General features: G+C 32.6%; 9 protein-coding genes, 1 long non-coding RNA gene and 1 pseudogene across 16 annotated transcripts in view; 3 read left to right on the top strand and 8 right to left on the bottom strand.

Annotated features, from left to right (window-relative positions):
* LOC11416513 (GBF-interacting protein 1-like) overlaps positions 1-8,364 on the bottom strand; it is an 11,017-nt gene extending 2,653 nt beyond the window's left edge. For all 3 annotated transcript variants that reach the window (XR_003012102.2, XR_003012103.2, XM_003615489.4), the window contains exons 1-9: positions 7,905-8,364; positions 5,034-5,077; positions 4,645-4,738; positions 4,328-4,454; positions 3,562-3,926; positions 3,279-3,461; positions 2,188-2,578; positions 1,391-1,688; positions 1,147-1,305 (exon numbers count right to left, since the gene is read on the bottom strand). Coding sequence is in view for 1 of the 3 variants with exons in the window: in XM_003615489.4 (XP_003615537.2) it covers positions 1,147-1,305; positions 1,391-1,688; positions 2,188-2,578; positions 3,279-3,461; positions 3,562-3,926; positions 4,328-4,454; positions 4,645-4,738; positions 5,034-5,077; positions 7,905-8,067 (1,824 nt within the window). In the remaining 2 variants the exon portion in view is untranslated. The remainder of the gene's footprint in view (positions 1-1,146; positions 1,306-1,390; positions 1,689-2,187; positions 2,579-3,278; positions 3,462-3,561; positions 3,927-4,327; positions 4,455-4,644; positions 4,739-5,033; positions 5,078-7,904) is intronic.
* Positions 8,365-39,463: 31,099 nt separating this feature from the next.
* Positions 39,464-40,797, bottom strand: LOC112422141 (uncharacterized). Its single transcript, XM_024784923.1, has 3 exons — positions 40,435-40,797; positions 39,998-40,150; positions 39,464-39,838 (listed from the first exon to the last, which is right to left on the bottom strand). The coding sequence occupies exons 1-3, from the start codon at positions 40,795-40,797 to the stop codon at positions 39,464-39,466; spliced, it is 891 nt and encodes a 296-aa protein (XP_024640691.1).
* A 4,988-nt stretch (positions 40,798-45,785) lies between these two features.
* On the bottom strand, positions 45,786-52,235 carry LOC25494829 (heavy metal-associated isoprenylated plant protein 28). Its single transcript, XM_024783837.2, has 2 exons — positions 52,035-52,235; positions 45,786-46,166 (listed from the first exon to the last, which is right to left on the bottom strand). Exons 1-2 carry the CDS (start codon positions 52,159-52,161, stop codon positions 45,877-45,879), a joined length of 417 nt encoding a protein of 138 aa, XP_024639605.1. The 5' UTR covers positions 52,162-52,235; the 3' UTR covers positions 45,786-45,876.
* A 5,216-nt stretch (positions 52,236-57,451) lies between these two features.
* On the bottom strand, positions 57,452-61,186 carry LOC11407332 (heavy metal-associated isoprenylated plant protein 9). The gene is made up of 5 exons (XM_003615483.4): positions 60,823-61,186; positions 60,211-60,424; positions 59,941-60,113; positions 59,381-59,471; positions 57,452-58,210 (listed from the first exon to the last, which is right to left on the bottom strand). Exons 1-5 carry the CDS (start codon positions 60,841-60,843, stop codon positions 57,741-57,743), a joined length of 969 nt encoding a protein of 322 aa, XP_003615531.1. The 5' UTR covers positions 60,844-61,186; the 3' UTR covers positions 57,452-57,740.
* A 24,390-nt stretch (positions 61,187-85,576) lies between these two features.
* On the bottom strand, positions 85,577-86,150 carry LOC11409375 (uncharacterized). Its single transcript, XR_003012199.2, has 2 exons — positions 86,015-86,150; positions 85,577-85,850 (listed from the first exon to the last, which is right to left on the bottom strand). It is a non-coding gene; the product is annotated as an uncharacterized lncRNA (long non-coding RNA).
* Positions 86,151-89,877: 3,727 nt separating this feature from the next.
* LOC11415513 (uncharacterized) lies at positions 89,878-94,281 on the bottom strand. The gene is made up of 7 exons (XM_024783567.2): positions 93,937-94,281; positions 93,689-93,840; positions 93,314-93,576; positions 93,062-93,217; positions 92,345-92,960; positions 91,834-92,269; positions 89,878-90,318 (listed from the first exon to the last, which is right to left on the bottom strand). The coding sequence occupies exons 3-6, from the start codon at positions 93,358-93,360 to the stop codon at positions 91,847-91,849; spliced, it is 1,242 nt and encodes a 413-aa protein (XP_024639335.1). The 5' UTR covers positions 93,361-93,576; positions 93,689-93,840; positions 93,937-94,281; the 3' UTR covers positions 89,878-90,318; positions 91,834-91,846.
* Positions 94,282-101,482: 7,201 nt separating this feature from the next.
* LOC25494828 (fructose-bisphosphate aldolase, cytoplasmic isozyme) lies at positions 101,483-104,120 on the top strand. Its single transcript, XM_013598664.2, has 3 exons — positions 101,483-101,644; positions 102,170-102,397; positions 103,049-104,120. The coding sequence occupies exons 1-3, from the start codon at positions 101,617-101,619 to the stop codon at positions 103,867-103,869; spliced, it is 1,077 nt and encodes a 358-aa protein (XP_013454118.1). The 5' UTR covers positions 101,483-101,616; the 3' UTR covers positions 103,870-104,120.
* A 1,588-nt stretch (positions 104,121-105,708) lies between these two features.
* Positions 105,709-107,677, top strand: LOC11416512 (fructose-bisphosphate aldolase, cytoplasmic isozyme 2-like; annotated as a pseudogene).
* A 3,439-nt stretch (positions 107,678-111,116) lies between these two features.
* On the top strand, positions 111,117-118,466 carry LOC11407849 (WAT1-related protein At1g09380). Its single transcript, XM_039834532.1, has 8 exons — positions 111,117-111,227; positions 113,615-113,843; positions 115,249-115,311; positions 116,169-116,285; positions 116,366-116,621; positions 116,796-116,954; positions 117,934-118,085; positions 118,182-118,466. The coding sequence occupies exons 2-8, from the start codon at positions 113,632-113,634 to the stop codon at positions 118,399-118,401; spliced, it is 1,179 nt and encodes a 392-aa protein (XP_039690466.1). The 5' UTR covers positions 111,117-111,227; positions 113,615-113,631; the 3' UTR covers positions 118,402-118,466.
* A 1,426-nt stretch (positions 118,467-119,892) lies between these two features.
* On the bottom strand, positions 119,893-124,557 carry LOC11411939 (NAC domain-containing protein 62). 2 transcript variants are annotated; one of them, XM_003615469.4, is made up of 6 exons: positions 124,138-124,557; positions 123,214-123,491; positions 122,583-122,891; positions 122,141-122,443; positions 121,139-121,897; positions 119,893-120,564 (listed from the first exon to the last, which is right to left on the bottom strand). In XM_003615469.4, the coding sequence occupies exons 1-6, from the start codon at positions 124,349-124,351 to the stop codon at positions 120,535-120,537; spliced, it is 1,893 nt and encodes a 630-aa protein (XP_003615517.1). In that variant the 5' UTR covers positions 124,352-124,557; the 3' UTR covers positions 119,893-120,534. The 2 variants fall into 2 exon arrangements, with proteins under 2 accessions (XP_003615517.1, XP_024640024.1); XM_024784256.2 differs by lacking the exon at positions 119,893-120,564 and having other exon boundaries at positions 120,912-121,897.
* Positions 124,558-132,244: 7,687 nt separating this feature from the next.
* Positions 132,245-141,459, bottom strand: LOC11408568 (probable serine/threonine protein kinase IRE). 4 transcript variants are annotated; one of them, XM_003615467.4, is made up of 17 exons: positions 140,771-141,458; positions 140,245-140,309; positions 139,425-139,598; positions 137,787-139,049; positions 137,241-137,413; positions 136,494-136,743; positions 136,143-136,235; positions 135,909-136,049; positions 135,730-135,822; positions 135,447-135,648; positions 135,258-135,343; positions 134,104-134,192; positions 133,443-133,494; positions 133,299-133,355; positions 133,050-133,211; positions 132,822-132,902; positions 132,245-132,666 (listed from the first exon to the last, which is right to left on the bottom strand). In XM_003615467.4, the coding sequence occupies exons 1-17, from the start codon at positions 141,219-141,221 to the stop codon at positions 132,592-132,594; spliced, it is 3,507 nt and encodes a 1,168-aa protein (XP_003615515.1). In that variant the 5' UTR covers positions 141,222-141,458; the 3' UTR covers positions 132,245-132,591. The 4 variants fall into 4 exon arrangements, with proteins under 4 accessions (XP_003615515.1, XP_024639317.1, XP_024639318.1 ...); XM_024783549.2 differs by having other exon boundaries at positions 140,852-141,458; XM_024783550.2 differs by lacking the exon at positions 139,425-139,598 and having other exon boundaries at positions 140,771-141,459.
* Between the last annotated feature and the right edge of the window lie 2,720 nt (positions 141,460-144,179).

The raw sequence follows: 144,179 nt of genomic DNA, 5'->3' as shown, positions 1-144,179 counted from the left end.
TTACTAGCCGTTGTTATTTATATTATGAAGATATGTAAAACTTCATTGAGACATTTGAGTTTTAAAATTAATATTGAAGTTTCTTTTTGTAGTAGTCAAGATTTTATGAATTTTTTGTTTGCTGGACTATAAAAAAAGTAATAATCTAGAATAACTAAAGCAAATTTTTAGTTAGGTTCATTTATATAAATGAGCCAAGCTCAACTCAGCTTTTTTTCACAAGTAAAACTCAAACTAGTATGTGCTTCAACTCAGCTTGTTTACACCCCTAAATGGAAGCACCATTTTGTGTGTACCATAGCTTCCCATGATAAGTGATTTCATTCATCAACTGTCTATCTCTAATCTATAGTGCATTTTGTTGCGGAAATAACTCCCCCAAAGGGCAAAGCTCAAGTTGTCAGGTCAAGTGGGGGTTGATCAATGGCATTATATAATTATAAGAGCCCTTTGGGCTGCAAAACATAATGCTTAGATTGACTCTATCTAGACTACTTTACAGTCTACGATAATACACGAGAGGAGTTCAAGATTTTAGGGGTCTTGGTAGTTAATGGGGTGAGGTCACACCTAATGGCATTGCTCAAATACAGTGTCAACTGTCAAGCACCAAAGCTCCAAAAAGCTCAAGCTTAGTGGAGATTCATGAAAGACTCTTCCTCACTTCCAATTTCACTCCTAAGTCTATGATCAATTCCACCTAACACGGAATTTTAAAGTGACAGTTTGCAAGAATTTCCATGTCACTCTTGCATTTTGCTATAGTCCAGGGCCTACATCACATTATCAATTTTTTCCACTATTAAAAATATTCCCAACTTCATCCCTTTGCCTACGACAAATTTAACACATGCAAAAATGAATTTAAATTACGGAAAGAAACAAGTAAATGTGTGGCTTAGTATAAGAACATCCTAGAAAACCCAAATGAGTCAAATAGAGGTGCACACTAATTTCAACCATTGCTAAACCTACACAAGATATCCTTTCAGAAATAACATTCTTTGTAATTTGTATCAAATTCAAAGAAATCAAACTATGCTGCCAATATTCACAATAAAAATCCATGATTAGAAATCAAAAAGTAAATGCACCTGATAGATTTTTCAACTTTGAAACGAAACATTATATAGTATAGATGCAAACCTCTTGAGGAGTTTGAGAATTTGGTGTAGGCAGCACCGCAACATTGCTGTTGTACTTGGTGGTAGCCCCAGCAGAAGCAAAAGGAGAAACACGACCATCACTATCAGCACCTGGCCGGTAAAATTGGGCATAATAACTAGGATCCACTTGTGGTTGGACCTATAGTAAGATAACAAACATACTTAAGCAACAAAAATGCATAATAAACTAAACAAACAAAAACGATACAAGTGGCAGGGCTCACAATAAAGCTTGGAAGCCGAGAAACATCACGTGTCTGAGACTCAGAATTGTCAAATGATGTGAGCTGAGTACCCGACATTGGGGGCACAAAACCAAAACCGTAGTTTGGAGAAACATGCATGCCCGGGTATTGATGACCTTCGGGCGGCAAAGCAGTGTCTTGCTTAGACTCATTAAACTCCTGAATAGCACTGGATGACCCATCAACCTCACTCGATTCTAAATTCACAGGTACGTTGCTGGGTGATTGTGGGTGGTCAGGATAGTCTCCCACCTCAGACGTAACCACACCATTTTGACTGTTGAGTTAAGAGACGTGATTTATCAGGACAAAATGAAAAACACAAGGAATTAAGTAAAATGTATTTCACAAAACAATGGTATAGAACACAAGATATATGCTGTATGAAATGGGAATCGAAAATATAAGTTAAAGATTATAAAACAAAGTGATTTTGGCATTAAATAATTTAGTCATGATATTTTAGAGATTTTCACGAAAAGCATAAGCTATTTTTTGTTTGTTTACCATGATGAAAATCACTTTTTTTCATAAAAAATACAAATAAATATATCATCATCTATCAAATTTAATTTTCAAGAGGACCTAATCAATGCTTTCCATTTTAACCAGTTTCGATAAAAAAAATCAGATTCCCAATTCTTTTAGAAGTTGCAACAAATGGATTGAAACTCTTAAAAGTTATTGTTTTTCAAAAGAAGTGTTTTTTCTAAAGAAACTGTAAAAGGCATTTACACAAACTAGATTCTCAAAGCATGTAGTTGAACATTACAAACCTCGAGTGCTGCTCCTCCACAGTTTCTTCAATATCCTGAGATGTTTCAGAAAGTGGTGTGGAGCTCTTTTCACTATCTGGGCCACTAACATCGATTGTTGTATTAACTCCAAAATTGACTCCCAAACTTCCAAAGCAAAACTTGTTCTTCTCAGAATCAGGTACTATGATATGATTTGGAAGTATAACATGTTGACGCTGTGGAATATGAAAATCCTCCAGCTTCTTCTGCAGTTTTGAAGCTGCTTCTTCAGTGTCAAGGGCACTTGACACGGACTGTAACTGCCTAGTCACTTCAGCTGAAACAGGAGGAGCTTCTGATACAATAACAGGTCCAGAATTCTGATTAGATGTATTGGTTGGCTTCGGTTTCCATTCCTTATTAGAACCAACTGTTGAAAACAGAAACTAATTATAAATCTTGTGCAAGTTATGGGAAATCTTTATATATATATATGCAACTAAGCCATTATAATATCATGATGAAACTTATATAACAGCAAAGCAACAACCAAGCGGTGTGGTGCAATATCAAAAACCAAAAAAAAAATAAAAAATTAAATCAATGTCTTTTAAAAGATAATGAAACTGAAATAAAAATCAACAGAGATGATCAACATGCTATAAACATTCAATCCAGTGACGGATTTTATAAAATATGTATCCAATAAAAAGTTATTAAGCGATGAAACATTACCCAAGTGTTACACTGGTATAATTTGATCACTCCTCAAGTGTGTGTGTGTGTGTAATTAATCTTCTATAATGAAAACGAAAAATAAAAACATATATGTTAAGAGGAAATATTGATGGAGAAAAGCTGTTCAACAATTAATCCTTCTGTATGAAAGTTTATCTCTTCATTATTCACAAAATACTTATTACTGAAAAAGAACCTGCTCATGTACACAAAAGTTTGACAAAAAGAGGAGGGGAGGGACACAAACAGCGGCAAAAGAATGAAAATAAGACACAACATATTCATGCCCGACACATCTGTATCAGTGTCATGAAAAGGTAGTATGTGCGAGGAAATAAGTAACACCAGGTGATAGAGGACACAATTGTCCTTGTCGAGTTGCAGAAAATTACCTTTCTGAGAGCCAACTTGTTGTTGCGACCGGTTATTATAATTAGAAGAAGGGCGACTAACTGAAGGGCTTCCATGAGTTACTGGTGTTGATGGAGAGGGTATCTCGTTGCCATGATTCTTTGCCACTCCCTGGGATTTATCTTGAATCTTTCCTTGCACAGCAGAGCTGCCGGTCTCAGAAGCTGCCATATAGTGTTTGTGGAGAAATACATTTGTTAATTACATTGTAAAACTTCAAAACAAAATAAATTATAAATGTAAGATAATGTCAAACATTCTAACCCGCAGTTAATTTGTTCTTGGCTGAAGTAACAGCATTTGATTCCCCAAGAGAGTGCTGACTTCCCACTTCGCGCCTAATTGCACCAGCAGCACCAGGAAACCATGAATTATCAGATGGAACCAATACTGGATCAGAAGAAGAGAAGTGAACAGCCGATGACGATGCCGGCCCAGTTCCAGAAGCATCTGTTGCAACTTGATTTGATTTATCGGAAGGTGAAGCACTATGCACATCATTGTTATTATTATTGCCAGAAGATTGAACCATTATGTCTCCGTTTCCAGCAGATGAAGGGGAAGGACCCACACCACTAATAGTTCCAGAAGCCATGTTTGTGGGACCATTAGCAATAATGGGTGCAGAGCTGAAAAAGATAGAGAACGTTAAACAACATGCAGAAGGACTTAAATTCATATTACAGGTAACATAAAAGATAGAAGAGAACAATGGTACTTAGAGCCTGTTTGGATTGAATCATTTGAGTTTATCTATTGGCAAAAGCACTTGTGAGACTGATTGAGAGAGCTTATGGAAACAACTTATGGCATACCCATAAAATGTTTTCAGCTTATATACAAAAGCTATCCATGATAGCTTATGAAAACAGTGTGTAGCTTATTGAAAATAGTTGACTTTATTTTAATCTTGTCAGAAAAAGAACTTATACATAAGCACTTACATGGTAAGCTCTTATGCTATAAGCACTTAACTGATTTTTTCATATCCAAACAGAGACTAACACAAATTACATAATATAGCATTCACCTTGTTCCAGAACTTTTCCCTTTATATACTATCTCTTGAGAAGCTGATAAATGCGGCGCAACTTTCTCAGAGGGTAGAAGAGCTCCACTATCTTTCCCTGTCACAGAAGCTTTTCTTCCAGTAGTATCTGAGAGAAGGTCCATAAATAAATTAGGCACTTCGACTAGGCAACATAATATCTTAGTTAAAGTAATAAGAGGGGAAAAGACAAGTTTAACCAACAAAAGAGGGGACTTATTAAACAGGGGGAAAATGAATGAATAAACAGATAAACAATCAAACAGTCAAATATGTTGTATTTCAGAACAGTTCGTTACCGTGAGGTGAAAAATTTCCCCGACCACCCCTAGGCCCCCGTCCGTGAGTGCCAGGTCTCCCACGTGGTTCCACATGTTCTCTGTTGTTGAGAATCTGCAAAATCATTAACAAATGAAAAGAGAAACAAGAACCCAATTAGGAAACTATGTTGAGAGATTAGCACAAATTTTGAAAATAAGTTGATGCTAAAAGCCATGTCATATAACCAAGCAAATGGGACGACTTCTTAGAACTCGTAGACACAAAATTCCAGCATAATCTCTATAGTTAAGTATAAAAATTTAGCCAACAAAAAGAACAATAGAAAAAAATGGGTAATCAACTGAGAGAGCCAATTTATTTTACACTATTGAAGTTCATCACTTGCAAATTACAGAAAATATTTTACCTCCTTTTTTCTGTCTTTCTTTCTTTTGACCTCATGGAATGTGTCTGTAAAACAAGTAAATTATGTTTAGAAATCAATGCTGTAAGGAGAATAAAATAGAGAATAAGGCATAAATTCATTTAGAGTTTAAATTAAAAGTTCAGAACCAATGAGCCCATAGAAATCATTCATGAATCATGGGCTTCAAAAAGAGAAGAATGAAATATTAAACCAACGACCCAGAAACTGATAATACAATGCTCAAGCTGCTCAAAATGTCAGTATAATGGATCCTTATGCGCAAATATGATGACAACTTAAAAGATAATGAAAAAGGAGAGCGATTAAAGATAATGAAAATGATTACCATAGAGCATCTGAACACACATCTAAGGCCACTCAAATAATGTAAAATTAACAATGCATAAGAGTTAAAACTGACAAATAATAGTTTGGAACAAAAACCCGTTGATTTAAATTCACCCAATTAGAAAAAAGAACAAAACTAGCATGATTCGGAGAAAACTGTGACAAAACATTTGGTGCACAATAGAACTTCAAACTTCATCCACCAATAGATTATTCCATCGGAATCAAATGCTTTTTACAATATCAGAAAATCTCAAGGATACTACTACAGGTAACAGCATAGTAGCATTGCCATTGGCCACTTCTAAATGCCTGTTGCAGAGCACTTCACTGTTGTGGCGTGTAGACTGCAATTATCGTCCATCAACACACAAAATATTTAAAGATCAAAAACTACTTCTCCAAGCAACAAACATAGCATCTTACTTCGTTGATCCAAATTAAGGTTTCTCAATAAATTTGCTCTAGCCTCCGACTCTTCATTCACTACAGCATCTAACTAGGAAAATTTGTTATTCATGCAATTCTATTTCCTTCAACCTATAAGATAAGGTAAGATGCAGCTTTGTAAAGCAGTTGTCTTGGCACTTGTTCTTCTTTTTCAAAAGATCTGTCTCTCTTCCTATTCATGCCTCATTATTATCAGTCATCTGTATCTGTAATTACTATGTTAAATATGATTTTAGTTTCAACTGCTATTATTAAGATAAATTAGTTAACCTTGATCACTTTTTTCAAGTAACTACTTATCAACTACGCGTCCTGTTAAATTTTTAAATCCTTTCATTCCACTCTTTTTTTTTTGTTACTGTAGCTTTCCTCTGTTATATTATATTCAGGGTTTAAGTTGGTTTGGTTCAACCAGAAAATCAGTTTCGAACCAATTAAGTTAAAAGGGCAGCCCGGTGCATTAAAGATCCCACATACGCAGGGTCCGGGAATGGGTCCCACCATTCTGGTGTATTGTACGCAGCCTTACCTTGTTTTTTACACAAGAGGCTGTTTCCAGCATGTGACAACAACTTTACCCTTAAAAAGAAAAAGAAAGTTAGTTCCTAACCAATCAAGTTAGTTCAAATTTTATTCATGTTGGGGTCAAACTTGAGCCATCGCAACCTCTATTGGTTAGGATATAGGTTCATGACATTCAAAACTGATCACCCGATACTCGAATGAAATAAAAATAAAAATAAAATCCCATTTTTTATTCTACTTACAATGATCTGTTATCACTTGGTTACTATTTTGAAAATCTGCAGAACATATATATTCTTGAATATCAAATCTAGGGTTTCACTTGCAGTCCAGACAATGTGCATGTACTATCAGATGGCACCACCGTTACCTACAAACGGCGTTGCGTACACCACAGGGTGTGTCCTTGGTTGCAACGCTATATCTGTTTGCATTGTGCAAACTGCAAACCCTCTGGTTCAGCGGCCACCTCAGTCCCCTGTTGTGCTCCCCACCGCCACTCTTAGTTGTGTTGTGTTCATAGTTGCCAACATTACATTTTTTAAAACAGGTTTGTTAACTTTGGAAAACAACTGACCCAATTGAACCGAACTGCCATTTTTTACCGGTTTGAGTTTTTTCTCCCTAAAATCAAACCAAACTGATCGATTATACTCTATGTGCTATGCCACTATTAACTTTGAATTTTTCCTCATTATTTAATAAATTTCAGACATGCATGCAGAAAAGGAAAAACTTGACCTAGTTTAATAAATGAACCAACAAACTAAACTCCATGCAATCATAAGAGCATCAAGCAAAACCATATATCAAATGAACACGGAGATTCAGTGACAGAGAAGGCTTAAAAACAAAAGCAGCTCGGGTATTTTTTACTAATTAAAGTGACACTAATCACCATTTTACAACCATCCCTGAGGGAATTCGAACTCAGTACCTTGAGGTTAAAAGGCTAAGCTCTAACCGCTGAGTAAGCACCTCAAGTGTAAAGCAGCTCAAGTTATGTATACAAATAAATAAACAATCAAAATATGGAAGCTAAACATGAATGAAACAATGAACCATTCTGAGACAATGAGCCAAGTCCATAACCTAAATTAATCCAACTCTCATACACTCATAATTTCATCCAAAAAACTAAACTTTAATTGAACCAAACTACAGAAAGGCTCTCTGAAACCAAAAGGGGTACTAAAAACAATTTCCATCAAACCCTAACAAAACTGTTTCAACCAGTGTATGAAAGTAGACACTCTCATAAATTCATAATTTCATCTAAAAAACTAAACTTTAATTAAACCAAGCCACAAAAAGTCTAAAAAACCAAAATGGGTATTAAAAACATTCCATCTAAGCCTAACCAAAAGGAGTCATTATAGCAAACATAATCATTCAAAGGCCCTACTAAGAAAAAAGGGTAACAAAATCAAATTCAAACCAAACCAAAAGAAACCCTTTTGAGAAAACACATGGATCACAAAGAAACAAGCATTAAGATCAAGATCAAACAAAAGGGTAAACTAAATTAGCAGAGAAAAGTGATTATACCCTGAAGGAGAAGCTTCTGAGTGGTTTCATTGGGATCCATAGAACATTCTTTAAGCATTGCATAGATATCTTCATCACTATGATTCCCTGTGATCTCTTTGATATTCTGGATCGTTTTCTTCACACTGTTTGGAATTGAAGCCTTAAACCCACTACCACTCATCTTCAAAAACAATAAAGTCGAAAACTTTCACAGAAAAAAAATTGTGGGCTATGAAGGAAAAGGAGGATTTGTGAAGAAGGAGTAGAGGGGTTAGAGATTGATCGGTGAAAATGGAAAAATAGGGTTAGGGAAACATGAAAGAAAAAAAAAATTGTGGATTTTGAATTGATCTATTCTTCTTCTATCTCAATCTCAATTCTTAGGTATATATATAATGGGGAAAAGAGAGAGAAGAAAGAAAGAGCAAAACCAAAAACCAAACCAAAGTGTGTGAGTGTGTTTGTTTGTTTGTTTGTTGTGTTTTTCGTGTGTATTTGCTCTCTCTTTTCCTCGTGCTTGTCTTTTCATTTACTTTCTTTTAACTTTTTTTATTTTATTTTAATAAAAAAACACTTTTAGATGAATTGGACTCGAGAAGCAGACTTTGTGGTTTAAAGAACGTTAGCAAATGTATTTTGTAGATCACTCATAAAAAAAGATAGATGAAGTGACAATAATCATTGAAAATTTACATCACATATAAGTCGGGGAGTTAGAGTTTGAACCGCGGTCGATATTTTTATCGATTAAATTGAGACTTCTGGACACCAACAATGCCCATTTATTATTAGGGAAATGCTAAGTTGATAAGTCAAATGTAGGATTTTTTTTGTTAGAATTCGTGCATTAAATTTAAAGGAGGAATATGTGACAACAAAAACGATGAGGTGGCAGAAAGATTAAATCGAAAACGTTTACAAATTTAAAGGATTTATGACAAAAATAACTTAAAGGATCAATCTATTCAGTGCCGGAGCCAGGAAATAAATTTAGGGTGGGCCATAAATAATGATGGAGCTTAATTTTCTTATAAGTACATTTTATCATTGGTTAGTTTGAATGACTATGAACTTGTTATTTGTTGAATATAGTTCCAACTAGTATTTTAAAATCTGAAACGATTATCAACTCAAACAAAGTACAAGATAATTGATCGAACAACTAGGTCATTGATTGAACTCCACAACTAAATTGAATGACTCGACTTCTATAAACAGATGTATAAGTATTAAATCGAATTGAATCAAACGACTGAGTCAAAAAAAAAAAAGTTAAAATAAAACTCATGATACATAGTAATGTAAAAAAGATCATTACATAAGAAAATATACTTATAATCAAGAAGAGTGATGAAATATATTTTAATTTAATTAAGAATATAGTTTTTTTTTTACCTAAAAAATAGCGTTTATACAATTAAATATTTTTATGATATCATGTTTTTTAAGCATATTTTATCGTTTATATTATATGTTATATGTTTTAAAAGATTGTTGAGGTCCTCTTTTGTATATAAAAAATATGTTACATGTTTTAAAATAGATTTTTTTTTTTTTTGTCAGGTAGCCTAGTGGCTAGAATTCACCTTATAAGATGAATAAGTGGAGTGTTCGGGGTTCGAACCCCGACCCTTGTGTAACGCCCTCTTTGAATTATTTGATTTATTTGATTGTTTTAATAAGTTTAGGATATATTTATATGATTATGTGATTTATTAAGTGGATTATTTTATTATTTAATGGAATAGGATTTGAAAATAAAATAAGATTAAGTTGTGGGGGTTGTTTTGGAAATTAGATGAGTGATATTTTGTTAAGTTATATGTTGATATTTATTAGTGAAATATATATATTTAGTGTAGAAATATATATATATATATATATATATATATATTAGAATAGAATATTGAGTTTAGGGGTTGTTGTGAGATTTTAGAGAGTTTGGGGGGAGATAGAGAAATAAGATAAGATAAATGGAGATATATAAATAGGAGAGACCTAGGTTTAGAAAACATTACGCACGTACAACCAGCTTTTGGAGAAAAAGGGAGAAAACCTAGAGAAGAGGAGGAACGAAAAGAGAACCTTGCAATCGATTTCTTAAGGTAAGGGTGGGACTAACATTCAATAATCTTGAGTCTATGATTCTGAAAATTGTATTTAACATGTTGTAGGTTTAGTTTTTGAGAATTTGAGAATTAGGGTTCAGAGTGATGATTTTGAATGAAAGTAAAGTTGAATAATATAGGTTACTTTTTCTGATTTTTCTTTTCATCTCTGCCCCGAATTTGAAATGAAATCTGGTATTGATAGGTCAAGAATTGGTCTTAGGTGTAAACACAAAAGTTGTAGGTATGGATGTTAGCTTTCTAAGGCCGTTGGTCTGACGTCAAAACGATTTATAGAACTTGAGTTATGGTCAAATTAATGCACGTATGTCACAGTGAATTTTTATGAATTTCAGCACAACTTTGTCCGAATTTGAAATAAAAACTGGTATTGATTGGTACAGAATTGGTCTTAGGTGTAAACACGAAAGTTGTAGGTATGAATGTTAGCTTTCTAATGCTGTTGGTTTGATTTCAAAAGGATTTATAGAACTTGAGTTATAGTCAAATTACTGCACGTAGGTAACAGTGAAAATTGAATATGATTGATGAATTAGTATATGAATGTATATGTTTACGAGTATGATGTTGTTTATGATTGATGAATTAGTATATGTATGTATATGTTGTGAATACGATATTGTCCATGATTGATGAAGTGTTATATGTATATATGATGTTTTAAGATGATTATTATTTGATGTTGTTATATTGTGATATAATTGTATATGCATTACTTGAATTATATGTGAATAATTGAGACGTTGTTGACTTGCATTTGATATTATTATGTCATGTTGTTTTTGTATACTGTTGTGTTGCTGTTGTTATTTAACTAAGCTGCATGAGTCGGTCTAAGTTGATTAAGATGATGAAGTTCGAAATTATTGGATTATATAAGAGGTTGTCGATTTAAGATGTTAAGAGGTCGAGTCCATGCATTAGCATTTCATTGTTGGGGGCTTGATGCCCTGGAGCCTTTGCTCAATTAAGTTGAGAGCTTGATGCCCTGGGAGCCTTTTTACGCTCAAATAAGTTGAGGGTTTGATGCCCTGGGAGCCTATTTACGCTCAAATACGTTGGGGGCTTGATGCCCTGGATTGGTATCACATGCATATAAGAGGTCTAAGTTGCATAGTCAAGTTGGAGTCGCATTTGTCGAGTCAAAGATGTTTAAGTTGCCAAGTTGTTGAAGCTGTGATTCTTTATATGAACTATTAAAGATGTGATATATGATATATTATTGTCTATGATGAATATTATGATGATTTTAGGTTGTTAAATATAATTATTGAATTATATGCTTAATATTATTGTTTTGTGAAATCTCACCCCTTCTGCTTGAAAATGTTGCTCTTCGTATGAGTAACTTGCAGGTAACCAAGAATAGTTGATGTCGTGTGAGCTTTCTCTCTCGTGTGTCTTAGGTGCTCTGATACGTAACAGGATGAGAACTTTATTATTGTTTTTCTATTCTTTAAGTATTGTTTTTGAAGATTTATGACTATGTTTTTAGATTGGATTTTTATGAGACATTTATGAAGAGGCCTTCGTGACAAAGACTGTTTAGTTATTGAATAAATTCCGCTGCGAAGTATTAAAGATTTTGTTATTGAATTTTAAAGGATAAATAGTTATTTATTCAGTTTATGATTTTAAGAAAAGAATGTGACATTCCGTTTATGTGAATACTCTGATTATTTTTATGAAATTTTTATGTTGGGAAAACGGGGTGTTACACCTTGCATATGATAATGCATTATCTTACCAACTGAGCTATGCTCACGGGACTAAAAGGGATTTTTTATTTGACAAAAAAAAGAGAGTTGAATCCCCCTTTACAAAAAAAAATAAAATAAAAAGTAAATAGACAATTGTACCAAAAAATAAGAGTAAAGAATGAAAGATTGTTTTAAATTGAATAAATGAGTTATGTTTTATTAAATAAAGATGGATTATTTTAACAATTATGAATTTTAAAGTTTAAACTTTCCAACTTGCAGGGGGTGCTCAAACCTTTTTTTTTTGTGGTGGCTGGGGGTTCATACCCCGAACCTTACATATTTTATGCATTGTCCGTATCAACTGAGCTTTTGTGAAAATATTTAAGTTATTAAAGTTATATTTAATGTAGTAATATATATTATATGATTTTCGTGTAGTATTCTTTCTTTCAATTACGTCTTTCAATTAAATAATTGTATTTACAATATTATACTCCTTGGTTCTTCAAATAATCATTTGAAGAACCCTTGATTAAACAACAACTCGTCGAGATCTAAGAAAATAACAACATTATTAAAAAAGATCCTCTAAAAAAATCACTAAGAATGGTCATGCAATAAATGAATTCGAGTTCTTCTAAATAATTTAATTGAGTTCACTAGCTATTAAGTTCAATGACCTATTAAAAAGTTCATCATCTAATCTAACAACTTCAACATATTCAAATCACGTATATTTCAAACTAATCTTTCATATAAAAATTTACACGACTTCGTCTTCCGCAACCATGGGAAAGGATCTACCTCTTTATGTCTATATTTGAATTATATATATATATATATATATATATATATATATATATATATATATATATATATATATTGATATTGATGATATTTAGGGCTGACAATGAACCGAACAAACTCGATTATAGTTCGACATTCGACTCGATATTTAATCCGTTGAACTTGATTCATGAACCTAACAGCTGGACTTGAGCTGAAAATTAAGTTCGTTAATTAAATGAGCTTAACTTGAGCTACGTACATATAGTTCGACTCGTTAGGTTCATGAGATGACTCGATTATCGAATATATATATATATATAAATCAATTTGAGTTAGTTTTTAAAAAAAATTTAATTCAAATGTGGCAAATGTGATTGAATACAATTTTGTCTTGAAGGGAAGAGCAATTGGAGTTTAAAAGTAAAAGAATATTATGAATTTTGTTCACAGCTAATTGAATTTTGTTGGATTTTTTTGTCTCTGTTACTTGTATCAGATATTTTTCTTCGTATTTATGTAACCTTTAACTTTATATAATTTATGTCTATTATATGCATGCTTGTGGGAACTTTATATAATTTATGTCTATTATTGGCATCTGAATCATACTTGTAACATTGATAGTAAGATTAAGGGTGCTAAGGATCGGTTGGAGGTTTTGGATGCTAAGGGGGAAACTAGCACGTTGGGTGCTCAAGAGGTGGAAGAGCTTCACTTGTTAGCGGTTGACATTATGGCTCTTTCAAAACTTCAGGCTAGTATGCATTGGAAAAAATCAAGAGTTAATTGGTAGAAGGAAGGTGATGCTAATTCCAAGTTTTTCCATGGCATTATGTCCTCATGGAAGAGATCTAATTCTTTAATTTCTTTGTCTGCTGATGGTGTCACTATTGAAGGCGTGGAACCTGTGCGCCAAACAATTTTTCAACACTTTCAAAATCATTTTAAGAGGTCTCAACATGAACGACCGAACATAGGAGGTTTGTTGTTCAAGTCTTTATCACCAGTGGAGGGGGCTGATCTTATTAAGCCCTTTTTGTTAGAAGAAATTAAAGCAGCCGTGTGGGATTGCGATAGCTTTAAATGCCCCGGACCAGATGGTGTTAATTTGGGTTTCTTCAAAGACTTTTGGGAGGTTTTGAAGATTGATGTGCTGAATTTTTTTGCGGAGTTTCATCGCAATGGTAAGTTAACTAAAGGTCTTAATTCCACTTTTATTGCTTTAATTCCTAAGGTGGAATCTCCTCAGCGTGTGGCTGATTTTAGGCCAATATCTTTGGTGAGTAGTGTGTACAAAATTTTATCAAAGGTATTGGCTAATCGTTTGAGAAGGGTGATAGGTAATGTGGTGTCTGATTCTCAGTCTGCGTTTATTAAGGGTAGACAAATTCTTGATGGTATTTTGATTGCAAATGAATTAGTCGATGATGCAAAGGTAAAAAAGAAAGAGTTACTCATGTTTAAAGTGGATTTTGAAAAAGCTTATGATTCTGTTGATTGGGGCTACATTGATGAGGTTATGATTAAGATGAATTTTCCGTGTGTTTGGCGGTCTTGGATTATGGAATGTATTACTACGGCGACGGCATTTGTGTTAGTTAATGGGTGTCCGACTGATGAGTTTAATCTCGAAAGGGGTCTCCGTCAAGGGGATCCGCTTTCTCCGTTTTTGTTCCTTTTAGCAGCTGAAGGTTCAAATGTGATGATGTCTGCGTTGGTAACGACTTGGTTGTTCACTCCATATGCTATTGGGGCACAAGCTAATGTGCTGGTTTCTCACTTGCAGTTTGTAGATGATACTTGTAACACCCCGTTTCCCAAAAGTCAATTAATTAATAAAACATGCATCAGAGTAATTCCCAAACGGGTATGTCACACTTCATTTTCAAAATTTCTTAAATAGAATATAAAATCAATTTAATAAACGTCCTTCAAAGTCATCATTAAATTTGCAGCGGAAAATTTGCATCAAAACAACAACAGCAACAGTTTAAATCTCCATAATTAAATCTTTGGCATAAAAGCCTTATCAACATAAATTCAACAACCATAGGGCTACGTCAGCAATATTCAAAATTGATACATAGGAATGAAAAACAATAAGAAAATCCCATCCCATACGTATCAGAGCCCTAGACACTTTGAGCCACCACTTCTAATAAGCTTCAATACCTGCAAGTTACCCATACGAAGGGCAACAATTCCAAGCAGAAGGGGTGAGATTCACAAACAATAATAATAGATATATAAATCATCAACTTAATTAAATAACGTAATAAGCAACATATATTCCCACAATAATATTCATACTTCTTCAACTTTAATAACTCTTACTAAATCAACCAACAACGACAACAACAACTCGACCACAACAACAATATCTCCATCAACAACAACGACCACAACACAACCTACAACAACGACAATATCACCATCAACGACAACGACAACATCATCCACTACATCAACGACAACGACGGCGTGGTACTATTTTCAACACATTGAATGACTAAGCATTCCGGGGCATAAGCCCCCAACAATTTGAATGATGAACATTCCAGGGCATGAGCCCTCAACAGATTGAATGACAAGGCAATTCCAAGGCATAAGCCCTCAACGGTTGAATGATTAACATTCCAGGGCATGAGCCCTCAACAATTTGAATGACAAGGCATTCCAGGGCATAAGCCCTCAACAGTTGAATGACGAGCATTCCAGGGCATGAGCCCTCAGCGGTTTCCTAATCATGAAAGGACTCGACTTGTGTATATCAACATACAACTCAACTACGACAACGACAACATAGGCAACAACAACGACAACGACTGTGCATAATAACTTATGACTTACTCCCCAACTTGGTCAACATCAACAACCTATGACTCCGTTACTTAGAACGACAACTTGCAACCTTACAACCTGAACCAACATCTTGTATAATCCAATTGAATGCATTTATGCATAAACCAACAATCAGCAGCAAATCATATTCAATTCAACAACAACATATAATAATAAGCAGCGAGACAACAACAATAATAACCATCATATACAACGAGTAGGACTCATATCAACATCTTTCATAATATATAACTATCTCCTCATTTGTTCATCAACCTAAGTCGACGTCATTAAACATTACAGACATCCTCTCTGAATCTCCGTATAATCAAGAATAACTTCTCTCCTACCTCAAGGGTCTACCCATATCATCACGTGCGACAAAAGATCGCAAAATCCTAAACAAGGCTTCTGAAATAGGACAACTCGCGAGGCGAGAGGCTCTACTCGCCATGGCGAGTTAGGGTAAAATACTCACCATTCCATTCTGGCACCATTCCAAGTTCAATCTCATTCTAAAACTTTGCCTAATCATTAAGGTACATGTTCAGGCCCTCATAAACACCCAAGGTTAAACTCACAGCTCAAAAACACAGAATCTTGCAAGCCCTCTGCCCACACTCGCTACGGCGAGTAAACTTGTTCGCCATGGCGAGCTGCGAGGTGCAACTCGCGAGGCGAGTAACTCCTGCTCGCGAGGCGAGCGATGGTCTTCATCACTCGCTATGGCGAGGTTCATCACTCGGGAGGCGAGCGATGAATAACAGTACGGCCAGGTTACAGTTTTTCTCAAAAATTCACCCAAACCCATTGTTCTAACCTTAAAACTAATTCTAAACATCAATATATGAAACATTTAAGGTCTGTTCATCATTTCTACATCAATTCACCCTAATTCCATCATTTAATCATCAATTTTCATCATAACCCTAATTCCCAATTCTCCAAATTTATTCATAACTTTTGTTAAAACATAATCAGAATCATATACACTAAAATTAATGTAAGTTAGCCTCACCCTTACCTTAGATAATCGAAATCGCAGCCCTTCTTGGTTCTCTTCCCTTTTCTTGACTTTTCTCCCTTTTCTCTGTTGTACGTAAAAACTGCTTCCCCCACTTCTATTTTCTAATTCTTTAATAAATATAATCTCCCAATATTCACTTTACTCCCCCTAAGTTTACTTAATTCTCGTATAACCCCCAAACTCCAATTAAATCCTATTTCTCACTTATTCTATTAAATAATAAAATAGTCATTTTAATAAAATACACCACACCACAAATCAACATAAATGATTTAAAAATCATATAAAGGACTTTAAATAACTAAAAATAATTAAATAAAATTGGGGCGTTACAATACTTTACTAGTAGGAGTTAAGTCTTGGGCAAATGTCCGGGCTTTGAAGGCTGTTCTGTTTTTATTTGAATCTATCTCCGGGTTGAAGGTTAACTTCCATAAGAGTATGCTTTTTGGTGTGAATGTAAATGATTATTGGCTTCATGAGGCAGCCGTGGTTATGCAATGTAAACACGGACGAATTCCGTTTCTTTATTTAGGCTTGCCTATTGGTGGTGATCCACGGAAACTTCAATTTTGGCAGCCCCTTGTTGAGAGGATTCGTAATTGTTTATCTGGGTGGAAATGTAAGAATTTATCTATGGGTGGTCGGTTGATTTTTCTTAAGTCTGTTCTGTCGTCCATTCCGGTTTATTTTCTTTCCTTTTTCAAAGCTCCCTCAGGTATCATTTCTACTCTTGACTCTTTATTTATTAATTTCTTTTGGGGTGGTAGTGAGGATGTGAGGAAATTGTCTTGGATCAAATGGGATACTGTTTGTTTGAAAAGGGAGAATGGAGGTTTGGGGGTGAAACGGTTGAAGGAATTTAATATTTCTTTATTGGGAAAATGGGTGTGGAGAGTGTTGGAGGATGGGGAGAGTCTGTGGAAGGCGGTGTTAAGTGCGAAGTATGGAGAGGTTGGAGGGAGGGTGCGGTTTTGTGAGGGGGTGGGATCGATTTGGTGGCGTCATATAAACCAAATTCGATCAGGTGTGGGGTTGATGGATTCTAGGTGGTTGGTGGACAATATTGTGCGGAAGGTGGGAGATGGGTGTCACACTCTTTTTTGGGAGGATACGTGGTTGGATGATGTTCCGTTAGCTGTGTCTTTTCCTAGGCTTTTTGAGTTGTCTAATTTTAAACTATCTACGGTGAGGGAGATGTTTGTGTTAGGTTGGGGGGCTGAAGGGGGTGCGTGGCGGTGGAGGCGTAGATTATTTGCGTGGGAGGAAGGTTTGGTGGGGGAGTGTGTGGGGCGGTTGGCTAACTTTGCTTTGCAGGTTGATGTTTCTGATAGATGGGTGTGGAAACTTCACTCGACAAATTGCTATTCGGTGCAATCGGCTTATTCGTATTTGACGGAGGTGGACTCTAACATTGCTGAAGATTCAATCAATTTTTATGGTTGAAAGCAGTTCCGTTGAAGGTTAACATTTTTGTTTGGCGTCTCTTTCTGAATAGACTTGCTACAAAAGATAATTTGCGTAAAAGAAATGTAATTGATCCCACTCTTACTGCTTGCGCGACTTTGTGTGGTAAGGAAGAGGAAAGGGATCATCTGTTTTTTACTTGTGATCATTATGAGCGACTTTGGCTTTTAATTTCTCAGTGGCTTGGTATTGCTACAACTCTGAATGGTAATTTATACTCTCATTCTACTCAATTTTGTGCTCTTGGAGGTTTCTCTAAAAAGTCTAGGACAGGTTTTACAATTATCTGGATTTTAGTTTTATGCGTCATTTGGAAAGATAGAAACAAGAGAATTTTTCAGAATCATTCTGATCATCTTGAAGCTCTTCTTGAAAGGATTAAACTTCAAACGTTTTGGTGGCTGAAAGCGAATTATATTATGTTCGATTTTGACTACCCATTTTGGAGGAACAATCCTTTACTTTGTATTCAGGCTATGCTGTAATGTCTGTTTCTGTTTCTGTTTATGTTTATTTGGTTGTCTATCGCCAGTCTCTTTTGTAATTAACATTTCTCATCTTTCTTAGGCATACCTTGTGCTTGAGGGGCTGGTTGTTTCTTTAATATATTTTGCTTAGTTTCTTAAAAAAAAAAAAATTTAATTTTAAAATATATATATATATATATATATATAATATCAAAGATCTATAATTTAACTTTTTTTTTTATAATTTTTTTTGGACGAGTTGAGCAACCGAACTGAACCTAACGAGCCGAACCGAACAGTTCGTGAACTTTAAACGAGCCGAACTCGAGCTGAAAAAATAGTTCGTGTCGAACTCGAGCCGAACCAATTCTTATCGAGTCGAGCCGAGCTCAGGCAGGTTCGGTTCGACTCGACTCATTTCCAGCCCTAATGATATTGATGATGCCTGATTTCTAAACTATTATAGTGGAGACATGTTTACTCTTTTAAGGTGGCATGTAGGGTGAGGGTTAAATTACATCCTTCATCAATGGAATGCATAAATCATACATGTAGAATTAGTCAATAGCCTAGATTTGTTAGAAATAAATTGTACCATCTACAACATGCTGAGCAACATCCGTTAGAGACTTATGAAGAATTGATAGTGGTATGACAGGAGGAATCAAAATTCAAAATAGATTATGGTAAGGAAATCCACAACTTATAGAAGGAAAGCACAACATAGAGGTTATGCCCCTACATTCAAGTTGTTGATCATAAGTTGTTTAACAATAACATTATTGTTTATTGTTATATGCTTCTTGCTATTTTTTTAATTGATAAACATGTGATATTACCTTTGCCTTTCTCAGCTTAATAGGTCTGATAGATGGTGATGACGAGTCTGATCTGTTGCTTCGAACTAACATTTTGAAACTACGCACTTTACCTCATGGAATTCGATACAACCAATGTAAGTCATATTGCCTTATTGTGAAACATCGAAACTTTATTTTTGATTGGTTATTGATCTCCGTTTTTCTGATGAAAATTATACGTATAAAATAAATTGCAGCTAACAAATTAGCAATGTACTTGGTAAAAATTCATAATCTATAAGAAACATTTTAGCTGAAAAAAACTAGGGTTAATAGGTCTTTATCCTCATGTAATATAGGTCATTTTTGGTTTTGTCCCCTGTAAATTTTTTTTTTTTTGATTCGGTCTTGTAATTTTTTTTTTTTGTTTTGGAAAACTCCCCTAGACCAGCTGAATGTGCATTTATGCTGATGTGGCATGCTGCGTCACACATTTTAAATGACGTGGCGCGCTGACTGTATAATTATTTTTATGGGGTACACGTGGCATTAATGATTATTTTTTAAAAAAAATTCTTAAAAAACGAAAAAATATGAAATAAATTCTAGAAAAATAAAAATATTAATAAAAATGATTAAAAAAACGAAAATAATTATGTAAAAATTAATAAAAATCTGATAAATGAAAAAATCTAGAAAATTTAGTAAAAATAATTTAAAAAATCTGGTAAAATGAAAATAATATAGAAAATTTAATAAAATAAAATCTGTAAAAATTCACATTTCCATATTATTTTCAATAGAGGAAAAATTTAAAAATTCTGGAAAAATAAAAGAAATTCATATTTTTTTTTCCGAAATTAAGAAGTTTTATTTTATAAAAAAATAAAAAATTCAGCAACTTAAAATATTTCAAAATTTATGAATCTAATAAGAATAGAATTAAAAATGAAAGTTCAGATTTTTCTTTCGAAATTAAAAAGTTTGTTTTTTTATTTTTTATACAGAAAATCAAAATATTGGAAAGTATATTCATAATTAAAAAAAACATAACATTAAATCATGAAGAATAGAATTTCCATATATATTAATTTTTTTTTATAGAATTTCGATTTTTTTTATAATTTTAATTTAATTCAGATTTTTTTAATAATTTTATTGAAAATTTCGATATACATTAATTTTTTTATTAAATTTTCTAGATTTTACTAGAATTTTTAAATTTTTCCATAATTATTTTTTCGTTTTTTTAATCATTTTTATTAATATTTTTATTTTTCCAGAATTTATTTTATTTTTTATAATATTTTTTCGTTTTTTTAAGTATTTTTTATTTTTAAAAAAATCATAAATGCCACGTGTACCCCATTAAAAAATAAAAAAATTATACAGTCAGCGCGCCACGTCATCCAAAAAGGGCGACGCAGCATGCCACATCAGCAAAAATGCAGAGTTGGTCTAGGGGGTTTTCGAAAACAAAAAATTTTTACAAGGTCCGAATCCAAATTTTTTTTTTTGCAGGGCGCAAAACCAAAAGTGACCTATATTACATGGGTAAAGGCTTATATATTAACCCAAAAAACTAAATATGCAATCAGGCCTAAAGGTGATATTTTTATTTTGCGAGTTTTGTTTCTGTTGCTACTTGTGATCAGTAGTTTCTTCACCTTTTTATTTATTTTTTTTGGTGAATGATGCTCTTCTTTTTTCTGTTAAAAAAAATTGGTGTTGTATAGTTACGAAAAATTCATAATGCAACAAATACATTTAAATGGTACAAAAAAAATAAATATGAATGGAAACTCACATAGCCATTGCAACTCAGGCTAACACTGATAGTGCTATTTTTTGAGTTTTGTTTCTGCTGCTACCTATCATCAATAATTTATTTTTTTCATTTTTGGTGAATGATGCTCTTCCTTTTCATAATGCCACAAATCACAAATACATTTAGATGAAAATTGCAAAGTTAGAAATGCAATAGTGATTTTCTTCGGAGTGGATGACACAATCACGTATGTAATGGTGATTTTCTATCACAATAGGTCCTTACTATCACAAGAGATTATTCCACAAAACATAGTGCAGCAAAACCTGCAAGATTATTGTCACAAGAGATTTTCTGGCACTATGATACTTGATTAGTAGCAAGATATAAACAACTATAAAAGTACTTATGTAGGATGAGTATGAATCCTTTTTCAGTAATTTTTTGTTGCTTCATTTATATAGTTTGAAGATGCTGAAGTTTTCATTTTCTATTACCAAGCCTTTCCAGTCTTGAGATCTTGGCTTAAGAAGAATTGTCTACCTGGTAATGAAGTCTCCCTCATCAGATGAGCTTACAAATTCTCATGCAGCTTATTTTGTAATAAAGGAATGCATCTTTTTCTATGTAAGTGCTTTCTCCACTTGCTATTCAATAATGATATATAATCTGGATTTTAATTATGGAGTCCATGCAGCAGAATTTCGTCTTGGCAGAAGAACTCATATATATTTTTTTTCTTGCATGTAATTGTGCCATTCCTTTAATTGTCTATTTTTACACTACTTAAGGGCATGATATCAATGCTTACTAATGCAAGAATGTCCGTTGTGTTGATTTATCCAAGATCATTGTTTGAATGAATGTGTTGACGAGAATATAGTGCACACAGGTCTTGGTTGATGGCGCCAATGATAAGGTACTTATGTCAATTATGTAGACAGATGCAAGTGGTAAAATAACATAGGGTCTGAATGGAGTGACTGCACTTGCATGTGTATACTTCATTTGAGAGTCATGATCACAATCTTTACTCAGCTCAATTGTTGTTGTTTTTTTCTTTGGTTGTAATTCTTTGTGCAACATGATTCATTGAAATGTACAGCCATTTAAAATTCAGTTTATCTTTCATTGTATGAAGTGGATTCAAGCAATATTGTCGGTATAAATAGCCTGAATTAATATCAGAAACATAACGTGAATTCCACCTGTGTTTGGGATGCAAACAAAAGCATACTATTATGATACAAATACATGTTTGTTGTTAGTGTTTTATTTATTGTTATAACTTAGTCTGTGAACAGTTGTAGAGCATACGTTTAGCAAGGGTTTCTCTAAATTGTGATTAGAGGTTTATTATAGATGATATACATAATTATATGCATCAAAGATGGCAATATCAGAACAAAATCATTTTAATTGGCTATCCACTATGCATTTGCAATACTGGCCCTCTCTTATTAACTTCTTCTAAAACTATTCATGGAGTAATTTTTTTTTTTAAACTAGAAGAGAAGCATGTAGCTCACTCTCCTAAAATATATTAGCCGAAAAAAGATTGTTACAAAAGGAAAGGGGGGACTATACCAAAAACCCTTTCAAGAGTGATTAAACCTAAAACTAGGCCACCCAAGCCTATTTTTAACATAATCACTCCTTACTTGCAAAGGTAAAGAGTAATAATATACATATATATCCAATGTTAAACCTATATTGGCTAAAACATTAGCACATGAGTTCCCTTCTCTGTATATATGTGAAGCAAGGAAATTCATGTTGGAAATAATAATTTGACAGTTGTTCCACCTGTTTCGAAGCTGCCAAGGCACAATTGCAGAATTCTTGAAAGCTTGCACCACTAGCATAGAATCTGTTTCCAGCCAGAAATTGTTCCAACTCTTAGACTGAGCAAACTCTATAGATCTCATGGTTTAGAGAAATTATGGAGGTTTGAATGATGGGTTGTTTCTACTTGGTTTGTGTTTATATTGATATGTACGGTGGAGATCTATGGTAGAAAGCTATGGCATGTTAATTGGCAATTAATATGGTAGTTGCAATTTACGTCAGATTTATGGTCTTCCATATTTAGATGAAAGATTTTGATGTCACATGTGCATCATTGTTTTGTGATAACTTTCAAGAGTTCCTAAAGAAATCCATGGTTAGAGTGTGTAGAGGGAGAAAGCTTATGCAAACTGCAACGCCCACTTTCGTTTAATCGTTATTTAATCGAGTTTAGGCCATTATATTATAATTATATAGTATATGCATGATTTTGATATGTTTTGATGATTTGTGGTGAATTTAGTGATTTGATTGATGACGTGATAAGTTATGAGTTTTGGAGGATTTGATTATGTTATGAGAATTATTTTATTGATAAATAGAATAAAGATTTGAAAATAATATAAAATATTTAGTTGAGGACTGTTTTGATATTTTAGATAGTTTTGGGGGAGAAAGTGAGATAAGATAAGTATTTTAAGAGGAGATATAAAAGAATAGACCTAGGTTTAGAAAAAACACTTTGTACGTGAAAACTTTTGAAAAAGGGAGAAAAAGCTTAGAGAGGAGCAAGAGACCAAAGAGGGCTGCGATTTCTTCATAACCAGGTAAGGGTGGGACTAATAACTCAGTAACATTAATCTCTGTAATTCTGATGATTAGTTGACAAAGTTAGGATTGATTTAGAGAAGTTTTGGAATTAGGTCAAAACCCTAAAATTTGAGAATAAATGGTAAAACTTGTTTAGATTGTTGAAAGAACCGTCCTTTAACCTTAGAATATGTTTAGGATGAATTCTGGAATCAAAACCAAGCTTAGAACCATGTGAATCGACGAATTTTTGTGTTTTTAGGAAGCCTGGCCGTAGCAACGTTCATCGCTCGCCACGGCGAGCTATGATCCTCGCCTCGCGAGTGATGAAGTTCATCGCTCGCCACGCGAGCCTTTTCCCTTCGCCTCGCGAGTTGTTTGGTGCAACTCGCCATGGCGAGCAACCTTTCCTCGCCTCGCGAGCTTAGGCAGAGTGCATGTCATATTTTGTAGTTTCAACTTTTTAGTTGGACCTTGAGTGCCTTTAAGTGCCTAAACATACCTAGAGATGATTAGGAATGATTTTAGGACAGGATTGAACCCAAAACAACATTAGTTGGGAATTTGAGTGGTACTCGCCATGGCGAGTGAGAACTCTCGCCTCGCGAGCAAGTCCAGAATGTAGCTGTTTGAGTGGTTGTGCGATCTGTGTCGCACCTTTTGATCAGGAGTGAACCCCTAATTGGTAATGAAACCTTATGATAACGTTTAATGCAGTCTGTAAAGCTATTAAGATATGTTGATATTAATTGAGCATGATTAATGTATTATGCAATATGTGAGATATAATGAAACGATTATGATTCTATTGAATTGCTGTTGATATATTGATATATCCCTGCTGATATGTGACTTGACTATGCTGCTGCTGTTATTTAACTGAGTATGCAATGTTTACTTATGAATATAATGAAAATGATGACGTTTCGCTTCAAGTTATTGAATGCACATGATTACGATGTTTTGTTGTTAAGAGTCCATGCATAGCATATCATTGAGCTTAGTCCTCACCACGTTTTATTAGGAGCTTTGTCCTCCGCACAATTATTAGGAGCTTTGTCCTCCGCACGATTAAAGTATATTTATACTTATGATGACGATTGGTACCACATGCATATACGGAGTCTAGGAGCATTGTCACATTGTCATGTCTATTATGCTTTGTTGATGATGATTGATTATGTGATTACGTGATAAATGCTTATTAAGGATACAATGACGATTATGTTTAAAATGATTATGATCAAGATTGATTAGGATGTTAATTTATGATTCTTAATTGCATTGATTAACGCTATTCTGTTATGAAATCTCACCCCTTCTGTTTGAATGTTACCTCGACCGTGGGTAACGTGCAGGTGATCGAGCTTAGTGTGTTGTTTCCGTCGTGAGTGGCCTTGCCTTCACCGTGTCGTCTAGGTCGCTCTGATACGTAACGGGATGGGGCTTTATGATTATGCATGCTTCATTCTATTACGTGACTTTTATGCTGTTTATGATTATGAACTAATTTCTTTTAAGATTTAAGATGAGGCCTGCGTGCCAAAACGTTTTATGACTATGACATAATTTCCGCTGCGATGTTTAAGATATTTGGTTAAATCATTATTTAACTGTTTTTGGATTACGTTTATGTGATATCCCGTTGTTTACGATGCTTACTCTGATAAATGTCTTAAGAAAATTTCATATTGGGAAAACGGGGTGTTACACAAACCGTCCAAAAAGTAACATTTTGGTCATATTACCCCAATTTCAAAAGACATCTCTCGTGATTGGACCTTTTCTTCTGCACACATGATATATTTTTCAAATTGATTGAGTTGATTGTAATCAAAACATATTGATCAATAGTCAAGCGTCTAATTACTTATTCTAAGATGATAAAAATTGGGGTGGTCTTGACCAATAAAATAAAAAAACTGGGTGGTAAAATTTTAGGTTGACTTATTTAACTCGCTATTTTAGGCGAATTGTGTAGAGATTTTGAACTCGAGCTTTTAAATTGGTCAACTTTATTTAACTTGTTGAAAAAGCAGGTGGGGTGGCTACTAGCTTGTTGAATAGGAATACAAATACCTCCACTTGAGAGAATATATAAAAAAATAAAAATAAAATAAAAAACTTGCTGAGATGTGCTCTTAAAAAATTGAACATACCTTTTCACAAAAACAAAAATGAAAATGCATAGGAAATTTTTAAAATAATATTTCTTTTTTGTTATCCATAAAATCTTTCCACTTGAGCTGATTATATTTGAGGCGAGTCAAGACATTAAATATGAGTATTTTTATCAGACAAAGATTAAATCTTAATCCTTATAGTCAAGATCTTCTCCATCTATTCAAATCCCTCTCATTGATTTTTACGCGTGCATGACGGTTAAAGTTTTTAGCTACACAAATTGAAAGGTTTAAAATCAATATTTGTCAAATGGGTAAATAAAACGAATTGAAAAGAGAAACAACCTCCTCAACAACTCAAATCTCCTTCTTATGAATTGAAAAATCACTTCTGAACCTATATCGTTCCGCTCTCTTACTGCGTTGTCCCGCGTCGTAGTCTAGTCGTATCGTTGAAGTGAATAACGATAATAAAAAGTAAACTCAAGAACATTTTCTTATAAATCTATCATACACCAACAACATACCAACTTCTACCACATGATATGTGGAATATGTTCCTTTTTTCTTCTTCTTTGTTTTCTTAATTTATCTCATGAAAAATGGATTGTCATCAAAATTAGCCTTAACAAGAGCTTGTAATTACAAAACAATGGTGAAGTTCAGTATGGGAAAGGAAAATTCTTTCCCTTCATGGAAAAGTATAAGGACAACCATAGATTTATTACTTCTTTATTTGGATGGCCTAGATTTATGACCCGGTAAGGGGAGAAACTTTTTGATGGTCACATGGTGGACCATGAAAACCGACCCCACCAATCATTAAATAACATTTTATCATTTGTTTGATTTATATATATTTTTTGTAGCAAACGTTGGGCCTGATAACTTTTCTTGTGCTTGTTGTTTGTAAGCCCTAACTTTCTGGCAGTAGACATTGTTCTTCTTTAATTTTTGATGTCTGCACCTTATAATACTGCAGCATTAAATTAAATTAGTGAGGGAATTAAGTTTTTAAAATTCTATTAAAAAGATAAATAATACGTCACATAAAATTAAATTATGTGGACTATTTACTATGACATAAAAATAATTTTGTTAACATTTATTAAGTGTGACTTTAATTAATTAATTTATTAAAATGACTTACTAAAATGACTATCACATTTGAAATAACATGAAGATCAATTATGTCCTTAAAAAAATTACTTACTAATAGACTTGTAATTAAACTAGGTATAAGATTCTTTCATCCGGAGAGTTTGAACAGTTGCTGAACAATTATATAATTGGTTTAGGTCTAAAAATCTTTCCTTTTCGGCGAGACCTTGGATTTTGAACAATCACTAAACAGTCTTAGAAGTGGTTTAGGTCTAAGAATCTTTCATTTCTGGAGAGACCTTGGAGTTTGAACATTCAATGAACAATATTACAAGTGGTTTATGTCTAAGAATATTTCATTTCCGGCGAGACCTTGGAGTTTGGGCATTCAACGAACAATCTTACAAGTGGTTTAGGTCAAAAAATATTTTATTTCCGGCGAGACCTTGGAGTTTGAACAATCAATGAACAATCTTGTAAGTGGTTTATGTCTAAGAATATTTCATTTTCGGCGAGACCAACGAGTTTGAACAGTCTTACAAGTGATTTATGTCTAAGAATCTTTCCTTTCCGGTAAGACCTTGGAGTTTGAACAATCACTGAATAGTCTCAGTAGTGGTTTAAGTCTAAGAATATTTCCTTTCGGGTGAGACCTTAGAACAATCAATGAACAATCTTATAAGTGGTATTTAAAAAAATAAGAATTTAAATCTTTTTTTTTTCTCTTCATATTGTTGGTGTCATTAAAATTGATAATCATGTTAATTACCTATTATTAATGTTAGCATATTTTAAAAATAATAAAGGTGGTCTACTTAATTAACTTTGAACCGGGGATATATATTTTTAAGGGGAACTGGGTATTTTTTTTGTTAAATAAATATTTGCTATTAGAATTATTTTCATGTAAAGAATAATAACGGGAGTACTTGATCTTGAAATTTTGTTGATTATATTTGATTAACTGATTATCATTAAAATTATTGAACTATTTCGATTTTATTTTATGCTATTGCATTATTTCGAATTAATTAAAAATACTCAATCCTATAGTTTGTATAATACACAAAAGCATTTTCATCGATGGATTCTTTTGTCATGTGGTTCTGGGTACATCTTTGTCTGTGCATAAATCACCTCCAACGAAATCAATCTCTGGTGGCTCAGTTTGAAAATTTTCCATAATCTCTTCTATATCCATTCTGCAAATTGTAATACAGATGCACATGTAACAAGAAAATTACAATTTCGTAATCTTCATTCATTGCAACATTTTGATAATAAAAAAACCAAAACTTCAATTTTCATAAAATTTATAATTTCAATTTTAGGTTAAAAAATTAGAACGATAAAATTCGCATCCCAATCATCATCATTTATGTTTGAGATGCAACTTTATAACTACTTGATTCCAGATAAATGTAAAAGCTTTACTTTTCTTTGACTTAGAATGATAGCCGCCCGAGATCTGATTTGTTTTGTGTGTTAGAACACCAAACTTTAAAGTGATAATTATATTGCCATTGCCGAAAATATCAAGTGAATATTCTATTTTTTTGTCTTTTGCTGGGTTTTTACCATGAACAACTTGAACTGAGATATAACATACTGAATGTGAAATGTTATTCAAATGTTGGTGTATCAGATTGTTATTGAAAAGTAATTTCTAACAAAAGGGAGTTCAGTTAGTAAAGTGACAGAAAATATTAAAATATAAAGACCGATTATTTTTTTGTTTGGACTGAACCGGTGGCAACCACCACCTGTCCTGGGAATTGAAACTTTCAGATGGTGAAAACCAAATTTCCATTCCCAGGTTAAACTTCACCCAAAACAATAACTTGGAACGAGAACCTCAAAAGTGCAACGACGTTGTGTCAGAGCCGTCAAGGTTGGTGGAATCGTGGAACAATATGTGTTGTTCAAAACCGGATAGAAACATGTTTTCTTGTTTTTTTATTTTTATTTTTTATCTACATCTATAAACTACATTCTATGTCTACACAATATAAACAAATCAAGCCCCTTTCATTCTATAGTACATGTGACATATTATTGACCTAATTCGCATTTAATAATTTTCTAATTCAATGAATAAGTACGATCCAAAAGCCTAGTGAAATGAAATTGTTAAAGGAACATTCAATCTTCTTCAATGAAAATTAATATGCAAATCAAATCATATAAAAGTCAAAGTAACAAATTTCAAATTTGGTTAAAACAATGGTAAATTGTTTTAACTAGACGACAACCTTCTCCCTCCTTAATTTTAATTAACCAGACACTAACTCCCCTACTTAAATATCAATACGATAAACCAGTTTATAATCGTTTGTTTTCGTTAAACATCATTAAAGACCCTAATTGTCTCTTCAACTGGAGCACTTCCTCCATCAACCATAAAGTTGCTAGCACCGTTCCTCTGCCAACTATGTTCTTCCTTTCCACAAATATGTTTGATATACCATGACATGCAGAACATGTTTTAAGTTCCATCACACAGATTACAACCGCAAAAATAGAAGAAAGTGTTACCCAAAAAAATATATAGAAGAAAGAATTGGAAAATAACAAAAATCAATGAAGTTAAATAGCACGACTAAAAAAATTGTCTGATCCATGATGACAAAATAGCAAAGTGAAAAATTTAAATTTGGCACTCTTATAGGTTGAATTTTATCTTCTCGAATACATTTCTCCCTTCTCTAGTAATCGTTTACTGTTTCCTCTTTCTCATTCTCAACTTTATTGTGTTGGTGGTTTTGCTATTTTGTAGAAGATGAATAAAAATTGAATTATAGATATTTGGGACGGTCCACCGGAACAAAAAGGTTGGGATCAGAGAGGGTAATGTGAAGTTTTGAAGTGACGGTACTAACAATGTTAAACTAGAGGGGAGGAGAGTGATCTTTTCAAACTAAAGGGGGTGTTTGTGTTGTTAAGTGAAACCTTAAGGGAGGTTGGTGTAATTTCCTCTTAAAACAAAAACTAGCATTAATGCATGGTACAAAAATTTGTTCTATTAAGAGAGTAATTCAAATTTGGCGTAAATTTTGCATATTACAATAAACTACAATAATTATAATTAAAGGGAATGTATTTAAATTACAATAATTTGGTCGCAAATGTACATTTGCGACGGTTCCCTAACAACCATTAATGTTGGGGTCGCAACAGCCATTTGTGACAGTTCAAGGAACGGTCGTAACAACCGTCGCAACCATATCTGCTACCCTTACCACTGTTGCAAAGCAGGCGTTTTAATATTATTTAGATGGGCTTGCGACCCTTCACAACAGTCGCAAATGCTTAATTTTTTTTTTAAAAAAAAAAAACGTTAAAAAATCAATGGGGCAATTTTTGTTGACAATTTAAATAAATATATTAATAATAACTTAAAATACATAACTATATAATTAAAAATATCTAAATCTCATTCATACAATTCTTCCCGAAGTAACAATCAAGACAATAGATAAATTACATAGTTTAAACTACAAAATCAAATCCAAGATATATAATTTTACTCCAAAAACAAAAACATGTTGTCAGCTAAGACACCAATGCCAAACGAAACTGCAAGACATACCAAATATATGAGGAATTCAATATTTTGAAATAACAAGAGGGGTGATTTAGGGTCAATTTTTGATCCAAAATCACCCCTCTAACTTGTTTTTTCTTTTCCCTTTTATTGAAATAAGTGATTTTCACATCTGTTTTTTATTTTGTGATTTCGTCGTCTTCGTGCGACGTTGGTTTGTTCGTCGTCTTTGTGCGACGTTGTTTGTTTTTCTTGTTTCTCTCAGGTATTTGATCAGTTCAAATTATCAGATCAGCTTCGATCCAGTGCAGATCCAATCAATGACTTTGGCGTCATCCACGTTGCAGATCCGGATACATGGTTATTCCGGAGATTTAAATATAGTCATATGTGTAGGCAATTCTACTTTGCCGTTTTATGCTATTAACATGGATGATGTGAGCCTGTTCACATATTCATCCTTTTTGTTTTTAGCGAATTTGCATTATATCGATGTACTCTATCAATTTGAATGAATGAATGAATATCTTTTATTTTGTCAAAAAAAAGACATAACAAATATATTAAAACACACAAACACACACTTCATGGTCTTGTCCAAGTCTCCAACTTAGTACACAACATGAAGAAATCGTCCATTATCATTTTGGACAAGTTATGGTTTTGGTCTGGTTGGGCTAGATTTACTACACCATTAGCCTCTACTACCTTAAACAAATCCGATCCTTTTAGTCCAGGAATCAAACATGATTAAAAAATCAAGAAATTAACACAAAAAAATAAAAAAACACTCAGATCACCAGAAAAGCTGAAAATTAAAAAAAATAAATTTTTAAATAAACAAAAAAAGAAGAAGAAATTATAAACCTGGAAAATGAACCAAACTAACCTGGAAAACGGGTCGAGAAAGAGAACGGCGGAAAAAGGAACGTTTCACATTGAGTGAAGGGTCGGTGATGGTGAGATTGAGTGAGGCGGAGAACAGTGAGCTTCGATTGAGCGCGATAGAGATTTAGCTTCAATTAGGGAAAGTGAGCTTAAAATTGAAACAGTGAGATTGGGGGAGGAGGATAAAATTGGGTTTAGGGTTTTGGAATCGTGGGAGGGAGAATGAAACTAAGAAAGAGGGAATGACAAAATATTTCGGGCAAAAGCTTTAGATATGAACTCCCTTGAAAAAAAAGTAACAAAACTTGCGACTGTTGACTCTATCAGTCGCAAAGGTGTACTCTGCGACGGTAAGGCAAGGGTCGCAGAGGAGGTGTCGTAAAATGACTATTTTCTTGTAGTGTAGTGTAATATGATATTTACCTTACTTTATTTTTAAGATAGGTCATGCACAAGACTTTGTAAGTGAAGTCCTTAAATTTCTATAAAGAATGCTGATGTTGATGGATACATGGAAGCAAGAAAGTCTACCAAAAAAAGGAATTCAAATGGGTTATTAATTCAAATGGTTTTCTTCTCCAAACTCCAAAAATAGCAATAACTATTGATGATCATGGTCTCAGGAGCAATTTTCCTATACTCTAGCTTTTACTTAAAGACTTCCAAAACCAAAGACTTCATTATGCTTCTTGCAGGTAGTTCATCAACTTCTTTCTGGGCATGTACCTTCACAATACTATCTACTGACCACAACGTACAAATTTCATTTACTTTCAAATTCAAAATATAAAACAATTTGTTCAATAGATGGAGGAGCTTTCTTTGCCCATCCAAACAATCATATAATTTTAGCATCATAACTTGTCACTGTCGATACTTGACATGTCTCGTGTCCAAACAATGGTTATTACTAGTGGTTTTCAATACTTTTAATATTTATATTTGTGTAATGTGTATATCTACAAGTCCACAAAATAATTATAATGTGGGTCATGAGTATGAAATAGAATATATAATGTTTAGGATTCAAATGATTTGGTCATAGAATTTTGTTCGGGACCAAAACATGTGATTGTTTTTTTTCTAAGGAACTTTGGTATTTTAAGTCAACCTCTCATTCTCAATCTATGCAACTGGGAAACAATTGGATTAAGTAAACTAATGAACAAAATAAAAAATAGCTAGGTTTGTCAATTTTGGATATGGGTGGACTGTATGTGGACAAAATATCCTAAATTGTAATTAGAAATATCAGTCATTGTTTTATGATTGATTGACTTATATTCTAACTTTATCAAATAAAATTTGAAAAATGATTCATATGATTCTAACTCAACGTTTGAGATGTGCCGCCTACATTGACGATAGAAAACTTTGATCCCATCTAATCTTAATCTAAAAATCGAGATATGCCAACAATAGTGTCGGCAAAATATTTTGACTGCATCCAATTCAAATTTGTCAATGGTCCTGTGGCGGTGTTAGTGTATAAAGTGTCAATAAGAAAGTCTCATATTGGATGAAAATGTGAATGTGAGACAACATATAAGTGAAGCGACCCGCCTACTTTTTATTTTTTTATTTTTTTTTTATAAATCTTGAGTAAAAATATGATGGCTTAGTCACTTACAAAATTGCTCTTAACCTAATATAGATGTTTTGCAAGTATTTTATGCTATCCTCAAGACTCCAAAAATAGTATGATGTTCGAGTAAAAATGACCAACTCCTTACATTAAAAATCTGGTCAAACTTCGTCGATTCAATAAAATCACCCTATAATTCTTGAAGTTGATTTTTCAAATAGTTATAGATGATGATCGAATGGTTAATATTAATCTTATATTTTTTTTTTAAAACAAAGATACTTCATCAAATGAAAGGAAACAGTTTTAGATGATGATTGGATGGCTAATGCATGTTTATCATATCCTTTGGTTAAGAGAAAGAAGGGGAAAGTTTCAAATGTAGGGCCTTTTTTTTTTTGTCTATATTATTACATGATATGACAATAAATGGGGGAAAATCCTAGATTAGTACATCATCATATGTAAAAGGAGCTTTAAATAATGTCTTAATGGAATTAGTTGACCTTCACTTTTTTGAAGGAAGTTGACCTTCACTTGAAATAATAACATGGTAGCTACTTTTGTGCTACCAAATTAACATGATGAGTTTTTGATTTTCTCAAGGACAATAATATGCTTCCTTTGTCCCAACTTATAAGCAAAAAAATTATTTTCTTTGTTTCAAATTATAAGCAAAAAAGACTAACTTTTATCATATTTAATTATGTTTTTCTAAAAAATTATTTTTCCAAAGGAAAATTAAATGCAAAGTGCATTCAATTTGCTTTTTTTTTTTTTATTTTCTCTACAATCAACTACCAATGAAAATTATTTTTACATCTTCCTATAAAACTTATTTTAAAGATTACACAAAAAACTACGTTACAAACTACTATATTTTAGTTTTCTTAATAAGCATAAATTTTTTTTTTTTGCTTATAATATGGAACGGAGAGACTATATACCGATGAATTTTTAGTTTTCACATGCTTGATAAACATTAAAGTCATGGATTGGGACATAAGTTAATAATTGAATCTTCAATACTTCACTTCTCTGCAATAGTACATGAATTGTAATTAGGGAATGTCCTTTCCAATAGTATAATTCTTATAGAGGTAATACAATCAAGTATTATCCCACTAAGTTAGATCGACCTTGTAGAGAGGTAATGCCAAGGAAATAAAGATAAGGCTAGAGAAATTGACATGTTGATAAATAATACAATTAGTGGATGAGATCATGATAATGTCCAATTTTCAATACCATACAATAGAATTTTCAATATTATTATTTTTATTGTATACATTCTTATCTAATTGAATTCATATATTATTTTTCATAGCACATTATCCATACACCAAGAACTTTATGGTTTTCTCCGAAACAACGAAGAATACTTTGTGAAAAGTGTGCAATTAACGGTGATATAGGTACTGAGATGGGACACATTAGTTTGAGAGATGCAGAGATTCTGAGATCAAAACAGCAACTGTGATCGCAGTTGCGTTGTAAGCCTTTATATTGCGGCAAAATGCAGACAAATATGGCCGATGAGCCACATTTACGGCTGCAATACTAATGTGAAGAACTCTAAATTTTTTAAAAATAAACTAATGATCATAACACAAACCTCAACTGAAGAATAATTCATGGTATAAGGGAAAAATTTACTATATAATAAAATATGTGTCATAATTACACATCAAATGCAAGAATCTAACAAAGGCCTAATCCTCCAAAGAAATATACTCTCTCTGCTATATATTCAACATTCATCACTTCTCTTCACATGACAAATTTATTATGCAATAAATAAGTAATCCTAAAACATGAAGGAAAAGAAAGAAAAGAAATTCAGTTTCTTTTTCTTACAAAATTGATTAAAAGTATACAAGAAAAGAAGATGAATCAGATGAAGAGATTGAGGACCCAAAGCGAAGATTCCCACTTCTAAAACCATCCAAACTCATACCACTTCGTGAAAGGAAGCGCTCTGTCGCCCTCGTCAGCACGGCCGTGTACTCTCCGAATATCTCCATCATAATCGCCACCATTATCATGATTCTAGCTTAGAGGTTCTTCTTTCTATTTTTTAGTTTTGATTTGAAGGTTTAGAACTTCTGAAGGGAATAAGATAAGAGTCCTATAAATAATAAATAATAAGACTCTTTTTGTATTTGATCACTTTGGTGGTAGTTACAAGTTCTTGACAATGTTTGGCTTCTTTTATTGAATTGTCTGGTCCAACAAAGCATAATAACATAAGAGGTTGGCACAAAGGAATAGAACTGTAGCACTTTCTGGTGTCTAAAGTGAAATTTTTAGTCACATAATAATTGCATGATTTTTACTTGGTAATTACCATAATCATTATATGATATAGGATTCAAATAACAAGGTTATTTGACTATATTGAAGCTTCAAAAGGCATGTATTGACATCCACACACGGTATATTAGATTATGATTCACTATTGTCTCGGCAAGTTTTTACGCAGTCAACACAATGGTGGTTTTTGGATGATAGTCTAAATTTTAACGTAAATTATGATGTTTTAAATATAAAAAAAAAATTAAATTTGAAATCTAGATTGTTCAATTTTAGTCAACGGTTATTGTCGATATACTGATTGCATTTCAATTGATGACTAAAAAAAAATCCAAATTTGATCATCATAAAAATTTAGAATTTTATTGAAATTAATCACGTTTTTGTATGACATTAATTGCGTAGTCTAATCATATAGCTTTTGAGGAGTTGAGCTGGCTTGATTTAATTAGGGAAAAAATATATTGGAGCAGTAGTTTGTAAGTTTTGAACATGAGGTTTGGAGAAGCATGTTTTGGACTGTCAGGTGGGTTTGGAGGATTTGGCTAATTTGAGTAAATTCTTTTTGAAATATGATTCTGTCCACACATGGGTTTGGCAGAAGTGAAATGACGAGAGAACCAATTCAGGATAATTGACTTGTTTTTGGTGGTAGAAATTCTTTGATCTAAAAGATGGCTTCTGCATGAATGAATCCAGATTTCCTAATGTACACTAGAATCACACGGTTAAAAAAGACTCGTTGTTTGATGAAGATCGGATGATTTGTATTTTTTTTTATGAGAGGAAGATTTGTATTCTAATGTTTATCAAATTAATTCTAAAAGAAAATTTGGAAATGAGTCGTTTATTTGAATTTGGATTAAATGTTAATTGAATTATGTTGTAGTTACTGCAATAAACGCGTTTTAGCCATTGGATCAAGATTAGACAGTATATTTTAAGTCTTTTTTTTTACCAAATAGTATATTTTAAGTCTTATTTATAAGGAAAATGATAAAAGGCACGACAAAATTTTCGTGCCTAATTGTACAAACTATTCCTCTCAGTAGTTAATCTTGACAGACAGTAATGCTTTGGCATTTGGCACTTGATCTCATGATAATTTATGTTTAACTAAGCTGATTCACCAAATAAAACATGAATTTGGAGCATCTTAAGGGTTGTGACGCTTTTATCGGTGCAACATTGACTGGGAAGATGATGGTGCTACTACCAACAACAATTTTATATTATCTTAGTTTATTACATTATATTTTATATATCTTAGTTCATCTTTATCTTATAAATCCATAAACCAACTAGAAGAAGGTCATTCACCAAACAAAGTGTGTGTTTTGAGCATGTCGTGCATGAGTCGTGCATTAAATCTCTCGTACCATATAGCAACGTTCTATTTATAAATTGTCTAATCATGATTCAACAACCCAAATATCTGGTTGTAGGGGTTGTACGGTATTTTGAGTATAGACAACCTATATGTGTAAGATATTCATTCAATGTATGAGATTCAAAATTGCATAGATAGGTGACAACATAAAAACCAAATTCGAATGTAACGTGGCTATGATATTATCAAGAGTCTCATCACATTCGATGAAGAATGGTTTGAAAACGTGTATACAAGTGGAAGAAATCTCTCACCATGCAATGCGACTTTAAAGAGTGAGGCACCACCAAAATACGACGATCATATCAAAGATCGTGAAAGATTTATTGAGTCACCCTTTATTGGACCACACTCTACATGTACATGCACTTATGAGCGTGATGAGAGTGTTGAGTTCCAAATTAACTAAGATATAAAATGAAAATATATTTGTAGGAATTTTTCACCTTACAAGTTTATTTTTTTATGATTAAATTAGATTCGACACAAATTCTAATGGGTATTATAGATGAAATGCCAAAAATAAAATATTTACCACAGTTTGTCCAGCACATTTTCGTATCCGTAACAAAAATAATGAAAAGTGTAGGAGATATATAGATCTTCAGATAGGTCCACTATAACATAGGACAATGGTATTGGTAAAAGAAGTAGAACAAATAGGATTTTTGCTCTACGTCCTGCACTTTTCGCTCGCACCCTGCAACCTTATTGAAAATGCTCCTGCGCTAGTTAACTAACGCATGTGTAAATCAAACATTACTTAATTTTACACATACGCGACTTAAGTCACGTTGCATCACACTACATAAGTTAACTCAAACAGGTTATAAACCAGTATGTTTACTCGAACTCCATGAATAAGATATATGTATGAACTAGGTTGGTTTATTAGTATTATTATTATAAATGATGTGGTATTCTTACGATAACATGTTTATATAATTGTTGGTTTACTTTCAATGTACGAGTTTCATCTACTTTCAATTTTAAAATGGGTCCAATTGAACCCTAGATTTATATTTTTTCAGAATTTCATTTTAATCTAGCTCAAACCTAAAGCATTACTGTGACGAGAACTTTGGCAAGTTAGAGAACAAGGTTACAAAATATCAATAAACCTCCACAATGTTCTTGGAAAATCGAAAACACGATACCTTTTGAACCGATGTGGGTGCACTTACACCTTTAGGTTTGATGTACTTTTCGATGGATTTTGTAGTGAGTTGAATTAACTACATTTATGAACGTGAATAAACCATATAGATATCGTGGAGGTATACAAAAAAAACGAGCCTGTACATGTATCATTAGTGATTTTTCTTAAGCCATGTATGATTAGTGATAGTAGAAATACTTTTAGCAAATTTTTTCCAGAGAATATCACTTGCATCTTTTGTTCCCTAAATTATCATGATTTTCTTAGAAGACAGATTCTGTAAATACAGCTATCTAGGAATTGCATTTGAAGTTTGTGTCATTGACAAAGAATTTTAATACAATATAGTTTACACCACGGCACAAAATACACTGATCAATAATCATAGTTTAACACTTAATTAATCACATCATAATGTGTCTATGAGATTCTCATTGCTTAATGCCTATTCAAAATATAAAACAAATTGTTCAATACATAGAGGAGCATGCTTTGCCCGTCCAAGCAATCATATAACTTCAGCACCATAACATGTCATTGTCGATACTTTGACATGTCTCGTGTCTAAAAATGGTGTTACTAGTGGTGGTGAAAGTTTAATATGGCCTCAACCCCACTCAAAAAGATTTAGGCATACTCACATAAAATTAAAAAAATTAAAACAAAAATAAATCAGTGACATCAATTTTTTTCTTTTTAAGAGGAATCAGTGACATCAATTAATATCATTTAATTTTATTCCTATTTTTTTTTTTGTTAATGTGCCCAAATCATTTTGATTTGAGATTGTGTCTATCTAAGACTTTATCTACTTTTAATATTTATATATGTGCATATATATATATATATATATATATATATATATATATATATATGGGTTTGCTAGAACACACCCACTAGTTTTTATGTGGGAGTGTTTTAGCAAAGCTACACCTTAAGGTGTATTTAACCACCTTTTAGTTATTCACTTGTTAAAATACTCCTTCTAAAAAATAAGCGGGTGTATTCTAGCAAATGCCTATAGGATTTGCTAGAACACACTCACTTGCTTTTTTTAGAAGGTGTGTTATAGCAACATACACCTTAAGGTGTATTTATTAACTTTTTAGTTATAACTTGCTAAAACACTCCCACATAAAAATTAGTGGGTGTGTTCTAGCAAACCCATATATATATATATATATATATATATATATATATATATATATATATAAGTCCACAAAATAATTATAATTAATGTGGGTCATGAGTGTGAAATATAATATATAGTGTTTTGGATTCAAATGCTTTGGTCATAGAATTTTGTTCGGGCCAAAACATGTGATTTTTTCTTTCTTTCTAAGGAACTTTGGTATTTTAAGTCAACCTCTCATTGTCAATCTATGCAAGTGGGAAAGAATTGGATTATGTAAACTAATAAATAAAATTCAAAAATAGGAAGTAGAAATATCAATCATTGTTTTGAGATTGATTGACCTTCATTCTAACTTCATCAAATAAAATTTGAAAAGCGAAAAATCTAATTTTAACTCAACGTTTGAGATGTGCCGACTACATTGACGATAGAGAATTTTGATCCCATCTAATCTCAATCTAACAATCGAGATATGCCAACAATGACTGCATCCGATTCAAATTTGTCAAGGGTCTGGTGGCGGTGTTAGTGTATAAAGTGTGAATATGGTATCTTAGTCACTTATGTTGTTGTTCTTAACCTAATACATATGTCTCACAAGTATTTTATGCTTTCCTCAAGACCTCAAAAATATTATGAGAGTCGATGATTAACTAAAAGAGACTAACTCCTTACATTAAAAATCCGACCAAACCTCGTCAATTCAATAAACACTCCATATAATTTTTTTTTCTTTTTTTCGAGGAAACTTCATATAGTTATAGATTTAACCGAAAACCTCCCATCCTCTTCTAACTTCCAAATCCACATATCCTCCTCATGGGACCAAACATGGCCCTCCAAATCCTCCACTAAACTATTCAATAAATCATCTTCCCAAACAAAAAAATTCCTCCGCCACATAAACCTCCACTCCCTTCCCATCTCACCATTCACCCAAACATCCGCCACCGTACCTTCCTTTTGATTAGACAAGGCAAAAAGCCAAGGGTATTTATCCCGGAAACACACCCCACCCCTCAAAACATCTTTCGAAAACTTGGTTTTGCCTCCATTACCCACCTTTCTAACCACCTCGTCGTTAAACCAATTCATCCCACTTCTCCATTCAATACTAGTAATATCCTTCCACCAAGAAGAAGAAATCCTAGGCCAAGATACAATACCTCCTCCCACCAAATTACTCACATTAGTGCCATATTTTTCCTCTATCACCTCCTTTCATAAGACATTCTCCTCATTTAACAACCGCCGCCTCCACTTAGCCAACAAACTTAAATTCACCACTCTAATATCCCTCACTCCAAGACCGCCCATCCCTTTCAGTTGACACACCGTCCTCCACTTCACCCAGTTAATTTTACGACCCACTTCAACACCTCTCCAAAGAATTTCTCTTTGGATTCTCACCAATTTCTTCCACACAATTCCTGGCATCTTCAAAAAAGAGAGGTAGAAAATAGGAATCTCATTAATGACCGCATTCAAGAGAACTATTCTACCTCCAACGCTAATAAATTTATTCCCCCAAGCATTCAACCTTGACAAGACATGATCCAACAAAGGTTCCCACGTGGCAAGACAACTAGACTTAGCACCCACCGGAAGCCCCAAGTATTTAAAGGGAAGATTACCTTCGTTACAATTCAAAAAATTGCACGCCATGTCCATAAATCTCTCTCTACATTAATACCAATCAAGCAACTTTTGGAAAAATTCACCTTAAGCCCGGAAGCCATCTCAAACCCCCTCAAGAGCGCCTTTAATACCCACAAATTTTCCACCGTAGCCTTTCCCATACAAATAGTATCATCCGCATATTGAAGGTGCGATAAAACCAATCCCTCCTCATGAAATCGAAGACCTTCGAACATATTATTTCTAACCACATTCCTCATAAGCCCACTAAAACCTTCGGCCACCAACAAAAAAAGGAAAGGAGCAAGCAGATCCCCTTGTTTTAAACCTCTTTCAATATTGATTTCCTCTGTTGGGCTCCCATTAACAAGCATTGATATACTTCCTCCAAAAACACACTGTTTCATCCACCCAATCCACTTCCGATCCAAACCCACTCTTGCCATCATATATTCAAAAAAATCTCAATCAACCGAATCATATGCTTTTTCGAAATCAACCTTCAAAATCAACGCCTCTTGATTAGATTTTTTAGCCTAATCCACCACCTCATTAATAACCAACACACCATCCACCAATTGTCTACCTTTAATGAATGTCGATTGGGAAGAAGAGATAATTGAATTCATTACACCGGCTAATCTTTTTGCCAACACCTTAGAGAGTAACTTGTAAATACTACCAAGTAGAGAAATTGGACGAAAGTCCTTCAACATCATCGGTGAGGACACCTTTGGGATCAAAGCGACAAAATAAGCTAATAAACTTCTTGGCACCACCTCATTAGCATGTAATTGATCAAACATAATCCTCACCTCATCCTTCATTAAGTACCAAAACCTTTTAAAAAAGGCAAAATTAAAACCATCCGGTTCCGAACTTTTATTACCATCGCTCTTTCACAACAACTTCAATCTCCTCTCCTGTAAATGGTAATACTCCCTCCGGTCCTAGTTATAAGAAACATTTGACTTTTTTGAATTCATTGTATAAATGATGTATTCGGTCTATATTTTAGACAAAATACATCAATCACTCAATGAATCTAAAAAATCAAATTTTTCTTATAAATAGGACCGGAGGGAGTATAAGTTTAGCATTCTCATCCATAGATACTTGAGCAAACAGGACCCCATCCAACTTCGGCCTCTCCCACCTCTCCATCTTCACATGATTTTTAAAATAGTCCACCACTACCCTTCTAATGTCACTAGGTGATTGAACCCACCCACCATCCACCTTTAACACCGTGACATGATTCCGAGTCAGCCCCTTAACACAATTAAGAAAATACTTGGTTTTTGCATCACCTTCCTTTAATCACTTAGGGTGTGTTTGTTATATGGATGAAAAAATAAAGCCTTGGAATGAACTTTCCCAGCAATACAATAATGAAAATTATATTCCTAGGAATTTTTTAAATAGTGTTTGTTTACCATTTTAAACCCTTGGGATTTTTGTCAAAATATAAAATGTTTTTTAATTAAAAAAAAGAAAAGAAAAATCATTAGCTACATTTTTTAGTCATCGTGGGAAGATTAAATGGTAAAATAGGGGTATTAGTTGGTTATATAGTAGAACGTGGGTTTTTGCTCAAAAAAAGAGTAGAACGTGGGTTATCATTTATGGGAATTCAATTTTCCCAACCTTTTTCATGGGAATAAAAATAGCTAAACTTTGGGTAGAATAAATTCTCGGGTATTATTCATTCATGAATATATCATTTATGTTCCTTTTTACCAAACACAGTAATGTTTTTTTCCCATTCTCTATTCTCAGGAATGTACTTTTTATCTCCCAAACAAACGCCTCCTTAGATCTCGACCGTTGCACCAATAGCCCTTGGTCAAGGGAAAGAAGGGGAAAGTTTCAAAAGTAAGGTCTTTTTTTGTCTAGATTATTACATGATATGACAATAAATGGGGAGAAATCCTAGATTAGTACATGATATATAAAAGGAGCTTTAAATATGTCTTAATCGAATTAGTGGACCTTCACTTGAAATAAAACGGTAGCTACTTTTGTGGTACCAAATTAACATGATGAGTTTTTGATTTTCTCAAGGACAATATATACTGTTATTGAAAATAACTTGAATTAATGGATTTTCGGTTTTCACATGCTTGATAAACATTAAAGTCATGGCTTAGGACATAAGTTAATAATTGAATCTTCAATACTTCACTTTTCTGCAAAGGTACATGAACTGTAACAAAGAAATGTCCTTTCCAATAGTATATTTCTTATAAAGAGATAATACAACAACAATTAAGTCTTATCCCACTAACTTGGGTTGATTTTATAGAGAGGTATTGCCAAGATAATAAAGATAAGGTCAAAGAAATTGACATGTTGATAAATTATACAATTAGTGAAGAAGTTTAATTTATGAAGACTTACACTTCAAATTCAACCCTTTGTATTGGTCTATAAACTTTGAAAGTCCATTATGATTATTTGTTTTTTTTTGGATAAGTTGAAAACTCTGCATGAAGCATGCTTTGTTTTCCAATAATAAAAGGGTAATTAGGTGCACTAAAGCACCCGTATTTGCGGGGTCCGGGAAGGGATCCCACCATTATCAATCTTACCCTGTTTTTTTACACAAGAGGCTATTTTTTAAGACTTGAATAAGTGAATAAGTGACATTCCAGTCACATGACAACAACACATAAGATAGTATTTTATACAATATCACATTTAAACAAAAATTAAACTAATGAGCATAACACAAACCTTAACTGAAGAATAATTCATGGCAAGGGAAAAATTGACTATATAATAAAATATGTGTCACAATTACACATCAAATGCAAGCCTAATCCTCCAAAGAAATACTCTCTCTGCTATATATTAATTCAACATTCATCACTTCTCTTCACATGACAAATTTATTATGCAATAAATAAGTAATCCTAAAACATGAAGGAAAAGAGAGAAGAAATTCAGTTTGTTTTTCTTACAAAATTGATTAAAAGTATACAAGAAAAGAAGTTGAATCAGATGAAGAGGATGATGAACCAAAGCGAAGATTCCTATTTCTTAAACCATCCAAACTCATACCCCTTCGTGAAAGGAAGCGCTCAGTCGCCCTTGTCAGCACAGCCGTGTACTCTATGAATATCTCCGTCATAAACGCCACCATTATCATGATTCAAGCTTAGAGGTCTGTTTAGTTTTCAGTGTTGAAAGCTTAGAGTCTAAAGGGTATAAGAAGCGGGCCCTATAAATAAGAAGATTCTTTTTGTATTTGATCACTTTGGTAGTTACAAGTTATTGACTATGTTGGCTTTGTGGCATCTTTTATTCAATTGTATGGTCCCATAAAGCATATAGTATAAGAGGTTGGCAAAAAGGAATAGAACTGTGGCACTTTCTGGTGTGTACAGTGAATTATTTTAGGCACATAATAATTGCATTATATTTACTTGGTAATTACCATAAGACTGGTGCTAGTCAAAAAAAAAAAAATTACACCCCAGAATGATTAATATACCCTTTAACTAAAATAAAAATTTCAAATTAACTAAATTTACATTAACGTAAATTGAACATAAGTAAACTTAATTTACATTAACCTAAATTGAACATAAGTAAACTTAATTTACATTAACCTAGATTGAACGTAAGTAAACTGAATTTACATTAACCTGGATTGAACATAAGTAAACTTAATTTACATTAATCTAGATTGAACGTAAGTAAATTTAATTTACATTAACCTAGATTGAACGTAAGTAAACTGAATTTACACTAACCTCTTATATACATACGTAAACTAAATTTACATTAACCTAAATTGAACATAAGTAAACTTAATTTACATTAACCTAGATTGAATGTAAGTAAACTGAATTTACATTAACCTAGATTGAATATACGTAAACTTGAATTTACATTAACCTACATACGTAAACTACACTAACCCTTTTTATATACATACACGTAAACTTAATTTACACTAACCTCTCACTTAAAATCAAATTGACTGATAGACATATCTCATACCAAAACAAACAATAAACAAATAGAAACTCATCGAAAATGAAATTCATGAAATTCACTAACCTTTATGAATATAGTACAAATCAATAACAAAGATGTTGATTCAGATAATTGGTTGCACATCTATGGTGATTTGTGGATGAAAGAGGGTAAGAGTTCAGAATGATCATAAAAGATGAGTTTTTAAAAATTTACATGAAGAGGACAATTTTGATATTATTGTAAAATTTTAAATAAATTTAGATGTAACTAGCACCAGTCTTACCATAATCATTATATAATATGAGATGCAAATAGTAATTTGTAATTTGATCATATTGAAGCTTGAAAAGACAGATTCATATTCACACACTGTATTAAATTTTGATTCTCTAATATCACTAAATTTCATGTATTCACGCAGTTCAAACATTGGTGGTTGTTATGATCCAAATTTTAATATTTTAAATATTTAAAATACTTAATTCAAAATTTTGACCGTTTATTGACTTCTCTTTTTTAGTGGCATAAATGATAAATCAATTAATTGACTTCATGATTGTGACTATATATTTTGGGTGCAAAATACACTTATCATCATGGAAATGTAGAATTTTTTTTTAGCCTAATCGCGTTTTGTATGACATTAATTGTGTGGTCTAATCATATAGCTTTTGAGGAGATGAGCTGGCTTGATTTAATTGGGAAAAAAAATACTGGAGTGGTTTGTAAGTTTTGAAAATGAGGTTTGGTAGATGCATGTTTTGGATTTGGCTAATTTGAGAAATTTCTTTTTGAAATATGATTTTGTCCTACACATGGGTTTGGCAGAAGTGAAAAATGGTGAGAGATCCCATCCAAGATTATTGACTTGTTTGTGCTGGTAGATATTCATGGATCTAAAAGATTGATTCTGCATAAAAGGAATGTAATGAGTCCATATTTCCCTGTTGCCACTAGAAGCATACAAATATAAAGATAATTCACGTTAGTGTCTTCTAAAAAAGGTTGATTAATATATAGCATATATTATATATTCCCTCTCGGATGAAATGATAGGTGAAAAGTTGATGTATGCGAACTAAATTTTTAATCATATACATTGACTTTTGAACCATCACTTTTGATTATATTTCATTTCTAAAAAAGTCGTTGAATATTTTCAGTTTTGCGGATATACACACTAGCTATAGATGAAAAGCTAAAAATAAAATATCTACCACAGGTGTCTAGCAAATTATCCTATCCGAAACAAAAATATTGAAAAGTGTAGGAGATAATATAGATCTCCATATAAGTCCACTACAACATAGGACAATGGTATTGATAAAAGAAGTAGAACAAAATGTACCTTCAAGAGAACACTACTTGGCTCAAACAAGTATAACCCAAATGTAGCATAATGAATTAATAATGATTGATTTTTATAGCATAGACTAACTCATATTTCTTTTAGAAACCAACATAAAATAGATATTTTATAGCGACTAAAATCATATTTGAGCCTAATTTCTTTCTACCACACAAATTCACATTTTCTTTTAAAAAGAATATGATCTAGTGAAGACCTTTTTCCATGCCTTCAAACTTAGAGACCGAACCTTAGTTAAAGATAAAGAACGTTTGAAATTTTTGTGCGGAAAGGTTGGTAATGAAATTGGTGAAGATGAGGGTTGTTTTGAAATCTCTTCTAATTCAACATTGTCTTGTTGGTTCCAAAAACAAGCATCTTTTCTCTTGCTTCTTACTGTTTGTAACACATCAAATTTATTGCAAATTCCCCATACCGTCACCTTTTGTTGACAATGGTCCACATTTACTGAGTATATGCCTGCCAAAGTGTCATAAATACACCAATTTATTTAGCTAAAAGAATATATATTAGAGGAAAATTAAGCAGGTAGGGTATGTGTGTAGGAGAGTTTTCTACAGAGAGAGAAATGCACAGTAATCATAACACCAAAAGTTGTAGATATATATGAACCATTGAAATTGGACCCAATATTAGAGGTTTAAATTGAATGTCATGTTATATTAAAAGGTGTTGTACTGTTTGGCATGGATAACTATTTGAGATAACACACTCTAGAAATTTATTTTTACTTTAGTACCTACAAATTTTCCGGTTCGCACAATAAGTTTGACTTTGCAAATCATAGTTTATCTATGTTAATGTATTCCATTCCATTTCATTGGAGGAGGAGCAAATTCGGGAAAAACCGATGACCCGATGGATTTGTGTGAACCGGGCGAGTCAACAGCCTTTGACCGCACATCCAAATTAACTTTATTTTTTTTTTATAATTGGTACATGTGGGACTTGAACACTGGACCAACTACTAGGCAAAGGAATTAAATTTAAGAATTAACCAACACGCCACTTGTAGATTTGTGTTTAATTCTACTTTCTATTTTTTATATTCAATACATTCAGGTTCAAAAGCCATGGTATATTCCACCAACCTTTTTTTTTACGTTATTTTTTTTTAAAATCTGGTACACGTTTTTATTTTAAAAGAATTGAAGCTGGTGGTACACTCTTCATGTATGTATGTTTCAATTCTTCTTTTACTACAAATTGTTCATATATTTTGATTAAAAAAACATTGTAATTTTTTATTTAAAAAAACATTCCACCAAGACAACAAAAACCACTAGGTCATTCTCACAAACACTAGGTCATGACTCAAATTTTGAGTTATGTCTATGTTTCGAATTTGAGCAATTAGCCGATAAAATTATTATTGTTGGATATTTATTTTTATTTTACATGTGTCATTATTTTCGTATTTAAAGTGACTGAGTCACATCCAAAAGTTCTAGTTGAATTGGCAAAGTGCCGAAATTGTTAGGCCGGATGCCATGATCGGGGTTCGAACCTCGGTACCTCCACTTGTGTGTGTGAGTTCATAATAGCTTTGCCATTTCATCTATCTACAAAAAAAAAAAAAGTGACTGAGTCACTGATTCAATCCAATTTAATCCGGTTAAATATCTATATAAATTTAATCTCAAGACCGAGTTATCCAAGCGAGTCATCCGAGTTGATCCAGTTTAGTCATGCGGTTCGACCAATGACCCAATGGTTCAACCATTGACCCAGAGACTCATACCGAGCCAATGTCCGAGCCGAGTTTTAAAATTATGATTATTAATGTATTCCATTCCACTGGATACCCCCAAATTGGGGGGAATGAAAATTTGATTTAATGAATGGCATTGGATGGAGTGGGTTCCATCCCACTCCGTTCCATTCCATTTTGTCACTCTCCATCAATCCAAACCTAAATGATCTAAAAGGAACTGCTCAATATAGTCCGTGTTCACACATGACACAACCCACTAGCAGTAATGTACAGTGAGCCGAATAATGGACGCTTTCAAGTTTTTTTTTTTTGAGCAAAGGCAAGCTTAGGCCATTTCATTAGATATCAAAGAGTACAAATGAGAAGATACATCATATAAGACATGGGGGCTAGGGTTAGACAAGGATGCTCTTGCTATGGAATGAGCAACCTCATTTGCTTGCCTCCTAACAAAGTTCACAATAAAGCTAGCATGAATGGATAATAAGTCCTTACAAGTAGATAGAATGTCTCCCAGCTCGTTTTGTGGGAAATGAGAGGAGTTTACAATGTCAACAATGGCCTTGCAGTCAGACTCAAAGATCACATGGGACATGTCGTTAGCAACAACAAATTTAATAGCCTCTAGAAGACCCCATGCTTCAGCTTCGACTGGCATGAGGGAGCAGTGTGAAAAGTTTGACATACCGGCTATAAATTGGCCTGTTGAGTTACGGATGCACAACCCGTAGCCTGCCACTGAGTTGTTGTTGAATAGCGCACAATCGACATTGCATTTCAAGAATGGAGGCGGTGGCTTTGTCCACAGAACCGTGTTATGTACCTGCTGTCCCGGATTCTTATGATGTTGCATATAACGCCATTCATTAAGAGAATCATTCGCATTTTGCACAATGAAGGCGGGGGCTGAATCTGAATTCTCCCACAACTTAGAATTACGATTTTTCCACAAGCTCCATAAGACCATTGACGCCATAGATTGTTGTTCGGTTGTCAACCTGTCAAAGAGATTAAATAAAAGAGTGGAAAAATCATACGAAGTAGGAAGCAAGTCACGGATGACTGCGTCAAGTTGCAGCAGCTCCCAACAAGTAACAGCCTTAGGACACACAAAGAAGAGATGTGTATGCGTTTCTGCGAGAACATCACAATGCACACAGGTATCGGAACAAGGGACACCTTTTTGGATTAACTCGGAGCGGGTAGGAAGACAAGTATGTGCTGCACGCCAAAGAAAGGAGCGCACCCTGGGGGGGACTTTTTGCTTCCAAATAATGTTCCAGTTCTGGTCTGGATCAGCAGCGTTCGACATATTGGCTGCAAGTGTCATACAGTGCGTGTAAGCTGATTTAACGGAGTAGGAACCATCGACCGTGTGCTGCCAAACATAAGTATCCACCATAGTTCTGTTCCTAAGAGGGATAGAAAGAATTGCTGTAGCATCTTGGTAGTTAAAAATAGAATGGATGAGATCATTGTTCCAAGAGGACAGATCCGGATTAAGCAGATTGTTGACAAACAACTCAGCCATAGTAGGAGAAGGAATAGTGGAGGGTTTAAGTGTAGGGAGTGAACGTATCCAACGAGCGTTCCAAACATTGATGCGGGAACCATCACCGATCTTCCATCGATAGCCCGATTTTATAAGGTCTCGGGAACTCCAAATGCTCCTCCAAGTATAACTTGGATTGTGACCAATATTGGTATCCAAGAAGTCCCGTCGAGGGAAATATTTGGCTTTGAGAATGCGAGTGAGTAAGGAGCTAGGTTCTGTAAGGAGTTTCCAACCTTGCTTACCGAGCATGGATAGATTAAAGGCTTCCATATCCCTAAATCCGAGTCCACCATGACTTTTGTGAAGAGATAGTTTGTTCCATCTCATCCAATTTATACCCCTACTGCCATCTTTTTTAGAACCCCAATAGAAAGAATTCATGGTTCTTTCAATTTCTTCACATAAAGAGGTTGGAATGAGAAAAGCTCCCATACAATATGAAGGAATTGCTTGAGCAACCGATTTGATGAGCACCTCTTTACCTGCTCTCGACAGAGATTTAGCACTCCAAGATTGACACTTTTTCCAAATACGGTCTTTGAGATAGTTAAAGACAGATTTCTTACTACGTCCGACCATGGAAGGGAGTCCTAAGTAAGTACCACTGCCTATGCTTCTCGTCACCCCAAGGCAGGTTGTAATGTGATTAATCATGTCAGGTGCCGTGTTTTTGCTGAAGGCTATGGCGGACTTACCGAAGTTTAGAGCTTGGCCTGAAGCATTCTCATAACACATGAGAATATCTTTTAGACAATTTACTTCGGTTGGGGTTGCTTGGCAAAAGAGGAAGCTGTCGTCTGCAAAAAGGAGATGACTAACCGGAGGGGCTGCACGACACACGCGTATTCCATGTAAATTCCCTGCGAGCTCATTATGACGGATTAGAGCAGAGAGGCCTTCCGCACAAATTATGTAGAGATAAGGTGAGAGTGGGCAGCCTTGACGAAGGCCTCTAGCGGGAGTGAGTGGTCCAATACGGTCCCCATTGAAAAGGATGTGGTAATCGACCGAAGTAATACACATCATCATCCAAGAAATCCATTGATCACAAAAACCCATCTTGCGCATAACCCCTTGCAAGTAGCTCCAACTAACACTGTCAAAGGCCTTGGAAATATCAAGTTTCAATGCTACTTCACCCGTATTACCTTTTTGCTTGCAACGCATATGATGAAGGATTTCAAAGGCAGAGAGGGCGTTATCCATGATGGAACGCGAGGGAACAAAGGCTGCTTGCTCCGGTGAGATCAAGTTTCCAATTAAGGGGCGAAGACGGTTAGCAAGGACTTTAGAGATAATTTTGTAGAGGACGTTGCACAAAGAGATAGGGCGGAGGTCTTTAATTGTTTCCGGGTGATCACCTTTGGGTGCAAGAACAATGTTTGTGTCATTGAGATGAGTCAGGAAAGCACCAGATTGGAGCCAAGAGCAAGCTGAACTGAAAATCTCAGCACCAATATCATCCCAAAAAAATTGATAAAAACCCGGATTGAGTCCGTCGGGTCCTGGAGATTTGTCGGAATGCATACTAAAAACAGCTTCTTTGAACTCATCAATAGAGAATGGTTTAGAGAATACTAAAAACCCGGACGCTTTCAAGTTAGAAACCCACGTAAATAACATGAGGTGCGTCACTTGAAAAAAGTTATACAAGATCATGTTAAAAACACATTACAAAAATTATTTGGTTGATTTATTTCAACTTATCTTATAGCGATTTGCACCGATAATCTATTTTCAACTTTTATATTAAAGCATGTTTATACTAGGGGTGTAAGTGGGTCGATTTGGGTTGGGTTTGGCCAAACCCAAGACCCGAACCATATAGAGTACTCCGGTTTAGGTTAGATAAAATATTCACCCGTTAAATTAACGGGTGGGTTTGGGCAAACCCACTAATTTTCGGTTTGGTTTGAGTTGGGTAGTGGGTTACCCAATTTTTTTTTTTTGTTAATATGTTCAACTTTTTATTTTCTTAAAATAATTACGTAACCTATTTTCACTATATTTTAGCATCATAAAATAATAAATTTTAATATTAAATAAAAAATTTAATCATCGAATACTTGAAATAAATTAAAGTTGAATGACGTAAAATTGCTTTAGCATCAAAGTAACTATAAATTGCAACATCATAATTTGTAACTCTAATATTTTTTATTTATTTTCAATATAGAGGATGTGTTGTGTTAATTTTAGAAATTAAACTAAATTTATGATCAAAACATTTGTTATTCTTCTTCCTCCCTATGAAAATGAAATTAAAATTTGAAAATTATTGGGTAAGTTGGTTTATTGGGTATGGGTCCAGTTTTACCCAAAACCCATTATTTTTTATGGATTTTTCATTTTTTTAAAACCATATTCACCCAATCACCCAACCCAACCCACTTTTTTGGATGGGTTTGATGGTTTACCCAACCCATGTACACCCCTAGTTTATACACATGCTTATACAACTTTTATTAGGTTGTATTTACCTCAGGTTCAAACTTTGGTTTACTAGAATTCTCGTTTTCAATAGAAACCGAAAAGTTAATAAAAAAAAATGTTAGCAACCGATTAAACAATCAATTTGATATTTTTTATCTCTAAATCAATATCCGTCACTATATAGATTTTTTTCAAAGTACAAAATTTGTACTTTTAACATTTCTGTTCTTTTAATGGAATCATATAGAACATAAACATGTAAGCGAAAAACCAATATTGAAATGAATGGTTAGATATCTACGTGTATGTTGAAAAACAGTTTACTAAAAAATTTCACAAAGATAAAATCTTATTCCGAATTTCATGTGATTTTTTTTTTTAATCAGCCAATATTATTCATGTTAAGTAGTACTAACAACAGTACCACTCACGATAAAGAAAAGGAAAATACAAATGCACCGTATATAAGCGGAGCACTTATAAAACACCTACCAAACAAATAACCACATGATTCAAAGTTCAAACTAAAACAAACCACCACTAGGCTAGTTATCATGTGGCTGTTTATATTTCAAATTATCATGTCTTTGAAACTATCAACAAATTAAATGAATGCTAAATTTACCTTTAAGACTGGATAAGCTTTTCTTTATTTTCTTCTCACAGCCATAAGAATACAAGGGTACCATCATTTCAACATATTGTGCCTCCACATTATTCTTGTAAGCTGGGACAATTTGCATGTTGGCCATTCTGATTTATTTGGTTGATCAATATGTTTTTGGTTGGTCCTTATGGATGTATCTCCAAGCCCTTATATAAAGTCTTTATATCATCATTTCAACATATTTTGCCTTATATGGATCATGGACGGTTTGTCTCATAAAATTCATTAGATTCTCTTAAAAAGAAACCTTTCCCAGCATTCTCTCTTTTTCTTTATCTTTACATTTTTCCTTTATGATATGAGGTTATGTTGCCTTTAGAGTCTTATCATTTTTTTTTGAGGGAAGTCTTATCATTTCTTTTAAAAAGAGATAAATAAGGCTTAAACTTTTTGAAAAGTCAATTCAGTTCTATTTAATCATTTTATTTATCAATACAATTTTTGAAAAGTTTTATCATGCAAATTTGTTTGTTTAAGTTAGTGTTTCAACTTGCCATTCAATATACTTAACTGGATGATTTTTTATTTTAAAGATACTAATATATAAGATCAAACTTTTAAATCAGTCAAGTCCATTAGGTTCGATTCCCTCGGATGCCAATTTCGATGAACTAATTTAGTCTTTTTTAAAACAAAAAAAAAATGCCTTAAGAAATCTATAATAGATATAAATAAAGCTCTGATTGTTTTTTTGTTTTGCAAAGGGACCTAATTAAGTTTTACGAACCTATTTAAGATGATTAAGTCATCCCTAATTGTTTATGATTAAGGAAATTGATATCTTATGTGGATGTGCGTGGTGTGACATGGAATGACCAAAAAGGTGTGTCAGCAACCCTATGTTGGTAAATAAAAAGTGAGTACATTGTATTCTTCTTTATTTATTTATTTATTGCATATTGGGAATGGGAAAGTTTTGGAGATTGGCTCCCATGTGGGTTGTTTTCCTTACGAAAGAAGATATTACTATTGAATTGATAAGAGTTTGGAATTTGGACAAGTAATTGATTAATTAACCTTAGGAGAATTGCATTAGGACATGATGATTGTGCTTTCTTGAAGATTTTTCTATTCTGCAAAATGTACGCTTTAGGTACTAACCATCGATACTAATGCCATGCACATGTAATTGTCGTTTCATTTGATCCAAGATGAAACCTAGATACAAAAACCACAGGAAACACATGTCTTGCAAAACATGATATAACATATTGTTATTTAGCTAGGGTGTCTGCTGAATTCGACATTTAGGGGATTGATTAAGTTCAGCCGAAATAGTGATGAGATCATAGCTAAATTATCAACTAGGGATTTGGATCACCTCCTACTGGGGAAAACTGTAGCAGTGGTTTTGTGAATGTGATGGAAAAAATGAAGAGACGATGATGAGATAGATAGAGACATAAAATATGCAAGGAGTGTAGGAGGGGAGCAAATAATCCAAATCCTACTAATCAAAGATCAGTATCATCAAATGGGTCACCCCAATCGTGTTTATGGCATGTGCAATGTGTTATCAAAGTTCATATATGAAACAATATTTAATTTTATGAAAATTTTCAAACTTAAATGCAGTAGCTTAAATTTGTCCCTTGTTCAATTTAGATTCTCTACTACTACAAAATTGAGAAAATATAACGCCCCTTAAATAGCGCTTTTAACATGAAAGCGCTATAAATCAAAACACGGAGGTTTTAGATAGTGCTTTTCTAAAAAAGCGCTTCCTATCAGGCACGGATGCACGTGTATCACACTGGGGTCACTTGACCCCACTCATTGATTTCTATTTTAACCAATTATAGCATGATTGTGCATTTTAACCCCACTTTGAATTATATGTTGACCCCACATAACCAAACTAACACATTGAAGGTAAAGCAATGTCATGTTTGTAAATTAATTTTAAACTATATTTGTTAAAATAGTATTGTAACTCTCATACTTTCTACTGCATTTATAAAAAGTGAATTAGTGAATTGGGAAAACATTGGCATTTAAGTTTTAACTTTTAAAAATGGATTTTTCATTAAAACAAAAAGAAAATGCTCCCAAAAGGTTAAAAGAAAATTCAGGTATCACGTGGATTTATTTTTAAATTGAATTTATTTTTAAATTGCTTATGATGAAATATACTAGAAATTACTAGAAAAAAGATGGAAATTTGATCTTTTTAAACACTTTTCTAATTTAGATGAAAGGACCAATCTTTCAAGCAAGGTTCTCAAAACTATAAAATATTTTTTATCCAACATTGTATTTACTTTTGAAGTTAGCATTACTAAAAACGAGCACAAAAAATACTCAAACATTACAATTGCATGCGACGGCGAGAATTGTTGAAAGGAGTTTCTTTGCTATGAATTTTGTGAAAAAAAACGAATGCCTAATTGTATGGATATGAAATTTTGAATTATTGTTTTGTAACATTCATAGACATCGATATATCTGGTAATCTCTGATTTATGGTAACATTTATATAGACTAATATATGATGAAATATTTTTTGTAATATCTAATTTTTCTTAATGATAATGATGTCATTATTTTATTAATTTTTTTTTTAAGAGAGAAATTATTTTATTAGTTATAAATTTATATATTTTGTATAAATATTTAAGATAAACAATATTGACCCCACTTATTGAAATTTTTGGATCCGTCACTGCTTCCTATGATACTAAATTTATATAGCGTTTTGTAGAAAAAGCGCCAGCATAGATGCAATAAAAATAATAAATTTTTTAAAAAAAAATCAGGATTAATCGTATATAGCGCTTTTGATGAAAAACGCTATAAACAAATCAACCTTAAATAGCGCTTCCTAAGCGCTACTATATGCTCGACAAATATAGCGGTTATAATATCCAAAAAGCGCTATTTGATATCAGATTTTATTTAGCCGAGTTGTAAAGCACTTGGTTATTATTTCTTCATGTCGTGTGTTTGATCCTTGGTAAGGTATCTTTTGTTATTTTTTTCTTAAAAAATCGCTATCGCTATACCCTTTTCCCCCTTTTTCCAAACCCATCGTGATCCCCTTTTCCCCAAACCTTTCTCTCATCGCTAAACCCTTCTCTCGAATCTCTTCTTTCAAATCGTAACCCCCTTTTCCCTTCTGCAGAACCCTTCCTTCATATTGTTCCTCAATCTTCATTGAATCTCAAATCTTCACTAATTCTCATAAATTCATTCTCTCAAATCCCTTTTGTTGAAGCTTGCATGTTGAGAATACCAAGAAGATAGATGAAGACTGCATGATACTATAGAAGATTTTGATATTTATGTTAACAAACTAGTTGTAACTCTTAGAGATATCCATGTTACCATATTAGAGGCTATACATTTCTAACTTTTATGCTATATATACATACATTTTTTATGATATGGTAAGTTTTATTTGATAAATAATAGTCTCAATTATAATGTGCCAAAATTATATATATTTCCCTTTAAATTTCTGACTTTATATATATATTTTGTTTGGTCTATATATATATATATATATATTACTTTAATTAATAAAAAACGCTATCTGGAAAAGAAAAAAAAAATGCTTTTCCTAGCGCTTTTTTCCCTTTATAAAGCGTTATCTAAACCTATTGTTACACATAGCGCTTTTTAAGCAAAATCGTTGTTTTAAAACCTGTCTTAGATGGCGTTTATTTTTAAAAGCGCTATCTAAGGAAAACCTTTGCTAGCACTTTTTGACATAAAGCGCTATATAAACCCTGATTTAGCCAGCGTTTTATTTAGAAAAAAAGCGCTATATTACCTTTACCAGCGCCATTTACAATAGCGCTTCAAAAGCGTTATCTAAAGCAAAAAAAAGCGCTATATAAGCCCATTTTTGTAGTAGTGGTTGCAATTGTGCGATTTAAACCTTATTTTTACCCCTTTTCTCATTTACTAGCCTCTCGTGCACATTTTGACTAAGAAAATAGACATGTCCATTATTTCCAGGTGCTTGATTATATTATTGGATATGCGAAAAAAAATTAAATTGATTAAAAATTTAAATTAGGAGTAAGTGATCAGTTGAGTAAGTCTAATTTATTAGGAAAAAATGGAAATAGGGTTACTATTTGGGATAGAGGAAGATGAACTTGAAAATGTACGAAGGAAAAAATGATTGCGCGAGGAAGATGAAGCTTAACGAATTAAGGAAGGTCATGAAGCTCGTTAATGGTGTTCAATGGTCATTGTTTGTGTTTCAAAATATCATCCAAGCCAAAGGAAATTTGCTTGGATCCTCGAAGGAAATTTCCGCCATAGTTGATTTTTTTCATCATTTCAACAATAATGAGGACCATCTTAGATGTGCATCTATGTCTATATGTATGTTGTCTAATCTAATAATGTCTGATGTCTATTGTACGAATATCATTGTATGAACCGTATCAGACACAAAAGACATAACTGTAAATAGGTCTTTTATGATTCAAAAAATATATAGTTTCTTAATTTTTTTTTTTTGAGGGAATATAGTTTCTAAAATTTGTGAAATAAGAATTTAGTTTGTTAAATCGTAAAATATCAATCAATTTAGTCATATTTTCAAATTTGCACCATAGTTGAAGGTTTACTATTTTTGATGCAACAAAAAACTATTTAAGTCAATACTTATGTCTTTTATTGATTTTGATGGATTTTTATAAAAAATATTTTGATGGATAAACTAAATTCCTTACAATTTCAAACACTCAAAACCGACTTATTTTAAAAATACGTCTAAAACTACGAGTATCTATGCTTCATAGACCTTATCTCTTGACTCTCAATTTCCAACAAAACTTCACAAACATTTAAACATAAGTAAAAAAGGAAAACTATAAAATATGTAGGGCATGAAACATCAGTTACATTTCACCATCCCTATTAAAGTCATAAATTTATTTATTTTTGACGAAAGTTATCAATTTTTTTGAAAATTTATTATCACCCTAATTTTTTTTATTTGAGAGAAGTGAGTACTAATGTGAATTTAGCCAAAAACATGTGAGGCTCTTGAATGTGGTAGCGGCAGGTAGTATTATTATTTTTCTCCAATCATGGATTTTGTCAGTCATCTAATACATCATTTTGAAAATCACATGCCAATAACCAATCTATGAAATTAATAAACATTAAATTAACAATAGATTCCCTGCTGAAATTGACCCCTTTGTCACTACTGAGCTAATTTCGACATAGGTTAAGTTTGTATTTGAATGATACAAAATCAAAAATAAAGAATGCTATGATTAGTTATTGATCTCAACCGTTCGATCAAAATCGATCATCAAGACCGTATAATATTGAATCGGTAAACATGTAATTTTAATCGTTCAATTAATAAATCCGCGCGCGTAGTATCATTACCGCAGCAAATCCAGATCCATGAAATGCAACTTGAGGATACTCATATTTCACAAGCATTTGTACAACAATTTTTTTTTTTTTTTTTTTTATGGTGCATTTGTACAACATTGATCTATGACTAGTATATAATAATAATAATATATCGTACATACATAAAAAAAGAAGACAGAACGATATATCATTAATCAACTCATTATCATCACATGATGATTCCATTTAGACACATTTTTTCCTCTCCATATTCCACCAACAAAACTCCAAAAAAATTTCATATTGTTCTCTCTATTATTCATATGATGATGGACTTTATGAAATGATGCATGCATTAGGATTTTCATCACTGAATAGTTGAGGTGGTGGAGTACGTTCAATCACATAAAGTGGAGGATATTGATAATAATACATCATTCTCTTCATTCCTTCTTCATCAATATTAACCATAGCAGTAGCACCACTCTCTTCTTTCTTGGTTTCTTCTTTGCTTTCTTCACCCCCTTTTTCTTCTTTATTCTCACCCCCTTCTTCTTTCTTTGGTTCTTCTGTTGGTTTCTCTTCTTCTTTCTTATTCTCTTCTGGTTTAGCTTCTTCTTCTGCTGCAGGTTTTTCACCTTCTTTGCTTTCTTCTTCTTTCTTTTCTGGTTCAGGTTCGGGTTTAGGAACTATTTTCGCTTGTTTTTTGGTTCTTCTATAGACATAATCCACTAGCTTGTTTGCATCCATTGTTCCTGTCACAGTTACTTTCCCTGTGCTAAACTCTGTCACTGCTGTTTGAACTCCTACATTAATCAATAATGTTTTTACATTAATTAATGCAAATAAATATGGCATTGATTGAATACTAGTACTATTTTGTCAAGAGCATTTGATTCATGGTCAAATGGACATGACCATGGTTTTAAACTATGGTCCGAAATGCAATATAAAGGTGTCTGTAATAACATCGCAACCACAATTCTGACCATAATGGTCATATTTTCTCATAATATAACGGTTTGTGGCGTATCCACAACTGCGGCCACAGTTCAAAACCTTTCTATATTATTCAGGTGCTCTTTTGTCTACTTCACATATGTATATACATAATTTAGATTGCCTTGTGGGGCATGATTTCCACGCATTTGAGTGGTTAACAAGATTTTGGAGTTATTGAATCACGATTAGACAATTCCGATTTCGACCCAATTTAAAAGCATGAATGTGTGGAAATAGTAATCGCAGACAATCTAAATTCGTATATGCATGAAGAATTAAATATTTATTTAAAGTAAAAAACTAATCCAAATTGAACTTAAGAACACAAATTGATTTATGAGGAGTCATATATACAAGGGTATTATTCATGTATAATGAGACACCTTGAATAAAAAGAAAGTGTATAAAGAAAATTTGTTAGGTGAATGACATGGATGATTCATAAAAATATGTTTCCTTTTCAATTGAATTTGTGAAAGTGTTTAAAGTTGTTTAATGCTTAATCAGTGTTTGTTGCCAAAATTAGATTATGACAACCTTTTCCCTCCCCTTACTATTTCTCTTACTTTTTGAGGTACAATCTCATGCAGAGAACATGGACCATGGGGCCCACATTACACAATCACCAACCTATTTGTTCAGAAGAATGCCACAATAAGAGGGTCTACCATCAATTAATGCTGACTTGGCAATATGATGATACAGAACATGAAAAGATGGACATGCCCAAATTCAGGATTGATGGTTCATCCTTTTATTGGATCCCTTTGTAATATTTTATTACTAATTTCCTTTTCTTTTTTCATGGAAGTTAATTTGTCACAATCATAAAAACTTCAATTGACACAGAAGAATTTAATCATTTAGAAAGTAACTGTCTATTTCTTCCCCTTTTATCTCTACATGTCCTTTTCTCAATAAGAAGTAAAATTATTACAACAATTATATTGAAATCAAGAAGAAACAAAGTATACCTCTCATTTGGAGTATCTTTCTCTTGAGTTGCTCAGCACAAGCCTCACAATGCATATTCACATTAAGTTCCACTGTCTCTGGTCCACTAACCTGAAACACCAACAAATTCCCATTGTGGATTAAGAACATGTTTAGATTGACTGATTAAAATTTATCAATCCAATATAAAGTCTACTTCTGAGAGCTCATTGAAAATAATTTATGACATGTTCATAAGTTCTTTTCAACTTATTTTCATGCGATCTTGAGGATAGTTTATATGAAAACAAGTTGACTTTATTTTTGTTATAAAAATAGTTTATATATAAGTACTTATACGATAAGCACCAATACTTCTGATTAATAGTATGTGCAGTGTCCGACATTGACATATGTAAAATTAAAGTTGATTAATTCATTTTCTCAAATTATTATCAAGAGACATGCATATTAGGGTCTTGTCCGGTATCTATGTTGATGCTTCATAGATAAACACTTATGCTATAATTGTTTATAGGAAACCAGCTTTCCCTTTTTTTATATGATCTTTTGAAAACAAAAGAGAAAAAAATTGTGATACCTGAGAATTGACAACTTCTGGGACAGGTTCTCCTTCTGCTGGAGGCAATGGAGATATAACGTTTGCTCTTCTCTTTGTTTTCTTGGTAATTGTATTGCATATAGCTTGAGGCTCCACTATACCTTTTATGGTAACTTCATTTTTAGCCATGTCAATAACTACTCCCTCAACTCCTGTTAAAAGATAAACATAAAAGAAAATGAGTACACATGATGCATGCATGACATTTGGTAACTAAAAAACTAGACAAAAATGTAACCAAACATGTACCTCTCATTTTCATTATAGATCTTTGAATCTTCTTTGCACATCCAACACAATGCAAATCCACAAAAAGTACACATGGTTCTGGTGGTTTAGGCTCTTCCTTTTTCTCTTCTTCTGGCTTTTCCTCTTTGCTTTCCTCCTTCTTTTCCTCTTCTTTTCCTCCTTCTGCCTTTTCTTCTTTCTTTTCCTCTTGCTTCTCCTCAACCTTTGGTTGTTCCTATACTCAATCAAAAAGAATAAAAGTAAACAAATTAGTACCATGGTCCAAGAACTTATGTTGACTCACTAATGACCATTTTACAACTGTCGTTAAAGAATTTTGAACCATTGTTTAAATTGTTGGCAATCGCAATATAAAAGGTTTTGAGGTCTCTGCAATGGTATCACAACCATTAGACCACATCAGCTGCTTTTTTATGGTACAAAGGTTTGCAGCCTAACCACAATTTAAAATCATGATTTAAACTTTGTTCCAAATAATTATAAGATTAAAATTTTATCACTGAGCTGACACCTCGTAAACAATGTAATGTAGACTCTATTATAACTCAATTGAATGAGAAATAATTTCAAAAAGAATTCAAAAAGAAAAATGGCTATAGAAAGTGATGTTACCTGTTTTGCTTCCTCGCCCATTTTGGTGTATGAAGTATCAAGTAACAATTCTGATTTTGGAAAATAAATGATTATGCTTAAGCATACAAAAGAGTAAGAAGAGTTATACAACTATATAGAGAATTAAAAGTGATATTATAAAGGAGTTTAAGATATATGGCTGGTAGTGATTAAGATTATAAAGTTAAACCAAGTGATTCCTGATCACATGCAAAGCCACTAACTGCAAAAGGAATCACTAAGTTTAATATTTCTTTTTAGAAATATATTTTAAAAGGGTTTGAAGATTGAAGGGATGAAGCAGTGATGTGAGGTTATCAGCTTTATAGACAAAAGGAGATTAATAGTGAGGCCAAGTGGGAAAGAGAGAGAAAGTTTAAGGAAAAGTGAGAGAAAAAAAAGTTTTTTTTTTTTTGAAAGAAAATGATAATAATTCCATTAACCACCGACTGATAGAATTTTCATAACAACAAGACTAGATGGTGAAGTGTCATTCTGTCAGACATGCATGGCTTATGTGTCAGTGTAGCACCTCACTATGACAACCTGGACAGCTACTAGGTGTGATCAATCCATGGTTTCAGCACTTACAATTATGAAACTAATGACCAATTTTACTCTAACAATTTCTACGGTTACTAATCAGTTAACATATAGACATGAAACATGAAACTGACACCGATAATTATATCTTTTGGTGTCAGATATCGACGTATGTTAAACAACAAATATATTTTTAATCGAAAGTGTTGGTTAGAGGTTGATTTGTTCGATGAGGATGGATGATAGGCAACGGTGACGAAAAACGCTCTGGTATAATGGTGATGAGTTTTCGCAGTGGAACGAAAAGTATATGCAGATACGTTAACACTTCCACGCTCAAGTCAGTATAGGAAACGAGAAGAAGTGTGGAAAAAGCGAATCATATCTTGAGGGTAAAGTTAAGTCACCCTTATATAGGCGTGTCTGAGAATAACCGCCTCTGGGATATGGAGCGTGTGATTAGGGAGCGGTTAGAGGACATGTGTATGATGATTAATGCACGGAGGCGTGCCCTATTGTGGTACGGTGCACTGACGCTGGCGTGTTCTTTCAGACAATGCGTCTTAATCTGATGGACGTTTGATTTACGTATCAACATTGGATTGGTTTTTTGGTCGATCCAGAACAGAGGTATAGACAACACTTTTGAGGAGATACACTAAATCCCTTGAACTTAAAAAATAAATAAAAATATACCTTGTATATTTTGCATTTCGAATCCTTTGATTTATTTATTTTTTTGCATTACTATTCCAAGAGGTTTAAGAATTCAAAAATTTAAACTTCTAAACTAGGGTTTAGATTCGCCACTATCATTGCTACATAAACTGCTACTATAATTTAGTTGTTGAGATCCATATTCTTTTACTTTTGGCCTTTTCTTTTTCATTGAAATATTACATAAGAATTACTGTGTTACCTAGGAAATGACAATGCACCACCTAACCTAAAATTGTTAACCATATAATACTAAGATTCTCTTGGTCTATTAGCATTATTAAATTATTATAAAGTTTATTATATTACTTTAAAATTGGAAGTTGGTTCAGGTATATGCTGCAGTTAACAAGAGATAGCATAAGCTTTGGTGTGTTGATTTAGCATGAGTCCAAGAATAGAATTAATTTATTTCCTTTAAAAAATGCATTTTAGTAATTAAATAATATTCAGAATCTTTTACATGCTAACAACATAACTGCAGCCATGTTAAACTATTGGATGATTAATTTTTTTCTAAATAAAATGTTTGAAGTTTGTTCCTTTTGCTTGCTGATTCATCATTCTTCCCCCATAAAGCAGAAGTATAAAGCTTGCTTGTAATATCAATTTCTTCCTTTCACCTAGGTTCAAACTAAGGTACTTTAATTTCATGAAGTAGGTGTCATTAAAATTTATAAAAAGATAAGATTAAGCATTTATTTTATAGATTAATTACATATCAATCAAGTCAAAGGTTAACTGAACATGATTAGTTCATTGTAAGAAAAATTACAGATACATTGTAATATCACCTAAAAAATTATTTTAAATACTCCCCAATGAGTTAGTTATGCATGAGTTTGACCTACTAAAAATTTCGATTGAAAGCATGTATAATCATCGGCATATGTTATATCTGATACACGCACAACATTGACACGTACTATTACATTCAATTTTATTTTCTATTTTAAATATATTATTAACGATATATACGTAACTATATATTAACACTAACATTATTAATGATGTCTACGTGGCTATAGATTAAGACTAACCAGTTGATGAAAAAGTGGATACTAATAAAATAAGACAGATGTCATGAACATAATCACACAAATATCATGATTTCTTAAAATGAAGTTCTTCCATATGAGTCTTGTATACAAATTAGAGTTTAAGCAACGTATTTCTCATTTTGATGACATATGATTGGGATGGACGAAACATGGGGATCATAGAAACTACTTTATATTTTGAGTGTAAAAACAATTCTAAAGAAAGTTGAACTACACGTGGGGTGTTATTAGCCTTTATAGTTTCCATGACAAAGCTTTTTATCTAATTTATGCATCTTTTTTCATTTCCATACACTCATAACAAATTGGATTATAAAATGCCTAATCTTTATTTCTTGTTTTACCAATCAATCCAAAATTCTTCCTCAATTACATGTGGTAACCAAATACTATACACTAAAAAGTGATGGGACAAACTTTCCATTTAACATTAAATGTTATGTCCTTACCAAACTATGCTAACTCTTGATAAATTGAATTGGTAAATCTCATCTTCAATCATATACCCTTTATAAAGAAACCTAAAAACCAATCTTTTTCTAGACTTTGTTGTTCTCAACATGTTAATGGAAAAAGAAGCTATTGACTTGATTACTGCTTCCTTGTGATACATTGAAGAAAGAAGAGTTCCATCTCACTAGGTATGTGTAGTGTAACACGTGGGGATGACTCATCATCATTTAGATAATAAGAAGGTACCTTTTATGATTTTACTCCATTATGGTTACATTTGGTAAGAGATCTCCCTCATGAATCTTGAAGAGAAATAAATTCCACCAACCAAGTGACCAACACATCTAAAAGTTTCAAAATAGAGTGAGTAACAAACCAACTTAATATGGGTTTGGTTTAACATTTTGCACCCCAAACTCATGTATGTCACAACTATCAATGTCATATTTAACAAAAGCTTCAAATCATAGCGTCATATGATCGTGTTTTGGATGGTACCAAATGTGGATCCAAACACATTAGAACTGTAACCTTCATGCAAGCTTAGGATTAATAAAATTCTAAAATGATTTACAAAACTAAAAATCTTTGATCATATTAGTTTCTTCAAAAATCCTTGAATACCCTTATATTCAAATTAATATACTTATAAAAAAAAGTAGTTGTATTATTTGAATTTGTCTGGAGTTTTATTAGTTAAATTTGTCCATAGCTTAGGGATTTTAATATGGCGGGGTGGGAATTACTTCCCGCTCCCCACCACGCCATTTAAATAATTGTCCTTCACCCTTGTCCTCATTTTTCAACATCCTCATTTTTCAACATGGAGAATTTTTTTCTCCTTATCCCCGTCCCCGATGATTAGCGCTGAAAATGAGATGATCGAATCGAATTTATTTGAGCTCGACTCGACTAGATAAAAATTAATTCAACTCGAAACTTGACTCGAGTTTGACACAAACCTTTTTTAAGCTCAAATTTAAGTCATTTAAAGTTCACAAATAATTTGATTATGTTCGTTAATTTCGGCTCGTATGCTTGAGGGCGTGCAAGTGAACTTTAAAAAGTTGCACTAATATATACTTCTAGTTTCTTATATTTTGAACGCCCTAGTTTTTGTTCTTTTGCATTCTAAGCACAAAATAAACTTCAAGGGAAACAAATATTTTACTTTTTAGTGCATAACAAATTTAGTGCACAAAATAAACTTCAAGGTAACCACTTTGAAAAATCCACTATATACCTTGTACTTTAGTGTTTAAAAAATTAAATTTATCATAAAATAAATATTATATTAAGACATTATTGTAAACATTACTTATAAAAGAAACACATAGTGTGTTAAAAGACAAAAATAAACATATCAAATTTTTGTCTACTACATTGTAGATGTAATAGACAAAAACAAATTTCAATGCATATCAAAGAGAATGAAACATGTGGTCCCAAATATATGCAGATGTTGGAATTCGAACCTCAGACACCACACTTATTCACCTTAAAAATATTAACTTTTATCAATCGTGTGTTACTTCATTCTTTTGTTAAAATTATATGTCAATGTTATATTATTGGTATGTTACTTCATCTTTTTTTCTTTTTTTTTGAGAAAATGATACTTCATTCTTTTGTAAAAAATATATGTTAATGTTATATTATGTACCTAAAAATAGCTCATTCTTAACCTCAACATGTAAAATGTTTTATTTAAATAATTTTCCTTTTATCGAATATTTGGCCTTTACCGTAAATGATACCCTTTAACTGTTTGTTGAAATGTTTCTTCCACCTGTTTATATAGATTGCAAAATTCTGGTGCATTTTGTGGTAGATATTTAACAAAGAGAGTTTAGTTCTAATTTCATGAAAAGTGTAATATTAACAAAAAAAATGTTGCTATAATCTTTCAAAACCCTTTTATTCCAATAGGGCGATTTGTTTTGTTGAAGAAATAGGGCGATTTGTTTTGAAGAAATAGGGGAAATAAAGCGATGCCGATTTGCTTTGTTCATGAAAATAGGAGATTAGGTGTGAGCATTAGGGTTGTTCATGAAAATAGGAGATTAGGTGTGAGCATTAGGGTTAAAACAGTAAAATTATGCAATAGGGTTTAAGTTAAAATTAGGGCTTACGGGTTAACTTTGATATATAAGAAGATTAGGTGAGAGCATTAGGGTTGTTCATGAAAATAGGAGATTAGGTGTGAGCATTAGAGTTAAAACAGTAAAATTATGCAATATGGTTTAGGTTAAAATTAGGACTTACGGGTTAACTTTAATATATAAGAAGATAGGTGTGAGCATTAGGGTTGTTCATGAAAATAGGAGATTAAGTGTGAGCATTAGGTTAAAACTGTAAAATTATGCAATAGGGTTTAGGTTAAAATTAGGGCTTACGTGTTAACTTTAATATATAAGAAGATAAGAAGATTAGGTGTGAGCATCAGGGTTGTTCATGAAAATACGAGATTAGTGTGAGCATTAGGGTAAAATTATGCTATAGGTTTTAGGTTAAAATTAGAGCTTACGGGTTAAATTTAAGAAGACAAGAAGATATAAGATGTACTTTAGTGATTTTCTCAACGGAAAAGGTCCCAGCGGGGTGAGCAGTATGATCTGGTAGAAATAATTCTCTTGTGTTTGTCGTTCATTTGGTCACAATATATACAAGAGATTTTACCAAAAGTCATGGATATAATTATGTTCTCTCAATCAAAAGACTATTTCCTACAATTAATATAAATGCTAATTAAATATAGAAGATGATATGCATATTTTAATTCATCCTCGTAGTCGAAGTCCTTGGTGAAGATGTCTAACAATTTGAAAACGTGAAGGGGCATAAAAAACATCCTTTACCATCTTCACTTCCAAAAATTCTTGTACTAGGTAGAGAGTCCTAGGTAGAGAGTCGTATAATTTTTATTACCAACGTAAATACCAAAACATGTTTCATGCAAGTTCGGTGGTTGAATCACGTTCAATGATTGTGTTGGGAAGATCGCAAGAGATAGTGCCGTAAATCCACTGTAAACACAACAACATCAAAGACATGAAATCGACTTCTTATCATTCTTTGAAGGAGGAATTGTATGATCAAGAACACGATAAGCCCTAACATGGATTTTAAAGAGCATCGGCCAAGTAACCCTATTCAGTATCTAACGTGGCTTTGATGAAGTTGATAATATTAGGGATCATAAGAGCGGGAAGGAGGAGTAGGTGAGGTAGGAGAAGGATTAGTCGATGGGTATAAGAAGGGTCAGTGTTTGGCATGGTGGTGGAGTTTGAATGAGAAGGTAGGTAAGGTGGCTGATAGGTTTAGATGGAGGAGAGAAAAAAAATTGTTACCTAAGCTTACCGATACCATGACATCATATTAAATATGCTTTGAATATCCTCACAAAAGTTAGCTCAAATGACAAGGACGTCCAAGCACATTTATACATCAAATTGCTCGAAAATTTGAAAAATGCATGTGAGACTCCCAACAAACTTTAAACAACTTAAATACTCATCAATGGGTCGTGAGTCAAATTCCTATAATACGATTCTTAACCCCGACTATGATACCATAGTAGAAATGTTTGTCATTCATTTAGTCACATTCTCTCAATCAAGACTCGAGAGAGTATCTCCTACCCCAATTTAAGTGGTTAATTATTTATTTTAAAGTATTAATCCCCCACAATTTATTTTAAAGTTTTAGGTGTTTCCAAGAGCGTGAAAAATCAATGCATAAGCACTAGTGTCTTTTGGACTATGAACTAGCACATAGAGCAAATGAAATTTGACCCACTAGAATGTCGGTGAGATTATAACCTCTATGAACCTCATTCCGTATGTGAGTCGGTGACTTCATCACTCACATTGATCTCTCGTCCAAAGTTGTTCAACGCGGTGTGGTGCATTTTGGCCTTGCACCTATGCCTGGAATTCATGAGTGGCTCTAGAAAGTATGCCCAAGCTTTCATAGAGGCGGCCCCACCTCTAACACTCATATAGGTAAATTATCAAGTGTACATCACAGTCAAGCACACCACTCAAATATATGAGCTATAGATTTATTAAGAGTTTATAAACTCAACCTCCAACGCTGTAGCATACACTATCCTACACCACAGGGATGAACTCTCAAAAATAAAATGGATAGTCTTTCAAAAAATTGACAAGCGACTTGTTTTTACCCATATGAACATAGCCTTGCAAATTTTCACAATCTATGTTGGGTTACCATCACTCTCAATTTTTGTATTGGACATAATCCATCCCCCTTCGATGTATAAATATTTTTCACTATACAGTTGTATCACAAATAATACATTAACTAAGACGTCTCTCAGTCAGTATCTCATATATATTATCAAATCAACATCTATGATATATCATCATAGGTTTGCTTAATTAAATTATAATCAACACCACCTCCACATAGGAGAAAATTAAATCAACATTTAGATTTATTATTATACAGGTCTACTTGAAAATGTTTTCAAGCGACAACGCCCCCACATTGGGTAAATATAAATTCATGTGTGAATTTTATTCAGGTCTACTTAAATTATTTTGCAAGTGACGACACCCCCACATTGGGGAAAATAAATCCACACAAATATAAATTTTTCACATTGTATTATTTAATACAATGGATAATCCATAGTATGTTACCAAAAATTTTAAGGTGAATCTCACTGTATATATCTCATGAGTTTAACGAGTACCACAAAATATATTCAGGTCTGCTTAAATTAATTTTAAGCGACAACATAACATCTTTATGTCACTCGTTTCATCCATGCATATCTATATGCATCTTCATATCTATATGCATATCTAAAGAGAATAACTCCTAATTATATAAATCTTAATATGATTCCCGTTCCAATATTGCAGTACCTTCGAGGGAATTTTCTCTCCATTTACGAATGTATGTTGGCATCCCTTCATGCAATATCTTGGAAAATGACTTAATTGAAACCGCGATAATATAAAACATTGATAGTAAGTCCAGTTAATATGTTCTCTATAATCACTCATACTTTCCATAATTTTTATTTTTATTTTTATAAAAGTGAAAAATATATTTTTCATCATGTGGTAGGTCTCTAAAAATTGAAAGAAATGTTGATTATAGATCTCAATCAAAGGTATGGCCATTTCTATTGTTAGCATGGACGGTTAAGGAGAATCTTAATGGTTGCTTAGCTTAATCAGTAAAGTGATTATCCTCAACCACTCATTCTTCTCCTTAGTACAAAAACATTTTAAAGTTCATATGATTAATTAGTTGCTTTATGAATTTATGATATGATTTTGTGACTATTGGTTTCTTGTCATTTTCTCAACAGAATGTTGCTTTATAGTCGATCATTATTCAGGTTGTGAGAATTCCATGTGTCCACTCTGTTATTTTTAGGTCAAAGGAACTAATAAACAAAATGATTAATAAAGATTTAAAGGTGGGATCTAGTTCAAGGGATGATGGAATTCTAGCAACAGTTTTTTATCAATAAAAATTTGCAATAATCTTAATTTTCCTTTTTATTAAAATTCAAAATATCCCTACATATGTAGTAAGTAAGCTGGTCTATCTATCCCTATGAGAACCTTCTTTCATTTACTCCCAATTGAACTATAAACATGCATGGAAATTTAACATTGAGCTATTCTTTTGTGACTGGTTATATGGAGAATAAGTAAAGTAGGTTTAGTACCATGAACATTTTTTTTTATTTTTTTATCATTGAATCAAGTGAGATATTATAGTAGGATTTATTGATCTAGCAAGAGATAAAAATTTGTGCATGGTAATCTTACTTGTACATCATAGAATTTACCAATCTTTGGTACTTCTCTCCATCAAGATGTCGCATTATAGCTTACAAGTTTTTATATTCTAGTGTTATTATAGATCACCAACTAATAAAGGTTGAATGCCTCTCTCTTCATGTTACAAAAAATGTATGTTGTAAATAATGTAATTTTTCTTTTGTCAAGGAAAATAATATAATTTTAATAGCTAGGTTGTTTTAATTCAAAGAATTAGGTTTAAAATTGTGATACAAATAACTTAGAATTGATGCGTCGAAGAGGAATTAAAAAGTAAATTTCAAAAAACAATAATAATATAATTTTTTTGGGTTTTCTTCAAAAATAATAAAATAAAATTGGGTTGGCACTTTAAGATCAGCCCATTTAATTTACAAGTCTACTAATCAGTAAGGATTAATATCATTGTTCGAACTCCGTTATCGATGTGAGAAATTGTTAGTAGGATAATACGTAAGTATATTTGTTCGTATTAGTCTTTGAGTTTTTCTTAAGTTTCTGATCCGGTTAGTCTAAACTTTTGTTCATTAAAAAGAAATGAAAAGAAAAAAAAAAGTTTATTAGGTTGTAGGCATACAGTTTGTCTGCTGATTCTTAGATGGTGGGGTTTTCGTTCTTCCTTCATTCTCTTCATTGATTTATTTTCTTTAGAACATAACATGTGAACTTTCAATTGCTTTTGAAGCAAAGATTTTCATTTTCTGTATGATTACATGACAGAAATCTTAACGACCAAAAAGTTGAGGTAAGGAACAAATCATTGAGCCATGCATTATTGAATGTTGAAGAGGGTCACCAATCACCATACTGTTACATACAATATATAAGAAACATTATTGAAGAATCAAATGGAACATGAAAAACATTATTGAGAGTTGGTTGCTTACTTGTTAGTTCTTTGCATTACATTGCAGAGCAGGCCCTCCCCTGCTCTTTTTTTCCTTTATAAAAAAAAAAAAAGACAGACATATAGCCAAAGGTACTGAAGAGCAAAGTTGTCAAAATCGGGATTTTATTTCAGGTCAAAAGAGAATATCAAAATCGAAAATAGTAAAATCATAATCAATGTTTTAAATTGCATATAGTCATAAATTACTCAAAGTAAAGTCACAAAATACTTATACATAAATGACTCAAAGCCTATATGAGAAATATTCTTTTATTGTCATAATAATGCTAAACAACCTAGATAAAATACTTAAAAAGGAAAATCTTAAATGTCTCACAAAATACTTGATCATAAGTGAGAAAGTGTCTATTACGTTTCAAGGCAAAAACTACATGCCTAACAAAATACTCAAACAAATCCTATATGCAATCATAAATCACGAAGAAATCGTCAATTAAAGGGTGATGGACCGAAAGGAAGAGACAATCTAGTTAAGGTATAGTTCATTATAACAGGCACTGTGATGTGAAAGAATAAAAAAGAATTTAGTCTTTTATGTATTTATAGAACCAGGCCACTAGTACAAACTAGGTCAATTGACAAACCAATCAAAATTGACTCGTATAAAAAAATGGATAGAATCCTTCAAAATTCTTTTAAAATCCTACAATTTTGCATGAATTTCACAATTTTTTGTGATTTTGATACGATTTTACAAAGATTTTGTATGTTTTAAGATTTAAGTTGAGATTTTGACAAATACTAAAAACATTATTTTAACGATAAAGGAACCTTAAATTGTAGTAATGTGAGGTATATTATTTAACCTTAGAATTGACTATTGATTTATACTTTTTCTCTATGTCTTAAGTTAATTCATTAAAATATAGGTAATACATCTATCTATTCTAAGAAAAGTTTCTACTTAATGAGTGGTGGCGAAATTTTGTGCTTCTATTTACTGTCATTTTGTGTACTTGCAATTTTTTTTTACCCTTTCTAGTCTCAGGGTAACTTCAGGATGGTTTACTTCTCAAGAAAGTCACACCTTGATGTAAAAAGGAATGAAGTGGAATTTGGGAGCCAATAGATTCCATTAAAGTGAAATTGACATATAAGTACAATGAACTTTTATGTGATGGCACATATGGGGTGGGTCACAATTCCTAAAATCTTTTTTTTTGTTGTAGCTATTTCATTAGAATTAGTGAAAAGTAAATGTTACGTGCAAAAATTAAACGAATGTGAGAAGAAAAAATGTACAAACAATGACTAAGATGGTGTGACACGGTTGACGGATAATTGAGTTCTTTAAGTATGTGGTTATAGTTACGATTCTTAACTAATCCGTATGAAAGAGTATTAGTTGGGAGAAGTGACCCCATAAATGAAACTTTGAATCTCAATACTTCAAAAAACTAATCTCTAGGATACCCCCCTAAACACATAGAATATAAGAAACTTCAATCAGTGTAGCACCAATGATAAGAAATTTTACTTGCCAGGAGGGTTTTGGTGCTGATCTAAAAAGTTCTAACTAAAACTCAGCAACAAGGCCCTAAAATAGATCCTACTTTCTCATTTCTGATTCCAATGCTAAACAATATTCTAGGAATCACTTCTTCATAAAATTCAAAGTCTTTATCTGCCATTACTTGACTTGACTATCAAGAGTGTCACTTTCTAAGTTGTTATATATAAAGGCAATATTCCAGGGTCCATATTTATCTGTGGTGATGCAATGCTATGTTATACTGTCATACATCCAGCAACTGATGAAAGGTGGTGCTCAAGTCGGTTTTATAGTGAACTTTGAAAATTGCTTTAGCTCTGTGTCTTTTAATAATTCCTTCTTTTATCATTTAAGAGACATTAGCATCTTCTTCCGTCCAACCGATCGGTCTTTGTTCCTACCCGCGGTAAGAAGAGGTTTGAAAACAATCCTATATAAAATCTAATGCGGTGGAGGGATTTGGTACCTTAGTAAGTAAAAACTATAAGTATATATATTTGAGGGACAATGAGTGAGAAATTTTTAATCTTTTCCTAACTGAGTTGTTAGTCCTATCAAAAAGACATATTGGAATTTGTTTAGTCACATGCATAGATAAACATATTTGTTATAGTGTGTTGAAAACGAAAAAATATAAAAGAATTTTAAAATGTGGAGACATATATAGAGAAATTATAATTTATCGATATTGAAGTATCTTCAATTTATTTATTTTATATAATTTTAATCTCTAAATTTTTTCGTAATAATAATGTAATTCATATACTACTAGAAAAAATAAAATCAATGACAAAAGTTAGTAACGAAAAAAATTCCCTCTAATTCCCTAATCACTAAATTTAGCGATGGATTTAGAGAAAGATTTCATGGTTTTCTTCACTAAATTTTCTTGGTTTCCCTCTATGATCTAGATGGGTAGCATGTGATTAACCGAGTAACCATGAATTCGAGCACGATCCTGGATATTAAAAAAGTAATCATCATAAAACAATTATACATATACCTCTCATCCACTTCTAATAGTGGAAGAAATCATGCATGTGCTAGTGGTGCTACAACACATTTTGAGAGAACTATAAACGAGGGAACACGAAGGATGACTTGGGATTTCATGTGGAGAGTATACGCTTTTGAGAGCAATTATGAGTATAACATACTTGATCAACAAATCTTCATTAACATGTATAAACTTCAAGAGACCTATGGAGGTATGAAGTGGGAAACCGATTAATTATTTCAATTTAAAGGTTTTCAAGGCTTTGGAATTTCACATATCAAGAAAGGCAAACTTGATGTTAAACATATGAAATGTTTCTCCATTAGTTATTTGGAGGGTGTGAAGGGTTATAGATTGTGGAAGACGGAACTTATAGGTCCAAGAGGTGAAAACTAAAAAATGAGGGTGAAAAGCTAATTTTTAAGGTTTGAATATAATATTTTTGAAAGTATGGTATGATATGACCAAAATATGAAGAATTGTAAATTACAAAAATAGAATAAGTGTTTTTGTTTTAGGGTGACTATTTCTAGAAATCACAAATATTAGAGGGATTCGAAATCAGTATTGTACCTGGTGGGTTACTTACAAGCTACTATGCTCAATATAAATTGAGAAATTCTATTATAGTCACAAGCACAAATGTGTAGTGTTTGGGCGCACACACACATTACAAGATTTTCTTAAATAATGAAAAAGAAATTGATAATGAAATGATTTAGTATTTTAAAAAATGACACTTTTATGTGTATGTGACCAAACACTATTTATTTGTGTTTGTGACTATGGAAGAATTGCTCATGTAAATTTTGCTTATTTGGCACTTCTACCCCAAAATTCTGAATTTGAATTAGGTTTCATAATTTAAAAAGTTCTACAGGAGCAAAATTAATTTTCAAAACTTGACGAAGATAGAAGAAGATGAAAAAAAGTTTCATGTGGAGTATTTAGGTTTTTGATGAAGTTGAAGAAAAGTTTCATGTATTTTCGACAAGATGCACCGAGAAAGAGTGACTTGAATTCAAATACTTCCAAACCATAAGTATGATTTAAATATCGCATGTGCATGAAATGAAACAACTCTTTTACACCAATCAAAAAGTGCAACTAGATTCTATATCGTATGAGAACAATATTGATTCTATATCTATAGAAAAATTGGTTGAAAGAAATAAAAAATGATGAACTCTTTTTGGTTGGATTAAACCAAACTAAAGGTAAAAGAATTAATTGGTTAAGTTGGAATGCCTCACAATGAGGAAAAAGCATGGAGGTATGGGATTCATACTCATCTACAATTTTTGTATGGATATGATAGGGAAGCAAGCAATGTTGAAAATTGTTTACTAATAAAGGTTTTGGATGAATTTAAACCCCATTATGAAGAAGGAAAATCTAAATAATTATTAAACCTTGATTGCGTAAGAAATCCAAAAGAAATAACTTTATTTTATAAAGTCTTTAAATCTTGATACTATCCAAAGAAGGGATTCTTCGAGGCTAAAGTATATATGAACGGTCCTAGCTATGTTTAGAGTAGTATTTATTAATTCCCAGGTAATTGTTAGAGGAGGACTGTGATGAAAGATATGTGATGGTACTAATATCTATATTTGGAACCAACCATAGTTAAAGGATTAGAGAAAGTCCTTCGTAATGGCTCATTTGAATGAAGAAAATATTCTTTTTTTTGAAGGAAGGAAGAAAATATTCTTATGAAGGCATCTAAATTAATTTATCCATCGAGTGGATGGTGGAAAGTTCCATTAATTGGGTTAATGTTTGGCCAACACATTGGTGGAAAGAATTCACCTTATAAAGTAAATAAGTGTGGTGTCTGATGTTCGAACTCTGACCCCTGCATATAATAATGCATTGTCCTATCAATTGAGCTATGCTCACGGGACCTATTTTGTGTTTCTTTATAATAATGAAATTATTATTATTATTATTATTATTATTGGTCTTAGATGAAGTGGTAATCCACTGAAAATAAACTCACACACAACTGTGAGGTCCCGGGTTCGAATCCGGGTCACAACATTCGACCTTGTAATTTCGACATTTTCTAGTTGAGTTAGGACTTCTAGACTGAAATTATTATTTTTAAAAAACGTGTTATAAAAATAATTTGTTCGAGATGCTACTCAAAACACCTTCTCGTTTGAAGTAGTTTTCAAATTTATTTTCTTTCAAATCTTCATTTTTATAACTTAAAACACACACAAACAAAGACACTAGGTGGACTTTTGCATGGTAAGTTTTCCAGTATCTTAATATTAAAGTGATTATAACTCCAAAAAAAAGGTAAACATAATCAATTAATTTACGAAACGACTCTCTCGCATCACATAAAAAAATCACACAGTCTTTTGAAAGCATGATAATTACGATACAAAATTCTAATTCAAGTTATAACCATAAGACATTTGACATTTTATTTTTTATGGAACATAGTTTGATGGTTCATTCATACCAATGTTAACATACATAATTTCTCATACTTGATTTTATCTTTATAAATGGATGACTTTTAAAAGGAAATCTAGTTATACTAGATACATAAAAATCTGGAGAAAAATTACTTGCAATTAGAGCTTTTGCGAAAAAATGTTACTTGGCACATGTGGTGCATTCAAATTTAAAGGGAAAATTAGACTAACTTTCCTGAGGTTTACAAAAATGAGACTAACACCCCTCACCCCTCTAGTTTTAAAACTTACACTAACCTCCCACAAGTTTTTCTTTAATAGACAAATACCTTTCTTGTTATTAACACCTAACCGTACGTTAATGGGGGCAAACGTCTGTGATTGAATCTATTCAAGAAACTATATTCAAATTGAAAAATGTGTATCAGATCAAAGGTATTCTAAACATTCAAGAAACCATAGGTTCCCCTTCTTAATTTCACATGGATTCACACATCGTTAACTTTCACTCTTATCCTTATATATGTTGCACTGTGATTATTGATTATATTATTCTGCTAGAACTGATCTAATCATCAATTTCATCTGTCACTGATTCTTTATTTAAATCGCTAATTCCATTTCTTTGATGCTTATTTTCTTAATTGAAATTATCTTTCATTAGGTTAATCAAATCAAAATTAACTTTCGTTAGAAATCAATTTAGCAGCATAATGGTAAAAGCATACAAACAAGAAGTGTATAAACATCCATTAACAAAACATAAAAATAACGAAAAACATAATAGAGTTAGTAGCACGGGAGGTGTTTGTATATTTGTGAAAAACTCAAGGGAGGTTACTATAAGTTTTAAAACTAAAGTGGATGTTAGTATCATTTTCATAAACCTTAGAGGATGAGGGTGTAATTTTCCTAAATTTAAAACGAACACAAACAACCACATTGAGTGATTACTAATAACAAAAAAAATCAAAGTCTTTTGAAAACATGATAACTACCTTAGGAAATTCAATGTCAAGTTACTATGAAACATGAGACATTAAACTTTTATATTTTTTTGTTACAAAACTTTTATATGAAAACAAAATTACACTTGAAGTTAAATATTTTGGGTAAAATATAATGTTGCACAATGAGATAATTTGCTAACTTAGTATTAAAGTGATGAATGATAATAAAAATAAGGCAGTTTAGTGGTATATTTGTTTTTTTTTCTTCCCCTGTATGTGGTTTTACATGTATTTTTCGTGCCTCACCTTGTCGTGGGTACAAGTTTGTTTAATAAAATTTGATAAGTGAAATATAAGTGGTTGTATATTTGATGTTATGCTCTTTGTGAATCTTTGATTATGGTACAAAAATATTAACTCATGTAAATTGAAATGTCTTTTGAAAAGATGACTACTAATTTATATGGTAACTATAATTTACATTGTAATATACTTTTCTTGGTGCCAAGGAAAATGTTCTCTAAATTATCAAAAATTGATGATGTTATATTATATGTGCATGATTGTCAGAAAATAATTTATTATTTCTTATTTATGATTTTGATATTAAAAAAACACTATATATTTTGAATTATTGTAAGTTGACAAATCTTCAAGGAGAAAGATTAATGGTTTTGAATAATCCATCTATAATGCATAAAATAAACATTTTCAAAATAGATACGAAGGAAATTAGAAAAGGGAATGATAATGACATAATGATGGACCATCAATATAGGATATTTCATCAGGTTCAATCCACATGGAAAGCAACTTGGAGGCTCACATTCAACAAAGTAGAAGAACAACATCCAATAACACTAACAGTGATATTTTTATTGGCGGGTACTGATGGTCGAATTTAGACAAGTGTGTCATATTATTTACCAAGTAATAAAATGATAATTAGACATCGTATCTACATGGATTGTCGTTTTAACCAAACAATTCATGTTACTTATTTGGGAACAATAAAAATAAAAGAGATATAAGGTTTAGAGTTTTGCAATTTAATATGTTTGCAACAAAGCAAAGTTTACCTCTTTTGATTGTATAATGTTAGCGGTGGTTAGGATTCTTCGAATCCCCTCTATTTAATTGTTAGAATTACATAACAGTCAAGTCTTATTCATGTTATTAATCGTTTATATATCTAAGTTCCTTTATATAAGACCTTTTTATAAAATACATATCATATACCATAACAAAATTTTAAAAAAAATAAATACTACTACTTATATGTCTAACTTAGTAAAAACACAAACCAATAAAATAAGTTAAAAGACCATTAGATTAATTTTGTATATGTCACTCTTTTCATAAATGCAACCACAAAATTGTTAAGACTAATTCTGGTAGTTTGTATGATGTCATAGTTAATTTTATTATTTATTGTCAACATGTCATGTTATATAGAAGAAATTGAAAATTACTTATGTCAGGAAACCAATGTTTATTAAGAACACTACTTATGTAACATTTAGATATACACTACATCGATTTTATTTTTTTTAGGTTAAAATTCTTATTCAAACAACAAAAAACAAAATTCAATTGTTATTAAGAACCTAATATATCCATCCATATCAAGATTCTAGAAGAAATATTATAAGACTGAAAGCAATAGCACAACAAAATTAAGGATATATGATTTTATGATTTGATAAAATTACATCCAAATTTAAAACACCCTAAAGATAAATTTGGTTGTCCTCTCAAATAGGAGAAGAAATTAGTAAGAATATATGTTTATATGTGTTGATAACACATATACCAACGAGGAATCACATATCAGATATTACAGACATTGTGTCTTTTGCATTTTGAAGATGTTCTCTTCTTTGGTAATATCTCCTACCACAACACCTTAATCCACCTAAGAATATAACCACAGAGACAATAATAGTCATAGTCATATTCCAGCCTCTAATCGTACAAACAAACACATCTCATGGTGTAGGAGGTACCACAAAGAAATATGTTGGAGGACAAGACATAAGTGGTGAAGGCGGGGGTTATGATGCACATGCAAATGGTAACGTAAGCATCCTTGTGACCCAGAAAACAAGAGTGTTATCATCAACGTCATCATAATAATAAGTATCTTTTTCGAATAATGACAATTACCTCCTCCTGTAAAATAAATGATATTTGCATTAAAAATTAAATTTTCGACAACTAATTTAGAATAATGAATGATCAAATAACCATTTAAGTTTATGTCGTTCGCATACCTACACAAAATCTAAGACTAACATTGAGAAGGCAAGAACATCATATTTTAATTTCAAAAAATTTAAATATAAAAAAAGTTATAACTTATCAACCAATGAAATTAAAGGGGTGATATTATCAAAATCACTTTATGGTGTGACATAGTTACAAATATTTACCAATTATTTATTCATTACAAAGATGAAGGTCCTAAGATTTTTGCTATGATATCTACAAAATGAGAACCTCACATGACTTACAACCATCAATTATACCGAATACAAATTTGGATGTGAAAACTAATTCAAAATTATTCTTAGATGATGTTATATCAAGCATCTATACACACGATATAACACTATCACAACTTATAAAACATAAAAATACAAGAACAAACCGCACAATGTGCAAATCTAAATCTAATGTTTATAAAATCATAAATGTGATCCATCAGTGTTAAGAAGTGTTATCTCACCTCTCTTCATGTGATTTAGTTGAGTTTGAGAGGCTTCATATTGGCATTAATTATCCTCTCTATGTATATCAAATTTGTTACATCATTAACAAACACAAACATGTAACTATAAAAAAACAGCTATCATAACCTACTATATATGTTGTAATGTTTGAGGTTTCTTTCATTTAATGAAATGTTGTTTACCGTAAAAAATAATTAAAGCAAGCAACTCCATAATATAAATATAAATAAGATTTCACTATCATCATACATACGGTGATATTATTCAAATTTCACTGTCTAAGATTAATATATTTTAAAATGTATATCAATCTACTACTATCATTTTCAATAAACATATGACATATGTATCGGTTAAAAAACAATCAAGAAACTTATTATTATTATTTTTTTAGTTGGAAGGACGATTAGTATTAATTACCATATAAGGTAAATGAAAACCAACATCAACTTGTTTCTACTTATTAGCTCTCAATGAGAAAATATCCAAGGTAATCAATCTAGATACCCGATCATAGTCATTATAGCATTTATAGGACCTTAAAACTACGAAGTAATCATCAGTTGACGGTTCATATGCAAAGCCATAGAAAAACCTTAAAATATTGTGATTGAGAATATTAAGCTTGATTCCAATAGTCATAGGTGATCTAGGTATTTGTTTGTGGACTCCGGTTGATGGATTCCATAGATAGAAGCCTTTGTCAGAGTGCAAAAACACAAACCCTCTGCATGAACCTCCGATTTGAGGATGTTGTTGGTGATCCATAAAATCAAGTATGGGTGGAACATAAGCAGAATCACCGTTAAGAGATGCATCAAAATCAATGGATAAGGTTTCAAGGAAACAATAATTTCCTATGGACAAAAGGTTATGTGTGGGTGAGGCGGCAAGATGAAAATGTAAAGTTGCAAAATTGGGATGAGAAATGAGAGACAGCCATGATTTGTAAATACACTTGTAACGTAGTACATACTTCACGAGCAACCTCTATAGGATCTCTGTTATCACTTCCGGAAGCAGATGCACGCTTTTTCTCTTAGCCATCTTGATGAGGTTGTTGATAATACGTCGTTGGAGTCAAGAGTATCAAACAACTAGGGTTTTTTTAAGAAACTTATAATTCATAAACAAAGAAACATTATATCAAAAGAATTTGTTACTCATGCATAATTTCAGTTTAATAACAATTACGTTATTCTTTCAAGATATTTTTAATCGGATCAAAGTAAAAAACAACTATGAACAAAAAATATATTGTATTTTTTTCACAAGTATAATTAAACACATTCATAAATGGTGTATTGTTTGGATACAAACTAGCTGATTATTACTCCTCGCTTATTTTTCATAACCCATAAGTTAATGAAAAAGTTATAATCCTACAAATACTTAAACCGTAAAATACCATAGTAGGAAAAGAAAAGTATTGTATAATTCTATCTGAAGCATTGAAATATCTGAGAATTTATTTTTGCTCCGTTAGAAAATACACCTGGTTATTGTAAACACCCTTTTTCCAAAATCAAAACCTAATGCTTCGAATTAATTGGCGATTTGATGGATACTTTTCGATTAAATAGTTGTTAATTTGTTGAAAGGACTCTTCAATCAACTCCAAAAGAGGATCAACAAATACTGATCATAAGTTTCCGCCACTAGATTCCTCGTGTGTCCTACAAGATGTTAACAAACCAATATTATCCGATTTCATCTCAATCAATCCTCTAGCATAAGATGCGTCAACTACAAAAGTGACAGCAAAACCTTCAGGTAGCTCTATCAAAGTCTCCACTAACAGCTAAAGATCTAGTGGTAAATGATCGGCACCAGCAATAAATTTTTCCTCTTGATATTCACCACCATAACGAAAACTGAAAATCACAACTAATGTATCTCCAGACTTAGTAAACTTAAGTAAACTAATTATTTTCTTTAGAATTTCTTGACCAGTAAGATGATGAATATTATTTTTATTTTTGTCTAATATCAAAAAACTTAACAAAAATAAAATCATACTGTATAATTTGTTCAAAACTTAACAAACATTTCTATTTTCTATGTATTCAACACCAAAAAAACTGTAAAAACAATAAAATCAAAACACATACCGTATAGTTTGTGTTTGTTTCTTCGAAAAAGAAAACAATAATGTGTTTGTATTAGCCACTTAATGAACTATGTGTTTGATAGCATAAAAGAAAATAACTTCTGTCATTTATAATACAACAATGGTCGGCGTACCTAAAGATAAAATTCGCAAATGCAGTTCAGCAGCTTCTATTTCAAATTATTTAAAATCGAGTTTGCTAAAGACAAAAAATTGTCAAATGCAATTAAGCAACTACTATCTTCAAATTATTTAAAATCGAGTTTCATATGTAAATGCTTTGTCTTTTTGTTTTTGTTTGGTACATGATATTTCAAACAACTTTATAGACAGTTTGTGATGCAAATGTTCAGTTTGCACTTTCCGATAACTCCAACAAGAGTTAAAATAGATATTATACAAATATTGGAACGTGAAATGTTTATCTCATTCAATCTTTTAATATAGTCAATCTCAAATGCTAAATCCAAAAGAATAGATTACTTGCATTACAAGTAATTCCTTAAAACTACCACAAAACTACCGAGACTAATTTTGGTAGTTTTGTATCATGTCAAAGAGTTTGTTTTATTATTTGTAATCATCAGATATTATAATATAAAAGAAACAAAACATTAGTTATATAAGAAAACCAATTACGTCATTACACATTTGATATTGCAGATAAAGCATCTTCACCATCTTTAAGATGTTGAAGACGTTCTCTTCTCCGATAATAGCATCTGCCACAACACACCAATCCAGCGAATCCCCGAAATCATCTTTGCCGATTTAGGATGTAGGAGGAGGTGTTGCTATGAATGGGGTAGGGTGGGGCAGTGTTGTAAATGGGTAGGGTGTTGGAGAGCAAGTGACAAATGGTAGTGGAGGTGCTATATATGGATAGGGTAGCGAATGACAGGTGACACATGTTGGTGGTGGTGGTTGTGATGAATATCATAATGACAATGAAGTGCATCCTTGTGCCGTAGAAAATAATAGTGTGATCATCAAAATCATCATAAAAATTAACACATTCTTTGAATATTGTCCATTGCCTCGTCCTGAAAAACAAATGATGATTGCATTAAAATTTTGAATTTCTAACATTACTAAACAATCTCTCGAAGAAAACACAGCTACACTAATTTAGAAAAATAAATAATCAAATAACTAAGTAGGTTTATGTCATTGAGAGACCTACAGGAAACCTCAACTTGAATTGAGAATACGAACATGACATTTTAATTTCAATAAATTTGAAGATAAAGAATGTTATTGAAGAAATTAAAATTTTGGTCAAGCAACCATATAAGAGACAAATCAATCAATCAAACAAATGATATTTCCTATACAAGTCTTGGTAAAAAACAATATTGATCTGTGAAACACTTATTGGGAATGAATACAGAACTTCACATCCATTAAAATCTATTTGAGTTCAATATCGAAAAACCTAAATGAAGGTATATGTATAAAAAGAACTAACGACGAAAATTGACAAGAATGAGAGAAAAAGAGATCAATTGTGTAAGCCATGCGTGTATGAAGACAATTTGAATCCAATTGCAACATAAGCATATGCTCTAGATTCCATTGGATTACAAACATTATTAGCAGTCAAAAAGAAAATATGTCAAATAAATGAACGAAACCTATTAAATAAAATTGTCATTTTATTATACACAACATAATCATATACTAGTCTAATTGTATGCAATTATTCTCCAAATGTCGATAGACAATTGTTAATAAATTAGTAGTTATGTTAGTTCTTAGGGTTTGAACCTCTTTCTCAAAACTCGAATATAGCAACAAATTTTTATCAAACATCTATCCATCACAAAGATGAAGGTTAAGAAGTCATCTCACCTCTCCTTGTGTAACCAACTTGAGTTTGAAAGGCTTCATGTTGGCCATAATCCTCATCTAGATCTATATAAGACTTGTTATATCAATAACAAACACAAACATGTAACAAATGATAATAATACATTTTCAAGATTCAAGAATGAGCGAACACAAAATTATAGAACAACAACAGTTAAAACAGAAATTGTAAAGGTGTAAATGAGAATGTTAGTAGTAGACTGGTTTAAGATATATAAATCTCCGACGGTGAAATCGGATTAATATCATTTTTAAATCATTCAAAGGCCGTTAAAAATGGCATATAACTGCCACCAAGTAAGTAGTAGCGATGCCACAAAAATTAGAGAAATTGTTGTGATCATGTATGTTGTTTAAGCACTTGTATGTAGGAGTTTGTAGACGAGTTTAACAAAGTTATTCCAAAGAACCAAAAGAATGTGAGTAGCTGTCAAGTGGTCAGGAGGGAGTTTCCTAACTGCGTGCTTTGAGGAAGGAAAAAACGGGAAGGGTCTTGCTAAATCGTAACCATAGAAGGCAAGTTCTAATTGCAACAACAAAGTTAGAAGAAATTCACATCTCTCGAACTCTGGCCTAGGCTATAGGGCTTCGATGGTGTCTTGATTTAGCAATGGAACACAATTATGAGAAAGCAGCTTTGGGTGGTGTGTTGTATGACTGAGTTTTGGCTATTAAAAGTAGCAATGATAATCAAAAGATAAAGTAGCGTATTTCATTTTCAATAATCCGAAACGTCTGAAGGTTAATTTTGTCAAGTACTTGATGAATTTTTTTAATAAAAAGTTATTTCCAAGTTTTTAAATAATTTTCTATGAAAAAAAAAGTCTTCCAATAATGTAACAAATAAATTAGTATTAATGCTCTTTGATAATTAGTGATATGTAATTACTTTCATAAGCGTTATTTGATATATGGGTCATGTCTGACATTGATGAGCTCCTATCACACAACTCATCTAAAAAAATTATTAGAAAAAATAATGCATGTTAGAGAAAACCTAGCAAACAAACCATCCGATGATCGACTTATTTAAGACATTGAATAATTGGTTGCTTCGATTAATCAATATTTGACTCGCATGATTGTGGATCAGGTCTAGGTAAAAAAATCATGACATAAAAAACGTTAATATTAAATTTATTTTATATTTTGAAAACTTGATATTCAATCACGGACTGATTAATCTGATAGATTCAGTCCACATGAGAGTCGTTACAAACCCACCAACTTAGGAACCTTCATTTAGCAAGAATAACACATTCTTCCTTATTATTCTAAAAAAAATAAAATTGTGTGGGGATATAATTACACAATTAATTATATCAAAATCAACTCATCCAAAATTAATTCTTACCTTCGCATAACCAAACACATGTTAAATCTCCTTGTTTGTAAAATGATCATAATTTATTTTAATTAATAATCATTTCTTCCTTCTTTATTTTTTCGTAAATATACATTTTTAAGTTTATCAAAACAAAAATACATCCATATATTTGAATTGGAAAAGCCTTTCCGCCATTAAAATTCAAATTCGATGAACATAGATTTAATATAGTTTACGGATTACATGTTATGTTTATATAGTTAAGGGACCATATTGAAGAAGGAACAATAGCTCATGGACTAAATTGACGGTTTATTTGTTTGTTGATAAAAGAAAATCATATTAAGTATTTTATACTCAATTTATTGTTTGTGTCGTATTGTTTATCATATGCGGGGTAAAATTGCAATTGGTAACATGCATTTTGATATAAGTTTTGGAGATGATAAAAGGAAAAACATGAAAAGTGTGAATGTGATAATCACACTAAAACCTTCTTCTTCAAGCCAAAGACAATGTTGGTACTTTAATTAATAAGCATGATAAAGTTACCCTAGAGCTCAGAAGCTTGATTGATACATGTGTTCTTTTTCAACGGTTCTGGTTTCATCGGATAAGTGAGATTAGTGTTTACTGAGAACGTCACTGTTAGACTATGGACCACGTAAGTCAAAGTCAAACAATGTTCTCTGACTTGTTACGTCCTTAATTCAATGGAATATGTAGCTGGAGTCATAACATCCTTAATTCCTACTCCCTCCGTTTCTAAATATAAGCAAATTTTACTTTTTAGGTTCATTCAATTAACGAGTTTTTCAAGACTGATGGGATTGCCAGGCATCACATGGTTAGGAATACACCTCAACAGAATGGTGTAGAAGAACATATGAATCAAACACTTTTGGAGAGAGCTCGATGCATGCTCTCGAATGTTGGGTTAACAAGAACGTTTTGGGCGCGGAAACTGTTAACACAACATGATATATGATAAATCATGGACCTCACACAATTATAAATATGAAAAGTCCTTATGAATTGTGGTCTTGGAAATCTGCTGATTACTATAATTTGAGAGTTTTTGGTTGCACGGTTAGAAGGTGAGAAAAACACAAAAGAAGAGGGTTTGAACTGTGTGAGTCTTTTCTTCTATTTCTTCTTCAAAGAAAAATAAAAAATAGTTTTTAAACTTACCTATTTAAGAAAATTCTAATAGCCAGTGGGGTTGCAAAGAAACTTTGATATTCTTGAGTTGGAGGTCAAGAAAATAACTACAAAATTAAGAGAGAGAGAGAGAGAGAGAGAGAGAGAGAGAGAGAGAGAGAGAGAGAGAAACTATCTTAATAATATTATTTTTGTCTTATTTTATTTGATAACCATTATTATCTCAGAGTACAAATCCATATAGGTTTTCCTGATCTTTGCTACTGAGAGAATTTGTTTTTTTCTTATGGACGTTCGTGTACTCTCTTGGACTTGTGCTCATGGAACTTGTGGCATGTAACGACCACCAGCACATTTACATTTTTTAAAAATACAGATCACATCACGAATATGCGAGCACATATCTCTTGGACAATCAAATGTAGACTGACAGTTCATAATGTTTGCTGTAATGAAAAATGAGAATACAAATATGTTAATAAAGCATGATAAGAAATTGTGTATGAACTACGAAGTAAAGAAGAAAATTTAAAAAACGATAAAAAAATATTACTTTAACAACTAATTAGTAACATTTGTTATTGAAAAGAAAAGATAAAAAATGACTTACCATCAACGTTATTTGCGGCAAAAAATAAGGAAAAAAATATAATTAGAGTATAAACAAACTTGAGAATTTCATCCATATTAATTACTTGTTATTTGCATGTAATAAACTAAGATTTAGTCAATTTATAATGAATACTTCTCGTACTGTACTAAAAACAATTAAAAATCTTTTTGAACTAATAAACTTGTTAACAAACCCTTCATAACATTAAAGTCATTATTAAATGTCTCTTAAGCAAGTCAATGTGTTATGTTTGTCCATTTAACACACTTAATAAGGATTTCACATAAAATATTACTTATTATGAGAATTCAATATTATTTAACCAATTTTCCATTATGTTTTTAACCTTTCATGATAAGAAGCGGAGTTTAAAAAAAATGTTGGAGTACAACAAAGTTACATGTATGAACCATAACGAATCCAAAAAATCTTTAAAGTGGGGAATATAGTTTTTTAAACTATATTAATTTTTTCTTTACTAACCTACTCCTAATTTTTTTTTGCAATAAAAAATAAATAATATGATGGGAATATAGTTTATTGAAATATATATATATATGATGGAAACATAATCGAACTATCTCTCTATTGAACGCGCGACATTCCGGCGTTGAGGAGATGAAGCTTATACGACAGAGGAGAATGATGTCTGCATGGACACTGCACTTAAACGCTCAAGTTGGTGTCCAAAAGAGGTGGATTATTGCAAGAAGTGGTAACAAATGAATCGTATCGTGAGCCTGATGCTGAGTCATGCTTATAAAGTTGAGGGCGTTGACAACCGCCTCTATGATTTACGGTGTGATATGTGGAAGTCGTTAAAGATGGCTCCAATGGTAGCGATTAACTTTGGGTGTGCCACTGTGCGGCAAGTCGAATAGAGCTTCGTGTGCACCTTCTATACACTTGACCTAAGGCTTTGTGGGCCTTAGCTTGTTGGGTCGCTCTTGTTGGGCTTTATGCCAGTCTGGAATAGTTGCCTCCTAAGTCATTACTATCTTTATGATGTGATGGAATTTTTTCAGGGTTCGCTCTCATAGCTGCATCTCTAGTATAATAAGCTCATGACCTCGTGGTTATTTTGTTATTTCGTTCCATGCACGATGTGGTCGCCCTCATGGGATTTCTGTCATCTTGAGTTATGCATGGTGAACCCGTGCAACGCTTCTAGGCGATACTTAAATTGCGGCATCTACGACGTGACTTGAGGGAACTCGATGAGACGTCTCTGCAATTTTTCTTTTCCACATGTCCTCTTCGTGTCTTACACGCATCTCGATAGTGATGCCCGCACGCCTTGAGTACTCACATACTTCCAAGGATGCATCCAACCGTTGGATTTTCACTTTTCATCTTTTTCCTGATTTTAACCGTAGATGTCATTTAATCAAATCCTATTAAAGGGGGAAAATCCCTCACATGGAGTCCGATGTACCTTAGCTAGGTTTTCATCAGTCAAGTAAGGGATTAACTTCCGGGGTTACTCCACTCGGGATTAATCCGTAAAATGAACCAAGATAATGTTTTTTGTTACACGCTAATTTCTAACATAAGAATGAATATGAATATGATTACGATTTGTTTCGAGTCAAGAGCAAGTTTATGCAATAGAACAAGTAATGAAGATAGCGCAGGGGATTTGTATTTTTTTTCGCACCGGCTTTCTCTTGAAAGGTTACAAGGTACTTGCAATAATATTGGGTTTTAAAAAAAAAATATTAAAAAAGTCTAACAATTTCTTACAAGGATCAAAGGTTATAATTATTAATTAAAGTTAAAAAGTTTTCACTCATTGCTGAGGGCATAGGCTCGTCCCTATTTAAAAGAAAATTGTAGAATATGTGTATGCTTTTTTCAATACGATATAAATAAAATAATATAATATAATTTTTAGACACATGTGCGCGCGCGCCCACATACATACATACATACATACATACATACATACATACATACATACATACATACATACATACATACATAATATATATATATATATATATATATATATATATATATATATATATATATTAAAGTTCAAAAGTTTGAACCCCTGATTTAGGGTCCTGGCGGCAACACCATATGTTGGGTACGAGACTTCCTTCATCCACGGCAAGATCATTGTGAATTTTGATGTGGTGTTCAGTTGTTGGTGGATTCATAATGTTCGGAAACGAGGATAGCACTTGTGGGTTGTGGGAGTGAGTGAGGGAGAAGCAGCCCCTATATTTATAGTAGCAGCATACCCCTACGTGTTCCTTTTTTTTTTAATTTAATAAATTTTAACTATTTATTGATTTGACTGTTTCTTTTTCTCACTTATATTTGGTTTTCAATTTTATTATTGTAGAATGTTATCTATGATAAACCAACCCAGTCATTCATTCTCGAGAAGAACAATGCTTCTGCTGAGTGCTCAGATTCCCTTAACATTCCCACGGTATAATAAAAGCATTGAATTTCTGTGTGATTTAATGAATGGTAGCGTTATTGTAATTATTAATATTATCTTCATTTTAAGTATGGAAATTTTATTCTTATTGTGACAGCACTCCTTCTCTGCTTGTGGTGAAAATGATTAGGAACGAGTTGGGAATTGTACTCCTGCAAAGCGTTTGTCCGCTGAGAAATACCAAGGTGACATTGCATCTGATGCCTATAATCCAACGCAATTGTCTTCCACTAAGTTGGTCAAACACATCAAGAAGGAGCGATTGACCTTTTCTTTATATGCTTTTTTGAAAACATGCCATCGAGTCTTGCAAAGTTATTTGACTTGCATGTGTAATTAAGTTCTGAATCTAATCTGATAAAGAAATCATGTATGTAAGTTGAACAACATTTCTTGAATTTTAGAGTTTTTTAGCATGTGAAACACATTGGATTGGTCATAATTTATATTTTTTATTTCTGCCTCTTTAAAAAAAAAAAGGTTGAATATGGTCACAATTAACAAGAAAAGTTAAACTCTTATAATTTGTTGCATAGGACTGATAATATTAACTTTATCAGTGCATTATTTCACCCAATTGATTAGCCTATGATCTTAACCTATATACGTAGAAAAAATGCATCAACATTGTTGAAACAAATGGAAATTAACATCTCTGTAAAAAAATGTCGAAACATGATGCATACATTTAAAGATAAAAATATTTATAACATTCAATGGATGCACATTTGTAGAAACAATGATGTTACAAACTACATAATATAACTTTCATGAAATGACACCTAATCTTAATCATTGAAAAGCATGAGAATGTTTACTATATAGCTGCACCAGTTTCTCTTGATCAGAATGAAAGATGTACTTTTTATGCAGCAAAGCTTTATAATGCTTTGTGTCAGCCCTTTAAAGAGTAGAATAAAAAGGTGCTACATTGTTGTCGAGGGCAGTTTCAGGACATGTCTTTGGCAAAATCGAAAGTTTAGAATTCAAGCAATTATACATTTATAAGATATAGCGCATTGCGTCTAATAAATATCACAGTAGTAAACATGCATTTGAATTAATCGGTTGACAACATATTAACTTATTCAAACATATAACAAAGATTTTCAAATTCGCACGGATTTTTAACTAGTTATTTTAACAATCCAACCGTTGAAAAGATGGACCAAGCTTTATGAAGATGCTTATGAACTTAAAGGAAAATGGTTATTAGACGAATACTTAAATGACTTAAGACAATAATTTGGATGAACAAGAGATGTTGATGATGAGAATGGCTTGGCTCGGGTTACTTGTTTATTTTTCTTTTGAGGGAAACACGATTAATTAAAATTTGAAAGGTAAAGTGGTTATTTTGAATAACATGTGGGTTGTGCGAGATGCAATGAGTATTTAAAATGAAAGATGGAGAGAAAGGATATTGTCTTGCTCAGTTGAAAGGAATGGAGTAACATACATTAGGACAATAACTTCCAAATGAATTATAATTATAGAATGAGGTTGACCAAAACATGCAATAACTTATGGCCTAATATCCTTTGTTTTTATTCCGTTTTAGTTTGGATAAATCTTCTGTTTTCATCTAAGGATATTACGCCATAAGTTATCCAAATGCTACTACAAATGAAAACATAAGATTTATCCAAACTAAAACGGAATAAAAACAAAGGTGATCCTCCCCCAAGGAATAAACATACTGATTCTTGTAAACCAACTTGTAGTAGCAATTGTTAGCACATATTAGAACCTCATATCCCTTGCCGCATGGACACTTGAAAGTAAGGCTCAAACACTTATCAATCCACTCCACACTAACAGCTTCTTTATAATCATTTCCCAATTCATCCTACAAAAACATAAATGAATTGTTCAGCATAAAAACAATTAATCTGAAAGCCATGTATATAGTTTTAACTTGTTGTCACCATAACTACATCGCAAACGCAATTGTACCTGCATTACTCACACTTCTTTGTAATTTTCCACACCATATCAAGAATCATCACAATCATGTATAAACATTCTAACACAGGAATAAAGGTGAACTACACATGAAACTATAATTGAATATGTCATCTTCATTCTTCAGTATGTTCCTGTCTTAAAATTTAGCAATCTTACCCTTTAATATGCAGCCTCTAACTCTAACATATTGCCCACAAAATTCTTGAAAGGAAGAGTATCGGTAAATTAAAAACCAAAAGAAAAATGCAGTGGAGGGAAGCACAACATTGATCAAATAATCTTTTTATGCAGATATTCTGAAAGGGAAAGTCTACTTGTTACATTCTACTGCATTATTTAGGCAGGTGTTCTGATATAACCAATTACATGATTGAGTAGGTCTGAATAGATATTACTCTGTGATACGCAATTTAGTACAAAATGTTACCAAATATCGGCTATGCATCATTTGACAAAAATTAGAATAAAAATTCAATTTAATCTTTAAACTATCACTATCTCATCAATATTTTTTTTTCGCAAACAAAAATGATATATATTAATAACACCGGTGAAGCACCCTGCACAAGGCGTGCAAAAAGTGATTCACCTAACAAGATTTACAGAGACATAGTGCCAAGTAAAGAGAGGCACAAAATGGACAAAAATAATTATTGGTGAACACCCCTATCTCATCAATTTGATCCATAAACTTTTAAATTCAACTAAAAGATCCTTAAACTATGAGAAATACTTGACCCTTCAGTTAACCGGTCTAGGGACTAAATTGATGGATGAGATTATAGTTGAGGGACTACATTGATTATTTCTCATAGTTTATGGACCTTTTAGTCAATTTTAATAGTTCAGAGAATATTTTATGGAATTGACTGTTTAATAAAAAAAGAATTATGATAAAAACAAGTTTATGTTAACCCGAGGCAAGAACAAATATAATCAGAGTAAGGTACAAAAGCACACAACGATTCATATTAGTTCACATCAACCTGATAGCTTGGTTTAATCATTTTTTTTTATCTAACAATTTTCCGCTATGAATCACTCAACATATAGTACTTGTATCAATTAAGGATCTTGTTTCACTTGCCTATACAATTATTATAAGAATTGTTTAGATCACTCAACACAAGTTGTACTTTTGAAACTCAACTAACAGTACATCAGCATTTCAACATAAAAAATGTTGCTTGAGTCATTTGGTCTTTTTCAAGAGGTTTCCTTTCTCTATTTTAGTATCCTTTTGTTTTTTGAGATTTTAATAAAAACAATCAAATATAAATAAAAAATCAAATAAATAACATAAATAATAAAATAAAATACAAACTAAACTTGTATTTTCATTATTGAAACTAAAAGTTATAAGGAAATTTTCTCCCTAAAAAATTGGGTGTTATACCTGGCTGAGTTCATTAGGCACGTGTCATGTACAACTCTAGCTCAGATTCTTCACTGGCAGGATTAGAATATTCCGTCACACGGTACTTCAGTTTGTCGTCTTTCTGCTTTTCATCTATGTAGATATGTGCTATAATATAGTCCTTCTTTTTATCTAGACCAAGTTCAAACTCATTCTTTGACATGAAAAACCAATCCATATTTTTTTTAGATATGGACTTGACTTCAATGAATGAATCGGATTCTTTGGATTGTACTTTTGTTTTGTCACATAGGCCTATGTCATAAGAGAGACCAGATTCTTCTCCTTGATTCATCAAAACAACTGCATAGGTATCTTCAAATCTATCATGGTAATAACCATAGGCGAACGCCTCACCCTTGAACCCAATTGCTTTTGCCTCATCATGGGTTATTTCAACCATTTTTTCTGCAACCTACAACAACAACAACAAAAATAAGATATAAAAAAATAATGAAAATAGTGATGTCCATATATACTTAGTACTTACAGAATATTTTCTCTTGAATCCTAGCTCATGAATAAGTTCAATATACTTCCTCTTCCCCTCCTCCTCCACCTCCTTCACCTCTACATCATTAAACTCAGGGGAATGGGGGAGGTTCACATGCACTTCCTTCACAGCTTGTTCTGCAACATCCAGACCCTGGATTACAGCTGGTTCTGCATCAGCCGGAATCTCTTCATCGCCAGGATTCACATCAGTATTAACTTTCATTGATTCATAATAATTCAGATAGGTTTCTGTCACTTTAAGTTTGAGGAAAGAAAGTTGGAACACATTCCAGCAATTCTTCAACAGCTTCTTCTCAAAGCTCTTAACACATTCAAAAGTGAAATTACCGCGGGATAATCGGTTCAAAGCTAAGTAGTTCATGTCGAAAGCCCTACTTAGGGCATCTCCAAAGCCAAGTTTATCCTTCAGGCAAAACTCATTCTCAGTACTCTTTAGTAAAAAAGAACCGTCTTTGGAATATAATTGCTCAGAACCAGACATAAGGATTCCTGCCAAAAGATCGTCATTATTGCAGAGTTCCAGTAAGTGCTTGCCCATAACGTCTTTTTTCATTGAAAATTTTCCAATTCCTTTAAGATACCTCAAATAGCTGCGCATATATTAATAAATATATATTAATAAATATTAATATGATAAAATCGATAAAAGCAATCTAACATGATACTTGTATGTATTATAATTAAAATATACTTTTTCCAGTCAGGTTTCTCCTTGTGCTCGGTAAAAGTCTTCTTTGCGGTCTCTAAAACATCAGAGAATGTTTTGTCAATAATGTCTTTCCTAAGCCAATATACCTCCATAAGGAAGGTTCTGTGTAAAGGATGAACATGAAATCTAGGCTTTTTGCTGAAACATAAGAAGAAGAAGAAAAAAAAAAAAATTAGTGTCGGATATGTGCCCGTAAATAAGCTGAGGACTAACATTATATATGACCAAGCTTACGGGGATATATTGAAGCTGAAACATGATTTTAACAGACCCTTGAGCATCCACAAAACCTTTTATCAGCTTGAAGCACTTTTGGATGATTTGAAATAATATCTGTATATTCTCCGAAAACAAAAACATCCTTGAAGTAGAGCAATCTCGAAGGCACAGTGGTGGTGTGCACTGCGGCAAATGCGGCCCAGATTAGAGTTGCCTCGGAATTATTAAGAAGAATGAGAAGTTCCAATGCCGATCCCAATTTTCTATATTTGATGCGCCTGCAAGATGTGCAAGTGTTAGTACTGCCAATATGTCATATTCTGATTAACGAGAAAAGGGAATAAACTGCGGAATTTTCAATAAATAACACTACACTTAAATACCATATACCATTTTGAAATGTTCTTGTACTTGTACTCAAGACTTCGAGGCATCAGTAAACTCACTATGGACCGGATCCTTCAGCCCACTCCTAGCATCCTTCAATTGCAACCGTTGTCCATCAAAGGCTTCTCTAAACGCAGCTCTATATGTATTCAGAGCTGAAATTTAAGAAGAAGAGAACAAAAAAATAAAAAAATAATCAGAAATTAGAGATTATGTTTGTTGAGAAGAATGAGAGGAAAAAAATGATATACTTTCTTCCGACTCCATCTTTGTTGTGTTGAGGTCGTTTTCGGCGGTGCTGGGTGAAGAAGAGGTGGCGGCGGGTTTAGGGTGGAGAAGAGGTAGCGGCGGGTTTTCCTCGGTCTCCAACTTTGTTGTGTTGAGGCCGATTTCGAGGTGGCAGCGGGTTTAGGGTGGAGAAGAGGCCGATTTCAAGGTGGCGGTGGGTTTGTGGTGCTCAAGAAGGTTTTATAGTGAACTTTGAAAATTGCTTTAGCTCTGTGTCTTTTAATAATTCCTTCTTTTATCATTTAAGAGACATTAGCATCTTCTTCCTTCCAACCGATCGGTCTTTGTTGATAGTATTAGTGATCATGATAAATTGATCACTATTTTGATTTATAGCAGTGCACTTGGTTTTATGTCATGTGAAACAGTGAAAGAGATGGTAGTACTTGCTTTCATAAATCATAAGAGACATATGACTAGCCATGGCAATGGGGCGGGGTGGGGACGTCTCATATATTTATCCGTTACTCTAGACATATCTAATGGGGATGATAAATTGAATCTCATCTTCGTTCCCGACGGGTTCTGGTATCCCCACCTCATCTCATTCCCGTATAGAATAATTTTTTTTGATAAAAAATAGAAGTTTTTTTGCATCCCCAAGAACAATGTTGTAATACATTATCCAACAATATGCTCACTTTAACATTTGTTAGACGGAATGATTTAATTGATTCATTAAATATCAATGGTAGTGTTTATTAACATAACAATTATCAAACAAAATAACATGACATACCAACATAAAATAATTTTTTACATTTGGGATGGGTATGGGTATGGGTTTGGGGTGGGTACCTATATACATGTTATTCGTCCCATACCCGTGTTTTGAAATCGGAGAAAACTCATACCCATACCCAAACCTAGTCAAAACGGGGAAAACCCGTCAAATTGAGTTTGGTTCGGGCGGGTAACCGCGGGTATGGGTTTTGTTGTCATGTCTACATATAACAATCGAGTACTCACAATATTTAGGTAGGGAAATGACCACTTTTAGAAAATTGCATTTCTCACATCCAAATTTGATTAAAAACACATGGAAATGGAAATGATTGTTTTACCCCAACAATAGTTAACTATCGTTTGACTTTTTCGGCGATTATTAACTACCGTTCACATTTACAATTTAAAAAAATAAAAAATCTTTAGCGGTAGTTAACTACCGTGGAGCATGATTTTCAAAATGCTTTAATTTGTTCCTACCCGCGATAAGAAGAGGTTTGAAATCCTATATAAAATCTTATGCAGTGGAGGGATTTGGTACCTTAGTAAGTAAAAACTATAAGTATATATATTTGAGGGACAATGAGTGAGAAATTTTTAATCTTTTCCTAACTGAGTTGTTTTGGGATTCAATGAAGCAATCTAGTTGAAAAAAATGGTATGTGTATATTAAGATTCCACGTTAGTATTTATATTGCATTGCACAAAGACCTGCCTGCTGAAAGGAACATTTATCACTTCAAGGACCAACTTATATGAAGTATAAACATGCACTTTCAAACACCAAAGCAATACAAGTTGCCACCTAGAGAACCAAACTGTATATCAACCTAAATTTTGAAAATTATGCTCCACGGTAGTTAACCACTGCTAGAGTTTTTTTTTTTTAAGTTATAAATGTGAACGGTAGTTAAATACGGCCCAAAAAGCCGAACCGTTGGAGGTATAACGATCATTTTCATATGTTTTTAAGCAAAATTTGATGTGAGAAAGGCAATTTTCCCACTTTTAAGCATGGAAATGAGAGAGCTCGTTGGGCCGTGATCGAACAGTAACTTTGCTCGTTTGCTTTATACACCGGTCTTTGCTACTAAAGTAGCTAGTGCAAGATATTTGTACACCATATTGAAGCTGACGATTATATAGTAGTATTCTTATCATCTTATGTTACTACATACATTCAAATAAGCCATTATTTATGGCTTGATCTGGATAGGGACTCCTTTGATATCAGTTCATGTAGTTATAAGACTACTATTCGAGAAAAATTAAACTTATGATAAGATGTTTTTCTTATTGGTTGATTATTGAGGCCTATGCTACCAATAATTGATGTCTTTATGTACAATTAATAATCCCTCATTTACTATGATATTTGGTGAACATATTTAGCATATTGTTAATATTTATGAAGCAAATTTGTTCAATCAAGATCATTCTTACTTACTAATGATCACCATCTTCATGGACTCAACTCTAAAGCTACGATTATAATATAATTATTAGTCCTATCAAAAAGACATATTGGAATTATTTTAATTAGTTAAAGTCTCATGCAATTGATTCCAATATATACACATGGCTCATGAAATTGATGTATATATAGTAGTAGGCTGTGTCTATTTTAGTTCTGTTGCATGTTGACAATAATATACATCGATGATTTTATTTTTGAAGGGAATATACATTGATGGTTATAACTGGGAATATTCGATATATTTATTTATCTAGTAATAGAAGGCATATGCCATTGGAATATTCCTCATTTGATAAAATGTAGATTCTTTATAACGGTATCTGCACTCTTCCCTAAAAAAGAAAAGAATAATGCTAGACTCATTTTCAAGAGAGATGCATGATATGCAATAAACGGATCATGGTTTTTTGTTGGAAAACTTGACTAGCCTCATCTAGAAAATTTTGAGTTTAAGCAATTTATTTTGTCTGCATTGTTCAAACTATTAAAAAAATAGAAATATATGAAGTTATATAAGAGGAAAAAAAAAAAAGAGAGAGAGACAAGCCTTGACGAATCAAACAATGACGCAAGATATTTCAGTAGAGTGAAAAGAAAAAATAACTTGTATCCCAAGCAAATTTTCATTTCTTCCCCTGCGTTCGAAATTAAACCTTCGTACCTGATTTTGCTGTAGTTCTCTTATTTTAGTCTATTTGCTGCGGATTCATGTGGTCTCTGTTTCATAATAATTACCATATTCGCTCACAAAAAATGTGTTATAAAAGTGTCATTTTTAGTTTTCATTTTAACTTTAATTACTTATGCAAGTTAGTGTTATTTGGTCCCTCAATTTATGAATATATACGATTATATTCATTTATTGAGAGACCAATTTATAACAAATCAAACTGAACTTTTAAAAATAGAAAGGGACCAAAGTGTATTCAGATCTGTAACGTCAACGACACTAAAGTTATTGAATGAAGCTGCAATGGATCGAAAAATTCTAACTTCTCTATTCAAATTTGGGTACCCCTAGACATGGCTACATAATCATCAACCTCTCAACCCATGGCTTGACTTTAACAAGAAAACTCTACTTTGACATGATGCGGATGTGGATTTTCCTCGATATTTAAGGTTTCGGCCGGGTATGTTCACACGCGCCTCTGAACCTTCATCGTTAGCAAAAAATATATTTATAAATTTTCGTATGTTAATGAACTCTTTTTATTTTTTTTTAAGGAATATGCTCATGCACTCATTAATACTTTAACTCATCATCAATTGGAATGGCCATCCATCACTGTTTCTAACTTGTTGATTACACCCCAAAAACAGTGGAATATGGAGCTTATTAATACTTTTTTTGACTTTGTTACTGCTAGAAATATTTTTAACACTCTGTTGCTTCCTTCGGTAACTCATGATGTGCCTGTTTGGAAATTTGAAAGGGATGGTAATTATTCAGTTAAAAGTGCCTATAAAGATATTCTGAATCATGATGTGGCAATTGTTCAACACCGTGTACCGGGTAACTGGAACTGTATCTGGAGCTTAAAAATGCCCCCGAAAGTTAAGAATTTCCTTTGGCGAGCTTGCCGTAATTGCTTGCCCACGAGAATTCGCTTGCAATCTAAAGGAGTTTAGTGTACTGACAGGTGTGCAGTGTGTGATGATTTTGGAGAGGATAACACTCATTTTTTCTTTATGTGTAGTAAAAGTATGCTTTGTTGGCAACATATTGGTTTATGGAACCCTTTGACGGCTGTCTTTGATATTAATGTCAACTTTCCAACCAATGTGTTTGCTATCCTACAACACCTGGATCAGCAGCAAAAGCAAATGTTCAGTGTGACCCTTTGGATTATTTGGAAGCATCGAAACAATAAGGTATGGAACAACATCACTGACACAGCCCAAGATATTTGTGCTCGTGCAGGGTCTCTTCTTACTAGCTGGAGGAATGCTCAAAATATTCGACATTCTATCCCTCAGAATCCTTCCACCCCGAATGATTTGAAGTGGATCAAACCAAGTCCCAGTAGGTTTACTTGTAATGTTGATGCGCCCTTTTCTCAAGCTCGGAATCGGTCGGTGTTGGTGTTTGCATTCGAGATGAAGAAGGTCGCTTTGTTTTAGCCAAGACTGAATGGATGACTCCGCTTCTTGATGTCGATTTGGATGAGACTTTGGGTTTGTTATCAGCAATGCATTGGGTTCGTGATCTGCAACTAGGTATTGTGGACTTTGAGATTGACTCCAAAACTATGGTAGACAGTCTTTATGGTAGTAAAAGTGGCGTCTCTAATTTTAGCGCAGATATTAATGATTGTAGACGTCTGTTAGCTTCTGACTTAGTAACCTCTGATGTTAGGTTCATTCGGAGACAAGCCAATGAAGTCGCTCATAGCTTTGCTAGAGTGGCTTTACATCATGCTAGTTTCCATATTTATATTAGGATTCCATATTGTATCTCTACTATTATTTTGAATGAAATGCAATAAGTTTCTTCTTGTAAAAAAAAAATGCTCATGTACTCATTCATTTTAATAATATTTAATTATATATTATAAACTTCAACACCTTCTTAATGAAAAATATAATTCTAATATAACTTTATTAAATTATTGATTGATAATTATTATTTTATTGATTTTAATTATATATATGGCGAGGGTCGAGCAAGGCTAGCCTAATACTTTTCAAAAGTGAGCAAAATGAAAAGCAGTTTTGAATGTGAGGTTTTTTTTTCAACTATAAGACCTTTTTATTTGTAAAATTTAATGAAAAATAATTTATTATTTGGAGATCTAAAACGAAGATTTTAGTTGCTTTATGTTTAAGACGGACCTAGAGTAGGGAAACTTGATTTCGTCGAGGGCGAAGACGGGGATCAAATTCCAATCTTGACGGATAGTGCAAGAGGAAAAACCGTCGCTCTATCCTGTTGCCATACTGGATGCCCCTTTTATATATCAAACTAGTGTATTTACCCGGCGTTGCCCGGGTTAGACATATTCAAGAAGATAAATGGTGCGTTTGATTTGCTAAAAAATGAAGGACAGGACAGAACAACTCTAGTTGTCCAGTGTTTGATTTGTAAAACTGTTTCAGGTACATGACAAATTGGAGGCAAGGGACAGGACAAAAGCTCATATTTTTGTCCCTCGCCAAACCACAGCACAACTTTTTGTCCCACGTACAAGTTGGCTAAAATATCAAAATAGCATTTTGTCCCTCAAAAATCGTATAAAACAAAAAATTACTCAATGCCATAAAAAATTTGTCCTGTGCTGTTCTGCCTTGTGTTGTACTGTTCTGTCCAGTACTTGCTGTTTTGCAAACCAAGCACACCCAAAAAAATTATATGTATGATATCCGCAAATAAAATTTATCACGGATTGGAATAAGATGAATATCTTAATAAATACACACAAATATAATAAAATAGACCAAATTATAAATACTCGTAAATTTATAGATGCACGTACATATAAAATTAATTGGATTTAATAAAAATATTAACACATATATAATAAAATTAACTTTTAGGAATTTGTTTTTATTTCTGTTCAGATATTTCTGTTACATAAAATATTAGGAATTTAATGACAAAGTTAAGTAAAATATTTAATAGATAAGATCAAAAGTGTGTTGAGATATTTATGCGAAATCAAATATTGGTTTTAAGAAATAGAAAAATAATAAAAATATTGCGAATAAACGTGGAAGTGACACGTGACATAAAAAACCTTACTTTATATATATACTATTGATTGATTGATGATTTATAGTTGAAGGGTATCATATGTAATTTGTTGAGATATTTCTGTTACAGAAAATATTATGAATTCAATAAAAAAATTAAGTAAAATATTTAATAGATAAGATCAAAAGATTGTTGGAATATTTATGCCAAATTAAATATTGGTTTTAAAAAATAAAAAAATATTGCGAAAACTTACTTTATATATATATATATATATATATATATATATATATATATATATATATACACACACTATTGAAAGGCAAAACTTGTCCCTGTTGCAACCTGTTGCCATTGTGACGGCTCCTTACATATAGGAAAGCCGCACTAAACTAACATTAATTCTAGACCCTGGTGGCTTCTTAGTTCGAGTGATTATTCTCAAACTGTGAAGATGAGACACCTTGAACAACGGCAACAAAAGAAAGAAAATCGATAGTGTTAAAAATATTTGTTGGTGTGCTTGCAGTATAATATTTTTAACGGGCTAAGATTTTTAATATTTATAGTTCAACAACGCATTGGCTACTTATGCATAGTCGTGTATAGAATAAACACACACATACCTCTTGCACGCTTGAAAAATAACGTCATTTGGCAATATCACTATGGTTTATGGGGAAACGAGACTCCTCCTAGCTACTTATTGAATTGTAAGTAAGGTTAAACTTAAGAGTATACGTTGAGGGCTCGAAAGGAGACAAGTTTTACGGTTTGAGTTCTTGGTAGAGCACTAAGCATCCATCCATGCCTTCGTGTCTTGTACGTTTTATCAAATGCTCCCTCCATTTATCTTTCTTTTTCAAAAGAGACAAAGGAATAGATACATAAAAAAATATTTTGACAAGATATATTCTTAGAAATTGTGGTTGGGTCTAACACAAACCCACAAAACCATTTGTGAGGTGATGATTACCCCACTTATAAACACATTGTCAGACATCACCTATCAGATGTGAGACTCTTAACATTTATGTTGTAAAACATCAAAAATATAATTATATCCGATAAAAAAAAACACCAATATAATTATATTAACATAGAGTTCATGTTTTCTATTTATTTTCTCTCTCTTAACGGTCATGCCAATAGTTTCATTAGATGTATTTTATACAATGTCCATATTCGTACAATGTAAATCTATAATGTTCAAATAATACTTTTCAATCGATCACCCATATAGATTGTATAACATTCCGCTCACACCTCTTGTAACTTGAGTTTAAGTTCAAAATTCCACAATTGACAAAGTATACATAAGTTTCATTAGAAATTCTCAATGAAAATTGTGATTATCCATAAGTTTACCCTTAATTTTGTAGTAAACATAGATGAAAAACATGTTCAACCTAGACTAGACTATAGAGAGAAAGAAACAAGTTTGATTGAAAGTGGACCATAATGGGCTTCACTTTGACTAACCCATGGGCCCAAAAAAACCGGGTTTTGAAAACCTAAAAACCGCTTTAGTAGATCCAACGGCAGTCCATAGAGACAGATAACCAACCACCAAACCAAGGTCGATACATCCAATCGTTGTACGCCTCCTTTGTTGTCTTGTTTCTCAATCCATCATAATCACTATATATAAACCCAAAACCTCACTTTATTTCTCACTCTCTCTCACTACCTTATTCTTAACCTACCCTCTTTTTCGTTCTCTTCCAAAACAAACCTACCTCGATCATGTCGAACTTCAAGAGCAAGTACCATGGTATAATTCAATTCTCTTCGTTACTTTCTATGTTTTTTTTTTTGTTTTGCTTAGATCTATTGTTATCACTTTTGGATCTTGCTCAATTTTTGTTTTTTAATTTTATTTGTATGGATCGGTAGTTGTTTGTTTTGGTTTAGTGTTTGTTGATTTCAGATCTAACTTTTTTTATGATTATTTATTGGAATTATTCGTTTCTATGTTGTCATGTCACATCAGATCCTTATAAGGGTTTTAAGTTTAGCTTGTTAAATCTATATCACAGTTTTCATATAATGTTTGAATGTTTTAAAATTGTAAATCACGGAATTTTAGACTGAAAATAAAATCAAGTAGATCTATTTAAGGTATAAGTTATTTACTTTATAAATCTGAGATCACTGTTGAATGTTGATGATCTATGTTGTTCATAATTTGATTTTGTTTATGTCTAATCATGTTTAATTTTGGGTATTTATTGATTAATTAGATTATTGTTGTAAGGTTTATAGTTTTGTTGGTACTGATGTTTGTGAGAATTTGCAGATGAGCTTATCGCCAATGCCGCCTACATCGGCACACCTGGAAAAGGTATTCTTGCTGCTGATGAGTCAACCGGGACAATTGGAAAGCGTCTATCTAGCATCAGCGTTGAGAATGTTGAATCCAACAGACGTGCTCTCCGTGAACTCCTTTTCACCGCCCCTGGTGTCCTTCAGTACCTTAGTGGAGTCATCCTCTTTGAGGAAACCCTTTACCAAAGCACCGCTGCAGGTACTTACTTCCTACGATCTGAACAATATTTACTGAACTTGTTTTTATCTGATACATTTGCTCCTTGAATTGTTCATCGATACATATTTTGTTATCATGTTAGTGTCTTGGTAAATACATTATTATCATGTCTATTGCTCTGTATTGTAAAAGTTTGGATCATGGTATATCATCAATTACTTTCAACATGCTTTTTTATATGTCAATGACTCTGAACATGCATACTTATCATATCTATTGCTTTGTGAAGTTTGGTATATGATTGATCACGTGTTGACTTTAACACATTTTCTTATATGTCAATTGCTTTGAAGAGTCTTTATTATGATAAGAAATCAAGTTGAAGTGATCAATCATTACCAAATTTTTTATGAATTTTATTATGATAAGAAAACACGTTGAAGGAAATTAGTGATCAATCATGTTAGGAAGCAATAGACATAACACATAATAAGTTGTTCGCATGCTTGCATTTTTTTCCCCCATTTTGTGATGCAAAAAATGTTTATATCTATGTTCGAATGAGTTGTGTATGTGTTTTTCCTGATTGCGGAGTTGTTCTTGATTGCTTCTTTTTGGGGTGTGTGAATTATGATTGATGACATTGTTGTTGTTCTTGTACACTTACATGAATGTATTATTTTTTTTTAGGCAAGCCTTTTGTTGATGTCTTGAACGAAGCTGGTGTGCTTCCTGGTATCAAGGTTGACAAGGGTACCGTTGAGCTTGCCGGAACTGATGGAGAAACCACCACTCAGGGTCTTGATGGACTTGGTGCTCGTTGTGCTAAGTACTATGAAGCTGGTGCACGTTTCGCTAAATGGCGTGCAGTGCTTAAAATCGGCCCCAATGAGCCATCTGAGCACTCTATCCACGAGAATGCCTATGGTTTGGCCCGATATGCAGTCATATGCCAAGAGAATGGACTTGTACCAATTGTTGAGCCTGAGATCCTTGTTGATGGACCTCATGACATTCAAAAGTGTGCTGCTGTTACCGAGAAGGTCCTTGCAGCATGCTACAAGGCCTTGAATGACCACCATGTCCTCCTTGAAGGCACTCTCTTGAAGCCTAACATGGTTACCCCTGGATCTGATGCACCAAAGGTTGCACCCGAGGTTGTTGCTGAGCACACCGTTAGAGCTTTGCAGAGAACCGTACCTGCTGCAGTCCCAGCTGTTGTTTTCTTGTCTGGTGGACAGAGTGAGGAAGAGGCCAGCGTCAACCTCAACGCCATTAACCAAGTTAATGGTAAGAAGCCATGGACCCTTTCCTTCTCTTTTGGAAGGGCACTTCAACAGAGTACCCTAAAGGCATGGTCTGGAAAAGAAGAAAATGTGAAGGCTGCACAAGAAGCTTTGTTGACAAGGGCTAAGGCTAACTCTGAGGCTACTCTTGGAACTTACAAGGGTAACTCCAAACTTGGTGCTGGTGCCTCAGAGAGTCTTCATGTTAAGGACTACAAGTATTGATGAGTCAAAGTTGGTGTCTCTTTTGAAGACTAGAAAAAGGGTTTATTTTGTTGTTATTTTGAGTATTGTGGTTTGACTTGCGAGACAGAATAATTGGTTGGAGTTTTATCTTTTTGTTTTCTTTTTGTTCTTTTGATAATTTCAGGTTCAGTGTACTTGGTCCAACCCGAGCAAAAGGGTTATTATAAAACACTATTTCGAAGTGAAGTTCTTTTTTCAATTTGAAATTATGTGGCTTCATTTACACATTAGATTCTCATCCTAAATTAATCCGAAATTGAATGTTGTTTTAACTAATGTCTTGAAAATTGAGAGTATTTTCTCCAGTATTCTATAGGTTTTCTTCCGTTGAGGCAAAATATATGTTTATGTGCATCAAACATAAATGTGAGTATCATTCTTAGTCGGGATTAAATAGGACTATTGAGTTTTTGTGAGCATAGCTTGTTTGGCGGAGATTTTGCTGTATATAGGGGTTAATTCTTGTTTGGAGGAGATTTTACTGTATATAGGGGTTATTTTGAGACCCTGGAAATAATGTGACCGCGATGATCCTAACTGGGTTCAAATTGTCTATCTGTAGGTTGTATGAGACTATTCAAATGAGTAAATAGTCCATTTCCTCCCTAAAATTGTAAGTTTCGTCAATTACTCCTCGAAATTAACAAAACTTCAATTACCTCCTTGAAATTGCATAACGTTAATCAATTTATCCCTCCATCAATTTTTTTGTTAACTGTTTACGATTATGATCAAATACCCATGAAATTTTGCTGCAAAATGCCCCTAATCTTAAAAATTTAGATTTTTTTTCTTACAAAAAATCATACATTTAGTTCTTCAAGTAGTATATTGTACCTATTGTCATAAAAATTCTATTCACAAGAAAATGAATGAATATATGCCAAAGAAATCATGGTTTTGTCATGTGCAGCCTTTTCATTCATATTTCATATTTATCAACAAGCCTTGTTTCTTCTTACTTCTGCACATATTAACATATGGACACACAATTATCAAAGACTTGTGTACTTTATGACTGCATACTCTAACATAATTACCAACTTATGTAAAAAAAAAATTCTATATATGTATATATTTAAAACACATGAGAGTAACATACCTTCCATAAAGATTTATATAACCAATAGCTGCATAAACATACATTCCATACATATTTATTATATGATCAATAATTGTTAATTTGTTTGCCTTTAATATTTTTTGAGTGAAGGATAAAAAAAAAAATATAAATTTTCAAGTTTAGGGGGCATTTTGCACATAAGTGCAAAATTTCAGGGGGTAATTGATTATAACCGTAAACAGTTAACAGAAAAATTTAACGGAGGGGGTAAATTGATTAACGTTATGCAATTTCAGGGGGTAATTGAAGTTTTGTTAATTTCAGGAGGGTAATTGACGAAACTTACAATTTGAAATTGACTATTTACTCCTATTCAAATTTCAAAATGAGGTGGTTCTTAGTTATATTTATTTTGATTGCGGTTATCTTGCTACGTTATGAACAGCAGTCAGTGATTTATACTCTATATTAAATTAATTCAAAATCAAATATAGTTTTAACAGAGTATAAGTAAATCCTGACTAAGTTTTTTGATGGAAAGTTGTCAATGTTGCTTTTAAAAAGTTCTATCCATTTTGCTTTTTCATTTCGTTTTCTACTTTTTTTTTACTTGAAGGACTTGGTTTGTGTCATCACTTTATAATATATGATCATGATTTCATAGTGGACGACCCCTCTGTATCCCATTAAAGCCATAAACACAAATCCCATTTTGTTATGATCCAACTGAAATTCTAAATCCTTATCTATCTATCCACTTCAACAAATCAATGCAAAACAACAACACAAACAACGGTGGTGGTGGAATGGACGAGTTACTGGCAGTATTAGGTTACAAGGTTCGTTCATCATCAGACATGGCTGACGTAGCTGAGAAACTTGAACAAGAAGGAATCAACCATCTTTCTTCAGATACTGTTGGTATAAGTTATTTGCTTTATAAATTTTAGATCACTGTTAATAATTTGATTTTGTGCGAGTCTAATCATCTTTATTTCTGGGTATTTATTCATTATAATTGTTGTTGTAAGGTTTATATTTATGTTGGTACTGATGTTTGTAAGAATTTGCAGATGAGCTTATTGCCAATGCTGCATACATCGGCACACCTGGAAAAGGTATTCTTGCTGCTGATGAGTCAACCGGAACAATTGGAAAGCGCCTAGCTAGCATCGGCGTTGAGAATGTTGAATCCAACAGACGTGCTCTCCGTGAACTCCTTTTCACCGCCCCTGGTGTCCTTCAGTATCTTAGTGGAGTAATCCTCTCTGAGGAAACCCTCTACCAAAGCACCACTGCTGGTACTCACTCACAACATTTTGTGTTAAAAGTTTGGTCCTTCAATTGTTTATCAATACATGTTTTATTATCATGTTAATACCTTTGTAAATGCATTATTTTGATGTCTATTGATTTATATCGTAAAAGTTTCGTAGATGATATATCCTTAATTGCTTTCAACATATGCTTTTTTATGTCAATGGCTTTGAAAATGTACTTTTTTCATGTCAATTGCTTTGTCTTGTTAAAGTTTGGTACACATTATATCACTAATTGCCTTCAACACGTTTTCTTATAATTTTGTTACATGGTTGATCATCTTGTTTTCAACATGCTTCCTGATCATGCCAATGTCTTTGAACATGCATTGTTATGATTTCTTTGGCCTTTAACATGCCAATTGGTACATTATGCCTTGTATGTGTTGTCAATTTGAGATTATGGAAAATAGTGGTTTTCCTTCTGGCGAGGCTGTTCTCGATTGCTTCTATGTGTCGTGTGTGAATTAAGATTGATGACATTGTTGTTGTTCTTGTACACTTACATGAATGTATTTTTTTTTAGGCAAGCCTTTTGTTGATGTCTTGAACGAAGCTGGTGTGCTTCCTGGTATCAAGGTTGACAAGGGTACCGTTGAGCTTGCCGGAACTGATGGAGAAACCACCACTCAGGGTCTTGATGGACTTGGTGCTCGTTGTGCTAAGTACTATGAAGCTGGTGCACGTTTCGCTAAATGGCGTGCAGTGCTTAAAATCGGCCCCAATGAGCCATCTGAGCACTCTATCCACGAGAATGCCTATGGTTTGGCCCGATATGCAGTCATATGCCAAGAGAATGGACTTGTACCAATTGTTGAGCCTGAGATCCTTGTTGATGGACCTCATGACATTCAAAAGTGTGCTGCTGTTACCGAGAAGGTCCTTGCAGCATGCTACAAGGCCTAGAATGACCACCATGTCCTCCTTGAAGGCACTCTCTTGAAGCCTAACATGGTTACCCCTGGATCTGATGCACCAAAGGTTGCACCCGAGGTTGTTGCTGAGCACACCGTTAGAGCTTTGCAGAGAACCGTACCTGCTGCAGTCCCAGCTGTTGTTTTCTTATCTGGTGAACAGAGTGAGGAAGAGGCCAGCGTCAACCTCAACGCCATTAACCAAGTCAATGGTAAGAAGCCATGGACTCTTTCTTTCTCTTTTGGAATGGCACTTCAACAGAGTACCCTTAAGGCATGGTCTGGAAAAGAAGAAAATGTGAAGGCTGCACAAGAAGCTTTGTTGACAAGGGCCAAGGCTAATTCTGAGGCTACTCTTGGAACTTACAAGGGTAACTCTAAACTTGGTGCTGGTGCATCAGAGAGTCTTCATGTTAAGGACTATAAGTACTGATCAAATTGTTGGTGTGTGTATCCCTTAGAGACTAGAAGAGGGTTGAATTTCTTGTTTATGATTATCGTGGCTTTGTTACCGTAGTTTGTTATTTATACCCCCATCCTAAATTAATCCATAATTGAATTTGGTTTAACATATAGTACATATATATTTTAAAACAAATGTCGTTCGAACTAATAACTTCTTGAAAATTCTTGTTATTTTGAGACTACACCCTCCGGTCATTAATATAAGCAAAGATTTGATTTTTAGATTTATTCATTAAATGATGTATGTAACTTTATAAATTTATTTTGAACCTATGTTGACGTTTTATCCTAGTCAGGATTCAATGTCACTATGTGAGTGTGAGTCGAGTTCCAGATTCAATTTTGAAGTTGTACTTGACGTAATTATGTTCTGGTGGCTGCCATCGTGTTGTATGTTGTTCTTGATGTTGCACATGCGAATTTGGTTTACTTCTTGCAGCCTGCCACTGATGCAGAAACTCCTTTGCCAGCTGAACTGCTGTGATGATCAACTTCATCTCCCCATCCCAAACTTTATCAGTTCGGTGTCGCTATAAGCACCAAACCATCGTTGCCATATCATTACTCTCATGACTTGATAACCTGCACAATATGGAAAAAAATGCATTCTGCAAAACTCTCAGCAATATGGAAAAGGTCTTGAAATGGTATTAAAAGGTTGTATAGAGAAAATTTTATATTCAACATATAAAAGATATACCTCTTAATAAGATTTTAGAAAAAGTGACATCTCTAACTCTACAAATCGATTTTATAAAAATGAGATAGATGTATTATACAATTTTATATGGTAATCTGTGTTCTTAATACATGAGCTAATTGTGTGTTTGTGAATGCCTTCGGGTTCGTAAATATCATCACACGCAAGCTAATTTGAATGCTTCAGTGAGTATGTCTTTGTTCCCTAGGCTATATTATTGGTTATGGGTGTTCACATTCAAACAAGTTTTTTTTTTTTTTTTTTGAACAAACACATTCAAACAAGTTTAAAATAAAATCGTAAACCGATTAAAATAAAATAAAAATGAAAATTGCACAAAATTAACATTTATTAGATGTGTTTGAATGTGTTTTTGTGACAACCTTTTGATTGGAATATATTTTGGATCCCTTTTTTCAAAACCAACCGAACCAGACCACATACAAATATCAATACTTTTTTTCTTAGTACAATATATTGTATTAATCTATTATTTGTGCGTTTTTTTATGTTTTCAAAATTACTTATAAGATAAATTTAGTATATTATTTTACTATTTCATATGTTTCTAACATATGAAAATTAGTTTCATTCCTAATTATTAATTTGTTGTATGTAGTTGATAGTTGATTTATCAAAGCTAAGTTTAAGGAATTTCAAATGCCACATAAAATTGAGAAGTTGAAATTCATTACTTACTCTGTATTATACTAATCTCAAATTGGTCCTTAAAGTTATTTCAAATTTTATAAATTGGTCCCTATAATTCTTAAATCTTGTAAATTGATCCCTATTTTTCAAATTTTGAATTGATCCCCTCAGCTCTTTAAAATTTGATAAAAATAGCTTAGCAAACTTTAAAAATGCATAATTCCATTCGTTTATCCAATCAAAAATATTTAGAAATAAAGAGAATTCAATTGAAGCTTTTGAATATTGTCTAAAATTTCATCCGAACACAACAGTAAATTTAAACATGTTTAGGTGGGTGAAAATATAACTTGAATAAGCAAATAAATTTAAGCTATGAAGTCCGGATACTCCAAAACGGAGATGTGCCCGTACCGGATACGTATCGGATACCGATACTCCACGGATATTCGCAGATACGTATCCAAGAAGTATCGGAATTAATTATTTTAATTTTTAATAAATATTTTATCGGATACTTATGTGATACTCCACATATACACAAGGATATTTTTAAGATACTTCACAGACACGTATCCTAGAAAAAGATGAAGACTAAAAAAGTGAGACAATGTTGTAAAAATTCATTATAGATGTATATGACTCAATTTTAGATATGCATCAATAGAATTGTTTCTCGATGAAACACTTAAAATTATACTTCTTGTGGATGAATGTAGCGAGAGATGTGATTCAGTTAATCAACATTAGATAAAATTTGTGTTGAATTCTTTTAATGATGTTTCTCTCAATATCCCAACATATGAAAATGTAATATGGTTTATAAGAAAACTTTCAAAAAAAATTATTTTGATCACATGTATTATTTTGAAAAAATTATAACTTTTATAATAATACAATAATGAAGAGTAATCAATGTTAATTTTCTTCAAGTATTTTACATACATATAAGTTTTATTATAAATTTTTGTTAACGTATCCTAAATTTAAAAAAATTCGCGTATCCGCGTACCCGTATTGTATCATACCCGCACCCATATTTGTAACGGGGCTTCATAGAATTTAAGTAATTATTGCTGAAGTTTGTCAAAATTTAAACATGTATAAGTTGACTCCTTTTGACAAGAATAAACAGAAAATTCTTATGTACCTAGAGTTTTAATGGGTAATATAATAGTATCCTTTAGTTAAAATTAATTCAAAATTTAAATTATTAAACAAAAAAAAAAGACCATTTCATTATATAAGGAGATTAAAGGATATGTCATTGCAAAATTGTTTTATACCGACAATCAATCATGATTCGCAACACATCAAACCATAGCATAATAACTACCTTTTTCAAAAAAAATTAATTTTTTATCAGATAGTCCAGTGACTAGAATTCACCTTATAAGATGAATTAGTGCAATTTTTATTTTTGTTGTAATACTTTTAGTTTTTATTTTAAGTCTTGAAAATCTGTGATTGGTTATCAACGTAAAATAAATTTACAATGATGATGCATGGTCTTTAATCTCTCAAATAATAATAGGTTGTGTATTTTTTTTTTTTAAGGATTAAATAAGAGTTTTTTTTTGAAAGAAAATAAGAGGTTGTTTGGTACGTGAATAGACCATCTCATTAAAAAATGACCATGTCAATTGAAAATACAAGTGGACCTTGACCCTGTGTGTGTGACTCAGATTGACCTTATTTTTCTCCATATGGTTGTTAACTTTTGTTTTTTGGTGATTTTTTATTTTATTATTTTGGTGAATTATTGTTAATTTGTGCTTACTATATTTTAGCATGATTTTGATCATGTAACAAACTTGTGATTGGAAGGTGGGAATTTTAAAACCTCCTCTCCGTATATTATGATTGCTACGTAAATATCTTCCCTCTTCAATTAAATTAAATTCATTGTTATCAATACCCACACGAGATGTACATACATGTGTTAGTTTCTGTATTGATTAGTTACAAAATCAAGAGATCATGCAAATGACCTTCAGCCTATATTCTCAAGGTATTACGGTATTCACTTTGTTTTTTTAATTGAATAATAATAGTAATAATCTTCTTTCATTTTTATATATATATAGTTGAGGAGTTTATTTTACATTGCGAATAAGACCTAAAACTAAACCATTGTATTACAGATTGATGAAATGTTGTTATTGCTAATTGGATTTCATGATTTCAACTAATTCAGATCAATCAGTTTACGAGTTTTGAAAGAGGTTAGTCACGAGCCTCTCAATTAATATATATTTTTTTTTCATGTATCCTTAGTATTTTTTACAAAGCTTATTAGTATAAACTAATGCTATTATTGATTCATCATACAAATTTGATTTAGAATGTATGTATGTACTAGAACTTGAACATAATATTACTTATATAAAAGAATTTGAACATAATTTAACGCAATAAGATGTACAAAAATGGTACAAGTATGTTTGCAGATAATGAAGTGAGGAGCGTCTAAAAGAAATTTTGGAGTATTAAGCAAAAACTATTTCATTTTTAGAGTAAGAAAAAAAAAAATTGCTCTTTGAATTTAAAACAGATGTTAGGTGCATAAATCAATTAATGATCGGAACTGAAGGATTAAAGAGGTGAATCATGTAACAATGGATTACGTGGAGAAATCAGCTTTTAGCTTTTTAAACAGAAGAGCGTGACATAAGCACAAAAATGGGCGTGACATAAGCGCATAAAACATCATGTGCAGTTTTTTTTTTTTAAAAAAAAAAAAGAACATAATTATCTTTTGTCAAAAAAATAATAAATACATAATTATCTGAACCCTCAATTATTATTTTTATTTTGGTATACTCTGAACCCTTAATTTAACTTGTGGGTACGTAGTTATTTATAATAACCAGTTTGTTACACTTTATTTTGTATGTTTTTTTAAAGTAATTAATTAATTAATTTTAGAAGTTTATGTATGTTTTTTAAGAGAAGAAGTTTATGTATGTTTGTTTTTTGAGGGGAAAAATCATAGATGTCTATTAGAAATTCTTAACATAATGAAAATATAAAAATTATCTTAACAATTGTTTGAAATGAGAAATTGTTGAGTAAATTCTTTAAAAAATCATTTTCTACATTTATTTTTTTAAAAAAAGTGATTTTCATTTTGATAAATAAATGTTAAACAACTTCTATTTTTTTTATATAAAAGATTTTTATAAACTTTAAACAACTTCTTCTTCTTTTTTTTATTAAAAAAAAAATAAAAATTTCTTCTTCATTTTTTTTTTTTTTTTTAATAAACGATCTTTCAAGGTCAACCTCTAAACCTTCGAGTATCATTTTTATAAGTGGATAACCCCTAAAAGCTTCTCAACCCCAAAAGAACCGGCTGCCAATTTGAAGTAACTATCTATCTAAAAATAGATTAGAAGACAATTCATTATAACTTGAATCTAAAGTACTTATAAAAGTGTTCTTTTGGATGAGTAGTGGGCATGAATGTTATGGATTTTATTTTTCGGTGGTTGGTTGTATAGGAGTAACTTTAAGTGTTTATTTTAGTGGATGTTATTTTCATGAGTGTCGATTGTAGAGGTGTCTTTATTGGTGTTTATTTTTTAATATTCCGTCTATATGCGATGTCTTTTGATTATACTTCCTGTATCATCAATCTCTGTTCGTTGTACAAGGATTTGGTGTTTACTAAAATTTTGCTGATTAAAAAAAAAACTCAATTGCAAGACAATCTTAACAGCTTCTATGCTGATGTCACTTCCAAGCTTCTATGCTGATGCCGAATGCCGATTAATAAGTGTATATTGATCTAGTGGTGTGGTCCATGTTTAAGCAAAATTTATAGTCTCAATTCCATGAGTTCAATAATGTGGTAAGAGTCTTTCAAAAAAAAAAAAAAAATGCGGCAAGAGCAGTGATATTTAAACAACTATTTTATATAATTTTTGGTGACAACTTTGTTTTCTCTCTTTTTATTGGATAATAACAATGGAAAGAGAAAAATGAAGAGAGGGAATAAGAGGATAATGTGAGTATGAGAGAGAAAGTTGTCACAAAGTAGTTGTACAAATATCATTAAAAATAATTTTAATTTAATGTTAACTTTTTTTTTTATTAAAAACTTTTCAATAATCAGTGTCTTCTATTTTTTAATTTTTGAATGAACATAACTTACATAAGTGATTCATTCTTTATGCATTTGACATAGAAGTTTTTCTTGGTACTATACAGGTTTTGTAGGGCACTGTATAGTCTGTACTCTCTTCCTCTGAAATTAATTTCAAAGTGGTACTATATAGTTTTTCTTGTATCCTTCTTCCCACGAATGACACAGAACAACATGTAATGTCGACACATAACTTACCATAGTGTGACACAAAGAGTTCTCCTGTACTCTAATGCATGGCACCTGTTTTGTCAATTTATTTTCCAGCATTTATTACTACAACTGACTTTTGGTTAATTTTTACATAGCCAAACTATTCAGGAGTCAGGACCAATTCTTTTGATATTTTCCACCATTTATTTCTTGAGCAGTGAACACTGCACTGTAGATATATAGTTTGTCATTCTTCTTATATATTAATAACACCAATAGTTTATTTATTCTCTTTTCATATTTTTTCCTTAGAGACAAAGATAAGAAACATGGGAAACACAGAGAGAATTGAAAGTATGAAGGAATGGTTCAAATCATCACAAGCACTTCTTAGTATGTTATTAGTGCAAATATTTGCAACTGGGATGCAACTTCTATCAAGAGTCATTTTGGTTCAAGGGACTTACATTTTTGCACTCATTGCTTATCGACATATTGTTGCTGCTATTTGTGTTGCTCCTTTTGCACTCTATTTTGAAAGGTAATTCATTTTCAATTCTATATTTTATTTGCAAATTGTTGCATTAATCTACCTAGTATATATAGTACTCTTTCCCATGCACTTTACTTCCCTTTTTGTTCTGTGTTCATATCTTTTTTATTTCAATTTTTCCCAGCCCTTTATTTTTTTGTGGCAATCATGCAGATAGTGGTGCATGTCCAGCTAAATATAACATAGTATTTGACCTAGAGATCGAGTAATTCGATTGTTAAAATCTCACCGTCCATTTATTAGCCCTTATGTAAAACAAAGCTCTGAATGGTTTAGCCATCAAAGTTGGTATCAGGGAAAATCAACCTTATACTTTGGGAGAAATACACTTCAAGAAACTAAACCAACACCACTAAGGATCTATTTGGAAAATCTTATTTTTGAGCTTATAGCATATGTCTTATATACTCATTTGACTAAAAAAGACATGTTTGATAACCGTCACTTTCTCATGAAGTCATAGCTTATTTTACTAACTTATTGCAATTTTTATAAGCTAGTTCAAGTAGCTTATAACTTATCATTATTTATTCCAATTTTACCCATGTATTCTTAGTTGAAAAAGATTAAATAAATGATTTTTGTCATTCCATACTTATAAGGTAGATCAACCTCTAATTTTACCAAATAATGCAAATTCAACCAGCCTACTTATCTGTTATTAGTTATAATATAGCCTATCATCTAACCGCTATAAAGGTCTATTTGGTAAGTCATATTTAAGTTCAGAATTTATGTCTTATAAGCACATTTCATTGAAAAAGACTTGTTTGATCATGTTCCTTTCTCACGAGTTTATAGCTTATTTTTACTAACTTATAACATTTTATGATAAGGTAATTAAAGTAGCTTGTAACTTTTGATTTTTATCTCAATTTTACCCTTATAACCTTAATTGATTTTTTTTTTTTAATCTTTTCATACTTATAAGTTAATTTTCCCTCAAAAAAAAAGTTAATTCAACCGCCCTTAAAAGTTAATTCAACCACTAATTTTATCAAACACTACAAATTCAACCAGCTAGATTATTCTCTATTAGCATATTAGCTATTTTATTCTAAACAAAGTCTAAGTCAATCCAAGCAGAGATTTTACAAGGATGTCATTGATACTTGATGTCTTTGTTCTTATCTCTTTTAACCAACCTCTCTCTTATTCGAATAATTTATTGTTTTAATTATTCATCGACTATTTTCTATTGTCTAAATACACTTAAAGCACCAAAGACCAATGTCAAGCAGGTATGGTTTAAAACCATTTTTTTTTTGTCAAGATTATTATTATTATTATTATTATTATTATCTCCGTGCCTAAATGTATTCTTAAAAAAGAACCGTTGGATCAATTTGTTTGTTATGGTGAAATGATATTTATTGGTTACTTATGGTTGCAGAGGACAGGCGAAGAAGTTCAATTGGAGAGTTTGGTTCTGGCTTTTCCTTAACGGATTCGTGGGGTATGCATAATATTTTTATTTGTTTTTGGTTTTAATATTCCTTTTTTTTTAAAACTAGATTAAAACACTCTCTTGGAAATGAACCTCTATAATATATGTGTGAGATCGTTGGTTATATGCCACTCTCATCATATACTGTACTGTACGCCTGAAACTAATAAATGAATCCAAAACATAGAGTGGTACATAAGGTAGAAAAGTAATCAATGAATCCTAGTAATCAATGAATCCACACTCATTTATTTTCAGTGTTGCTATGTTGACTTCTCATGTAAATATTCAATGTAAAAGTCCTCGTGAGTTTAACTCAATATGGACAATGTATAATATATGTAAGGTTTGAGGTTCGAATCCTGACCACCATAAAAGAAAAATATTCCATGTAAAAAATAATTAGTATTTTCAGCATTATTTTATCTTGAAATGCTAATCCATGTCAACATCCTGATTTGCTATGCTATGTTTCTTACAGCCAACATGTTTCTCATATAACATCAATTAAGGAAACAAAAGTAGAACAATAAATGTTTCAAGTATCCTAGACATAGGAAAGGGAACTAGTTGACAGTCCTAACAAAACCTCAAATGTAGTACTAAATAAAATTGGAAATGTATATCAAAATAGTGTAGCACAAGTATTAGATAAAATTATATCTCACTTACTTTAAAGAATTAGTCATTATAATTGTGCATGCGGGTACTTTGTTTTACCACAAACATTTATCACACAAGTTTAACTTTAATATACACTACTAGTGTTAAACAACTTGCAATGTATCTTTTAAACTATAGTTGTGACTAATTCACAGATTTTTAATATTATTTGATAACTTAAGATGGTACCTATATGTATGCAGGATGACAATGGCTCTAGGGTTATTCTATTACGGTCTTCGAGACACAACTGCTACTTATTCCGTCAACTTTCTCAACTTGGTTCCTATATTGACATTCTTAACTTCTATCATATGCAGGTATATAATCTAATTTAATTTAACTACATAAATAAATTAATCTTCCAAATATATAAATTTTTGGATGAGTGCAATTGCAGAATGGAGAATTTGAAGATTGGAACATGGGGTGGTAGAGCCAAGTGTATAGGAGCTATTATGTGTGTTGGTGGAGCATTAGCAACGAGTCTTTACAAAGGGAAGGAATTTTATATTGGTCATCATCATCATCATCATCATCATAGTCACCATTCTGCTGAGATTAGTGCTGTTGCAGCACACAAAACTCACATGTTTCGTGGCACTTTCTTTTTGGTTGGAGCATGCTGTTCTTACACTGCTTGGTTTATTCTTCAAGTATGTCTCTCACTTTCTTTTTTTATTGATTGCCAAGAACACTTGAATGAGATGATTCTGATTTCTTTCGGCTTAACTCTTATATAAAAATACAATTGAGCGTTAAAACATATTATGGCTCAAAATATATGTTATTATTATCCAAGTATGCATGTTTTGTTTGAATTTAAACAGGTAAAATTGGTGAAAGTATTTCCATTGAGGTATTGGGGAATAATGCTATCATGTGTTATGGCCGCAATTCAATCAGCAACAATAGGCGCATGCCTAAATCAAAGTAAAGAAGCTTGGAGATTAGACTGGAATCTACAGCTGATTACTATACTATACTCGGTAAGATCATTTGCTGAATTATGCTTAGCTAGCTTCAAAATGAATTTAATTATTTGGTTAAATTTTGAAAACTTTATTTGGTCAATTCACATTTAGAATTGACATCCAAAACGCCACTCAGGTAGTGTAATGACAAGTGGATACATTTTTGTGGCTAAACACGGGACATCTAAGATAATTTGAATATTAATATTTGGAAAATGTTATTTCCAGCACTGACAAGTTTTAATTGCATGATTTATTTGTACACTTCTTATTTTTCAGTCACACCTCCTTGAATTGTGGCAAATAGTGCATTGTGGTTGACTGCTCTTATTTTGAAGAATTCTTGATATTATTTTTCTAAAGATATAGCACTGCTCTTAGTATTTAGGTGCATAGTAACTCAACATCACAAAATCAGCTGGTTAATGAGATTTCTGCTTTTATAACTACTATTGAAGCTAGTGGCGGAGCCACTCATGGGCCACGGCCCGCCCAAACCCTAAAAAATATCATTTTTAATAGGTATATATACAAAAATTATAGTATGATGTTATATTATATATTTTATGTTGCGTTAGAAGTAATAATCATGCAGTGTGTTTCAGCGGTTTGGCAAAGGTTTTGCACGTCTTAAGATCAACTTCTGTTGGGACACTCTTTTTAATTTCTTTCGATTTTTTTTAAAAATAAATTAAAAAGACCATGAAGGTTCGTACCGCGCATACTGCAACACTTTAATAATTCTTTACCATTAAAGGTAACAACCTTTTTTTTTTTCAATCTTGCTATTAATATATGTATGAACAAAGCACAAATTGACCCACCCCGAAAATTATTTCTATCTCCGCCACTGATTGAAGCCATATTATTCAATGTGAAACTTTCACCAATAACTTGTTTTCTACACATTTTCAGCTATCTTTGTGATTTGTTATGAGAATGTATACTCTAATTGAGGACCATGAACACTAATGAGTAGGATTGAATTATGTAGGGAGCATTGGCTACAGCTGCTACATTTTGTTTACTAACATGGGCAATTAAAATTAAGGGACCTACTTTCCCTCCAATGTTCAATCCATTGGCTCTTGTTTTCGTTGCCATATCTGACACTATCATACTTGGTGAACCACTCAAAGTTGGAACGTATGAATATTTTTCCCTCTTCTTATTATAACAATTTTCATTTTATTTAATAATCAAGCTTAGAAGAATCACTAACTCAAGAAGCTATGTGTGCAGGTTGTTAGGCATGGTTTTGATTATAATAGGATTGTACTATTTTTTGTGGGGTAAAAGGAATGAAATGCCACGTTTGCCTCAAACAAGTGTTGCAGCAGCAGAATTATCAACAAGCATGGATGATCAGCCTATTGTGTCTCAATCAAAAGCTGTCGTAGTACCAACTTCTTCACCAAATGAGAGTGTACATCTTGATGTTGATAAATCTGATAAAAACTGATTATTTTTTAATCAAAATCCTACATTGTAAGCTGAAATTAAACCAGTAAATTAGAATAATTTTGAAATTGCATTTTTAGCCAAAATATGTTAAAGTCAAGGTAGTTTGAAATTCAGTCATGTGGATTAGATTATTAAAATCAACACAATTAATTAATTCCTTAATAATCGTCCACAAATTAAACCTTATAATTTTTTCTAATATATGTATACGTCCATGAAACAACAACGGTAGCAAAGAGAATGTTGAAGACATACATCTTCATATTGAGCTTGAGAACTCTTAGTTCATGCAAAATCTTAAAGCATTCCTCCAATTAGCCCTTTATCAAGAAGATATTTTTGACTTGTTACGAGATAATGAGGATTGATATTTTATTTTATTTTTCAAATAATTTAGTAGTTAGAATTTTGCCCTTAATGTAAATAAATGAGATGTTCGGAGTTCGAACCACAAACTTTATTTATAATGTATTGTACCTATTAATTGAGCTAAACTCCTCGTTAACCATTCTACAATCAATATATATATATATATATATATATATATATATATATATATGTGTGTGTGTGAGACTGGTCCTCAAGTTTTTCATTTATTTCCTTTTTATATTGCTTAGGACGTTAAATTGATATAAAATTAAGTTTGATTGCTTAAGTTCTCTCTCTCGAAAAAAAGATAAGTTTGATAGCTTAAGATAGGATTGTTACTATTATGGTATCCTTTCCCATATATTTTTCTCTTTCAAGTTTCACCATTTTTGTTTTATGTTTTTAGACATTATTATTTTTTTCTCTAAGTTTTAATTCTCCCTTGTAAATTTCCCAAAGTTTTTATCAGTTCTTTATATTTTTATTCGTATAATACTGTGTGAGTGCATGCATTTGAAAGGTTATATATATTACACATTGAGTGCATAGGGAAATAATACCAAATTGGCCTTTGATTGATACATCTGAATTGTTCACGTTCTGTTTCTATTTTTTTCCCATGGTTTTGTTGTGATATTTTCTTTGTTTTTTTTAAAGTTGTTCATTTTGATTATTTTCATATTTGATATGTGAATTTGACACAATATTTCTCGAAGCAACTACATATGACAATCATAGTGGGGACTAAACTGAAACACTTAATAGTTAAGAACCAAACTGAGAAATTAAAATAAGTTAAAAGACTGGGGGATGTATTAAGCCTTAATTCAGTTGAACATTCTTCTATTCTCCGCCAGAAACACCAAACATAGATAAAGGGTAGGATTTTGATTGTAATGGTATACTATATTTTAACATCTGAATGAAGTGTTTGGTCTCTCTAATATAGACCAGTTGTTTTTATCTTTTTTTTTTTTTTTTTTTTAAGAAATTAAAATGAGATTATATTAAACACCAAGAGAGATTCATCTCGCACAAGGTGTGTCTGTTATTGTAGGTTTAATATTTCTACAGTATTTTTATTTTCCTAACACAATTTTATTATTTGGGCAAGTAAATGTTGAATAGCAAGGTAGAATAGACCAACACGATCCATTAGAGTCTGCACCAACTACATTAACCTCATTATAGAAAACCATTTCTTGTTGCTGTTGAAGCCTCTTGTCTGTTGGAGCCTCAAAGAATATTGGAACGATGCTAATCGTGACATCTAAAAAAATCTACTTCCAACTAAGTAGCAAAGCCAATTTTCTAAGGATAATATTTGCGGATATGACCGGACATTCGACACAGTTCATATTTATCTTAACTGTTTTTCTAAGGCGTCCATTTCAATCGTAATGCGACTATTGTTTGGGAAATCTTTCTTTAACCTTCGCATGGTTGGATTGTGGCATATTGACAAACCTTTATACTCGGGCCAATAATTTGAGTCGTGGACCACTTCAAAGACGACGTATACACCTTCAAGTAATGTTCTCGAATCACCGTCATGCAATGTTTAGTGAATGAATCACTAGAACCTAGCCTTGCTTCAGCCATATGTGCTCTAAGTGAAAACAAGGGCTCAAACCTATAGTAGGTTGGTTGGACCAAAGTTGTGATAGGGAGATTGTGAGTACCCTTGAACAATGAATTCCACCATCATTGTATGCATTTGAGTCCTCATTGTACGTGCTTAAGTTCACTTTTCTCTCTTTGCTTAGTAATTGAACTTGGGTATGGTCATATCCTGCATTATCGGAAAACAAAAACGTTAAATATGTTAGAAAAATAATATGTGAAAATTTAATATATGCATTTTTATTTTAATAGAAAAAATTTCAATCAGGACGAAAGTGATACGATGGAAATATTATAATGAGTATGAAAAATTGTGGTTTGTGATAAAAATATGAAAGTGTACTTTTATTTATTTCTATCAAAAAAAGCCTTTTATTTTATTTTTTACTGTAAAAAATATGGATGCACATGTAATTTAATCCTATATTTATTTTCATTAAGTATATATATTTTTCCACCTCTAAAAAAAGTATATATATTTTTCCTATAAATTTCAAGATGGGAGCTAAATTTAACTTCAACAAAAATTGAACGGTGAAATTTCTTAATCGACTGCATTATGCACATACTATTATATGATTGTACTTATCGACAAATATAGGAAAGCCAACCCTCAACGCCTCCTTAACTAGCCCAAAAAAAAGTAATGGAGACAAATTCTACACAGGAATCATCGGCTAGCAAGCATTTCTAAATCTAACATATCCCCAAATATTAACAAGCAATACTAGCGAGACCATTACAATGGCAGAATATGCAAGAACAGTAGACCGCATAGCGCTGATCGAGGATGTCTTTGAAGTGCACCGAACCCTGCCCAACAGAAAGTTTTTCGACCCCGAGTTGGATTCTGCAGTTGTAACATGTTGCTCACAGATCTCTCTTGCTGACATGGGAGATGTCTTCTCTAGGACGGAAGCACTCTCAGCAGCAGCATGGTTTTCTGAAGCTTCCGTCTCCTGCAAACTCTCATCTTTTGTAGTCTCCTCGGAAACAAGGGAATGCTTGACAAATCCTCCTAATCGTATTCTACGCAGTGCACTACCTTGTGCTTGCATCACTGGGTTCATGTTTGGCTCTTCATTTCTTCTTTGTCGACGCCTTATCCTTATACCAGTGTCATCACCAAGGACAACAGTATCCAAAATCCTCGATTGCTCATATTCTGATGCACAACTCCCATCTTCCGTCGTCTCAGAAACCAGGGAACGCGCAACAAATCCTCCCAATCGTATTCTCCTTGGTGCACTTCCTTGTGCTTGCATCACCTGGTTCATATCTGGTTGTTCATTTTGTCTTTGTCTAGACCTTATCCCAATTCCAGTGCCGCCATCGACAACAGTATCCGAATTCCACATTTGCTCATATTCATTTACCACAGTGGGCATTTGTCCCATGCTAAAATCATTAGAAAGAGTCATCTGGGAATTGTTCTGAAACAACCCTACATCACTGTTTTGCAGAGTCACTCCCTCGGGATAATCATGTGATGCTAGCAGGTTCTGCAACATACAATCAGATTAACATTAAACCCATGGTATTAGTAATCAGAGCTAAATATGCCCACATATATACAATAAAATTTGTGTTTTGAGGTGTCATTTAGAGAAGGCAATTAGCTTAAGAACATTAACAGAAAAAGGTTGGAACTGCCGCTATGTGTTCTGAAACTAACAAATGGCATTCTGATGGCAGAAATTTAGAATGAGCAAAAGAAAAAAAAAAGGGTCAGAGCTGTTACTAACCATCATATTGGCCATTTCCACATCCGAGTTGCTGCACGACCCATTTTCCGGAATTTTAAAAATGTTTGGGCTTAGCTCAAGACTGATAGACGCCTCACTGGAGAACTCGTCCCAATTAACACACGAGTCAAAAAAGTCCGAAACATCTGTCCCATTTGTACCATACTGAATTAATTCATTGTTGGCTTGATGGCCAAATTCTGGTGGAAAGTGTGCATGGGCTGGGGAGAATAACTTATCATCCCATGGCTCAAGCTCAAATCGTGGGCTGTCAAATATGTCCAAGTTTAACAGCTGATCTTCCTGAAATAGTTAACATCAAGTATAGTTACGAAATCAACAAATTCAGTGACTTCAAATCAATAGAAGGATCATTCAAATAAAACATTAAAGGAAAGGAACAAATAAAAGATTAAACTCAGTTGCAGTTAGCCCATCTTACCTCTGCAGCCGGTACTTCTAAACTCTGATGTTGTGCATCAGAAGCATTACATGCATCGCTATAGCAATCAGCTGTGGTTATAACGTGGGACATTGCTTCCTCGGAGTTCTCAGGGATAGCTGCTAGGTGCCTTTCATCTTCTGTCGCTAGTGAGGAAGATAGAGGAACCAGATTTAGGTCAGACTGTATTTCTTCTGGAGAGTAATTGGCAGTCGTAGGAGTTGAAGTAGTCTGCTCCGCTTCACCACAGTTTGAACTTGCAAGACTCTCATCTTGCTTTTTAAACAAGCGACAAAGGACATATGGGTTCTGGCATAAGTCAAATCAACCATGTTGAGAAGTTAGAAACATATAATTATCATCATTAACATCTATAATTGCTTAGGCAGTCATAAATCACATTAGCTTCGCGTTAGTTAAGAACAAGATAAGATAAAGGTACACGGAGTTGTGGTAGATGTAATGAAGTGCATTGAAAAATTATGGAACAAAATGAACAAATAGAGTTAGAATCAAGTTACAACAACCAGCATCATTGACTCAAAGTCAACAACAAATACTTCAAATCAGTCATTAAAATCAAACATAAAATAAAAAAAATAAAAAAAAAAGAGAGGAGATGAGAGTAGACCTGTCCAGGGTTGGTGCCATCAAGCTCTTTTAAGGTAGGTCTATACTCATGCATAATCCAATGAGTCCTCTGCCCCTTCGGAGCACGACCAGCGTAGAAAACAAGAGTCTTCTTCATTCCAATTAAGGTAGCACCAGACTTAATCTTTCGATCTTTTCCTGTCGCTTTCCAATACCCGTTAGTTGTTGCGCGGTTCAATCTGCTCCCATTCGGATACTTCCGATCCATTGGACAGAAGAAGAACCACTCTGGATCCTTGTTCCTTACAATCGATAAATCTACAAAAAGAAAAAACATCAACCCCATCATCAACAAAATCATAAAATTTTCACTAAACAAACAAAATCATCATATCAAATACCATAACCACATGATCCAACCATACAAAAGTAATTTTTTTTACCAAAATTAATGTTCACTACGACCAATAAACCTACAACAAACCCCCCACCCCCCACAAACCCCATCATCAACAAAACCATGAAATCTTTGATCGACAAAAACAAAATCATCATATCAAATATAATAGCCCCATCTAACCATTCAAGATTAATTTTCCCTAATTTTCAACAAAACTAATGTTCATTAAAACTGATAAACCTACAACAAAAGTCCCCCACAAACCCATATCAACAAAACCATCAAATCAAATATCATAACCACATTTAACCATTAAAAATCAATTTTTTTCCATACGAAAAAAAAAAACTCATTCAACATGCAAAATTACACAGAAACAGTAAAATTACGGCCATTAATTAACAATTAAAACAACTTATAAATTTACATATCAAACACAGATGATCACAATCAAAATGCAGTCAACAACAATCACTTATCCAAATCAAAGCCATTCCAAATCATTCACAAAACAAAAAAACCTAAATTCAAGAAACGATTAAAGATAGAATTTTTTTCTCTTACCAGGCAAATCCCAAGGCTCAAATTTACAAACATCAACTTCACGAATAACCCAAACTTCATCACCGTTTCCATTGATCTTCATCCTCAGATAAAAATCAACAAGCTCCTCATCAGTAGGCCGGAACCGGAACCCTAACGGCAGCTTGTTCAGTGAAAGAACCGCCAGCTCCTCCGCTTGTTGCGGCGACGGTAAACACTCAACGACGGCACCCATTACAGTGAGGTTTGAGAATTGGGATTTTTTTTTAGCGATTTTAGGGATTAGGGATTTGTGAAGAAGTATTTTGATTTTGATTGGGTTAGTTTTTGTTAGTATTTATAGAGAAGAGAAAAGAGTAGAAATTGCTGAGAAAGTGATGCGTAAGAAAATAGTGGAAAACAAGGGAGAGTGATGTTTGTGTTAAGGAGTTGTTTGGTTGGTTGAATTGGAAAATTGAATTTCCACATGTGTATGGTAATTTATTTATAAAGGGAAATTTTCATTTTTAGAGAAATGTAAAAAAGAATCTTTTTATTTATTTATTTATGGATTCAATGCAATTTCACACGGTTTGCTGCATATACGGTAATAAATGGAGTGCCCCTAAAAGTACATTTTCCCCTAAAAAAATAAGAGTGCATTTATTTTAGAAATCATAATGTAAAAATATTGAAATTTGTTGTCGAATACTGTGATCGGGTTTAAACGTTGGTTATTCTATTTGTATACGAGTTTTCAATAATTATTTCAGTCAGTTTGTTTACACTTCTGAAGGTACGCGACGGCGCCGTAATTTTATACAGTTTGTTTGGCTTTGTTGTGTGGGTTCTATGGCATGAAAGAAATAATAGAATCTTTAAGAATAAGGAAATCGACATTCACCATTTCTTAAAAATAAAGATATATTTTTTAGGTGGATGAAGGTCGATAATGTTAATGTTAGCTTAAATCTTCATTCGTGGTGGTCGAACCTGTTTTTTAATTTGGGTATCGACTAATCACTTTGTGTTTCGACTCCCTTGTGATTAGTTACCTTGTATAATTTGACGTTTTTATTCGCACACCTTGTGTTGATAAGAAGTCTTTTTGATAGTAATATATTTTATTTTGGCTTGTTCAAAAAAAAAATTATTGTCATTTCATTTATTTAAAAAAACAAACAAGAGTATATTTTCTAGGTAAAATAATTTTACTATTTCCTTAAAAAAAAATACTATTCAATCAAATAAGAACTCCTTAATGAATGTTTGATTCGACTAAGTAATTTGTACCCTTCAAAAAGTAGCATTGGATTCGATCACGAATTTGTAGCATGGGATTCGATCGCGAATTTAAATGTTGAAAAAAAGTATAATTTTTTGGTGAAAATTATTTATCGCTAAATAACAGTGGAAATGTTGTTGTACCTATAATATGGAAAAAAAATTATAAATAGTCACTTTTCACTTCCTTTTAATCTTTATAAGTAAATACTAAAGTCGCTCTTTTGACGAAAGATAAATAAAAAATCTTTATAAACCAAAAGTTATTCTTTTTAGGAATAATAAATAAGTTATTTTGTCATTCAACAAATTTTTATCATAATGAAAATGATTTTTCAAAAAAAATCTAAAATATGGTTTTCAAAAAAACTATTAAAAAAATATTTCTAAACCAAACTAGTAAATTTGAAAATTATTCCGCAAACAATTTCTTTTATTTTTTTATAGATAAACGAGATGGCAAAGAATCACGGTCATGACGTACAACCGAACAATTTTGACATTTTTATCAATTGAGCTATGACTTATGAACCTCTCAAACAAAATTATATTGGTTAGTAAAATGAAATTCTCCCAAATCATTCGTCATAATTGAATCTGCCGTAGTAAAAATCAAAGAGGATCGCTTTTAAAAATAATTGTTACGAAATAGGACACCCGTAGGAATTTTACGCGTTGCACGATCAGTGCTTTATTTTTGGCTTAATATGGGGAAAGAAATATATTAATTTATCAAATTTAAAAAGTATCCATTAAAATATTCAATAATTCCTCCCAAAAATTAAAATATTTATGAAGCCAATTACCAAAAAAAGTTCATTCATTCATTAAATAAATTTTACGCGTTACCTTATCTTACATACGTGTGTGAACTGGACACGGAGTAACCGTACGGGTCATTAAAATGTTAATTAAACATTACCAAAAATAAAATATAAAGTATTTCAATTAAAGAAAGAGTTTTAACTATGGTAAAATATTTTATGCTCCATAAATAAAATATAAAGTATTTCAACAAAGAAAGAGTTTTTAATTATGGTAAAATATTTTATACTTAGAGTGTGTTCCTCTCAACCAACTTATGTTTTTTTTTTTTCTTTCTTGAGCCTTCAACCCACTTATATTGTCGTTATGGTGTTAGTTTGAGACTATGTTCCTTTGAATCAATCATGCGTATGACTTTAAAAGTATAATTATGATTGTTTGATAGTGTAATTTTAAACTATAGAATATATAAATTAAATCCATAAATTGCACATATTAGTATAGTAAAACCAAGTTAAAAAAAAATCTATATGATCAAAACATATTAGATTATGTATGTGTGAAATAATTAACTTGCCTTATTACAAAATTTAGTATTCCATAAAGAGTTCGTCATAAAAATAAAAACAACAAAATACTAAAGATATTCATCGATACATATTTGTATGCCCCGATACGTGTCGAGAGAGCATTCGATGATTAAATTATATTTAAAAAAATTTGTCCGATACATTTCAGATACGTTCAGAATACGCGAGAAATACATCATAGATTCTGGTACGCACAAGATACATAATGTTTATATTATTTTGTTTTTTCTTTTTTGTTTTAGAAAAAAGAGGAAACATATTAAAAGTACATATCACCACCAAAAAAATATTAAAAGCACATACGTGTGAAATAATTAACTTGCCTTATTAAAAAAATATTAGAAGGACATACGTGTGAAATAATTAACTTGCCTTATTTTTGTCAAAAAAAAAAAAAATTAACTTGCCTTATTAAAAAGTGTAGTCTTCTAGAAGGGTTCGTCGTAAAACTAAAATTATAGAAGTGGTGCCCCAATGTATATTTGCGAGCGACGATGATTTTCTCACATCACCTTTTACTAAAGATGAATTCTATTGTACTTCTTTTTCTATGCACCCAAATAAGTCTCCCGGGCCAGATGATCTTAATCCACCTTTTATCAAAAAAAATTATCCTCTAATTGGTAGAGAAATTTATGATGCTTGTTGTTCTTGGTTGGAAATTGGTCAATTTCCTAATAAATTTATGATGCTTGTATGTCTCTTATTTTCTCTAACGCAATCTAGCTTTTATAAGGAACCATGAATGTTCCTGTTGGTCGGCCATTTGGTGGACGAACCAGCTCCTGAACACTGAAAAGGCTATGTCCCCGATTGTGAATGTATACTTGATGAGTATTTGATATCGCTCGTTGTTTGGCAAGATTATCCATGACTACATCTGAGTAAACTTTACCAGATGCCATCATTGCTTGGGCCTTACTCCCTCTATTTACGAAGAGTTCAGTAGATCTGTAATAGGTTGCCTGGACAATTGGCGTGATTGGAAGATTGTGCACCCCTTTTAGTACATTGTTGAAGCACTCAGAAATGTTAGTTGTCATGTGACCCCAACGTCTCCCTTCATCATGTGCTTGTAGCCATTGTTTCTTTGGAATATCGTCGACCCACTTCACAGCATCACCAGACCAATCCCTGATTTGGTTCCTGTAGAGTGTGATGCTTAGTTGAGTCATTGAGTATACTGAAGGTAAAAAATTAATGTTGTTTAGGACTTAAAAATGTAAATTATATATGCATTATTGTATACAAAAAAATACTAACCCATATTTGTTACTTTTTTCTTCATATATGTGTTCTTGAAAGTCCTCAAAAAGTTTTGAGCTATGTGTCGAATGCAGAAGACATGGTGCCAATTACTGTCTAGACGCCTAACAACGCTTTTGATTGACTCGTGTCTATCTGAAATTAAACACAAGTTGGGTTGGGGTGTGATCTATAATCGCAAGCGTTGGAGGAAGAAAATCCATGCATCAGATGTCTCACCCTCAACAATAGTGTATGCTATCGGAATGGTATTGTTACTCCCATCCTGAGCCATTGCAATTAGCAATGTTCCATGATACTTACCATACAACCACGTACCATCAACTGAAACAAGTGGCTTACAATAAGCAAATCCTTCGATGCATGGTTTGAAACTCCAAAAGAGACGTTTGCAGGTAGCCTTCCCCGGAACAACATGACAATACTCAATAAATGGAATCATTTCGATATCAGTAATAGTTCCTGGAAGATAATGTCGAAGAGCAAGGAGCCAACTTGGAAGTTCTGTGTATGATTTCTCCCAGTTCCCGTATATCATCTCTATAGCCTTTTGTTTTGCAAGCCATGCTTTCCTGTAAGTAATAGTATATGCGTACTTCGATCGTATGTGTGCAATTAACATTGGAACTGAGATTGTAGGATCCTCCTTTACCATTTGTAGGATGCTTTGACATATGAAAGCTGAGGATAGTTGTCTGTAATCTTGCGAAACCATTGCTGATGCACAAGTATGTGGACCATGCAGTTTTGAGATCTTTTAGACATGTGATTTCTTGCTAACTATAACCCTACATCTCCACATACAGTTATCATTGGAACAACGTACAATCCATCTTTTGGTATCCGAGTGTTCAACCACAAAGTCTGGGGCCTGACTCATATGGTATTCCTTTATGCACCGCATTGTCGTTTCTTTCGTAGGGAATTGCATCACCTCTTGTAAGTTATCAGGGTCTGGAACAACAAAAGATTGGTTTCGGGACATAGAGTGTACAAACTCATCTTCAACATATTTGGTATCGTTGAAGTTCACATTACAAAAGTGTATGGGAGGGTAAAAAAAAACACATGTCTTTGTCCTCATCGTCGTTGATGGCATGTTGGGTAAAAATGTCATCTTCATTCTCACTAAAATCACCAACTTCTTCATTATGGACACCAGCGACAACACTGGAACGAACAACATCATTTGGGGTGTGTAGATGGAATGGTGAGTTGAGGTCAATGTTGTGGGTGGGTTCGGATGACCGATGTGCTGATGAAGAGGGCATGGAGTGATGGTTGGTTTGTGTTTCGATAAAAGGATACGAACTTGGCATGGAATGAGGGTATGAAGAGGGTGTTGGTTCAATATATGGTGGTTCTACGCGAGTTTCATCACAAGGGGCATCCACCAAACCTGCATAAACCTGCATTGTTGAAATACCAAGATGTTTACATGTCATGAACATCTCAAACACCATCTGAACATCGTCATCTCATGCAAGATTCAATGACTCATACCAAACAAGTCCTTGTGAAAGAGTTGTAGGGTATCGATAAACAAGATCGACCACCCTCTTGGAGTTGTCTGGTTGAATCTTTGTTTGGATACATTGGATAAGTCCTTCCAATTTGATGTTTTTCTTCACTTTAAGCAAGGATGAATTATTGCATGAAAATACAACACATTCTGTGTCTGTTCTTTCAACATGTTCGTTGTAATATACTTGGACAAAAAACTCTATTGGAGGCATGACTATGACTTGAATTTCTTAAGATAGTTTTGAGTGTAGAGGATGAGTGATGAGTTTTGTTGTGTAATGAACTAAGGAGGACAATATCTATTTATATTGGATTTGAATAAGATAATGCTGACGTCAGCGTAATCTGTAAACGCGATCTGATTGGCTGACTGAGATTCAGATAAGATGGTGTTGACGTAAGCGCTTACGTCAACGTAATACGTAATCTGAATTTGATTGGTTGAATGAGATTTTGATAAGATAATGTTACGTAAGCGCTGACGTGCGCTTAATTCGTGATCTGAATCTGATTGGCTGAGTGAGATTTCGATAAAATAATGTTAACGTAAGCGCTTACGCCAGCATAATCCGTGTTCTAGATTTGATTAGTTGATTTGAATTTGATTAGTTGAGCTTAATTGAAATTCATTAATTGTTTAATTAAATTTGGAGCTTAATGATTTAGTTAATATTTAGTTTAATTAATTAATCATTTAATTAGAATTAAAATTTTTTAAAATAGGAGCTTTATTTATATTTTTGAAATAAAAAGAAACATTGTTTTATTAAATTCTTTTTTTTAAGAAGCTAAATTAGTCCACCTAAATTGATACCAGAGAGAATTGAACTTGAAACCTCGAGGAGGAGCACACTCCTAAGTCTCAACTGGGTTGTTTTATTAAATTCTAATTAATACTTCTCAAAAAATATATTTTATTTTTATTTTTAATTAGTTAGAAAACTTAAATTAATAATTAAAACACTTCAATTAATGATTAAATAAAATAACAACTTTAATCATTTTTTAATATAACGAAACAATTAACAAAAATTTAAAAACTTTCAACGATAAAAAGAAAATGAAATAGAAGAAAGAATAAAGAAACAATCTGAAAACAAAAAGAAATAGAACTCTACATAAAAGACAAAACCAAAACATTCTCTCCTACTTTTCAGAGACACGTGTCACTAGTTTAATGGAATAGTTGTCAAAGTCAAAAAAAATGATGTTAATGGTATATATAATTTAAAAATAGTGATATTTTAGTATATAATTATTTTAGCAGTGCTACGGTGGTAAAAAAGCCCCATTATCATTCTATAATTTCCATCACTAGTTCATGCCTAGTCCTTAACTAGATATTGATACAGGCAGCTACCTTGAATTTTTTTTTTTAATGAAAAATGATAAGAATTTTTTGTCTTCAATTAAAAATTGTGTGATATATAGGTCAACTATCCTATAATTATTTGGTTGAAAATTTGTTCTTCAACTTTGCGACCTAGTACCTAAAAAAATAAAGGGTTAATGATGCTTTATCCCCTGTAATTTTTTTTTTATTTACCCCCTGTAATTTTTTTTTTTTTTGGAATACCCCCTAATAGGTCATAAAAAAACGAAAAATTCTGCACAAAAAAAAATTAAGTCGTTTTTTTATGACCTATTAGGGGGGTATTCCAAAAAATATATATTTTATAAGGGGTAAATAAAAAAAATATTTTACAGGGAGGAAAACCAAAACTGACCTATATTACAGGGGCTAAAACACCGTTAACCCAAAAATAAACCTTCCATGACTTGGATAAATTCTCTGACACACTCAAACTATATGAAATATAGGTGTGTGTGAATTGCTTTGTGATATCTAAAAATATGTACTTCTCTAGAATTCTGTCTTGGTAATGGCTTGTTAAGTTCACATGGATTAATTGGCTTGCTATCCAAAATGCTCAAAATTCATTTCGACAAATAGGATGTGATTTAGAAACATAGTAGACCTTTATTGTTTATTATGGTAAAATTGTGATAAAGACGTGCAATAATTGTGGTTAACATTTTTTTAGAGGAATACCTATGGTTAACATCTTAATCTGATTTGTGCATTGCTTTAATCAAAACAATTATAGCACTAATAATGCAAGATATATACATATATTTACAATTTTAGCATTAATATGTACATTACTGATCTATCCAATTAAGGACATCGATCGTCAGTTTCAAATATAAAAAATCAAACAAAATAGATATTATGGTTCAACTTTTTAATCAGATACATCATTTTTGTTTGATTTTTTCTTTTGCTTATATTTAAGATAAGAAGAAGTGTTAATAATTTAAATAATACAATGATAAATAATCTAAATTGGAAAAGTGCTAAACTAAGATATGAACATGAAATGATGTTCAATATAGGTAGGGAACATATTTGAGTCTCATTTTAAGAGGTATTTTTAGGTTCTCACTCTGACTATGCTTCTCTCTTTTTCATTACCAAGTCGATCATAGTTTTCTCTTTTTTCATTTTCTTCATTGAAGAGAAGATTTTGGGTTATGAAGCAATCTCTCTAACTTAAGGACACTTATTAAAAGATTTACAAATAGAAATTAAATTTTTAAGTTTTTTGAAGAAAAATTTATTTTTTAAAGGCAAAATTACACAATTTATTTCTTAACTTAATTTCACGTAACACTGTCGTCCTTTATCTTTTTTTTTTGTTCCAATTTAGTCCTTTATGTTATAAAATGAACAAGAAATAATTCAATCAAGAACGTTTAAGAAGCATTTTTTTTTTTACAAAGAAGACTCTAATATCAGCAAAGGGTGAAAGACATTACAGTGTCTGTTTCACTCTATTGAGTCCTATAGAAAATAATTGTCATTTCTAAACTAGAGCAGCAGAAAACAAAAATGAATTTCAGAGGCACGTCGCATTACTGCTAAAATGGTATCAATACTATATTATAGTAATTGCGTGGATGTAGCATCCGTGGTAGTACTGAAAATGCTCATACTATTTTCTATAAGAAGTTCGCCAAATTGAACCTCACTGCTTGGAGAAATTTACAAACCTCTTCTGCTATATCACGACGGGTTGGAGTCGTCCGGTGTTTCTTTGGAGATATGCATCATATTGATAGACACTAGCTGACTTATATTCTGTAAGCAAAAAAGTAATAAGATATTTTTTGTCAATCCATGTGGAACAGTACAAACAAATAAACAAAGTAATTTAGGATAACTTCAAAATACAATAATATTGGCCTAATGTGATTATATTTACAAAATATGAGGACAAGCATCATAGGTATTACCTTAAATGAGAAGTTACTAAACGAGTACTGCACGCCAAGAGCTGAATTACCGAATTCTGTTAAACTAGCGCATTCATCACCCTGCTTAACCAGATATTGTCAGAAAAATCATGGTAAAAGAGGACTGACAGAAAAATGACATGAGGTGAAATCTTTTTTTTCAAACTATATTAAAACACATTATCATATACTTAAAATCAAGAAAATCAAATTAAAAATTATTCTTACATCTTCATCTAATGAATCGCTTCCTGAACCACTGCTGGATGTTTCAGAATGGTCATAAAAATCACTACCTCCAGCACAATGTTCATCATCCTCTACATTCCAAATGTAGCGGCTCATGAAATAACTTGTATCGTGAGCTTCAGCCGATGGTATGAACATAGCCTGCAGAAAATTGGTTGGATCCCAAGTGTGAGAAATCAAGAGATATGGCGCAAACCAATCAAACTCAAATAAAATTAAAATGACGACCTTCTGCCTTGCTAGCGTATCCCAATTAACATCCTTGAAGAAAGCATGGCGTTTAACCTGCACAAAATAATATATTATTTGATTGTGTATATGTAATACCATAATTTGCGAGTACTCCGTTTCAAAAGGCACTGAATAACTCACTTCTGTTGCTCCTGTTACACCTAATCTTTGGACTGGGTTTTCGATCAGTAATCTGAAAGAGAACTTCACTGTCAGCTATAATCAACATGACAGGAAACATAATGTATCAAGTGAAAAGAGGATTGTATGCCACTGCAAAATTAAAGAAGTTTCTATACAATTTAACAAAAGCATGTTTTCTCATATTTGTCTAGCTTGTTCTAACAAATAGTGTTCAATCGTAAGCTACTGCTAACCACATCTTTACAGCGACTTCTCTTACAGGTAGAGGATATGATGAGTTCGTGTCACAAATGTTCAACAAGATACTGGATGCATTGCTGGATGGAACAAAGCCCTTTGAAAAAAATGGTTCGGACATCTACCAGGTTCTATCGTATTCATGCTAATCACTGAAAAACAATCAATCTACAAATCATTTACTATGCTCTTAATCTATCACCATTTTTACCAGCAGCATCAGCATACTCTCCCATAGTCCTATCAAAACATATTGAGCAAACCCTCTGGATTTACGTATCAATTTTTACCAGGACTTTGATGCCTAGAGTTAAAATTACTGAGGTAAATACAAATAGAATGTTCATATTAATTTTGCAGTTACAAAGCATATTTGCTTTTAAACATCCATAAAATACATATCTACTTTGATAATGCTTACTTGTTCATCAAATCGTATGCTTCAAAGCTGATCTCCTCAGGATGCTTTGGCCATTGTATGTCTCTGTTAATTATGTTATCAAAAATTTGCTGCAAGCAAAAAAACAATGAGCAATAGTATTTAGATGTGATATTCTTCCAAAATTTCAAAATAAAATTCTTAACCTCTTTAAGATCCAACAAATCCATAGGTACTTGTAATGAAATTAAAACTCTAAACAAACGAAACTAAAACTCTAAACAAATATAAACCATATAAAGAGAACTACGTAAAAATGAAAAATGCGGATATATATCAAGTATCAATAGTGCCCCCAAACAAAGGTAGCAGATTGTGTTTGTAAACTGGATCTGCCAGTTTGACCAGTGGAGAACCAGTTGAATTGGTAAAAAGGTGGAAAAGTTGTCATCTTATTTTACTTAGAAGACATAACATAGTCAATTATATTAAATTAAATTAAATTATTTTCCTATGTTGAGTACTATTAATCACCATAGGAAAATAATTTTTCCTATGTTCGGGTCAAGTCCACTGTCACTGATCTGGACTCTGAACCACCTCCAAGAACCCCTATGTTGCACCTCGATCATCTAATGGAGCTTCCCTATCCTTCGGAAGACAATTTCGTCCCTTCACGGGCACGCGTCATGTTGTCCCCTCTAAAAATGAGACCCAAACCTGAGCTACCATCTCTTGTCAGAGGAACTATTTTGAAAGGAACACAAGTTTGTGCAAGTTTGAGAACCTCTAGGCCAAACCACCATGATTATATTTTAAACATAAATATGTTGTTCTTACTTCTCGGTGCCTCTGTAGACTCTTTTCCGTGTGGGATGTTATTAAACATAAGTCTTCGCTAGAGACGTTTCAAAAAAAAAGCCACAAAAAAGTTTTGGATGATTGGAAAACACAATGTGTGTGGAGCCTTTGTGGCTGAACATCCACTTTATCATCCAATGTGAGATTCTTACTCACACGTGAAAATACTAACATTAATCGTTAGAATCGACTCTGCAACTTGGATTGGGATTGCCCCTAATAGTTTGTAATAAACATTGATTTCGCATTTGAACGAATTTGTTTACCGTCAACAGTAAAAAAAGAGTAAAGGAAAAGAAATAGAGAAGAAACATAAAGGCTAAAAATTCACATACCTGTGCATGATCTGCATTAAAAGGTGGAATACCCACAAGAAGCTCGTAAAGTATGACACCCACAGACCACCAATCTGCAGTTGTACCTACAGAAGTGCAAACGTATATAAGAATGTATTGAAAATTAAAAGAAATTAGAACGAAAAACTAAATTTAGTTATTTATTTTTGATAAGATGTTACTACAGACCATGTCCCATGCCCAAAAGTATTTCGGGTGCCAAATAATCTGGAGTGCCAACTATTGATTGTTGTTGACGTGCCTCCCTTTTTGAAACATGTCGAGGTTTTGGTTCATCATCGACTAAAAAACCATTAGTGAAAGATGCGGGTGCTGATAAATCCTCCGTGCTGTTGATGAGACCAACTTTTGAGAGTCCAAAGTCTGTCAACTGTAATAACAAGGATTAAACATTTACAAAAAGTGACGAGGAAGGGACAAGTATGTAAGAGAATCGAATCCATGTACTAACCTTAATATGACCATCTTGTCCGATCAGTAAGTTATCTGGCTTTAAGTCTCTGTGAACTATGCTTTGCGAATGCAAATACTCCAACGCAAGAACCTGTGGAGCGACAAAAAATGAAAACATTACGATAAACAAAACAAAAAAAAATTGAACCAACAAACTACAAAAGCCAGTATGCTTACAACTTCTGCAATATATACACGAGCCATATCTTCATCTAAGCAACCTAAGTTTCTCAACATAGAATAGAGATCTCCACCATTTAAGTACTCCATAACCAAATACAGATTTTCTTTACATGTGAAAGAATAGTAAAATCGGACCTGTTTGTCACAGATACATGAAAATTAGATTTGTTAACAACGAACATCAACTTCATAAATGAAGTAATGAATGACATGGTATGGCCTGCTTACCACAAAAGGGTTTCGAACAGATATAAGAATGTCTCGCTCAGCCAAAATACCTTCAACTGCATTTTTACGAATCATATCTGCCTTTTTCAGAACCTACAAAAATATCAAAGAATAGTTTAAACGTTTTCTAATTATTCAGTTAGTTAATTTGACAAGACTTTCTATACTAATGGTTTCTATAAGCTATAACACCATTGCTGGACTGAATAATACTAGTTTTATTTTACAACTTCAGGAATAGATACATGCTTTTTGTACGCACTGTTTAATAACATAGTTCGCTAAATCAATCTCTCTAGCTTTGTTTCTGCAAAGTAATTATTTGATTCATTTCGGTTTAAGGAAGCTTACCTTAATAGCAAATAAATCACCAGTCGATCTTTTCTGGGCAAGAAAAACTCGTCCAAACGCACCTCTGCTTATTGGTTTTATTATTTCAAAATCTTCAATAGAGGTTCTGTCCTTAGAAAAACCATTAATTGGGCTAGCACGAAGGCTACGGATTGTATCATCATCCACTGAACTCTCTTCATCAGCCATGCTATTTGATGATTCTGCCCTTTCATCGTGTATTTGCTCACAAAGAGTTAAATATTTTTCTCTACATGGTGCAGAAGATTTCAAGCATTATTATGATAGCAGTAAAAGAAAAAAATCTCAAAAAATGGGAACACAATTTTCTGTTTATACTACCTAATCAGGGCCGGCCCAATGTGTTAAGAGGCCTAAAGCAAATTTATGATCAGGCCTTTTAAAATTTAAATAAATAAACACAATGCTTATAAAAAGAACAATAATATCAAGTTTGACCGAGAGGATTTGAGGCCTTGATCTTGCCTAACTGAGCTAGACAAACATCTATAATTAGTTTGCCATATTATATGTTTATAACTATATTAAATTTTTTCGAGGCATTTTATTAGCCCAAAATTTTGAGGCCTAAAGCTCTGACTTGGGTCGCTTGACCCTTGGGCTGACCCTGTGTCTAATATTGACATTAGTGGTTTTAGAAAATATCTGGAAAAATCTTATCGATCCTAAAAATCACCAAAATACATGGTTGTCCTGAAACCAGATGAAAAAGTGACAAATGCTTACTGCAAAAGTTTCTCTATTCGTCGACCGAAAGTATCCACAATAAGTGCATCCTCTTTTCTGTTCTGAATTACGCATCTCAGGTCTTCCACGCAATCAACGATATCCTGGAAAGCACTTTCGTCACAGCTGTTCGCATTTGCAACAGCACGAGCTATTTCAACTAGCTTGTTTATCTGTCATTTGACGGTCTAATTATCAATATAAAAGTTCAGAGAGGAATGGACGATTGGAAGCCCCCACTCTTGCATTCATTTTTTCAAAAGTGAACACTTTTTAAAAGGTCATCAATTAAGGAGAAAACCATCTTGAATTTTAAAAAAAAAAAAAGACCAATCACAAAGAATGTGTTCAAGTGAGTATTCAAAAGAGTGTATCACTAGTATAGTAGCATGTCGCAAATTCAGAAAATGAATCAGACAAAAATTTCAGAGATGAATCTCATGGATTATAATATATACAAGTTAATGATATATGCTTTCATGCAGTGTACTTTTTTTTGTGCGTGTTATGATTTAATATGAAGAATAACCATATGGAAGTGTATACCTGGTCGTAACTCTCAAGTTCAGATATTGGTCTTCTTCCACTTACACTTAGTAACATTTCTATCTGACTTGTTCTGGGTGTAATCAACGGTGATCGCGGTGTCAAGCTTTCAGGAGAAGATATCTTTGCGCCATGATCAGGTTTTAAGCTATGAGCCTCGCATGATATTTCCCGTGAAAGGTTTAGATCATCCGCAACAAAAGTATTGTCAGGAGCAAGGTCAAGCATATCTTCAGAGCATCTAGATGACATGTTATTTCTTTCTAGAGATAACTCATTGAACTCTTCATGCAAACTTGATGTTGGTGTCAAGGAATCAAGTAACATTTCAATTGTTTCGGCAACTCTTTCAAGCCGTTCATTTACAGTTAAGCCTTTCAAATCACATTTATCAGCAATTGTACATATTCGAGAATGCTCCTCCACATGTAATATTGGTATTTCAACCTCACAAATCCTGCAGATCATTGAATCATCATGTAATAGATTTTGCTGATCTCCCCAATATCCCCAAGAAGGCCTCCGCGTTCTAGATGACGGCTGTGAATGTTGATCAGGGTGACATGACAAAGTATCCCAGTTTTCAGCATTTTCATCTTTTACTGCATCTTGACCTACACGATTTTTCTCCGCAGCAGATGGAAGCTTTCTCCAAGAAGCCATCTTATAGCTGCTTCCAGGAGTCGAATCAGTACTTGCCGTAGTAACTTCCACATTATCAATCACAACACTTGCATGTTGATCAGCTTGACTTTGTTTTGTAATCGGTTTGTCTTGCTCTTTCCCATGTGACTTTTTTATCAGCTTCTCAGCCATCTCATGGTCACTGGGTGGAAAACCGCAACTCTCTTCAGCCTTCATAATTTGCTCGGAATATACTCCAAGATCGCTGAGTTGGTGAAGACCAAGAATGTGATCTTGTTCTTTAACACTTTCCTTCTGGAATTGCACTAGACGAGTGCACCTAGAGAGAATAAACAACAGGCGCGTATGTGCTTGCTTGAGGATCCCCACCGGTATATCTTGACGTTTATCATCTAGTTTTTGAACAATAGTTTCACAGTTGATCCAAAACTCAGCCGCTGTCATCTTTGCACATTGTCGAGCAACAACCAACAAATCTTCCAACCCCTCTTTCCATTCAGGATGAGACCCAGGTATTTTTTCAAGAGTACCCACCAAATCACCAGCAAAACCACCCAAATCAGAATCAACTTCTTCCTTTAGTTTTTCAAACTTAGCTCTAATCTCCTCCATGATTTCCTGTAACAATTCATTTCATTGAAAAACCATAGAAGGTAGTTTAACAAATTTAGTGTTTTAAAACAGATTTATTTGAGCTTATCTAATGATCACATATGTACTTCTGAGACTGTTTGGGAACGCTTATGACATTTCAATAAGTCAAGTTTAGCTAATTTCCATAAGCTCTCCAGGATAGGTTATGAAAACAGCTTATAGCTTAAAAGAAAAGTTTGATTGGGGAATGAACCTGGAATTCATAATATTGAATTTTCCTGGTGCTCAATAGCGTATACATAAGCGCATACATGATAAGCGCTTTGTTATGCTGTAAGCGCTTAATTAGGTTGTTTATGTTTCAAATTGATGATAAAGAAATTGAAACAAAAAGAGTACCTGCCCAAAGGCACGATTTTTCCAGACTGGAAAAGGCCTAACTCCTTTGGAGTTAAGTTCATGGGAAAAGCTTTTAATATCAGGCCGGTTTTTCCTTTTCTTACCACTTGTAAGTCGAAGAATTTCCTGATAACGTGGGGATTGAAAATCTTTGGCATAAGCTGCATGATTTCCCTGTACAAAAACACACGCCATGAACCTGAGCTACCTACATTTCTCCAACTATTGAACACACACACACACACACAAAATATTACTAAACTAAACACACACATACTCACTGAAATTGAATAAAGATTTTTGAAGCATTTGTGTACACGGACGCCAGACACGTCGACAACAATAACAAATAGAAAATATGCCATAATTGAATGTAATCACATGTGTTGGTGCCGTTTTGGTATCAGACACCAACACTTCTTGAACACCAAACACGACACGTCTTGACCAGCAAACACGACACGTTGACAACAATAACAATTAGACACAACATGTAGGCAACAATAACAAAAAGAAAATATGACATAATTGAATGTAATCACATGTGTTGGTGTCGTTTTGGTATCAGACACCGACACTTCTCGAACACCAAACACAATACATCGGTAACAATAACAATTAGACACGACATGTCGGCAACAATAACAATTAGACACGACACGTCACATCACGTCGCAACAATAACAATTAGAAAATATGGCACAATTGAATGTAATCATGTGTCTGTGTCCAGACATTGACACGTCTTGGACATTGAACACAACTTATATACATATATTTACTGAATATTATATATAAAAACAAAAGTATAACATATCACCTCCAGTATGAGGAGTTGTGAACGAGCTTTCAACGATTTGGATTGATTCCAATGAACTTTTTCCCCTAAAAAAGAACAACAATGAAATATTTCACTAACCAATTTATTGCAAAATTAAATTAAATTAAAGATACATCTGAGGTAGATTTAACAATAAAATCTAAAATCACTTTTTGGTTCATATTATTATAGAATCTAAAACTAGAACGTGGTTTTAAATTGTATTCCGCAACCTCAATTACAGCCCCAACATAAATGATTTGAGGCATTGCAATGACATTGCAATCTTTAGAGCATCGACACTTTTGATAGAGGACGTGTCTGGTATCTGACCTGACACAGACACGACACCAACAGAAATGATTATGATTAATTAATCCATTTTTTTCAGATATTTGTGTCTACGTATCGGTGCCCTGTCTGTGTCAGCATTCTTAGATTGCAACCGGAACATTTTGTCGCAATATAAAATTTCGCAGCTAGCATAACCGCAATTGCAATATAAAACCTCCTTGTGTATATATACCTAGGTCTTTAGGATGTGAAACTCTAGATCTAAATTTAGCGACATTGTTGACAACATCTTTTATAGGGAAAGATGGAGCACCAGCAGAAGAAGAATGACGAAGAGGCGAAGAGAATCGCGTTCGAATTTGATTAAGACCTAACGACGAAGCTTGCAAAATGGAAGAAGAATAAGAACATTCAGCACGTTCGAATTCACGTTCAGTTACAAGAACGTCTTCTTCTTCTTCTTCTTCTTCTTCTTCTTCTTCTTCACTTTCCTCCTCATTGTCATGATTCTTGTTCTTATTATTCTCTTCTTTGCATTCGTCGTCTACATTGTTTGATGATAATGTCGCGGTGCGTCGGTTTACAATGGGAGGGAATTTCTGAAGAGTTCTGGATTTAGCGGATACCGGCGACGATGTCGCTGGTGGTGGATCATTTTCCGGTGGTGGAGGGTTGGAAGACATGGATTGGGATTCTTCATAGCATTGTGAGAGATGAAAGGAAGAGAGAGAAAGAGAGAGAAGGTTTGAATCGAGAAATGGAAGAGAGAGAGAGAGAGAGAAAAGCGGGATTTGATTTTCAGTTATGGAAGGATGGAAGGAGAAGATAGTTTGTTAATCGTCCTTCCCGCGAAACAAGTGCATTGTGTATTGTGTTTATTCCTCTATTTAATTATGGAATGAAATACATCAACTTTCTTTCGTCACAAAATTATATCAAAATAGTCCCACCGTCTCTAAATAACAGTCGTTTCACGTTAGAATTATTTATATTATGTGGATCTTCTAACATTATTTATTAGTATCATTTTAATTCTATGCTTTGTTAAGGTATTATGATTAAATAGTGACTGATGTTATTGATAACTGTTATGATTCATATGTATGTGTGAAACAGGAGCTCAGGTACCTTCATAACACAAACCCTAAACTTTATTTGAATAAAACTAACAGAAATGACTAAATGTAGTAACGGTGAGAAACTTAAAGAATCGAAATAAATCAATTTTTAATTAGAGGACTAATTTAATATCAATTAAATAGTTAGAGGATGAAAGGTAATTAAGCCTATTAGTTATTACTAATTGTTTGCGTGAACGAATGAGTCTTAAATCTTGTGCCTCTAAATTGGTATTGGTCCAATCAAATATTTTACCTAGTCTTTTGGTGATTCCAAAAGTTATATACTCCTATGTCCCTTCAAATATGTATGCGTAAAATTAAATATTTGAAAATTAATTTTGTTTCTTTAAAAGATTGAAAATTAATTTATATGCACTAATGAATACGGTGAAATAAAAATTGTAAGTTAATACTTAATTTATATGTATCGATAAAAACATTGAAATAATTGCTTTAAAAAAATTATTATCAAATATTTTTAAGTGTAGACAAAAATATGTCAAAATGTTATAAATAATAAAGATCTAATAATAAGAAGGAAAAATTACTTTGCAAGTCATTTATCTTATTTATTTATAACACTTAAGTATTTATCTTTTTGTTTTTCCATTCAAGTCTTTAACTCTTGAAATATGCACACATTAGTTAAGAAAGATCTACCAAATTTTTTCTCTAAATTTAATAAGAAATCTGGATTTTGGCAAATCCAAATCAAAGAAGAAGATCGCTACAAAACAACTTTTACTATTTTCCTTTTGGACAATACAAATGGACTCTTATGCCTTTTGGGCTAAAAAATGCTCCTTCAAAATTTCAGAGAATAATGAATGACATTTTTAATCCATTTTTAAAGTTTACAATAGTTTATATTGATGATGTCCATACAATTCCCCAACTAAGTAATATCATCAAACCTCTCCATGATAGGCTTAAAAAGGATCCTCCTCCTTGGACTGACGTCCATACAAATGTTGTCAAAATTATAAAAGGTAAAGAACAAATTATTGCTAATACTTCCATGATTGGAATCCTGCACGACAAAAATATTCCAAAGTTAAAAAAGAAGTTTTAGCTATAGTTTTATCTATTTCAAAATTTCAATCTGATTTACTTAACCAAAAGTTTTTAGTTGTAAGTCAGCAAAAGATATTTTACTAAAGGAAGTTAAAAATCTAGCTTCAAAGATTTTTTTTTCCAGATGGCAAGCAATTTTAAGAATTTTTTTATTTTGAAATTGAATATCTCAAAGGTTCAGATAATGATCTCCTTAGCTGTCTCACTCGCGAAAACTTACAGAGTAAAAAGTAGGATGCCAAAAGCGGCTAGATCCACCTCCTTTCTAGGAGGTATGACTTCAACAAATTTAGTCATGGTAGAACTAACAGCAAGACAAACAAGACAATCGGGATCATCCACCCAAAACCAATCTATTGGGGCATTAACCCAAAATCCCTCAATCAGGTCATCTGCCCAAAATCAAATCCCCTTTGAAAAAACATTCATTGGAACATAAAAAAAATCTAGAGCAGACTATGTTATCCCAATCCAAACTCTTTTAGCCTTTCAAGAACAAGGTTTAGTTACTCTCCCCAACAAGACTTAGGTAGATGTTGCTGATGAAGAAGAGGAACAAGTGTCCTTAGACCTCATCGTCAAAAACCTAAAAAATAAAGCCTTGCAGCTCAATCCAAAAACCCAAACTAATCAAATTCAAGAAGGAACTAGCCAAACACAATTCAATACCAACCAAACTACCTAGTTTCAGTATACTCCAAAGTCCAAGTTCCTACCCGTTATCCAAATGAAACCTGAATTTTGGGATAAAACCCAAACAAGGTCTATTTAAAGATTTTACCACCAGGATTCCTTCACCAACCATTAGCGTCTAAAACACAACAATTTAATGAATTTATCCTGGTAGATTCAGACTCAATTTCCATCAAACATTATAAAGATGCGTCAAACATTACACACTCAATTATCTAAATTCTCACACCCACATCGTTTGGGCAAAATCCAAAAAAAAAAAAAAAAATTATCAGGTCTTTGATCCCATCAGCTACAATTATTGGGATTTTGTCCGAGCTTGGACACATATCTTCTGGAAACAAAATAAAGCCACCAAAATTGGTTCCTTGGCGGGACTACTTTGGACCAATTCATCGAATATTTCCTTCCGAAGTACAAGAAGAATTTCAAGTTTTTAATAAAAGGTTCAAGAAAGATCTTGACAATCTTCCAATTGAACTAAACTTCTTCGCCAAATTCTCTTTAACATGGATATTTTCATGGCAATACAAATATGGGCTAAGCTCAAACCAAATGTTTTACCAATGCTACAAAAACAAGCTTTTGTTAAGTGGTGGCCCCGTGTTGATACCTCAAAAGAAACCAAAGAAAGTGTCTACATATGGTTCAAAACTAATCCAAAATATTTGTAGGTTGCAGATCCTGACACGTGTAAACTTCTCAATTAAATAGTAAGTATTGCAGGTGCTTTAGCAGCCTCGTCATCTAAGG

Source organism: Medicago truncatula, chromosome 5, assembly GCF_003473485.1.
Source record: "Medicago truncatula cultivar Jemalong A17 chromosome 5, MtrunA17r5.0-ANR, whole genome shotgun sequence".
Classification (NCBI taxonomy): Eukaryota; Viridiplantae; Streptophyta; class Magnoliopsida; order Fabales; family Fabaceae; genus Medicago; species Medicago truncatula.
This window is presented reverse-complemented; position numbering and strand designations above follow the sequence as displayed.

Excerpts from the sequence above, each read along its gene's own strand:
- LOC112422141 (XM_024784923.1), bottom strand. The coding sequence starts at position 40,797 with ATGGCAAGAGTGGGTTTGGATCGGAAGTGGATTGGGTGGATGAAACAG. Across the intron at positions 40,151-40,434 it reads AGATGGCTTCCGGGCTTAAG|ATGCCAGGAATTGTGTGGAA; the intron begins GTGAATTTTTCC and ends TCTTTTTTGAAG. Across the intron at positions 39,839-39,997 it reads GAGTGAGGGATATTAGAGTG|GATATTACTAGTATTGAATG; the intron begins GTGAATTTAAGT and ends TCTTGGTGGAAG.
- LOC25494829 (XM_024783837.2), bottom strand. The coding sequence starts at position 52,161 with ATGGCCAACATGCAAATTGTCCCAGCTTACAAGAATAATGTGGAGGCA. Across the intron at positions 46,167-52,034 it reads AAGCTTATCCAGTCTTAAAG|GCATATACTCAGTAAATGTG; the intron begins GTAAATTTAGCA and ends ACACTTTGGCAG.
- LOC11407332 (XM_003615483.4), bottom strand. The coding sequence starts at position 60,843 with ATGGGCGAGGAAGCAAAACAG. Across the intron at positions 60,425-60,822 it reads TGGGCGAGGAAGCAAAACAG|GAACAACCAAAGGTTGAGGA; the intron begins GTAACATCACTT and ends GATTGAGTATAG. Across the intron at positions 60,114-60,210 it reads ATCTATAATGAAAATGAGAG|GAGTTGAGGGAGTAGTTATT; the intron begins GTACATGTTTGG and ends ATCTTTTAACAG.
- LOC11415513 (XM_024783567.2), bottom strand. The coding sequence starts at position 93,360 with ATGCTCAAGGGTCTGTTAAAATCATGTTTCAGCTTCAATATATCCCC. Across the intron at positions 93,218-93,313 it reads TTCAGCTTCAATATATCCCC|CAAAAAGCCTAGATTTCATG; the intron begins GTAAGCTTGGTC and ends CTTATGTTTCAG. Across the intron at positions 92,270-92,344 it reads GATTCAAGAGAAAATATTCT|GTTGCAGAAAAAATGGTTGA; the intron begins GTAAGTACTAAG and ends TTGTTGTTGTAG.
- LOC25494828 (XM_013598664.2), top strand. The coding sequence starts at position 101,617 with ATGTCGAACTTCAAGAGCAAGTACCATG. Across the intron at positions 101,645-102,169 it reads CTTCAAGAGCAAGTACCATG|ATGAGCTTATCGCCAATGCC; the intron begins GTATAATTCAAT and ends GAGAATTTGCAG. Across the intron at positions 102,398-103,048 it reads TTACCAAAGCACCGCTGCAG|GCAAGCCTTTTGTTGATGTC; the intron begins GTACTTACTTCC and ends ATTTTTTTTTAG.
- LOC11407849 (XM_039834532.1), top strand. The coding sequence starts at position 113,632 with ATGGGAAACACAGAGAGAATTGAAAGTATGAAGGAATGGTTCAAATCA. Across the intron at positions 113,844-115,248 it reads TTTGCACTCTATTTTGAAAG|AGGACAGGCGAAGAAGTTCA; the intron begins GTAATTCATTTT and ends TTATGGTTGCAG. Across the intron at positions 116,955-117,933 it reads TGATTACTATACTATACTCG|GGAGCATTGGCTACAGCTGC; the intron begins GTAAGATCATTT and ends TGAATTATGTAG.
- LOC11411939 (XM_024784256.2), bottom strand. The coding sequence starts at position 124,351 with ATGGGTGCCGTCGTTGAGTGTTTACCGTCGCCGCAACAAGCGGAGGAG. Across the intron at positions 123,492-124,137 it reads TGAGCCTTGGGATTTGCCTG|ATTTATCGATTGTAAGGAAC; the intron begins GTAAGAGAAAAA and ends TTCTTTTTGTAG. Across the intron at positions 121,898-122,140 it reads TGGAAATGGCCAATATGATG|AACCTGCTAGCATCACATGA; the intron begins GTTAGTAACAGC and ends TGTATGTTGCAG.
- LOC11408568 (XM_003615467.4), bottom strand. The coding sequence starts at position 141,221 with ATGTCTTCCAACCCTCCACCACCGGAAAATGATCCACCACCAGCGACA. Across the intron at positions 139,599-140,244 it reads CACAACTCCTCATACTGGAG|GGAAATCATGCAGCTTATGC; the intron begins GTGATATGTTAT and ends GTTTTTGTACAG. Across the intron at positions 139,050-139,424 it reads AAAATCGTGCCTTTGGGCAG|GAAATCATGGAGGAGATTAG; the intron begins GTACTCTTTTTG and ends GAATTGTTACAG.